The sequence below is a fragment of the Capra hircus genome, chromosome 7 (genome assembly GCF_001704415.2).
Source record: "Capra hircus breed San Clemente chromosome 7, ASM170441v1, whole genome shotgun sequence".
Lineage (NCBI taxonomy): Eukaryota > Metazoa > Chordata > Mammalia > Artiodactyla > Bovidae > Capra > Capra hircus.
In genome coordinates this window covers 22,685,167-22,829,345 of record NC_030814.1, presented here as the reverse complement: position 1 = coordinate 22,829,345, position 144,179 = coordinate 22,685,167, and the positions used below count along the sequence as shown (strand labels likewise).

The 144,179-nt window shown below is 38.2% G+C and overlaps 1 protein-coding gene across 4 annotated transcripts; it reads right to left on the bottom strand.

Moving 5' to 3' along the window:
- Positions 39,357 to 112,079, bottom strand: TMEM161B (transmembrane protein 161B). 4 transcript variants are annotated; one of them, XM_005683416.3, is made up of 12 exons: positions 111,930 to 112,079; positions 88,770 to 88,873; positions 75,111 to 75,194; positions 72,911 to 73,008; positions 69,312 to 69,468; positions 50,808 to 50,959; positions 50,289 to 50,349; positions 49,651 to 49,791; positions 46,893 to 47,006; positions 43,157 to 43,331; positions 41,830 to 41,926; positions 39,357 to 40,653 (listed from the first exon to the last, which is right to left on the bottom strand). In XM_005683416.3, exons 1-12 carry the CDS (start codon positions 111,930 to 111,932, stop codon positions 40,376 to 40,378), a joined length of 1,464 nt encoding a protein of 487 aa, XP_005683473.1. In that variant the 5' UTR covers positions 111,933 to 112,079; the 3' UTR covers positions 39,357 to 40,375. The 4 variants fall into 4 exon arrangements, with proteins under 4 accessions (XP_005683473.1, XP_017905538.1, XP_017905539.1 ...); XM_018050049.1 differs by lacking the exon at positions 111,930 to 112,079 and adding an exon at positions 110,557 to 110,575; XM_018050050.1 differs by lacking the exon at positions 111,930 to 112,079 and adding an exon at positions 102,406 to 102,591.

The following is a 144,179-nucleotide window of genomic DNA, read 5'->3' as shown; positions in this document are numbered from 1 at the left end:
GACAGCTTTCAAATAGCTGCGAGAGGCCTAGAAACTTTTTAAATACATAAATAAGCTTTAAGAAGTAATTCACAAATAATTGACATTTGACCGTGGAACTCTGAGGCATATATTAAGATATGCCCATATGCCCACAGGCTTCCCTGTTGGATCAGCGGTAAAGAGTCTGCCTACAGTGCAGGCGACACAGGTTCGATCCCTGGGTCAGGAAGATCCCATGGAGAAGGAAATGGCAACCTGTTCCAGTATTCTTGCCTGGAGAATCCCATGGACAGAGGAGCCTGACAGGCTACAGTCCACAGGGTCGCAAAGAGTCGGATGCAACGGAAGCAATTCAGCACGCACGCATATGCCCACAGGCTCAAACACTCTGTGCCTGAACTCAGCACCTACTCTGTAGAGTCCAGTTATCAGCTTTTCAGGATACAAGCAAGAGATGAACAAGAGGGAACCAAACAAGAAGAAACGAAACCCCTTGAGGGTTGACAGTATAGACACAGATCTGGAATGACTGAATCTTCACAAGTGACACCCCCAGACCAGTGGTATCAAGTAGTCATTCTGTATCCAGCATGTGGGAATTCAGCTCACCTGGACCTTGCATAGCTAAGGACAATCTTTCAAAAATGATGGAAGAAATATTTAGAAACAAGGCATGGTTCCATACTAGGAAGGACAGATGCTCAAATGGTCAGAAAGCTGCATAATCAACTGTACATGTGTAAATGCGCGCATGCTAATTATCACCATCTCTAGTGAGTCTCTTCTATTGTTTCACTAAAACTACATTAGTTGGAGGACTACTTCCAAAATGGGCTTCCCAGGTGGCGCAGTGGTAAAGAATCCCCTGCTAGTGCAGAAGACCAAGAGTTGTGAGTTCGATGCCTGGGTTGGGAAAATTCCCTGGAGTAGGAAATGGCAACTCACTCTTGTATTCTTTCCTGGAAAACTCCATGGACAGAGGAGTCTGGTAGGCTACAGTTCATGGGGTTACAAGAGCCAGACATGACTGAGCAACTGAGTACACACAAACACAACTTCCAAATGACTGTGAACGTGTGTTTTTCTATACATTTGGCTATGTAAATTTTACCCAGTTTAATGCCAAACAGTATTTAACATCAGGTTACACGTTTAACCTCTGGAGGCAAATAACTGAACACAATTACCAGCATAATACAATAACCATTCACAAACAATCCACCTTATACAACACCCTGGGTAACCATGAATCCAGTCCCTGGAATCAAGAAGCAATATGCCAAAAATGATTCAAACAGCCTTCAGCTAGTAAAAGGACAAATAATGTGTAGAATGCCCACATGACTGTAATATGTCCAATGAATGTAGTATGCCCAGTGAGATATTGCTTAGCAGTAAAAAGGAATAAACTACTGATAACACTCAACAACATAACAAAGATCAAATTCCCTATGCTAAGTGCAAAACACACACACACACACACACACACACACACATACACACACACACACGAGCTACCTACTTATGATTCCATTTATATGTCTGGAAAAAGCAAAACTGTAGGCATGAAAATAGAGCAGCAGTTTCCAGAATTTAAGTTTATGAGGGAGTTGACTACAAAGGGCAAAGGGTGACCGCAAAAGATAGCACAAAAGAATCTGGGAAGCGGGGTGATGAGAATGTTCTGTTTCCTGCTTGTAATGGTGAGTGTAGGACTCCACACATTTGTAAGTCTCTTAGACATGTATAACCCCCCAAAAGTGATTTTATTGATTTTGGTCCCACTCCCATTTTTTCTTGATGGGTCTGGCTAATGGTTTTTCAATTTTGTATATCTTTTCAAAGAACCAGCTTTAGTTTCATTGATCTTTTCTATTTTTTTAAGTCTATTTCATTTTTATTTTGCTCTAATCTTTATGATTTCTTTCTTTCTTCTAACTCTGGATTTTGTGTATCCTTTTTTCTCTGATTATTTAGGTGTAAGGTTATGGTGTTTATTTGATATCTTTCTTATTTCCTGAGGTAAGCTTGTATCACTATAAACTTCTTTTTAGAACTGCTTTTGCTGTGTCCCATAGATTCTGGATCGTCATGTTCTTGTCGTCATATCTCTAGGTCTTTTTGAATTTCATCTTGCTTCCTTCAGTGATCCGTTGGTTGGTTGGTTGGTAGCCTATTGTTTAGCCTTCATGTGTTTGTGTTTTTTGCAGTTTTTTTCTTGTAGCTGATTGAAAATTTCTAAGGAAACACAAAAGACCCTGCATAGCCAAAACAATCTTTACAAAGAACAGAGATGCAGGAATCATGCTCCCTGACTTCAGACTTACTACAGAGCCACAGTAATCAAGTCAGCATGGTACTGCAACGAAAAGAAACACATAGATCAATTGCTGTTGTTCAGTCACTAAGTCGTGTCTGACTCTTTGTGACCCCAGGGCCTGCAGCACACAAGGCTTCCCTGTCCTTCACTATTCCTGGAGTTTGCTCAAACTCATGTCCACTGAGTCAGTGATGTCATCTAACCATCTCATCCTCTGTCTCCCCCTTCTGCTCCAGGTCTCAATTTTTCCCAGCTTCAGGGCCTTTTCCAATGAGTTAGCTCTTCATATAAGGTGGCCAAAGTTTTGGAGCTTCAGCTTCAGCATCAGCCCTTTCAATGAATATTCAGAACTGATTTCCTTTAGGATTGACTGGTTTGCTCTTCTTGCAGTCCAAGGGACTCTCAGGAGTCTTCTCCAGAACCACAATTCGAAGCATCAGTTCTTTGGGGCTCAGCCTTCTTTGCGGCCCAACTCTCACATCTAAACATGACTATTGGAAAAACCATAACTTTAACTATACAGACCTTTGTCAGCAAAGTGATACCTCTGCTTTTTAATATGCTGTCCAGGTTGGTCACAGCTTTCCTTCCAGGGAGCAAGTGTCTTTTAATTTTGTGACTGCTGTCACCACCTGCAGTGATTTTGGAGCCCAAGAAAATAAAATCTGTTCCTGTTGCTACTTTTTCCCCATCTATTTGCAATGAAGTGATGGGATCAGATGCCATGATCCTAGTGTTCTGAATATTGAATTTCAAACCAGCTTTTTCACTCTCCTCTTTCACCCTCATCAAGAGGCTCTTTAGTTCCTTTTTGCTTTCTGCCATTAGAGTGGCATCACCTGAATATCAGAGGTTATTGATATTTCTCCCAGCAATCTGGATTCCAGCCTGTAATCACAGCCAGAAATTTCAAATGATGTACTCTGGGAGTTGGTAATGGACAAGGAAGCCTGGCATGCTGCAGTCCATGAGGTCACAAAGAGTTGGACACGACTGAGCAACTGAACTGACTGACTCTGCATATAAGTTAAATAAGCTGGGTAACAATATATAGTCTTGATGTACTCTTTCCCAATTTTTAACCAGTCCATTGTTCCTTGTCCAGTTATAACTGTTGCTTCCTAACCTACATACAGGTTTCTCAGGGTTTGATCCCCTGGAGAAGGGAATGGCTATCCACTCCAGTATTCTTGCCCAGAAAATTCCATGGACAGAGAAGCCTGGCTGACTATAGCCCATGGGGTCACAAAGAGCTGGACATGACTGAGAGACTAACACTTTCACATAGATCAATGGAACAGGATATAAAGTCCAGAAGTAAACTCACACACTTATGGTCAATTAATCTATGACAAGGAAGGAAGAATGAACAATGGAGAAAGGACAGACTGCTAAATACGTGGTGCTGGGAAAACTGGACAGCTACATATAAAAGAATGAAATTAGAACATACCATATACAAAAATAAACTCAAAATGGATCAAAGAGCTAAATGTACGAACGGATACTATAAACTCCTGGAGGAAAACATAGCAGAAATAAATCACAGCAATTTAAATTTAAACACAGAACAAAATAAATCACGTATTTTTGGGGGGTTCATCTTCTAAAGTAAAGGAAATAAAAGAAAAAATAAACAAACAAGACCTAATTAAACTGAAAAGTTTTTGCACAGCAAAGGAAACCATCAACAAGACATAAAGACAACTTACCGAACGGGAGAAAGCATCTGTAAATAATATGGCCAAAAGAGATTAATATCCAACATATATAAACAGCTCATACAACTCAACATCAAGAAAATAAACAACCCAATTCAAAAAATGGGAAGAAGAAATGAATAGACATTTCTCCAAAGAGGAAATGCAGAAGTTTAATAGGCACATGAATACATGCTCACCGTCTGCGAATCATCAGGGAAATGCAAACCAAAACCACCAGGAAACATCACCTCATGCCTGTCAAAATGCCTACCATCAAAAAGAACACAAGTAACAAATGTTGGCAAGAATATGGAGGAAAGGAAACCCTGTGCAATGTTGATGGGAATATAAACTGGTAGAGAAACTGTGGAAAATAGAAATGGAAGTTTCTCGAAAAACTTAAAATAGAATTACTATATGACCAAGCAATTCCATTTCTGGGTATAGGTCTGAAAAAAAAAAACCTAATTTGAAAAGATATATGCACCCCAGTGTTAATGTTGTAGTTGTTCAGTTGCCCAAGCGTGTCCAACTCTTTGTGACCCCTTGGACTGCAACACACCAGGCCTCCCTGTCCCTCACACCCACTTCTGAAAAGCCATGAGCATCTCTAAGACGGAAACCTTCCAGAATTCCCGTTCTTCTCCCTAACTTCTACCATACTTGAGAATCATGGTGAACATAATGTGCTTTCCGTGTACGAGGATGCTATATACTTGTCATGGAATAAGGACTCCATAAAAACGTGTTCAATGAATAGACGCTGACAGTGTTAGTTACTGTTAGTTGCGTCTGACTCTTTGCAACCCCATGGACTGTAGCCCACCAGCCTCCTTTGCCCATGGAATTCTCCAGGCAAAAATACTGGAGTGGGTGCCATTTCCTTCTCCAGGGGCTCTCCCTGACCCAGGGATCCAACCCGGGTCTCCCACATTGCAGGCAGACTCCTTACCATCTGAGCCACCGGGAAGCCCAAATGCTGACAAAACACTATTTCAAATCTTGTGCTCTCTCCTCACCACCTCCAAGGTGTAAGATTTGAGGGGGAGCTGAGTCAAGTTTCTAGAAATTACTGTGTCAACGTAGACATCTATGAAACAAAGTCACATCACTATTTCCCTGCTTTCTCTTTAGAGGATCTCAGAGCACTATACCAACCTCAATTTTCTTCAGTGATATTTTTCCCTTCAATGCATGCCACAGTACATTCCACATGTTCAGACCACATGCAAAGCGTGAATACCCTTTACTGGTGGCTGTAAAAGGCCGTTAAATCAGACTGGATATAAGTTCCAGTAACAACCTACTACTCCCGGGTCTTGTTTTTTCTTCGAGGATTTGGTTTTTCTTCTCCTGGGTCCTGTTCGCGCTCTAAGCGCTCACCTGTGCCGCAGGAAGCCCTGACTTTAAATGGCACCCCTGAAATGCAGGAGACCCAGCTTCGACCCCGGGGTTCAGTAAGATCCCCTGGGGAAGGGAATGGCACACCACTCCAGTATTCTTGCCTGAAGAATCCCCATGGACAGAGAAACCTGGCGGGCTACAGTCCATGGGATCGCACACAATCGGACACGACTGAGCGACTAACACACACACACAGCGGGCAGTGCGCCCCACACCCGCTCCTCCACGCCCCGTCTTCTCACCCCCTCCCCCCCATGCTACTAAGTAGATCTAATGCTGTTTGATCTCATCTCCAATTCTTTGCGGTTTAGGGAGCTGTGCAGCCTTGTTTAGGGAGCTGTGCAGCCTTGATGTACAAGACAAATACACACTGTAGCTCTGGGCTTACAAAATCATCTATCATCACCCTGCCTTTGGACGTGACCAGTACATTGTGTGTTTCACAGAAATTAATCTGGTGTTTCGGAGGAGAAAGGCATTTCGGAATCAGTCTGCGTGCAGAACCCTTCCTGCAGACCCTGCAGACGCAGTTTCAACGCCTTTCGCCCCTGCTCAGCAAGTCTCAAACTTGACCTTCGAGAGGATTTCAAGGGTAATGCCTTCCTCCCTTTCCCCGGTAAGGCCTCCTTCTGGGAAGCAGCTGCCTGGTACCAGGACTCTGAGAACTGCACATCCAGGCGCTCGGACAAGGCGGGGGATCCAAAGGAGGCGCGGGTGGGAGTGGAGAAGGGACCGAATCGTGGGGGGCGGGGGAAAAGGGGGAGAGCTGGAGAGGATGGAGGGATGAGGAAGATTATCTGCATATGCATGAGGCGCCCGGCACTGCCCTCATCCCCCAGCAGCTGCCAGGGCGGGAGCGGAGGAGGGCGGGGGTGGAGAGCGGAAGAATGAGGCGGGGGAGGGGCGGCTAGAATAGCGTCTGAAGCCGACGCCTGTTTGGAGAACGGAAGAGGCGATTTGCATGGCGCCCGGTGATTGGCTGAGGGCGGAGGCTGGGCCTGAGAGGCGACTCCTGAATGGCTCAACGGACATATCGCAGGATTCGTTTGGCCGCGGAGAAGCCGTAGAGGACAAGGTCTGCGCAATATGAAGCCTGGCCGCGAGGGGGCGCGATGTCCCACCTTTGTTCTCGTGAAAGGCTCCTTTTCTTGCCGCTTCCCCCGCCCCCTGTCCGTGTCCCCACCCCCGCCACACACACAGACACGCAGAAAGTGCAGAGAAATCCTGTGATCCAGTCAACTGGCTCTGCCCCGTCTATTAAGAAAGATGAACACTCCTTTCTCTTCCATCTCCTTCATGGGAGACCACTTTTCATTTCAGATTATCACAGCAATAAATATTCTTCGAGGGATAAAAAAAAGGCACTCTGCCAAAAGATAAGAGAATATATATGAAGTGGGTGGGTTAAAGAGAAAGACAATGCATGTAGGCAGGGAAACAGGCACACGTATGTAAATATGCACATAATCACCCTAAGAACACAAAACATGAAGGGGGGTGCAGAGACATACAGGAGAGAATACACATCACTCACAAGATGCTCACAGGTTATACACACTCTCCCACACACCCACTAACCAACACACCACCACACACACACACACACACACGGACCTCAGAAAAGGCATCCCAGTGAATTTACATGCAGTGGAAAGACTGCCGATAAAATATGAGAAGAATTTAAATGGCTCACCCCCTCCCCCTCCTAAAAAAATACTCAAGCCGAACGGTTCTATTTGCATAATATTAATATACACAGGACGCTGGCAGGGGCGAAAAAAAAAAGGCTCCATTTGAGGCACACAGTAGAGAATGCGTGTATACACGCGTGCGCGCGCACGCACACGCCCGCGCAACTGTGGGCGGGACACACCCACAGCCTGTGTCCTCCGCCCACGGGCACAAGAAGACAGATGCCATCCACAGCGCTCAGTACAGTTTTCCAGAAAACACTAAACGCGAGAAAAACGTGAAGAAACCACCCTGCTCAGCCACGGAAACCCTATTAGTGAACCCACGTTTTCTAAATACACACACACACATACATACACACACACACATACACACACACACACACACACACACGCTTGTCAGAAGATTTGGGTTCAAAGAATAGTGGATGCACAATAGAGAACAGAGCTAGAGTATGTCATCAGGTTAAACAACACTTTGAAATTACTTCAGCCTCTGATGGCTTCCTGGGATGCTCCTGAAAAATCATATCCAAGAAAAACAAAACATTTTTATTTATTCTGCTTTTCCTTTTTTTCCCCTCCTATCCTTGTTTTTAAGACAGTATAGAAGAATCTCCCTTCCCCAAAGGAGGATCGCCCTCCCCTCACCCCCACCCCCATCCCCCCGTTTTTGTTTTGCGAGCTTTTGAGCTGTCCTGTTGATTTGCCAGGGAGGAAGGTGCTAGGGAGCGGTCTCCCAGGCAGACAGCACCACAAAAGGCATTATTACACATTCCAAATAACAAGGGCTGTCTATATATTTACAAATCTGTTCAAATATTTAACCTCTTAACTTGCTAAATATCCCCCTCTTCTCCCTTTTTCTCTCTTGTGCCCTCCTCTCTCCCCTTTTCCTCCCTCTATCCATTCCTTTACCTTTCTCTTTCTAAATAGGTTGGAGGCAAGAAGTGCCCTTCTGGGGTCCAAAATGCGGCCAGGGGTGCTGGGCTTAACCTGACCCTCTTTGAATGCCAATTTCATTTCCAGGAAATGGCTCCTTTGCCTGCCAAAAGACCGAGTTTGAACCACCAGAGCTACCTTTTTTTCCTAAAGGAGAAGCTTTCATGGTGCCTCTCAGGTTTTAAACTGCCTCCAAAGCCATCTCCTAAATAGGAGGGATTTTCCTGACCCTTTAGGAGTGCCAGTGCCTCCAATCCGGAATGTTTTCTCTACGCTGTACCTCCAACCCATCCAGGAACTAGTTAGTAGAGGGGAAACTTGCATAACCGAGAACCTTCTAAAGACAGCCAGGGAGTTTGGACAGTATTTGATGACCCAACCAAGGCCAGGGTTTGGGCACATGCCAATTGTAGGAACCAAATCAGAATGCCATCGTTGAGAATGTCTTAGTGCTCCAATCTTTGCTCGCAGGACTAATAAACTCACTCTGAAGGCCAATGTAAAGTTGTATAGCAGTGGGCCTTTAGAGCGTAATCCAGAACGGAAGGGTTCTCATTTTGATGCATAAAGGGAAAAGGAAAGTTGTGTATGAGCTCAGCAGGAAAGGAGGCATCCCCTGGGGCAGGGACTCTGCTCATGCGCACCCTCCAGGCAGGTGACCTGGGTAGACTTGCCTTTGAACGACCCACAAGCAACCTCACTCTAGAGCCTTCTGACTTCACCCAGAACCCTGCTATGTGATGCAATTTAAGGTTCCCTAAGGAGGCTTCCCTGTGCCACTCCAGGGTTTCCTTTTCATCGCAGCAAAGAATTGCGAGGAAAATCGGGTGCCTTTCAAGTAGACACCGAAAGGGACACTTTCTCTAGGCACGTTTCCTCTGGCCTCAAATAACTTTATGCATTTTGTTTGTTTGGGGGGTAATGGCAAAAAGTGACACTACAGTTTGGTAAGATAATGAGATGTATGTCTCCGTGTCAGATTTGCCCAGTTGACCACCTTCAAACGTCTATTCTCCTTTGAGGCGCCCTACCCACCAGTATGGCCAGAGATCACCTTAGACAAACCAGCCTTCACCTCGGACCCAGGCCCTCTGCAGACTCAAGTTGGGGATATTCGTCCGAGTGGTCCAAGAATTCCCCAAGTATCTCCCAGTCGCTGGCTCTCTCGATAAGCTGAAACGCGGCCGCCCGCGCGGTAATGACCTTTGCTCGCTGCTGTCGGGGCTGGCACGAAGCGCCAGGAGCGCTCAGGGACGCCCAAGCTTTGGACAATGGGAAGGCGGAGCGAGAGAGAAACTCAGGTATACATGTTTTAAAGAGATGTGCTGAAAACTTTTACAAATGCTAAATAAGAGGAGAAGGCTAAGTGAGTTGCTGTTTTTTCTTTTTTCTTAAGTATGTTTACTCTTTGTGCCACGCCAAACCTAGAGGAAAACGTTGGCACTGGCTTCTTATGCTATGTATACTGTAAGATGCCGTCTATTTGCATGATCATAAGATGGTCAGGACATTTCTCCCCTATTGCACAAATCCCTTAGGAAAACTGTGTTTGAGTTTCCCATTTTTACGCTGATCGGAAAAGATACTCACTCATCCAGAGACATTATCTAAATCTGCGAAAGAATGAGGGCTGCTTGTCATGCGTCCTTCGTCTCCACTAACGTGTGCCACCCGATTAGAAGCAATTTAAGCAATCAAGGCCGTTATGAGAAGGGGATGTTAAAAATAGGTTTTCTATAGCCTCAGCACTCTAATTCAGAAGAAAATCTAAAATTACATATGTATCATTTCTTTATATGAAATATATAATCCCAGTGTCGCCTGCTCGCTCTTTTTTCCCTCCGTAGTCCCTCCCCTGCCTTCCTTTAGGAAATTCGTAAAGTGTAAGGCTCCGATGGAGAGAAAGGACTAAGGTTCCTAAAAAAGTCTTTCTGAGACCAAACGAGAGGGTTTGTGGGGTGCTTGGCCCAGCCTTTCCTGGGGCTCCTCGCCGTGGTAGCGCCCATAATTGTGGATGCTCTCTGACTTTGAATCCGTGGAGGGAGAAAAAAATCCCTCAAATGTCCTGCCCAGACGGAAGGACCCCACTCCTGGAATCGAGTTGTAGAACCCAAGGCTCCGGGGGTTCGAGGGCTGGCGGATCGAGGGTTTGGGCTCTGCTCACTCGAGGCAAATCTGGCTAACTGCTGACAGGCACGTCCACCTTGGGCGTCCGGGGTGCAGAGAAAGGGCAAAGAGGATGTGTTGGGGGAAAGAAAAGCAGGTACATGCTTCCAAACGGAACGGGATAAGTAGAAAGAAAAAAAAAAAAAGTAAATGAAAACAAGAGATAGAGCGCAAAGCAATGTCCTCTGGCGGAAGCAAGAAAGCCGTCCCCCTTTCCCCGGGTCCCACCGGGTCGGGGCGCGTGGATGGAGGCCTGGACCCGGGGCCAAGGGCGGGCGTGCCTGACGCCAGAGCCTCTTCCCTAGGCACCGGGTCGGGCCCTCCCAGCCCTGGGATCCGAGAGGCAACTTCACCCTCCCCTGCTCTCCCCAGGACAGGGAGCAACGCGAAGCTGTCCCAACTTCCAGGAAGTGGAGGGCCAGTCCCCGCGCTTCCTGCGGGCGACGGTCCGGAGTCTTTGATCCCGTTGGTCACGCGGGCCCGAGTTCTCCGCAGCGAGTTGTACTCAAAGCCTGGAGCCCCAACCCTGAGATCCCTGGCAAGGGCGTGGAGGGCGGAGAGGGGTGGCACCCTGAGCCCAGCTCTGGGCCCAGGGTGGTGGGGCGCGTGGGGCTGGGGGCGCCCAGGGGATGGTCCCTGCACTTACAAGTGGACCCCAGCTTTCTGCAGGGCCTCCAGAGTGGGAGTGCATCACTGGCACTAACACCCTCCCGAACCCAGACTTCTGGAAGAAACTTCAGGTCCGAACAACACCACCTCTTCCCAACCGCTGAGGATAGACCATGAATGAAGTTGGGGACGACTCTTCTCAGAAGTGCCCCTGTTTTCCAAAACAATAGCAGTTCTAGAGGAGGCAACGATGCCCCCACGGGACAAGCTGAGAATCTACGTCTGGGTTTCTCTGAGTGTGAGCCCCAGACCAACAGCCACACCGGCAGAGGCAGAGATTAGGGCCCCCCTCCACCCACAGGCGACTCTGCACAGAAGGTTCTCATACACAGGAAATGTTGCAATATTAAAATCCTTCCTAATAGCACCTAATTTATTTCCTATTTGTTCTGCTTGTTGGTGTCTGATTCATGGACTGGAAACCATTTGATTTTTAGCAAATTGATCGATTTAATAATTCAAAAAGTATTTGTTTTCAACTAATCTTTCCTGGAAAGTGATGTCAAAATTGTTTCTTGATGTTAAAGCTTCATGAAAATTGCTTTGAAAATTCCTTGAAAAAATAAATAGACTCTATTTTTACACTACTGAATTAGAAATTGATGACATTTTAAAATGTATAGATATAGGAATATTTATACTAGAGAGGTTTTCTGATTTGACAAATATAGTTATAAGCATTTATTAATTTATTTCCTTATTTTGCTACATAATGCCCTAATATGTTGGGGTAGAAATCAGAGTAGATGTTATTGACAGGGAATGGTGCCCTTTCAAAAGTTAAATTTGTCCTTTAAATCTACTCTTTTCATAAAGCAGTTTGAAAGCTCAGTTTGAAAGCTGGATGAACTCAAGTCTTTAATTATGGAGATTGAACTAAATAATCTGCAGTTCAAACACTGTAGAGTTTATGAAATATTTTACTTAAATGTAACTTGTGGTTACATAATAGCAAAATATTAATACAAAATAAATATTTTATACAAATAGCCTATATTTAAACTGTCTACTCTATGCAATATTCTGTTTTAACAGTCTAAGAGAACTTTCTAACATGATCCATTCCCCTTAACGGTCTAAGGGACCATGAATGTACAGGAAGGATCATAAAGAATTTTACATATTTATCAATATATCTGCTTCCCAGGTGGCACAGTGGTAAAGAGTCCACCTCAAAGTAGGAGACACAGGTTTGACCCCTGGGTCGGGAAGATCTCCTGGAGTAGGAAATGGCAACCCACTCCAGTATTCTTGCTTGAAAAATTCTATGGACAGAGGAGCCTGGTGGGCTACAGTCCTTGGGGTCGCAAAGAGTTGGACACAACTGAGCGTGTGCACACATGCATCTATCTACTCTTCTGTAAATGAAGCTATATCTTCCACTAAATTCCCAAAGAGATCCATGATTGTAAAAAGTTTAAGAATAACTGATCTACCCTGGAAGCATTCATAAGCAAAAACACAGCCACCACCGTCATTGCATTTGCATTCCTTTGCATGTATGAAAGTGTTGCTTTTTATAGTCATTGAAGAGCACCAAATGTTATGTGAACTTCTAAAATAGCACTCCCTCTCACTGTGGAAACCATCCCGGGAATGATGTTATCTCTAAGACTTGTATGCCCCTAAAAAGAGCTTAAATCTTTCCTCTAGCTATTGAAGTTAGTGAATTAATACCTTTGATAACTTTACAGCAATCTCTGGAAGACAGCTAGTTTATTACAGCAATTATGAGAATCACAAACTACACAGAAACTACGGTCTCTAGAAAGTTCTCAAAGTTGTCTTTTTCTCCATCAATAATCTTTTTTCTCTTCCTCCTCTTCCCCCATCTCTCCTCTATTCCTAGCACCCAGTCCATACTTGGGCCCATTCTTCCAGGCTGACATGAGCTTATTTAATCTGAGCAACATTTTCAGGACTCATCAGCAGCAAATTACACCAATGAGTTTCTTTTTTTTGAATTTGACCCCAAGTCTACGAAATTAATTTCTGTGCCAACCATTACAAGACTTCCTTTGGAAATATCAGTGACTGCACAAGCCATAGACAGATCAAGTGTAGGTGCTCCATATTCTGAATGGGGTTGGGTTATGTTTTCAATTGGAACAAGGTATTAAGTGATTAAACTGTGCCAGAAGACACAGCACTTTTATCAAGCTCTTTTCTTTCCAAGCAGGCACAGAAATAGTCAATCTCTGGCCGGGAAAGTCTCTGAGGAAAACTTGGAATGCTTCAGGAAATCATGTTTGCAATTAAAGCACTGGCATTTTTGTCCTCATCACAGAATAAAGGCTGAATACCATTTTTGAAACTTTACCCCCCCCTTTTTTTTTATTTCAATAAGCTGCTTAAGATCCTCTTGCATTCATTGACAGGATTTTTGGCACCATTCTGCTACACTAGTTCACAACCATTTAATTGTCAAATGTTAACAGATTACAAGTGACTTAACAGAGGCACAGTCAGAATTCCAGACACCATTATCTTAAATCCTACCACCGCCAGATTCACACAAGACAGAAGATCAAATACCGATTTGGGCACCATGTTTTGCCTGCCTTTTTGTTGACAGAGGTAGAACGCTGGTATGTCTTCACCTTATTCCCATCACCTTACCTGGAACATAGCTCAGAGAATAAATGAAATTAGCAAATTTTAAGGAATAAATGTGCAGGCCAAGCTACCTAATGTCTATCTGACTACTTGGAACCATAGGAGAAGTGGCAGCTTTTTAGTGATTCCTATTATGGTTCCTGTATGGTAAGTGCTCTCAAATGAAAAATATAAAATGAACACAATAAAATACTAAATACATATCATAAATGTGAAATAAGATTGTTAAGCAGTTCATTATAAAATTCTTTTTAAAAGTCTTCCTACTGATGGAAATGAGGTAAGTAAAATCTAAACTTCCTTGGGAAGATCAGAAGGCAATAGCATCCGGCATTGTTCTTGGAGCTTGTGTGGATTATCTCAATCTCCCCGGAAAACCCTCTGAGACATGGACTATTATGACCATTTTACAGGCGAGGGAATTGAAACCGGTAAAGGCTAACTTACTGCTCAGCATTTGAGCATTATTTGATACAGATGATTGGTCTATGTTGGAGCCAAGATTCAAAATAGAGGCACTTTAATTCTAGAGACAGAGCTCTTAGCAATTAGACAATACCTTGTTGAAAGAAATATACAAACATGAAAACTACATAAATATTCAAAAATAGCAGATACTTGCTTCCAAGACTCCAAGGATCACACTTATCCTACTAATGGTAAGTAGGTAGATAGGTAAGTAGATAGATTGGCAGGAAGCATAGCATGGACTGGAGAGTCAGGTGAGCTGGGTCTACATCATTTTTTTTTTCCTGCTCCATCATGCAGCCTGCAGAATCTTTGTTGCCTGACCAGATTTTGAACTCTGGCCCTAGGCAGTGAAAATGCTGATTCTTAATCACTGGACTGCCAGGGAAATCCTATAATACTTTAAATTTTTAATCAAAGTAAAGCATATACCTGGTTCTACAAAACAGTACAGAATGACTTAAAATGAAAAGCCACAAGTCTCCTGCCCTAACTTACTCTACTTCCATTATAGTCCCCCATCAAGAGTCTCTTTAAATGTTTTAAACTGTTCCCAGTTGTTCTTTTTCTGATGATTACCACCATACTGTTAAACAATATGTTTATATAGCTATCATGGGAAATGCAGATATGGGTTACCTATACCACTTCCCATACGTTTCCCCATTTGTTTCTACATTGCCTTTTAAATTTGAAATAATAAATTTTCACATATATTTCTTGATACAAGCACCTCAGATAATATCCTTTGATTTCACACTTTAGCTCTCCTCCCGTCTTTCACTACCCAAAGAGAATTCTTTGTATTTTGCATTTCTCTTGCCAAAATGGATGACATTACCTTCTGCTTTATTGTTGTTTATAAACTTTTTATAAGTTAAATATATAAAATTCAAAATCAATAAAGTTTTTAAATCATTGTGAGTGTAAACATTATTAATTGTACAACCATAAGGATATTTCATCTTATTTTTGTTTATCTTGGAAGTTCTATTGTCTTTTTTTCTTCAATTATCTACTGCCTCCAAAAATTTTGCAGTATCTAAGATGGTATCGTATCTTTGGAATCTACTCTGTCTAAAACCTCCCTCCATAAGCCTCTCATTTTCTACTCCAATCTTGACAAATTTCTCTCCAAGTTTTCTGCACAATTGCCAGACTAAGGCTAAGCAATTCTTCCATTACTTTGTGGGCTGTAGCCAATGTTTTCCACATAGGATGTCAAGTCATTCTTTTTATACCACTCCTGTTTGCTCAAAGTAACCTCCTCATTTTACCCCTCTCATTTTGCTCAAGTAACCTCCTAAGCTTGAGAATGCAGGAGACAATTTTTCTGAGTCCTTTCCTGTCTGAAACTGTTCATTATTAATTAATGTATCAAATATGAGTTTGCATTTATTCATTGTTCTCAACATTGAGTGGATACTTTCATGGCCTTCTCATACTGTTCGTGGGGTTCTCAAGGCGAGAACACTGAAGTGGTTTGCCATTCCCTTCTCCAGTGGACCACATTTTGTCAGAACTCTCCACCATGACCCATCCATCTTGGTTGGCTCTACACAGCATGGCTCACAGTTTCACTGAGTTAGACAAGGCTGTGGTCCATGTGATTAGACTGAGACATTACTTTGCCAACAAAGGTCTGTCTAGTCAAGGCTATGGTTTTTCCAGTAGTTATATATGGATGTGAGAATTGGACTATAAAGAAAGCTGAGAGCCAAAGAACTGATGCTTTTGAATTGTGGTGTTGGAGAAGACTCTTGAGAGTCCCTTGGACTGCAAGGCGATCCAACCAGTCCATCCTAAAGGAAATCAGTCCTGAATAGTCATTGGAAGGACTGATGTTGAAGTTGAGACTCCAATACTTTGGCCACCTGATGCAAAGAGCTGACTCATTGGAAAAGATCCTAATGCTGGGAAAGATTGAAGGCAGGTGGAGAAGGGGACGACAGAGGATGAGATGGTTGAATGGCATCATTGACTAAATGGACACGAGTTTGGGTAAACTGCGGGAGCTGGTGATGGACAGGGAGGCCTGGTGTGCTGCTGTTCATGGGGTCGCAAAGAGTCGGACACGACTGAGTGACTGATCTGAACTGAACTGACTCATGGCCTTCAATTCTAGCTCCTGTCTTTCGTCTTTTTTCCTTTGTTTCTGAAATTCCTATTTTGGGGGAGTTGGTTTTTGAGATTAATTCTTTCTTCCTTGCATTTCCATTGTATTTTCCTACTTGCTTTACTTTCCTTTAAATTCACTTAATCTTGGGACTTCCCTGGTGGTCCAATGGTTAAGACTGCAAGCTTTCACTGCAGAGGTCATGGGTTTGATCCTGGTCAGGGAACCAAGATCCTATATACCATGCAGCCAAAAGACAAAAAATTCACTAATGTTCAACCAAATTTTTTTAGTCTGAAAATCACATTTTCAAATAATGAGACCATTCAGTTGATGCATAATTTCTTTTTCATAGCATCCAAATCTTTTTTATAGCATCTTGTTCTTATTTTATGGATGTATTATGTTTTCTAACCTTTCTGTGGTATGAATTAGAATGTTTAAGTTTTTGTGGCTGTTCTTCCGAGTTACCTGTTTCCTTCATAATACTGCCATTTCCCTGCCTGTTTCCCTTTTTTTTAATGACTGGTTTTCTTGGCCTTTTTCACTCATATTGCTGGCTTTTCTCAAGCAATTAGAGATACTTGTTTCTGTTTATAATTAGGAAATACTAAGATGGCTCACTGGTAGCTCTCTGAACACTTTAGGATCCTGTTTACTAGCAGCTCAATAGGTGAAATGTGATTGGAAAGCTGGCTACTCTGTGGAAACGCACACACCTGCCACAATTGACGGGCCTTGTTCTGGGGTGTCACTGCCTGCTTCCCTAGAGCCATTCTGGCAATTGCTCTTGAGAAGACATCGTACAGCCTGAAAAATGGTATAATTTCCTGTACTCTGTGCCCTGGGAATGGGGGCTTTAACTGTATCCTATGTAATCAGTCAGATGCCTGGTTTCAGTCATACATCTTACGCCCACCCTCCCTCACACCTGCAGGTTCTGAGTTCTGAGCCTGTCAGGGTTCCACAGGGCAGATTAGCCCCTCTTTGCCTGAGTCACTTCTGCATATATTCTAGGTAATGGAGGTTTGCTCCCTGGAAAATGCATCAGGCCACTCCTGCATCTGTTTTTCAACTTTTGGAACATTTCAAAATCTCTCTTTTGCAGTTAAGACTCTTAATTTCTTTACTTTATACCTTTAAAGATGGTTTTCTATAATCTATTGTTTTAGGAGGGTCAGACTGCCATATTGAGTTGGATGTTTTTGTTTAAACATTTTAAAGCCTTTTCATATTGTTTATACTTATTTTGTACTACACCTGATTTATTGCTTTTTATTGGCAGTTTCCCATTAATCATGAACCTGAGTCTAATTTACAGTATAAATTGGAATGAAAGTTCTAAGAAACAAGCTTTGATGATTTAAATGGCCAAACGTAACTCTTTTTCAAATTTATGCTTTGTAATATAAAATGGATAGGAATGTTTATTTCTAGGGGATCCTATGTCAAGAGCCTAGAAGAGATAATGTTGGATTTATTGAAATCTATTTATACCACACATATTTTCAAAAGCTACTTAAAGGAACTAAAAATCCTACTTGTAGCAAAAGCATATACACCAACAACTGGCGTACCATTACTAGACAGATGTAAATTCGCCTAGCAACACAAAATATTAAGATTCTTCCTCAAAAGTATCTTTAGTACCTTGACAATGATCACAGCATTTTACTTGATAATGCAAATGATACACATTCTCTGGCCCTCATTCATTTATTCACTTTACAGATGAGCTCCGCAGAGGCTGTGGTCACATCTATTTTTCACCACTGCTCCTCCAGCGCCTAGCACAGCTCTTGCACACTGTGGTCAGTGGATAAACATGCATCAAGTAAATGCTGAATGAACTATGTGTCCAGACAAGGTTCTAAAACTGACAGTCAGGGTTGGGAAATTAGATGTATTAAGATGTATTAGGAATAAGTGTCTGCAGTGTGTGATAAATATCATAGGGGTCACCTGAGCAAGTGCAATAATAGGCATTCAAAGGAAGGAAAGATTGCTCTAAGCCAGGATGATTGCAATATCAAGCAGAAAATGAGGGATGAGATTTTGATAGGTAGAAAGAAGAAAGGAAGAGCTGTACATGGAATAAAGGGTTTAAGTCAAAATAATAATCGAGCTTACAAAATGTTTGTATTCATTCAATATATTTAACTTAAAAAACAAAACCCTGACTTACAGACTTCAGAAGTAATAGTTTCATAAAGAAGCACTGAATTCAGGCAGATCAGATTTTCTTCTTTAGATCAAAGTTACTGACTAGACATTTATACATAATCATTTTGGTATATAAAACCACATTCTTGAGGCAAGGGGAAAGAGCTTCATACCACACCTGCTTGGCTTTGAAGCTGGTTTAAAGTGAAAGTGAAAGTGACTAATTCAATATTCAAATGTCCCTTACTTAGGCTTTTTTGTCCACTTTTTGGAAATAAGAACAAATATCTCTAAGTATTCATTACTAATTTTTGGCAGTTTCAATTTACAACTCTTAAATTTTCTTAATAAAAACAGAATGCCAGGATATTTTAATATTTGTTTACAAATATCTGGGTGCTTGCATTTTAATCAAATAAAACACAAACAGGGATCAGGCAGAGCTAAATGAAACTGGATGAAAATCCCCAGTAAAGCACTGCCTGCAACAAACTCTGACATTCAGAGTGGGTGGGTACACACACTTGCCACAGTATTTATTATCTGGTGCCCCCGTTGGAGTATAGTTGAGAGTCATCATCAGTTTCAATTTTTCTGATGAGAGAAAGTCGCATGTCAAAAAGACAGGCATACACATGGCTGTTTGGGGGGAAAGAAAAACGTAAAGAAGAGGAGGAAATAAGAAAACAAATAATAGAATGGTAACAACAGTCAAGCACTGTAAGCTCTTTACATGTATAAATTCATTTAAGGAAAGAAGGCAAGCAGAAAGAGGCAGAAAATAAACTTATTTTCCTAGAGAGCACGGATCTTCAAACAACATATAATCTTCCCACTCATGTCCATAAGGCAGTATGAGGAACTGGGCCCTTCCTTACCTGTACTGTCATTCTGAAGTCTTGGAGCTTGTCAGAAGTCAGTCCTGCTTCATATTTTACAGGATAAAAGAGGCAGAAATATTCACTGGAAATTCCACCAAGACGGATGTGAAGAAATACTTAGTGCCTTTAAATTTGGGGGTCATGGGCACTCAATTATATGAATAAATCCCAATGCAAATTCTATTTCTTACACATTAAAAACTAGAATAGCATGCTGCTTTTTAAAAAATCTATTTATAAGCTATATTCTAACATGTTAAATCCTTTTCTGAAAGAGCTACCTCATGCTCTTAAATAGAATGAAGGATCAAGAGCATGGTGGTAAAAAGCACACTGGTGAGAGAAGAGTCTGAAAAATGTGGACTCTACCCTTAGCTTTGGTTAAGAATCACCTGTGTGAAGGTACCACGTGGACAAAGGTTTTTTCAACAACTTAGTGTTGCCAAATATTTGCATACTAGAGAGCTATTTAAAGGCCACCCTCCCCCCACTCCACTGTTGAATTGGGTACACTTTTAAACTGACTTCTCTGCATTTAGCTTTGTCCTGATGTAAGATTATGCTCTTAATGAACTAATTGAATTCTACAACTCTAGTTCTAAAGAATTAAATGTTGCGCCATTTATAGTCATCACATGGAGAAAATGTACTAGGCAGGACATCTCAGCTGCCTAAACCCATGTTAAAGGGCAGAATTATCCATGTGTTTTACTAACCCCACATTACAAGTCAATATCCAAACCACCTGGTCAGTTTATATTTCAAAGATGATGCCTTATCTTTCCTATTTTCACATAAACAGGGCTTACTGACACTCTAAACATGCAAATTAAAGTCCAGCAAAACAGTGCACATTAATGGCAAAACAGAAAAATATGGTAAAAACCTATTACAAAGTTACCCACTCTCTCAAAAGTACTAGCTGTTTAAACATGAGTCTCTATGTGTCTCAAAGAACTAAGGTTATCTTCTCGTTTTTCAGTGTCTCAGCCACCTTGCCCACTCTCATCCCACTTGTTTTTCCACTCCTCATACACCTACACTCATTCAGACACCAGTATTCCAGTAGTTTTTTATACCCCCATTTTATAATTCTGGTAAAGCCAAACAACAGAAGGCTGCTATGGGGTTTGCAGCATTGCCAAAAGGACACCCATGTGTGAGCGCTTCTTCCGTGGTGTGCAAGTCTCCAGAACAGAAGCTGTTAGCAATACAGTACCTCTGGGCAGAGCACTCGGAGCCTCTGCGCGTAAAGGAGCTGCACCTGGGAAGACTATGAGCGTATTTGGGGGCTGTGCATAGTACTAAAAGCTCTGCCGAATCCTTCCACTGCAGCTGTAGTCAGTAACAAATTGAAGCACTTTACAAAATTTGTCGCTCTTCAATAATTTTGAATCACTTTAAAGTGCTCATGCTCCAAAACCATAAAGTCTTTCTTAACCATTGCAAACTTATAAAAGGCACATCATCAGAATGACAGTAATCAACTCCTTCAATTTGAGGTGTGAAACTGTTATGTGTTTTTTTCTCCTTGTTTTTGTTGTTCACTAAGTTGGGGGGAAAAAAAAGAGGTCATAAGGACACGATATAAAAAAATTCTGTTTTTCAACAGCACCAAGTAATCAAAATTCTAAGATGTTCTCAGATTAAGAAAGACTTGATTTTAGGTAAGATTCCCCAAAAGGGAGAGAGAGAGTGTGTGGGTGTGTGTGTTACGTCTGTCCAGGAATCTAAATGAACAGAAAGAAGCCATTCACAGGTACAAAGAAGATTGTTGATGAAGTTTTGGGGCATGATCCTGCAATAACATGCTCCATGTTAGGGAGAGTAACAGGTGAGATAGCAAAGGAAATGGGTTATGCACTTTACAGGGTATGAGTTTCTTTTTGAGTTAAAATTAATTTCCTATGGCTTAAACCACTAACTGAAGAGCATTAAAAATGTCATGTCAACACAATTTTCTAGTTTACTTTTGTCTTTATATTCTGGAATGGATCCCATTCAGATTACATCCTTCAAGAATACTGGACTGTATCAGCCCCAGTTCAAAGTTATTCAACTCCAAACCAAATAAATCTGCACATTACTTTCTAAGTGAGGGCACTGCACCAGACTAGTGTAATACTGTCTTCCATGACCTGGGACAGCTGGAAATTATCTTAGTTCCCTGACCAGGGATTGAACCGGTGCCCCCTGTGATGAGAGCATGGAGTCTTAACCACTGGACTGCCAGGGAAGTCCCCATCACTAATTTTCTAAATCACACCAAGTGTTCGTATAGAACTTACTCTCGAGTCTAATATGATTTTTTTTTCAAACATAACATGTGTTAAACCTTATTTTTCCTTCCTCTGCTTATATAGTTGGTGGAACTAGGAGAATTTTTTTCCCATCTAAACAAGAGCTCAAATTCATAAGGGCAAGACACAAGCAAGCTTTTACTCTTTTGAATCCCAATGTGCAATGGACTAAATATGTCCCTCAATTTATGCGGAAATCCTAACCACCAATGTGATAGGAAGTGGGAACTTCGGGAGGTGGTAATTAGGTCCCGAGAGTGGAACCCTCATGAACAGGATTAATACCCTTATAAAAAAGATCCCCGAGAGCTCTCTCGTCCCTTTTCCCATAAGCCTGTGATAGGATACAGCTCTAGATGGCTGTTTGAAATTCCATGGGAGAGCCCTCATCAGAACCCGACCACGTAGGTATCTGATCTCAGGCTACCAACCTCCAGAACCATAAGAAATAAATCTATTGTTTATACATTGCCACCCACTCTGTGGCAGTCTGTATAGCAGCCCAAACAAACTAAGACACAGTAGGAAAGATGGCTAGCCGAAGGGCTTAGCTTCTTTCTACTGCAGGTTGGCTACTGTTTACACCAGTGGTAAGGAAGGGGGATGACATTATTCCACAGCTTGTGGAGCCTGGGAAAAACGTGACCCTTCCGTGTCCAGTCAGAGATGGAGTACGGGCTTCAGCACCTCAATAGGTATGACAGACTTGGGCCACCCAGGAAAGAACTTTCTCTATGGATAAGCCTGCTAAGTGTATCTCTGGCTCTTAATCAGAATTTGACTTGCCCAAACCCAAGTAATCTACCAATGTTCTGAACACTATACAGCTAACAAGCCAATAACACACATTTTATATATGGTGTCATGCTGTGGCTTCCCAGGTGGTGCTAATGTTAAAGATGTGAAAGTCACTCAGTCGTATCCGACTCTTTGAGAACACACCTCCAATGCAGGAGACATAAGAGACTCAAGTTCGATCCCTGGATTGGGAAGATCCCCTGGAGGAGGGCATGGCCACCCACTCCAGTATTCTTGCCTGGAGAATCCCATGAACAGAGGAGCCTGGTGGACTACAGTCCATGGGGTTGCAAAGAGTCGGACATGACTGACTTAGGAGCAGCTGTGCTGTGCTCAGTCGTGTCTGATTCTCTGAGAGGCCATGGACTGTAGCCTGGCAGGCTCCTCTGTCCACGGGATTCTCCAGGCAAGAATACTGGAGTGGATGGCCATGCCCTCCTCCAGGGGATCTTCCCAACTTGGGGACTGAACCCGTGTCTCTTGCATCTCCTGCATTAGCAGGTGGATTCTTTACCACTGCAACACCTGGGAAGCCCCCTACATATGGTATTGCGGCCTTAAAATTAACATTGATAACCCAGGTGCTTCAGGCAGCTTTGTGTTTATGGCTCGGCATACTTCTTAAGAGACATTTTGATAACAGAAGAAAACCTCTTTTCAAAGCAGCATTTGGATTTGGGCCTCTGAAGCCCCCTCCAAAAATCAACAGGGGACATTTACCAACCCAAAAGCATGTAATTTTTCTTGATCAAAAAAGAACATTGATTTGACAAGGCTAATACACTCAAAACAGAACCGACTGATGTAGTGGAACTGTTCCATGTGTTTCCATGTAAGTTAGTGTGAACCTAAGAATATAGCAGAAAACAGCTATTATATAAGTTGCAAAGAGCTCCAGGGGTTCTCAACTGTGGGAAGGGTGCCTTCCTAGGAGGCAGCTGGAAATGTGTAGGAGTTCTTTGGTTTTGCTCTTTAATTATCCCAAGTTTTTTTAGCAGGGGACCTTCAGTGGCAATAGTGAGTAGGGAGTCAGGGATATCAAATATCTTGCAGTGTGTGGGACAGTCCTACAGTAAAGCATTTCCTTCCAAAAATACTGAACTAAACACATGCAAGATCTCCTGGAGAAGGAAATGGCAACCCATTCCAATGTTCTTGCCTGGAGAATCCCATGGACGGAGGAGCCTGGTAGGCTACAGTCCATGGGGTTGCAAAGAGTCAGACATGACTGAGCGACTTCACTTTCATTTTCACTTTCAAACACATGCAACACCTTAGGATAAAATAAATCAAGCAAGGACTCTCTTTTATTTTTCTTCCAATGAAGCAGAACTCTCCCTATCACATATCCAGAGAAATGCAGATTAGTCTGGAAGGAGATAAAACACATCAAGAGACTGGAGAAACTTGAGATAAAAGTTAATAACATCTTACATTAGTGTTTAATTCAGACATTTAAAAAGTAGTCTTTGATCCCTTCCTCTTCTCAAATGAAGGCATTAGGTGGGCAGAGCAACGTAGGCATCCGTGCTGATAAGAGGGGGAGCCCTGCCATTGTCAGCATATATTGACATATATTGATGGATATGAAAAGAAGTGATTGCATGTTGTGTATGTATGAATGTTTTCAAGCGTTAATGTCCTCATACTCCTATATTCATACCTCTATCCCTTGTCTACTGAGAGAGCTTGGGAACGATGACAATCCCAAAGCTAATGGTTTCCAAGTACCATTCTCCACTAAAAGAAACCAGGAAGGTCCCATATGCCGGAGGACAACTAAGTCCATGAGCCACAACTGTTGAGCATGTGCTCTAGAGGCTGGGGGCCAAAACTACTGAAGCCCGCAAGCCTTCGAGCTGGGTCTCCGCAACAAGAGAAGCCACTGCAATGAGAAGCCCACGCAGCAACACCCAGCACAGCTGGGGAAAAAAAAGAACAGTAATATTAATCTTTTTTTAAAAAGGTTTGTTATAAACTAGGCTATCTGCTAAGTCTAGGGATGCAGTAGTAGGAAAAAAATCTGTTTCCTGCCATTTAATGTTTCTAGGCTGGCAGGGAAAATAAGAGTTGAACAAGTAACTATAAGTACAAGAGAGGAAGCTGTTCAACTGCAGAGGTTGGAGGAAGGTCCCCCTAAGAAGGTGATCTTTATGCTAAGGATGTAATGATGAGCAGGATTAGCCAAGTGATGGGTGAATGAGTGTGTGTGCGTGCTGTGGGGCATGGAGATTTTTGGACTTTGGCAACAGGATATCGCTGATATGATAAAGCTGTGTAAAAATCACCAGACGTGCAGCAAAACTGATTTTTTATGATATCTACTACTAACACCAAAGGACTTTAAAGTGTAGATACCAATAATTTAAGCTTTTCAATAAATGATTAAAATGAATTTGAGATATTATTATTGTTTAACAATAATGTAAGTAAAGTGAAAAAGTGAAGTGGCTCAGTCTTGTCTGACTCTGCAACCCCATGGACTGTAGACCACCAGGCTCTTCTGTCCATGGGATTTTCCAGGCAAGAATACTGGAGTGGGTTGCCATTTCCTTCTCCAGGGAATCTTCCTGACTCAGGGATCGAACCAGGTCTCCCACACTGCAGACAGTCTCCTTACCATCTGAGCCACCAGGGATATAACACATGTGGAAAGAGTAGATTAAATTTTAAAAGAAAAATGTTATGACATCTTGATCTTACATAGCTCCTGCTGTCAAAGGAATTCAACATATTTGCACAAATTAGTCAAATTTTAAGCATTATTGTTAGGGAGTGGTTTATGTCTACTATTTTACACTTGGGAACACTGAGGCAAATGACTTGCTTAATTTTCACATAATTTTTCAGTTGCAGGGCCACGACTATGTCCTTAATTTTTAACCTCCCACTCCAATGCTTTTTAAAATTATTCATGTTGAAAATATATCAGCCATGTTATCACGGCAGGAAAAAGAGGAAATTATTTTCTACTCTTTTTGTCATAGAACTAAATATATTTACAAATTAAGAACAGTATTAAATACTCAGTACAAATATAGAATTACCTTAATCAATGTCCACTTGATTCCCCACCCCCATCCCCCCGACTAGAAGCCTCATTCTCTTCTGTCCCAGTTCTTTTTGATGACTATTCTAGAGAATTTCAGACTTTTCCCTTTGAAACTCATTCTCAAACAGAAATGAGCTCCTACTTCAATGATTCTTAATCTATTTTTAGTCACAGATCAGAGAATTTGATAAAGTTACAAACTACTTTCTCCTCAAAATGTTCACACCCAGAAACATTTGCATGAAATTTTAAGAAGTTTGCTGAGCGCTCTCCCTTCTCAAGAAGGCAATAGCACCCCACTCCAGTACTCTTGCCTGGAAAATCCCATGGATGGAGGAGCCTGGTGGACTTCCGTCCATGGGGTCATGGAGAGTCGGACACAACTGAGAGACTTCACTTTCACTTTTTACATTCATGCATTGGAGAAGGAAATGGCAACCCACTCCAGTGGTCTTGCCTGGAGAATCCCAGGGACGGAGGAGCCTGGTAGGCTGCCGTCTATAGGGTGGTGCAGAGTCGGACACGACTGAAGTGACTTAGCAGCTCCCTTCTCAAGGTCATTCATGTACCTCACACTATGAAACCCTGATCTCCTAGGTGTCGATCACTGATAATTTCATCTTTATTTTCTTAACAACCCTGCATGGAAGGTATTGTTTTTTCATAAAACAGATTAGGAAACTGGGCCATATGAACTGGTATTGCTGGGACAGGAATCAATGTGTCTTTCTTTCCCCAGGTCCTTTCACCTACATATTCTTACCTACAAAAACAGGCTTCAAAACTCACTCAACTAAATCTAAAGGCTTACATTCAGCCTTCATCCATCCATCCAGTGTCAACATGCCAAACCATTTAACCATTTGCTCACTCATCTGAGAAAAATCAAGTTGAGGAAAGCTGCCTGGCCTCACGGGGGCTACAGAATTATTATTCTAAGTTATCCTCGCGCTCTGTGGTCTCTTGCGGCAGCTTGCTAAAAACCAGTCCAACTTCTAGGTTTCTGGGAAACTATTTTTAAAAGTTCCTGTGAGGAATGGTTCCTTTGTCCACAGTTCCCATTCATAACTACCACACTGATGATTAACTAGGGAAGTGGTTGGGCTTGGCTTTCTCAGCACTCAGCCTCCTCCTCCTGCCCTGTTAACCCCCTGGGTGACAAAGCACCCTCATCTCTAGAACGATTCCTGCACCTTTCATCCTCTCTCAGTACTAAACAAAGAAGGAACTACATGGCAGTCAGGAAGAATTTTGGAGTAACTGGCTACACATAACTGAAAGTCAATCAGGTGAAAACACTACTTCAACCAGGCATTTCCTTTTTAAAGATTTGTATGTCTAAATGTGGAATAAAATTTTTTACCTTGTATTTCTATGTTTTAGCAGGCAGATGGACAAATGATTGTTGTTTGATTGGTTGAATACTGGAGCAGAAGAGTGAATGGTTTGCGGTCCCATAGATTAAATTTAACATGGGTAGATTCAAGTTTTATGGATTCTGAAGCATAAACAATTTGGGGGACTCTCTTTAAGAAACATATAAAACTATATATAGAAAATTAGATTAAAAAGTGAAATTATTGAGAATGAAAAATCACATCAAATCACTACTACAACCTTGAAAATAATACAAATGCCCCCAAATCCAGAAAAATCATATTTCCATCAGGTGACATACCTCTGGCTGACATCTCATGCTGGATGAGTCAGCATAGTAGGAATTAGGAATATTCTAGAAGCCAGGCCTAGAGATGGCCAGCAATAGCTCTGCATGGAACAGACAGAAAAGAAAGCCACATAAACAGCCCCCACTAAAGCTGAAGGGTGTGTATCTATAATTCAGCTTCCCCTTAATTGGATGTCCCAGCCACTCCAACACCATTCAACCTCAGGTACAGTACAACCAAGGGAAGTCTGAGTCTGAGCCAGCCATCTTAAACAACTGCACATTTTGCAGAGAATGTTAACATTAGAGATAAAGGAAAACAAGCTGCTACAACTTTCTTTCGTCTATTAGCAAATAATTGTCTTTATCTCAAACTGTCACATGAGTTTTGCCTTGGCAATGAATGCAGAAAGAGGCTCTGCTATTCGATTGCTCCTCCCTTCTGTTCAGGGCTCTGCCTAGAGCCACCTCTAGGCTCCACTAGCTTTGTCTCTGGACAAATGTATGCCCTGTACATTTAGTGTTTTTTGTTCTGTTTCCTAAGCAACTACAAAGAGATTTATTGACTGATTTTCATGGAAATAAAATTTAAAAATCTAAATTTATATGGGACCACAATAGACTCCTTTTCTTTCTTTATTTTTGCCATGTCACAGCACATGGGAATCTTAGTTCCCTGACCAGGGATAGAACTCACATCCCCTGCAGTGGAAGCTTGGAGCCTTAGCCACTGCACTGCCAGTCCCTGAAAGACCCCTTTTCTGAGAAGAAAAAATAAAATAAAATAAAGCTGGAGGTATCATACTCATTGATTTCAAATTATATTACCAAGTTGTAGTAGTAAAAACTGGCTTCCCTGGGGGCTCAGCAGTAAAGAATCCATCTGCAAGGCAGGAGACTTGGAGACACAGTTTCAATCCCTGGATCAGGAAAATCCTGAGGAAATGGCAACCCACTCCAGTAATCTTGTCCAGAAAATCCCATGGACAGAGGAGCCTGGCAGGCTGTAGTCCATGGGGTTGCAAAGAGCTGGACAAGACTGAGCGACTCAACAACAGTACTCAATACAGAATGGTACTGGCAGGAGGATAGACATACAGATTAACAGAACAGACTCAAGAGCCCAGACATAAACCCACATGTATAGTCCATTAATTTAGGACAAAGGAACAAAGAAGATACAATGGAGAAAGAATACCCTCTTCATAAATGGTTAGGGGAAAACTGGACAGCTACATGCAAAAGAATGAAACTACACCACTACTTACATCATACACAAAAATTAATGCAAAACAGTCTGAGACCTGAAATCATAGAACTATTAGAAGAAAACATAGGCAGTACTCTCATCAACATTGGTCTCAGGCAAGGGAAACAAAAGCAGAAATACATAGGACTATGTCAGATTAAAAAGGTTTTGCACAGCAAAGGAAACCATGAACAAAGTGAAACACAACCTACTGAATGAGAAAAGATACTTGCGAATCATATATCTAATAAGAGCTTAATATCCAAAATATATAAAGAACTGATATAACTCAACAAGAAAAAAAGCCAAACGATCTGATTAAAAGATGGGCAGAGGATCTGAAGAGACATTTTCCCAGAGAAGATACACAGATGCCCAAACACATACATGAAAAGATGTTCAATATCATCAGAGAAATGAAAATCAAAACCACAATGAGATACCACCTCATGCCTTTTAGAATGACTATTATCAAAAAGGCAAGAAATAACAAGTGTTGGAGAGCATGTGGAGAAAAGGAAACCAACACACACTGTTGGTGAGAATGTAAACTGGTGTAGCCATTATGGAAAACAATATGGAGAGTCCTCAAAAAATTAAGAATAGAACCACCATATGATCCAGGTACTCCATTTCTGGCTTTTATACAGAGAATACAAAAACACTAATTTGAAAGATATATGCACCCTTATGTTCAACACAGCATTATTTACAACAGCCAAGATACGGAACAGCATAAGTGCCCATTGAAGGGTGAATAAAACAGAGGTGGTATTTAAGTATGTAATGGGCCACTACTCAGTGATAAGATGAAAACTTGCCATTTGTCACTTGAAGGTATTATTTTACGCTACATATAACAAGTCAGACAGATTAAGACAAACATTACAAATTCACTCATATGTGGACTAACACCAACAAAATTTAAAAACCAAACAAAACAAACACACAGATACAGAGAAAAAAGTAGTGATTACCAGTGGGAAAAGGGTTTTGGGAGAGGGTGAAATGGTTAAAGGGGGCCCACTGTATGGTGACAGATGGGAACTAAACTTTCAGGGGTGAGCACACTGCACTAAATAAATACAGAAGTTGAAATAAAATGTCATCACACATGAAACTTACATAATATTATAAACCAACTATACCTCAATTGAAAAATAAAACAAAATAAACAAAATTGACAAATTGGGAAAAAAAAAAGTTTCAGGAGAGGGATTCTGAGATATATCATCTACTTTTCCCCCCTTCATCTTATAAGCACTCCTGCTCAAAGCAGGAATTAATTCAGATTCCCAGACTTCTCTAAGAGTCGTTTAAACAGTATTTCATATTGCTATCCCTATCTCTGATTCTAGAATATATCTTTTCCTTTCAATATTATGCCAACTACTAAGTTTGAGGTTTCAGCCTTGATTGCTCTTAACATTAAGAGAATTGATAACTCTTAACATTTTGATTTGCTTAACATTCAGCAATTTAGCCACACAAACTCTTTCAAGGCAGATTTTTGTCCTCCATGAAGTTTTCCCTAAAAATCAAACTTACATCAATCCTTAACAAAGCACTTACCATCCTGCATGGCAATCATGTCTTCCGACTAGATTAGGAGCCACTTCAAGGCAAAGACTATATTGTTCATTTAAATGCACATCACACATTCCAGTGGAAAACAGTAACCACTAAATGTTTGCTGTGTAAACAAATACACAACTGAATGAAAGATACACATCACAAAAAACATACACTCAGTTTATAGAGGTATGACTATTAATGAGAACACTTGAAACCTTGCCTTAACTCTCTATTGCCACATGCTGCTAAGTCACTTCAGTCGTGTCCGGCTCTGTGCGACCCCATAGACGGCAGCCCACCAGGCTCCGCTGTCACTGGGACTCTCCAGGCAAGAACACTGGGGTGGGTTGCCATTTTCTTCTCCAAGGCATGAAAGTGAAAAGTGAAAGTGAAGTCGCTCAGTTGTGCCCGACTCTTAGCCACCCCATGGACTGCAGCCCACCAGGCTCCTCCGCCCACGGGATTTGCAGGCAAGAGTACAGGAGTGGGGTGCCATTGCCTTCTCCCATTGCCACGTAAGGAGGTTTAAATTATTTTCAGATAAACTCAAAAGATTAGTCAGTGGAACTTTCAACTCATGTAATCTAGGAAGAAAAAAAAACCAAACCAGCTCATTCCATCCTAAAACCCAACTAAAAACCCACGATTAATGCTTCTGGGGTTTCACTATGGGGAGATTTCTACCACTCACCTTCTGAATCCATTGCCTCCAGATGCCGTACTCTCCAGAGTCTTCATTTCCTACCTCACTGAGAGGGAGCTGATAATGCTCTTTTCTTGGATTCTGAACTTTGGAAGATTTTGGTATTTCCTTTTGCTGCTAGAGAACAGCTGAGACTGTGGGAACTCGGCTTTTATTTGGTTCTTCTGCTTTTAAATATCTCCTCTGCTCAAGAGTGCTAGAAAATGTCAGAAACCTATCTAGACTCTTAGAAGTATGTAGAGATAGATGTAAGAGAAACACCATAAAATGAGAGTATTTTGGTTCTATCCAGGAGGAGGAGCAAACTTCTGGAACAGTTTTCAGGAAATGAATTGGTGAAGTTTATGACTCTCAGACTTGGGGACTAATAAACTTTTTATTGTGGGAGTATAGTAAGTAGACCAAATCCACTATCAGCATCATTTCAAAGCAAAAGATATTTTAACATCACAAACTCAAGAAACAATCTTAAAATAAAAGTTCTTTAAATTTTACCAATTCTGCTTCATGAAAAACATACTGCATTGTCAGTTACATTCTGAAACCTAACTGGGAGCTCTGCTCTTACTCACTTGGCATTTCTGGATTCTAATATTTATGTTATTTTTAAACAAACATTTAAATTTTAGAGCAATTTTAGATTACAGAAAAATTTCAAAGATGATACAGAGAGCTCTATACACACTAACCCCAGTTGCTCCTATTATTAACATCTTACATTAGTATGGTACATTTATCACAACTAATGAACCAATACTGTACATTGTAATTACCTAGTAAAGTCTAGACTTTGTTCAGATTCTATTAGTTTTTACCAGCTGCCATTTTTCTTTTCCAGGATCCCAACCAGGACACCACATTTCATTTGCTATGTCTCTTTAGTTTTTGCTTGGTTCTAAGTTTCTCATAATTTCCCTGGTTTTGGTATTCTTGACAGTTCTGAGACATACTGGCTAGGTATTTTGTAGAACTCTCACTTGGGATTTCTATGATGTTCTTCTCATGATTAGACTAGTGTTAGAGATTTTAGAGAGGAAGACCACAACGGTGAGGAGGCAGCTAGAAATTGTAGAAGAGTATCAGAATATCAGACAGGAGAGATGCAAAGAGAGTGAGCTCTAGAGACTGGCAGAGTTCTTTCTCATCTTCATCTGAGTTCTGATCAATAGATGTATCTGAGGAAATCACACAATGCTGGCAGCATAATCACCAGAAAGGAACAGGCAGAAAAATCCTTAGGACTCAAAGAGACGTAGGAGTAGTTCCTGTTTCCATCAGACCAAAGTGAAAAACTGCAGCCATGAAATTAAAAGACGCTTACTCCTTGGAAGAAAAGTTACGACCAACCTAGATAGCATATTCAAAAGCAGAGACATTACTTTGCCGACTAAGATCCGTCTAGTCAAGGCTATGGTTTTTCCTGTGGTCATGTATGGATGTGAGAGTTGGACTGTGAAGAAGGCTGAGCGCCGAAGAATTGATGCTTTTGAACTGTGGTGTTGGAGAAGACTCTTGAGAGTCCCTTGGACTGCAAGGAGATCTAACCAGTCCATTCCAAAGGAGATCAACCCTGGGATTTCTTTGGAAGGAATGATGCTAACGCTGAAACTCCAGTACTTTGGCCACCTCATGCGAGGAGTTGACTCATTGGAAAAGACTCTGATGCTGGGAGGGATTGGGGGCAGGAGGAGAAGGGGACGACAGAGGATGAGATGGCTGGATGGCATCATGGACTCGATGGACGTGAGCCTGAGTGAACTCCGGGAGATGATGATGGACAGGGAGGCCTGGCGTGCTGCAATTCATGGGGTCGCAAAGAGTCAGACACAACTGAGCGACTGAAATGAACTGAACTGAAAGTGAAAAAGCTTTGTAACATGCGGGGCATTGGTAGAGTACTCAACAGAGTACTTCCTCAGTAACGGGTAAAAATTATCATTAACTTAAAGGGTGCTCTCATTTTAAAGTAAGTCTCAAAAGAATCAAACTATCTCCTAGGTTTCCAAGATCTTGGCTACATTCCAGAACAAAGCTCAGAAATATTTAAAGGAATATAAAAATATCCAGCACCCAACAAGACAAAATTCAGTGTCTGGCTTCCAGTCCAAGATTTTCAGGAGGCAAACAAGCAAGAATATATGAACCCCAATGACAAGAAAACCCAATCAATAGATACAAGTTCCAGAGTGACAGAGAAGATAACATTAGTAGACACAGACACTGAATCAACTGTTATAAATATATTTTACATGTTCAAGAAAGTAAATATGAACATGTTAAAGAGAGACAAGGAGAAAAGAAAGATCCAAATTGCATCTCTAGATATTAAAAAAAAAATCTGAACATGAGATAAAAAATACACTGGGTGAGTTAAATACCAGATTAGACACTGCAGGGGGGAAAAAAAAAGTGAACTTCAAGACATAGCAATAAAAACTATCCAAAATTAAACAGAGGGGGAAAAACAAAACTAGGGGAAAAAAAATGAACAGGGTATCAATGAGTTGTGGGACAAATTCAATTTTTTAAAATAACAGATTAAAAAAATTTTGTTTTGCAAGCCAGTACAAAAATGATACTTCCAAATTCTCAAATGAAGTGACAAGATCAGAGCCATCTTCCATTAAAATGCTAAAACTGAAATCTCCTACTTCTGCCAAGAACTTTAATATTCTCAAGCAGAATCAATACTTTAAAAGACAAAGAAAACTATTATAAAATTTATTGCATATGTTTGACGATGTAACTGAAAAGCCTTTTGTGGTTGACCCAGGTAACTTGTAAAGTTCTACCATACTTTTCTTTCAACACTTTTTTCTGCAGAAAGAGCTATCAAAAAAATTATTATAAAATCCAACAATGCAATGCAACTGCATTCCTACTTCTTTCCTCAGTATGGAAAAATTAAGTCAGTTTTTAACTTGGCCTGAGGTAAAAACCTAGTGATCTAAGAAGTTCAACTGAACTCAAGCAATAAATGTAAGAAACTATAACAAGGGATCACATTAACATTTTTACCGATTAAGTACTTTTTCACGTGCTTTTTGTTTAACTGTGAAGTTATCTATATTTCTTGCCCATTCTTTTTCTGTTAGTAGTTCTTCATTTATCTTGAACATAAGTCCTTTGTCTAACGTTTTGCAAATATTTTACCAAACTATGACATGCCTATTTTCTTAACACATTTTTTAATGAGCAGAAATTTAATCTCTATGAAATTTTACCATTAAACCTTCTGGTTAAAACAGTGTCCTAAGAAACCTCTACTTCTAAAATGATCAAATATTCCTCTATTTCCTTTAAAAACTTTATGGTTATATCTTTTACAGTGAAAACTATGGTCCCTCCTAATTTTTGTGTGTAGTATGAGATATAGATTCACTTAAAAAAATCAATAAACCGTTTTATTCATTATTTTAATGTGGATACCCAGTTACTCTAGTGACAACAGTTAAAGTTGCATTGTTGCTCTTTGAGAATTTTACTATTAAATTAAAAATTGTTATTAAATTTTTTAAATAAATTTTTTGTTTATTATTATAATTCATTTTGATGGGATCTTCAGTTTCAACAGACTATTAAGTTGACAGGTCATCAACTTTAGACATCAGTCACTTACCCAAAACAGGTACACAGACCATGGACTAGAATGACAGAAATTTAAATATGTGGGAAAAAACTGCATTTCATGTTTTAAGTAGTTAAAAATAGAAAAGAAACAAGTATACACATATAAACAAAACACAATTACAGTAATTCCTAATCTTATCATTGTCACTTTTTTAAAGTCAGTCAACTAACAGGGTTTCATTTGTTTAGTCTTTTGGAATTTCTATTAAGTATAAATTGTTTCACTGTAGAGTTTCAGAAAGAGAATGCATTTCAAATAAACCAAATAGATGTTAAAGCCAGGTTTTGTATATACAGTGCTCTTTTAAAAAATATATCTCCCTCATACTTAATTCTTTAGCAATGGGTACTTAATATACTCAAACTGGGCTCTATATTTAAAATTTTGATATTATTAATCCAAATTCATCATTAGCTATGTTACCTTTGTGTAACAGTATCTGATACTATGACTTTTGGGTAAAATCTGTCACATACACATCATATTGTCTACCAAATGGACACATCTTCAACTCTTTAGAAACCCTTTGCGTCTTTTAAGAAGTTCTACTGAAATAAAATGTTTAAACGTCCAAATTAAGTTAAAAAGCATTTGACAGGAAAACTAGAAAAAGTAGACTCAGAAGATTATACTTATTGCGTATTTTAGTCCATTAGCAAACAAGAGGCATTTGATTAAATGGTTATAATCCTTCCTGTACCATGCACCAACTGAAAAGGGGAATATACAATACTGTTCATTTCTTAAAATATTTCTTGAGTGACCTCACACTTAGCAAAATCCAAGTAATCAGGATGTTTTGTTGACCAATGAACCACAGCGATATAAGAAAAACACTATGATGGTGCTCATTTCCTTCAAAGCATTATTTAGAACTTTTCTTCTCAGTGAGGCTTTCCCTCAAGACTCTTTACAATTTTAACCCCAGCCCTCCAACTTCATATTCTCCCTTCCCTGATGCCCTACCCCCCGCTCCCCACCAAACTCCTGCTCAGTAGCTCAGTGAACTATCACTCACTGTCTAACCTATCCCACATGTGATTCATATTCATCTGTTTATAATCTCCTAGAGGGCAGAATTTTGATGTGCTGTTTACCGATGTATGTAGGGCAATTTCTGGAATACTACCCACTCACGCCTTTCACTGTGTGGATCACAATAAACTGGAAAATTCTGAAAGAGATGGGAATATCAGACCACCTGACCTGCCTCTTGAGAAACCTGTATGCAGGTCAGGAAGCAACAGTTAGAACTGGACATGGAACAACAGACTGATTCCAAATAGGAAAAGGAGTACATCAAGGCTGTATATTGTCACCCTGCTTATTTAACTTATATGCAGAGTACATCATGAGAAACGCTGGGCTGGAGGAAGCACAAGCTGGAATCAAGATGCCGGGAGAAATATCAATAACCTCAGATATGCAGATGACACCACGCTTATGGCAGAAAGTGAAGAGGAACTAAAGAGCCTCTTGATGAAAGTGAAAGTGGAGAGTGAAAAAGTTGGCTTAAAGCTCAACATTGAGAAAATGAAGATCATGGCATCTGGTCCCATCACTTCATGGCAAATAGATGGGGAAACAGTGGGAACAGTGACAGACTTTATTTTTTTGGGCTCCAAAATCACTGCAGATGGTGACTGCAGCCATGAAATTAAAAGACGCTTGCTCCTTGGAAGAAAAGTTATGACCAACCTAGATAGCATATTCAAAAGCAGAGACATTACTCTGCCAACAAAGCTCTGTCTAGTCAAGGCTATGGTTTTTCCAGCAGTCACGTATGGATGTGAGAGTTGGACTATAAAGAAAGCTGAGCACCGTAGAATTGATGCTTTTGAAGTGTGGTGTTGGAGAAGACTCTTGAGAGTCCCTTGGACTGCAAGGCAATCCAACCAGTCTAACCTAAAGCAGATAGATCAGTCCTAGCTGTTCATTGGAAGGACTGATGTTGATACTGAAACTCCAGAACTTTGGCCACCTGATGCAAAGAGCTGACTCACTGGAAAAGACCATGATGTTGGGAAAGATTGAAGGTAGGAGGAGAAGGGGACAACAGAGGATGAGATGGTTAGATGTTATCACCAACTGAATGGACATGAGTTTGGGTAGACTCCAGGAGTTGGTGATGGACAGGGAGGCCTGGCGTGCTGCGGTTCATGGGGTTGCAAAGAGTTGGACATGATTGAGTGACTGAACTGAACTGAATTCATATTTATCGAACAAAGAATTAAATGAGTAGAAACCTAAATACTCCTGGAGAAAATATTCTTTGTAAAGTCATTCTCAACTAACAATAAATGAATGTCTTCTAACTAATATGATATGTAACCATTCCTGAAGCCAAAAGTAGTTATTCATTTTTCTCATGCTAACATAAACAGAAGTTAATATCAGATTTAGAAATATACAATTACATATTTAATGTAAACTATTTGCTTTATTTAACATATGATTAACCTGAGGTTCTCCCTGGTGGCTCAGACAATAAATAATCTGTCTGCAATGCAGGAGACCCGAGTTTGATCCCCTGGAGAAGGACATGACAATCTACTCCAGTATTCTTGCCTGGAGGATTCCACGGACTGAGAAGCCTGGTGGGCTACAGTCCACAGGGTCGTAAAAAGTAGGACAAGACTGAGAGACTAACACACACACACACACACACACCACCCCCCCGAGGTCAACAGTGATGATAATTCAGTTTTATTTAATTAGTATGGATTGAATGTCTAGTAAGTGTAAAAAAAAAAAAACACAAACAAACTAATTGCCGGTAGAAATGGGATGTGAAGAAATGCTTCCTGATTCTAACGTCAACATTCTTGCTACAAAATGATGCTACTTCATTTAATAAAATGGGTAGCTTTCTGCCAAATGGGAGAAAGGGGAGGAATAACTACATACAGGGAGTTTTAAAAGAAATAAAAAACAGAACAACAGAACAGAAAAAATGCAAACTCTCTGAATCATTAAAGATTTTAAAAAAAAAGAAGGGAAAGATTGACATCAGCTCTTTGATCATCCTTAATGCCTAATGTCCATGTTGGAGTTTTCATGGCATATAATCAGCTCAGCTATAAACTCAGAGTACAGACATAATGAGACAAATGGGAATTAGATGATGAGAATGTAGGACTATTTGAGACACTGGGTTCAAGCTCTAGGACAGTGTGTTTAAATCTGATTCTTTAAGCCACCTAAAGCTCTGTGAAGACACAGGATGATCGACATTCAAAAATGACTTAGTTTTATTTTGCTGAATAGCCATATACCATGACAGACCATTTTCAATTATAAGACAGCTCAGAAAGTGTGTATAAATTCAGAGAATGTTGAGACCCCAAGCTTTCCAATACTGAGAATTTAATCTTTCACTTGAAAGAATAAAATACACCCAGTTAAGTTCCCATTACAGACTTCATAATGAATTCTACTTATTGCTTCCTGGACCTATCAATTCCACTAATAGATGAATATCTCTTCTGAATCATAACTTAAGAAGAAATGTCACTATTTTACCAATGATATTTATATCAGAAACAGTAAGACAATGAGTCCACACTGCAAGGATACATTGGTCATTTATGCATAACAATTGAAATTCTGGGGAAAAACCAAAGACTATCAAAATAACTACAGTATTAAGATAGAATTATATGCTTTTCATTTTGGACAAACCAATGGGAGTAGAACAGAGCTCTAATTTTTACAGTGCAATGGCAGGGGCTGGGGGCAGGAACCAACAAATTGTCAAGTAACATTCTACAGATCATAGGAAGCAAGATTTTATGGGTTCCCAGTTAATCTGGCAAAAATATAAAATAAAAATAACTGATTTCTGAAGCATTTATACCGATTATAGAGTCCAATGTAAAAAATAGTTCTATTGACCTAATTTGAGATATTCAAAAATATTACTTGCAGTCTCTTTGCAACATATACATGTATCAAAAAACCATTGTTATACTACAACTTTCTATGAATTATATCTCAACTTAAAAATATTACTCAGTTTACATAAAGTACAAACCCTTTTGCATTTTAATATAATCTTTGATACAAAGACAACATGCTTAAATTAATCAGTTAGTAGTTACAATCATCTTTCTCTCAAAATCTGCTTTAAAAGGCTAAAAAAACTAAGTCCACCACTTCAATTAACCAGTGGCTTCTATAAATTCATAGTATACTCAGGGAGAATTCAAGTTTAAAAAGAGTGAAATAAATAGTATTTCAGAAATACATGCTAGTCCATCTAATAATGAATTCTATTCCTTTCCCTCCATATAACTTCACTATACAATCTTTGAAAATCAAAATAACTTTAATTGTAACTTTCATAATATAGCTTTTAAAATAAGAATGGTTATAAACAACAGGAGAGATTTTTTTCCAAGTCCAACATGTGAGAACTTTCGTATACAAAATATGTGTCATACTTCACTGTAATCTTGTTATAAGATACTTATTTTAGTAATGCTGATATCGCAAGATATATTTGGTATGCTTCTTTTGGAAACACACATGAACTATCATTAGGCTATATTCACCATTATTCAAAGACCTTTATCCAACTTAAGCACTTATTTTATTACTTAGTCTTATTCAAATATCAGCTATTTTCAAAATATTTAATCTATACCAAAAGATAGGAATTTGCTATACTGAGATTATTCAAATGAATATGAACCACAAGGCTTGAAAATAATGCCAAAAGACGGAAGAGTCTCAAAACTGCTTTCAATAGTGACAACAGCATTGAAACATAATACAAGCCTCACAAGATAGTTAAATGCAAGAATATTTACCATTATCTATTCATTTGAGGGGGGCTGGAACCTGTTTATCTTTTATATTCATCCCTATGTAAAAAAGCATTCAAAAAAATTTATTATTTTTCTCCATTTTTTCGAATTTCTCAAATTACTTCAATTTCTGTCCTATTAAGTAAAAATACTGCAAACAAAATCTCTACAAAATTAAAACAAAACAAGTCCTATATAACATAGGCTTAAATGACACCAGATTTGTCTAGAGTGGGAAAGGTTCTAATTTTTTTTTTAATGGTAGAAAAAGAATTTTAGCTGGGGAGCAATCACCTAAGTATTTATAAAATTGGAAGTACTCTCACACATGTGTGTGTGCTAAGTTGCTTCAGTCACGTCCGACTCTGCAACGCTATGGACGTTCTCTAGGCAAGACCACTTCCTTGTCTAGACTCTCACACACAGGCAACATAAATAAACTACTTACTCGGATGAATTTTCAAAATGTATTTTAATCTCATTCCAGGAAGAAAGAAAATTTCTAGATACAAACGCATCTCATTCAATCACATTTTAACATACATTCAGCAACTTAAAATATTATAAGAATCCAATATTTTCATCTTTTATAATCTCAATATATTATATATTTAATATATAATATATATATGTACAATACATACAGGTAGTCAGCAGGATTACAAAGTAATTTTTTAAAAGTCTGATCAACATTGATAAATACTTTTGGACTATTAAAAAGAACTATACTTAGGATCATAGAATAAAATAAAATATGGGAGGTCCAAACCTAATGGCAAGACTGCAAATGTTCATGTAGCCAATCATTTAAAAGATCCCTCAAGTTGGATAGAATGGATTTTAAAGCAATACTCTCGCTACTCTCAAGCAGCAGTACTTGTAAATATTAAGCATGTACATCTCCATTTAATTTAAAATTTCTATGCAGCTTTCTTTACTGTAATATACAGTAGCTATTTCTTCCTTTCTGTTGGATTTTGCTGTTGTTGCTGTTTGAAGAGTGACTGGTATATTACCAACAGAAGTGACTTTAACTCCCTCTCCTCCCCTAAAGCATGGCTCAGTTTGAAGATTGTTCTATAGGCAGCTATTATGAATATCAACAGTACCTTAATACCATTAACAGAACCAATCAATAACTGGAGTCATATGAGAAGTTTCAAAGACTGATGGAGGTTTCTGTAAACCAAGGTCATCAGAAGTATTACACCTGCAGATAGCCCTCTCACATCCCTTAATGCAAGGAGTTAAAATTTCAACACCATAGTATAGCAGTTAACAACCTATTCTATAATTTAAAATATTAATACCATTAATCCACCCTGAGAATACAGAGGAAGTATTTAAAACAAGATATTCTGATATGGTTTCTTTCCTTTGTATTTGCTTTCTTCTGGTTTTAGTTGGCCCTTCAAGGGTACGATATTTGAATTCAAAGTGTGACTTTGATATCCGTTTTTGTTAACTGAGGTTCATGCCACAGTGAGATACTGGTGATAGAAAAGCCCAAAAAGGCTTGTAGAAAAGAGACAAGCAGCAATCCACCAGGTCAGAAAAGACAGAAGTCCTCGAAAAAGCAGAGGAGTGAAAATGTTTTTTAAGCTGCTCAGTGCCACTGTTATTTGTGTAACAGTTACCTTCATCTTCCCATCAGCAGATGGTAATTCAGAGTGAACAGAATTGGAGGATAGACTATTATCCACCGGCAAGGCAGACATAGATTCTGGATAAATCCCCCAGGAATGATTACCTAGAAAATTAAAGATGCAAATAAAATGTGAAGAGTAAGTAATTCCAAAGCTTCTTATTAAAAAAAAAAAAATTCCTTAACTTATATTTCAAATTAAGAACAAGAAGTTTAGTGGCACAACAAATTATTTTATGTTGAAAATAAAGTAAAATAATAAGCTTTCTACATATTTAGGGAAAATTCACTTAACTTGACCAGACTATAATCTAACCTTCTCAGTAGAACTACACATAAAAGCCAAAAACTAATTTATTTTTAATTAACTGCATTAAAATCTGGTAAAATAACAAAAGCATTCTCTTCCCTGTATAATGCATGACTCGACTACCTCTACTGGAGCGACAGAACAGATTCTGTAACTTCTTAGAATCTTTTCTGCCTCTAGAATATCAGAGTAATTTCTTTCTCAGAAACTATCTATGATCCCAATGTGAGAGACTATTAATAGCTTCCAGAAATTTTTTCATCATACACTTTCCTAGTTGATAGGATATGAGTCATATAATTTACCACTGAGCCACTCTTTTCCATAGATTCCTGAAAGAGTATTTGCATCTACCATCAGCTCTACAGTATCTACAAGTCCACGCAACAATGCTTTCAATTCTTTTGGGCTTCTAAAACCCCTACACTGGCAGACTGCCAGATCTAAGCAAAGAAATACTCAACTCGGTAATAGATAGTTCTTGAGTAACACCACAGAGGGGCTTGATTGTTTAGTGAATAGACTTATAGAAGAACTTTGTTCTGCAACTGAGAAATCTTACTCTATCCAAGTTAAGTTATCTGAAGTAGAACCCACCAAAAGATCCAATTCATAAATTTAAAAGTACCTCATAATAATTTAAACGTTATGCACTAACACAATTTTAAAATACAAAATATTAAGACGAAAAAGTGCTTACTCAAGTTACTCAGAATTAACCTTTAGCAAACAATTCTTTTAACATTATAAAGATTTTCAAAATCTTTATAATCTTGATTTTGATTTTCAAAATCAAGAAGATAAATCAATGAATCAACTTCTAGAGCTTAAAGGTTCCCATGTTTCCTCGTAAAACTTCTAAAGATAGAATCAATTTTAAGAGGCATATTTCTTTGTAGGTAACAGAAAACATTATGAATTATAGGTAGAAAGTAGAGCAATGAGCTTCCCAGCTGCCAGGATATGCCTACCTAGAGTTTTCAAAAGCAGGGTTGTGTGAAGCAGCATGACCAGAGGAGCCACATACTGCAGCGCAATGACACAAAGGTAATAAAAGACTCGAGCGACCTGGAACAACATTTTTAAGTTTCTAACACAGCTGACATGTTATGAATGAGTTAAACTTTTGTATCAAACTGAATCATCAAACTGAATCACTTAAAAGATAAATAATCCTTCAATGGGAAGAAAGCTAACTGGAAATAAATTTGTACTTCATTATAAATGCCCCCAGACTGACTTCAGAAAGGCTCAGTTTGAAGGTTCTTTAAAATGTGAAAAAAGCATTAAATCCCTTAAAAATTGTTAAGTGATTAATACAAATTGGAGAAACAAAATCAGTGAAATTCAAATGGCATATATTCACTTATTTCAAATATAAAACAAAATGCTAAAATTTCTGAAGACACCTAAAATATCAAAGTAAATAACAATAAAAGTCATAGAGGAACATAACCCCCTCATAAATAAAAATATCCCTTTTTACATTAGACTGAAGTAAAATTCAAAGTATGAAAATACATGAAAGGTAAAACATAAAAAGTTATGTGAATCTTGACAGAGTCAAGATGAAATTCCAGAGTAAAAAATAAGAGAATCTGACACCATGTTTCTTTAAAAAGACTTGATCAGCTTGTGCGTCTAGTTCATTACATCAGTGGATGGAGTCCTAGCACCTTCCTTCTCTGGGCTCTCCATTAAGTTAAAATTTATGTTCCATGTTCAAGTACTTGGATTAATGTTAAAAGGAATACATTTAGTCACTAAAACTAGTATTTCCTATTCTTTAAGTCACAGAAGCTATACAATATACTGTGATGTCTTTCAGATCAGTTAGGGGAGTCCCATTTAGCAAACGTAGATATACCACAGCTTTGTAACCCAAACTGTCTGATACTTAAAAGTACTTAAGGCAGGAAGGGGAACTGAGACCCCTTCTTCACCTAACACCAAAATCAGATCAATGTCTCTGACATCTGTCAGTTTAAGATTATTCTATCTGTTCATAATAAGAGTATCATGGAATGAAACCACTACTGAAGGAAATCGAACACTTTTATTTTTGTGCATGTGCGTGCTAAGTTGCTTCAGTCGTGTCCGATCCTTTGCAACCCCCCAGGCTCCTCTGTCCATGGGATTCTCCAGGCAAGAACACTGGAGTGGGTTGCCATGCCCTCCTCCAGGGGATCTTCCTGACCCAGGTTCAAACCCAGGTCTCCTGCACTGGCAGGTGGGTTCTTTACCGCTAGCGCCATCAGCATTTGCTATTTTTCATTTTGGCAACAGTGTAAAACTTACCATTTTCTGAAGCTCAACTGTGCTTATTCGCCCTGCTTCTTTCTTCATTTGATCCACACATTTCTGGGCTAAGTTTAAGTAAGCTTGCAGGTGACTACGCATCATGGCCAACCGCAAAGCACAGAGCACGATTATTAACCAGAGTCGCAGAGTATCGAACGTAGCTTCTGTCATTCTACAGATCAAAAAGTTGATATGGTGCTCTCAAAGACCAAAAAATGCTAGCATGCTAGTTACATGTGTTAATGTTCACTGGATAAGATATTTAATACAAGTCAATCTAGACTTGGTTACAACTGGAGACATGAAAAGTGTCCCACTCTATCACAGACTTACAGGATACTTCCATTTGCATAACAAATAAATGCATCATGAAACGAAGAAGTACCAGATAAGTCTAAAAGAAAAAAGTAGAGCAATACTTGGGATTCCTTTCTCTATCCATCCTCCCGGCGTGGGGGTAGGGGAATGACTCTAAGCAAAAAGGGAAGTTGGGAGTTCTTAAACTGGAGACTACAAGACAGAAGGAAGGAAACCCCAGGAGCTTGCCCGTGAACTATTTAGTTAACAACCCATCTGTTTCTGGCTACGGCTTTGTTTGATCACATAAACACCTGAGTAGGATCTTTCACTCTGCTGAATTCCTGACTGGGATCAAGAATTCTGATATAATACAATAAAATCAGATGCTCTTTAAAGGACTTTAGAAAGAAGAGGTAAATTCTGATGTCCTTTAGGGGTTTAACATTTATAAAAGACCATGGTTTCTGCTTAGATAAAAGATAACATTGTAATTTGAAGGCAATGCTTATACCGAGCCTGACTCTATTCAAATTTCTAGTACTATCAGGTAGTTAAACATGTGACTGTTGAAATGTGTCTAGTGATCTGCCAGACAGGATGTGGAACTTACAAGTGTCTCCCCCAAATTCTTAAAGACTATGAGGGTAGACTGGATGGCTATGAAGAAGAATGAGTGGGAAGAGATATAAAACCAACACTTTGTTCCAAAATAGGCTCTATTATCATCCCCGTCTTCTGTTCAGTGTAAGCACCTAGGAAAGGGACTAAAACTACAATACAGAAAAAGCTGCCTGTGGAAATAAAGTTGAAAAACAGTACAGGAAACAGAAAAGGCAGAGAAGATGAGAAAGGATACAGTTTTGGTTGAACTACTTATGAAACAGAGGTGATAGAGGGATGGAGCAAAGGCTTTATTATGCATGCTCTTTACTGGTTTCCTTTTTACAAGGCCATGAGAAATGCACATTGGTTAGGAAGCATAAAGGCAAACTTTTATCAATACATTTACATTATAATAAACAATAAGATTAAAGCATCAGTCATGTGAGAGACCGTCCACAGCCTTGAACCCTTCCAGGGCCTACAGACAATACTGTGCTCCCTGGTGTGGTGCAACCAGGGGGCTTGGCTGGTAGAGTTCTGAAGACAGCTAGTATATACACTTTGAGGATGACAAGTAATAGAAATGAAGGGAATGGTACGAGGCAGTGAATCAAAAAATATGTGCCCTGTTTACAAGGAGTTCAGGATTTAGGTAACAGTTCTGCTGCTAAGTCACTTCAGTCGTGTCCGACTCTGTGCAACCCCATAGACCGTAGCCTACCAGGCTCCCCAGTCCCTGGGATTCTCCAGGCAAGAACACTGGAGTGGGTTGCCATTTCCTTCTCCAATGCATGAAAGTGAAAAGTGAAAGTGAAGTCGCTCAGTCGTGTCCGACTCTTAGCGACCCCAGGGACTAACTGTAGCCTACCACGCTCCTCCGTCCATGGGATTTTCCAGGCAAGAGTACTGGAGTGGGGTGCCATTGCCTTCTCCTTACAGTTCTACTATTAGTTATCTAATTAGTAGCTCTAATTCAGATTGCTTACTTAACTTCATGATAGGGTATCTCAGGAAAGAGTCTGAGCTGGGGCAAAATATGCAGGTAAAGAAAAGGCAGAAGAAATTCCTCCAAATTCTAGAAGCCATTCTAGGTATCACTGTACAGGTTCTCTTTTGGTTTTCTTAAGAGGTTATAAGCACACATGGACTCTGCCTGCATTTCATTTCTTGATGCCCAAGCAGAACACATGGATGGATGAGTTTAAATACATTTCTGGGTGGAAACTACATTCTAACCATTTTTGCCTCTCACTACGAATAAAGGCCTTTGACGAACCATTTACTCCATGTGACAGACGAAGGACCTGGGTTAATGGGCAGCCGTTCTTTCTCAATCTACCACATGGGCTTTGGATTTTAAACAAAAATTGAAAACCACTGCTGTCTAATCACTTAATGTAATTATCTAACAAATAAAAAAGGAATAAAATGGAGCACAGATAAGACTATAATTTTGTTTCCATCATTTACCAAGCAAGAATACTGGAGTGGGTTGCCATTCCCTTTTCCAAGGGATTTTCCCGACCCAGGGATCAAACCTGGGTCACCCACATTGCACTGCAGGCAGATTCTCTACCTTAGTCTAGAACCCTACAATCCTTAGGATTAACTTTTAAATACTCACAGTGAACCTGTCAAGTTGAAATTACCATTAAAGCTTACTTATGTGGGGAAAAAATGTTATGACTTCAAAGTATACTTTCTTAGTTCAATAAGGTTAAGTGTTAAACAAAAACAAATCATGGTCATCACTGATTCTATACTTATTCCAACACAAATCTGTACCAGGGTCTAAAAGAAATGCATAATGTAAAATGCATACTGTGGAATCAATGACTAGTCAAGTTTTTCTATTTTAATTTTGATAAGGCAAAGCAGTGGAAGGAACAATTATTAAGCACTTACTTTTAGCCAGTTGCATTACATGTGTTCTTTCATTTAATTCCAATGATAACCTTGTGAGGTAGATACTATTATCTTCATTTTCCAGATGGGGAAACAGAGGCTCAGTGAAGCTAAATAATCTCCCTCAAGTGACAGCTTTAGTGAGGATCAGAACTGGGGTTTGAACCAGCTCTGCCTGAATCTTTTTATTACTCTAATAGTTCCATAAAGCTAATGAGCTAACATATCAAGTACAGTTACTAATGCCTTTTAACAAACTGTTTATTTTCTTCTTCTCCTGTTAAAGTACAGTTGTCTAATTGGGGAATAAGGCCTGCTATTAGATAATAATGTTAAGGCTTTATTTTTAATTTTGATAGGTATGACAACACTGTCATGTAGAAAAATATCTTTATTTTTTAGAGAGGCATACTGAAGTTCTTAGGGGTAAAAATGTTATGCTTCTGGTTTACTTGAAAAGATACTTTATCAAAAAATAAAACAAAAAACTGAATACAGAAAATATTAATAACTCTTAAGGGGCTGAATATATGAACTTTCATTTATAAAATTTTCCCTTTATAATTTTCACAATTAAGAAAAAATAACAGAAATGTACGAAGTGTCTTAAAAACAAGTGCTATCAAAAAAAAAAAGAAAAATCTCAGATATCAACTGGACATCAAGTGAAAAAGCAGAAAAACTTACAACTGTATAAGATAATATAAGTGCAGAGTAATAATAATTCACAATCATACTGAAGATCACCAAAGGTTTAAATGATGACCTGTAATTTCCATTTTATGATATTTTAAAACATTTCTATTAATGTTTTAAAGATACACTCTTAATATTATAATGAAAAACATGAACACGGTAAAAAAATTTCAGAAAAGTTTTGATTATATAATAAAATAAAAATTAGCCCCCAAATACCCATACTTACAAAGGGACACTTTCTTTACCCAATGGTGGGTTCATAATGTAGTCTTTGGTGATGGGTTTTACCCAGAGCAGAACCATAAACAGAGGTGCCAAGAAGTTGATATGAAGTAATGTTCTGAAAGTATGTAAGAAATAAACATAAAAATCCAGAAGCAAAATACACTAATAAACTATAGAAACTTGGAACTTAAAAAATGAAGGTAGGAACTTTAATTTCAGTATTCTATATTAAGGTATTGTTGCCACCATTATTTTATATTAATCATTATCACTCAACACTAATTTGAACCCTTATAAAAACACCTTATTATTTTAATGTTTCAGATGAGAACATTTAGATTGAGGAAAGTTAAACGATTTGCACATGGTAATATTACAGGTGAGAAAGAGATTATGCACTAAAATCTAAATCTGTTCACTCCCACTCTAGGGTTCTTTAACAATCTCCTACTGTATCCCTGATTTAATACACTGGTATTTAAATGATTCTCTAATCAATGAATCCAGTGGATTTTCAGGATAGGAGTCATCTTCTGATATTTTTCAGTCCAGCAGACACAAAGCAGCTTCTGATTACTTACAAATAAGAGACCTATTACAAGGTCCAAAATACCAGACGGGATATGGCAGGTGGAAGCCATTGCATTTGTAATGATCATGTATAATGTTTTAATTAATTGTTAAAATCATAAATGATTCACATTTTTATTTCTTCTTGAAGAATTATGAATGTATCTGAAATGAATTTCCCTATCCTATACAAACCAGGAGAAATTCACCGTACTCCCACAAGGCAATATACCCAATACAGCAAAAGGTTTCAGGTGTGAGATGCAACGTCATTGTTAACTGTTGCCCCAAGTCTGTACCCTACAGAGACAGATGACTGATAAAAGACTGTCCTTGTTTCGGATAGACGTTCTTCAGACTATTTTATTACCATGTACTGTTTTCATTACAAACCATGCGAGGAAGAGAGACTAAACTGCAGGGTTTAAAATACACACACACGCACACACTTTAAAATATCAGTGCAGTGCAAGTGATAGTGATTTCTGTGAGTAAGTGGCTGGCTCGGGAAACCATAAAGACCTACCTGACCAGGGAGAGGCGGAACTCTGGCCCTGAAGCGAGTACGAGTACTACTGCCTGGCCCCGGGGTGACGAGAACGCAGCTCTTTGCGCCAGTCTGCTGCCCTCACTACAAAACTAGCTCGCCACACCCTGTATCCGGGCAGAGTGCTACAACACAATGTGTGTGTGTGTGTGAGGGGCCATTTGTAATACACGGAAAATAAAACTCCAGATTCCCAAAGGGAAAAATTGGAAGAAGCTACATTTTTCTGAGAAGGAAAAGAAAATGTGCCCCCCACCCCCCCAACCCTCAGTGTCTCCAATCCCAAACTACCACTAAATGCTTTAAATGTTTTCATAAAGTGATTCTTTCATCCCAGAGCCTGGGTAAACCATCGGGTGCGGGGGAAGAAAGCAGCAGTATTAGGTATGCAGTGTTGCTAGGGAACACTCTAGTATCAAGGAGCAGCCCACAGCGGTTTCAGTAGCTGGTGAAGGGCTCCCCTCCACCCACCCTTTCAGCTTATTTAAATCATAACACTGGGGTTAGTGGACTGAAGTGTGTGTGTGTAGAGAGGAGGGGGAGAACCAGGTTTTGTTTTAAAAGAAGCCATTAGAGAGACGGATGGTGGGAGAAAAGCAGGATGTAGCCAAGAGCATGCTGAGTAAAAGGACCGGAAAAGAGGAATGAAGGAGTGTGTACTAGGAGGTGAGAATAAGTAAACACACACAAAGCATATGCAGGAAAAAAGGGAGGAGAGGAAAAACACAGAAGCACTTTCAAAATTAAAATAAAGGAAAATGACAGAGGTAGGAGAGAGAAGAACGTGAAAAGACAGAGAATCAGCATCATTACATGTAGGTTTCTAAAGAGCAGAAATGTTAGGAAATATGACTATTCAGAGAAACTTAATGACTATATATACATATATAAAAATGGAATATTCCCAACTTGGGCTTCTACTGCAAAACAAAAAGAGGATTTGGAAATTTGGATCTGGATATGAAATGATGAAGATAAAAATCTGTTCCTCTGCCAAGGTGTCTACACCAAGAAAAGAATCTCTGACAACCAAAAAGAATATAGTAAGTGGGCTCTGACTTACATGTAGAGATTCAAATACAATTTCTCTGTATTTGAGAACTAAAATAGCAAACTGTAATTTAATACTATACAGTATTAGTAATCCCAAAGTACAATAAAGCTTACAAATAGGTCAGTAATATAAAGAAAACAAACATTTCTTATGTGCACAGATGTAATTTCAAAACATTTTAAAATAAAATGCTTTAAATACAAAATTAGGTTAAATGAAATCATTTATATGAAATGTAAATTTAACTTGAAAATTCTAATTTAAAGAAATTCCCATAGATCCTCAGATCAGTGGTAGAGATTATGATATCATAAACATTGAACTCTGAGTTCAAAAGAACATAAATACTAATATTTTCATTTTACAGAAGAAAAGAAATTTAATAATTAGTGTTTTTTTATTACACAGGACTTAAAGTTTATAAAAGAAGGGAAGAAACTTGCTTATAGTAGAAAGAGGAAGCAGTGTGACATCAAATGGTTATTAATTTTCAATACAATAATTTATGATTTCATTACAATAATATACCTTCATTAAGATGGAAAACATATATTTATCTGCATGTGCTTATGTACATTTTCCGCTTACTGTGTAATTTTTTCTGTTGCCAAATTCAGGGCATCCAGATGCATTTGAGCCAGCCGTAATCCAGGAAATGTCAAAAAAGCCCCAATGAGTGAACAGAAAATAGCCAGGAAAAATTTGAAAGTAAGTTTTGAAACAGGACCCCTAAAATTAAAATTTTTAAAAAAGCTGGTAAGTTTTTGAAGTGAACCTTCTAGAAGTTTTCTTTTTTTCTAATTAATTACTTTATAAATCACAATAATACAAGTAATACAAAGTAAACTCCTACAGAAAGACAGTTCTTTATTCCACCACTATAAGGGATTTTAGTGAATTAAGAACTTAATCAGACATCTCTTAAGCAACACTTTTAACAATATTACCTACATATTCAGCAAAAAATAATGTGACTCATGAATTTCATTTACTGTCTGATGGAAGAGGAATTAAGTTAAATAAGAGCAAATTCAAATCCGAATTCTATAAAAGATACTAAGTTTATACAAATGTAAAAAATATGAGGATATTGCTAAAAGAGACAGTCCTACTTAAAAAAGAATTCTTTTTACTGATTAAAAACAAAGAACTACTTACAGTAAGTGCTATTTTACTAAAAATGGGAAAATTTAACTTGTATAATACTTAATTTTAAAAAAACTTACTGAGATTCTAAACCTTGCTTTTCAAGAAACTGCATCGCACTGTCTGAAAAATTTGTAAACCCTGTAGGGGGAAGAAAATTTACTCTTATCATAGGAGTAAAATACAGAATCTTTCTTTGGAAATAAAATGCTAGAGTATCTTAAATTCTGAAGTGACAAGCTTAGCTCTTTTATGTGCTAATTAGTATGTCATAATACAATAAAATTTAGTTATTAGGAGAAATAGCCTTTGAAAACATCCCTTTGATATATATACATTCCATATAATTTGCATTAAAATCTGCATCTTTATCTATGTGAGTAAACATTAGCATTAGAAACACTTATTTAAGTTTAAGGAAAAAATGAGGGGAGAGCATTTTTGGAAAAAGCTAGGAAAAACTTGGCTTAAAAAAAACACCTTAAGAATAATAAAGGTTATTTAGAACATTTCAGAATATAAACCTAATTTTAAGAACTTATATTAAATTATTACCTGTTTCAAAAAAATAAAAAAAATTTTTAAAAATAAATTATTACCTGTTTCAAGTCCGAATTCCAGATAGTTTTCTGTTACAATCAAGACAGCCATTGCTTTCACAAAGAAAAAAAATCCAAAGGTAACACAGACTGATCTTTCACCACCATCTTCTACTTTAAAATAGTGTGTAGTTAATGAAAATAGAACTTTGCTGCAAAAGGAAAAGTTCAGGAAAAACAACAAATAACTTTGTGGAAGTTAAACACAACCATCTTTACAGGACCTGAACTCCAATAAAATTTGACTACAACATTCATTTTGATTCTACAATATTTCTCTACAAGGTGTCTTTTGGAAGGAAGTGAAAAACTAATGAAAATCTGATTAGTCTTTCAGAAAATAAAAACAAAGCAAATCTAAGAGAAGTTTGTAACATTTTAAAATAAAGCATGCACATATACTACACTGTAATTAGGAAAATAATGTATTTCCAGTTTCTCTAACTCAAATTTAGTAGGAGGTTATTACAATAATTTTATGAAACAGGGTCTTGGTGACATGAAAAGCATCTTAGGGAACTTCCTTTTATTGGGTGTGACTGTCAAATCGTTTATATTTAGAATTAAACACACAACACAGGAATCATCTGTAAATCATCCACTAATTTAAACTTTGAGAACTACAAAAAGTTTTTGTAACAGTCAGTGGTAAGCTTCGGTACAAAAACTGAGCATCTGGAATCACCATTTCACACTACAATGAAACAAAAAAGGTTTCTGTTGAGTACTCAAAATGAACCAAAGACTCAACATGCTCACCTATTTTAAAATATTTAAATTTTATATGAAAATACTAAATACATTATTTTATCTGAACTCCCTCTTAATAATTGATCAAGATCAATCAGTGGATGATTCACAGCTAGAATCCAGATTTCTGTTATATCAAATTGTTCTCCTGGAAAGCATAAACCCACCCAACAAAATAAGTTGTTTGGCCAAAAAATCTAGAAAAGCAACTTTACCGTAAATTATATGTCAAGCATGAAAAATAATAACAGCTGTCATTTAGTACTTGCCAAGTGCTAAGCATTAGCAATTATTTCATTTCATCCCTACATTAGCCAACTATTATCACTACTTTTCCAGACTGAAAAAAATTGTGGCAGACAGGTTCATACTTCTCAGGTGGTGCCAGTGGTAAAGAACCCGCCTGCCAATACAGGAAACATAAGAGACAAGGGTTTGATCCCTGGGTTGGGAAGATTCCCTGGAAGAGGGCGTGGAAATCCACTCTAGCATGTTTTTCATTTTTTAACACCAAAAACATTTTGTATTGGGGTATAGCAGTTAATCCCAATTAATTATAGCATTATCACAAATAAACAATGTGATAGTTTAAGGTGAACAGTGAAGGGACTCAGCCACACACACACACGTATCCATTCTCCTTCCCACCCAGGCTGGCACATAACATTGAGCAAAGTTCCATGCGCTACACAATAGGTTTTTGCTGGTTATCCACTTTAAATAGAGCAGTGTGTATGTTACCTTTCCAAAGTCCTTAACTATGTCCTCCCCACAGCAACCATGAGTTTGTTTTCTAAGTCCATGAGTCTCTTTCTGTTTTGTAAGTAAGTTCATTTCTATAATTTCTTTTTCAATTCCACATATAAAGAATGTCATATGATATTTCTCCTTCTCCGTCTTACTTCACTCACTCAGTATGACACTCTCTAGGTCCATCCATGTTGCTGCAAACAGTCTTTTTTCACTCTTTTTAAGGGCTGAGTAATATTCCATTGTGTGTGTGTGTGTGTGTGTGTGTGTGTGTGTGTGTCTGTGTGTGTATACACACATCTTCTTGAGAACTATAACAAAAAATCTCAAAATCTATATGGAACAAAGAAGACCCTGAATAGTCAAAGCAATCTTGAAAAGGAAAACAGAGCTGGAACAATCAGGCTCCCTGACTTCAGACTATACTACAAAGCTACAATCATCAAAACAGGATAGTACTGGCACAAAAACAGAAATACGGGGTCAATGGAACAGGACAGAACACCCAGAAATAAGCCCATGCACCAAAAAAACCAACTAATCTATGACAAAGGAGGCAAGACCATACAAATGTGGAAAGACAGTCTCTTCAACAAATGGTGCTAGGAAAACTGGACAGCCACATGTAAAAGAATTAAATTAAAACATTCCTTAACTGCATACACAAAAATAAGCTCAAAATGGATTAAAGACCTAAATGTTAGTTGGGCACTATAAAACTATTAGAGGAAAACATAGGCAGAACACTCTCAGACATAAATCATAGCAAAATCTTTTTTTAATCCACCTTCCAGAATAATGGAAATAAAAGCAAAAATAAACAAATAGGACCTACTTAAAACTGAAAAGCTTTTGTACAGCAAAGGAAACAATAAACAAAACAAAAAGACAACACAGAGACTGGGAGAAAATATTTGCAAATGATATGACTGATAAGGGATTAGCTGCGTAATCTTGGGCAGGTGCGTGCATACATGCAAAGTCACACCAGTCAGGTCCGACTCTTTGTGATCCCATGGACAGAGGAATGGATAAAGAAGATGAGGTAGATACATATCCACTCCAGTATTCTTGCCTAGAGAATTTCATGGACAGAGGTGCCTGGTGGGCTACAGTCCATGGGGTCACAAAGAGTCAGACATGACTGATGTGACTGCATGCATGCACACACTTGACCAAGATCATACAGCTAGATTAGAGGCAGCTGGGATTTAAATCTAAGTTGTCTAGATCCAGCGTACATTCAGCTAACAATTCTGTATACTGTGTCTATGGAAATACTTAAAGCACCTACGGTACAGGATAGTTTAGCAATAACACATGAAATCATTTTAAAAATAGAGCTGCCTTGGCAGCAGTAAATGGGTTGTTCAAACATTCTCATGGTCAGAAAATTCTTATTCAGGATCAGATAAGCAAGGATAAGGACCCTTGTCCTTCCACTTTAAAAGGAAGCAGTACTTTGATTCTATTCAAAATATGCTAATATAGTTACTACCCATTCTCTATTAGGATCCTACCTAGGATACTGGACATAAACGTAAATAGAGTCCCAGCTGCTCTAGCTATGGGCATCTACCCCAAGTAAGCCAACCTGAAGGTAATAAAGACAGGTGACTTTTTTGATCTTCCAAATGCAAGTTGAAATAAATCTCTGCTAGAATGTTAACTTCATATCAGCAATTCTTGTCTCTTGTTCACTGCTCAGATGGAGCACCAAAAAGTGACTGGCACATAGTAGGTACTTCAGTTCAGTTCAGTTGCTCAGTAGTGTCTGATTCTTTGTGAACCCATGGACTGCAGCACGCCAGGCCTCCCTGTCCATCACCAACTCCCAGAGTTTATTCAAACTCATGTCCATTGAGTCAGTGATGCCATACAACCATCTCATCCTCTGTCATCCCCTTCTCCTCAAGCCTTCAATCTTTCCCAGCATCAGGGTCTTTTCAGAGTCAGTTCTTCACATCAGGTGGCCAAAGTATTGGAGTTTCAACTTCAACATCAGTCCTTTCAATGAATATTCAGGATTGATTTCCTTTGGGATGGACTGGCTGGATCTCCTTGCAGTCCAAGGGACTCTCAAGGGTCTTCTCCAACACCACAGTTCAAAAGCATCAGTTCTTCACTGCTCAACTTTATAGTCCAACTCTCAAATCCATACATGACCACTGGAAAAACCATAGCCTTGACTAGACGGACCTCTGTTGGCAAAGTAATGTCTCTGCTTTTTAATAGTCTGTCTAGGTTGGCTATAACTTTTCTTCCAAGAAGCAAGCATCTTTTAATTTCATGACTGCCGTCACCATCTGCAGTAATATTGGAGCCCCCAAAAATAAAGCAGGTACTTAAACAATAACAAATTTTGCCATAGAAATAATGTTTTACACGGTAATCCAGGTAAGCTGAAACAGTATTAATTCTATGCTTTAATAGACCTTTAAATTGGGAGATATCCAGGGTTCAAACACTTGACCATTATACATATATATAACCTGAGGTATGGTGAACATAAGAATATGTATTAGCTCCTCTATAATTACCATTATTACAGCTCTTAGAGGGCTTCCCTGATGGCTTACACAGCAAAGAATCCACCTGCAATGCAGGAGACCTGGGTTCGATCCCTGGGGTGGGAGGATCCCCTGGAGGAGGGGATGGTAACCCACTCCAATATTCTAGCCTGGAGAATCCCCATGGACAGAGGCATCTGGCAGGCTACAGTCCACAAGGTCACAAAGAGTCAGACACGACTGAGCAAATAAGCACACAGCACGGGGAACATTTATTTCGTCCAAGGATGGACATGATAAAGGACAGAAAAGGTAAGGAACTAACGGAAGCAGAAGAGATCAAGAAGAGGTGGCAATAACACAAAGAACTATACTAAAAAGGTCTTAATGACCCGGATAACCACCATGTGGCCACTCATCTAGGACATTCTGGAGTGTGAAGTCAAAGTGGGCCTTAGGAAGCATTACTACGAAAAAAGCTAGTGGAGGTGACAGAATTCCAACCGAGCTATTCAAAATTCTAAAAGATGATAATGCTAACGTGCTGCACTCAGTATGTCAGCATATTTGGAAAACCCAGCAGTGGCCACAGGACTGGAAAAGGTCAGTTTTCATCCCAGTCCCAACGAAGGGCAATGTCAAAGAATCTTCAAACTAGCACACAATTGTGCTCATTACACGTGCTAGCAAGCCAGTCCCAACACTTAATGGCAAACAGATGGAGAAAAAGTAAAAACAGTGACAGATTTTATTTTCTTGGACTCCAAATTACTGCAGATTGTGACTGCAGTCACGAAGCAGAGATATCACTTTGCCTACAAAGGTCTGTACAGTGAAACTTATGGTTCTTCTAATAGTCATGTGCAGATGTGAGAGTTGGCTGACTGTGAAAGAATTCATGCTTGCGAATTGTGGTACTGTAGAAGACTCAAGAGTTCCTAGCACTGCAAAAAGATTAAAACCAGTCAATCCCAAAGGAAATCCACCCTGAATATTCACTGGAAGGACTGGTGCTGAAGCTGAAGCTCCACTACTCTGGCCACGTGATGCAAAGAGCCGACTCACTGGAAAAGACCCTATGCTGGGAAAGATTGAGGTCAAGAGAAGGGGGCGACAGAAGATGAGACGGTTGGATGGCATCACTGACTCAATGGACATGAGTTTGAGCAAACACTGGGAGAAAGTGAAGGACAGAAGAGTCTGGTGTGCTATATAGTCCATGGGTCGCAAAGAGTCAGAAACAACTTAGAGATTGAACAACAACAATAAAGACCAACAACTCTCTGGGATAATATACTCAAAGTGAAAAACAATAAAGAAGAAGTTTTACTCTAAGATCTGTTTTCATCAGTGGTAATAACAAAAATTTAAATTATTTACCACTCGGGGTTATAAATTTAAAGGATGTTCTAAATTTAAAGGCTTAGGCTTTGTATTCTTAAAGCTTATTTAGAAGACAGTTCCCCCCTTTAAATGTCAAAAAAAAAAAGTGAAGTACAAGAATAGCTCATTTTTATCCATCTATTCCTGGGGCAATCAACCCTTCAGAAGTGTGTGATGGGAAGTATCACTAATAACCACCCTAGTCACTTTTCAGGCCGTATTATCCCCTCTCCCAACTTTCACTGTTCACACCTCGGTTAATTCCACTCTAGCTAATCTTCCTTTCACATGAACTTCTCTTACTTTTTCTCAAATACCATGATTCAAGATAAACACTTGCTCATATTTATTTTCCTAACTACTTACTAGCAAAAGCATTATTTTCTTTGAAAAATAACGTGGCCATGTGTGCTAGTTACAGATCAAATGAACTTTCATGGGCTAATCTGGGAGGAAATGCCTTTTTAGCATTATTTTTCTTAAAAGATTATTTTATTTCCAAGCATTTCAGAATACAATCTGTATGCAAGTTGGAGGTACCATCTAACAACTGCAGTCTTACAATTTATCTGAACTCATTTTTGGCCATACCACATGGCATGTGGAACTTTCTGGACTAGAGATTGAACTTGCTCCCTCTGCAGTGGACGTGCAGAGTCTAAGCCACTGGGGAACCAAGAGGTCCTAATTTCAACTTTTTAATATATTTCCTTACAGACTATTATAAAGATATTAGTTATAGTGCTACATTCTATGAAATACCTGATTTCCTTTTAAGACAAGAGAAAATCACGCATGAAAAGCTAGATGACAACCTCTGAACTTTTTGATTAAAAAGATCTCAACTTTGTAATAACAAATACATGTTTTAGGACACATATAATCAGAAATACATATACTGTAGAGCTCCAGCATACACCTTCTGAGCACATTTACCAGGCACATTACTTTCATTCTAAATGTCTTATGTTCACCATAACTCAGGTTATATGTATGTATAATGGTCAAGTATTTGAGCCAATTACTTCTTTAAAGTAAAAATTAAAACTAATAAACAAGCAAATGCCACTGGTTTACATTAGTTCCCTAACCAAATACTCAGCGCCCTGACAGTCTTGCTCAATTTAACTCTGCAGTACTCTTGGTTATAAACCAATACACAGATATCTCAAACCGTACTAAAGAGGCTAAACCTCATAATAACAGATGTCAGTTTTTCTATGATACTGAACATTAGGAGAAAAGGGAAGCCAAATTATTTTCTAATAAGGGAAATAAATTTACAAGTCTTATATATCAGCAAAACTAACAATCTTTGCAAATTACAGTAAGAATTTAAAGAGTGATATTTACACTCTAGTTCTTACTTTGTAACGTAGAATTCTGTGCTATTCCTTCAAAATGCTTTCTTAAATCATCTAACATTATTATATAAGTTTTCCCTAAACATAGTTGTCAATCCTCTTCCTATTTTGGCTAATAGCTACTAAATCATTTATAAGCACCAAGAGTATACTGCATTACTGTAGAAGTTGGCATGATTTTGTTACATTAAGCCTAAGCAAGGTTGTCAAATTGATAGGATGTTAATTTCAATTAAAATGATTAATGGGTATTTAACAAAGCACATTTGGTTTCCATGTCATTTAAAGATGTAAGTGAACTTTTAAAACTTCTCTGTAACTTAATCACTGCATACACATCCTGTTACTATTTTTTCTCCTTTTCAATTAGAATATCATTCATTTCAGAGTTCTTGCAGTTATGCTCTTACATGAAAGACACTGATAGTCTACAGTTGCTTAAGTGGAAAGACTCTAGAGGGGGAAAAAAAATTAGGAAGATTAGGTATCCAGGAAGAAAATGACAGTAAACACCAATTCCAGCTAGAGGAGATAAAGGCAGGACATGCCCCACCCTCAGTGCAAACCCACCCCATTAACCTGGGTGAAGATATATTGTCTGTAATGGAAGATGCTTCTAAGAGGAGTTAGCTGTGAGTGCAGGTAGAAAAAAAGGTTACAAAGCATAACTCTAAGCCCTCTTGCATAATCTAAGCTCTTGGAATACTTTCCTATTCCAAATTTTCTAATTAACTAAAGTAATAAACACTGCAGTTTAAATTTACATTATGATTGATTTTTTTGGTAATTCAATTAATAAAGAAAAACTACAAAGTTAAGACTTCCCTGGTTAATATTCTGAACTCTTCAGAGGAGAGACCAGCATTATAAGAGGCTATACACAATTATTTTTAAAATTATGTAATTTTAAAGCACAACTTAATTTTACTTATGATTAAGAAGTGATATAAATCACTTCAGTAAGAGCTGAAGCCAGGTTAAGTGTAAAAAATATGAAAGCAAATAACAAAGGGAAAATATCTAATTTTTAAACAGAGGACTACAGGATCTTTCCCTCATGCAAAGTGTCGCTTTTCTTATAACAAAGTGAAGTACCCAGTTTTCTAAGATAGCAAGTTAAGAACAATTTCACAAGTCTTAAACTTCATCTAACTTTTAACATGCAAGATGGAGTTTTATGAAAGATGAAACACTGTTTAAAAGTGGAGACATAGGACTTCCCGGGTGGCCCAGGGGCTGAGAATCCACCTACCAATGCCTGGCTGGGGAAGCAAGGTCCCATGTGCCAACAGCAGAGCCTGCCTGCCACAACTACTGAGCCTAAACATTCTGGAGCCCGCACTGCACGAAGGATCCTGCATCACGAAACTAAGATCCTGTGTGCTGCAACTAAGACCTGACACAGTCAACTAACTAATTAAAAAAAAAAAAAAAGTGGTAAAGACATCCCAGAAAATAGATGCTCAAACTTTTCTCTCCAGGATATTCTGAATCCCATGCTTCTTATCTATCTCTTCACCACAACATAAAAATAAAACAAACAAAGCTAGTGGTTCATTTTATTAGTATCAAACACTATGGGTCCATCTCTTTCTTGGCATTCTAAAGAAGGGCTTACATATAAGGAGATAATAAGGGAAAAGGAGCAATATTTAAAATCACAACATAAAAACTCCAAACACCACAAAAAAAAAAAATGCTTCTGAGACTTAGCTATGATTTCTCTCATTGCCTGGGGGGCCCCAAGTCTAGGTTGGAAAAACATTGCTTCATTTTTACTGAAAATGGATACTAGAGTCTATAAAGAAGACAATTTCAAACTCCTTCACTTACACTAAAAAGCAAAATAACATCTTCAGCCAGAAGTGATATCAAACGACGAAAAAGAAATTTTTCAAAGATTATACCTACTGCCAAATTTTGATACCATAGAATTATTAAACAACTTATAAGGTATGTCAATGCTAAAGGAAGAAAAAACAAAATTAGATGCAATCAAATTCAGGTGGGAAGTATAATCATATATTGTTAAAATGTTAATATAACCCTATACCTCAAACACCTAAAATGTTATAATACCTACACCCAGAATTCATACTAGATAAATCTTCAAACCAATTACTTATTGAGCCCCATATTGGAACAAAACCTTTCCATAACCCATAATGTAAACACACAAACAAATATTCTGATGTAAAATACCATGCTCTGCCTAGGGCCAAAGGTTCAAGCTTTCATTCAATAGTTCACAAGCCTCCACTTAAATCAGAACAGTGTATTTACAATCTCCTAAGTGTAAAGCCTTTGACTGTGTGATCACAATAAATTGTGGAAAATTCTTAGAGATGGGAATATCAGTCCAAATTACCTGTTTCCTAAGAAATCTGTCAAGAAGCAACACTTAGAACTGGACATAGAACAGCAGACTGGTTCAAAATTGGGAAAGGAGTACGACAAGGCTGTGTATGAGCATTTTGCTTATGTAACTTATATGCAGAGTACATCATGCAAAATACCAGGCTGGAAGAAGCTCAAGCTGGAATCAAGATTGCCAAGAAATATCAATAACATCAGATATGCAGATGATACCACTCTAATGGCATAAAGTGAAGAGGAACTAAAGAGCCTCTTAATTAACCCCTCAGTTCTACCTGAATGGAACACCTCGTTTAAATGCTAGCTTATTTTGCTTTATAAGATCTTCATTTCTGAAATAAACAGAATGTTCAGTTCAGTTCAGTCACGTCTGACTCTCTGCGACCACAAGAACCACAGCACATCAGGCCTCCCTGTCCATCACCAACTCCTGGAGTTCACCCAAACCCATATTCATTGAGTCATTGATGCCATCCAACCATCTCATCCTCTGTCGTCCCCTTCTCCTCCTGCCCCCAATCCCTCACAGCATCAGAGTCTTTTCCAATGAGTCCGCTCCTCTCATCAGGTGGCCAAAGTACTGGAGTTTCAGCTTCAACATCAGTCCTTCCAATGAATATTCAAGACTGATTTCCTTTAGGATGGACTGGTTGGATCTCCTTGCAGTCCAAGGGAATCTCAAGAGTCTTCTCCAACACCACAGTTCAAAAGCATCAATTCTTCGGCACTCAGCCTTCTTCAAAGTCCAACTCTCACATCCATACATGACCACAGGAAAAACCATAGCCTTGACTAGATGGACTTTAGTCGGCAAAGTAATATCTCTGTTTTTGAATATGCTATCTACGTTGGTCATAACTTTTCTTCCAAGGAGTAAGTATCTTTTAATTTCATGGCTGCAGTCACCATCTGCAGTGATTTTGGAGCCCAGAAAAATAAAGTCACCCACTGTTTCCACATCTATTTGCCATGAAGAAAAACGTCTATTTCTGCTTTATTGACTATGCCAAAGCCTTTGACTGTGTGGATCACAGTCAACAGTCAACTGTGGAAAATTCTGAAAGAGATGGGAATACCAGACCACCTGACCTACCTCTTGAGAAACCTATATGCAGGTCAGGAAGCAACAGTTAGAACTGGACATGGAACAACAGACTGGTTCCAAATAGGACAAGGAGAACATCAAGGCTGTATACTGTCGCCCTGATTATTTAATTTCCATGCAGAGTACACCATGAGAAACGCTGGGCTGGAAGAAGCACAAGCTGGAATCAAGATTGCTGGGAGAAATATCAATCACCTCAGATATGCAGATGACACCACCACCCTTATGGCAGAAACTGAAGAGGAACTAAAAAGCCTCTTGATGAAAGTGAAAGAGGAGAGTGAAAAAGTTGGCTTAAAGCCCAACATTCAGAAAACGAAGATCATGGCATCCGGTCCCATTCAGTTCAGTTACTCAGTCGTGTCCGACTCTTTGCGACCCCATGAATCGCAGCACATCAGGCCTCCCTGTCCATCACCAACTCCCGGAGTTCACTCAAACCCACGTCCATTGAGTCGGTGATGCCATCCAGGCATCTCATCCTCGGTCGTCCCCTTCTCCTCCTGCCCCCAATCCCTCCCAGCATCAGTCTTTTCCAATGAGTCAACTCTTTGCATGAGGTGGCCTAAGTACTGGAGTTTCAGCTTTAGCATCAGTCCTTCCAAAGAAATCCCAGGGCTGATCTCCTTTAGGATGTACTGGTTAGATCTCCTTGCAGTCCAAGGGACTCTCAAGAGTCTTCTCCAACACCACAGTTCAAACGCATCAATTCTTCGGCGCTCAGCCTTCTTCACAGTCCAACTCTCACATCCATACATGACCACTGGGAAAACCATAGCCTTGACTAGACGGACCTTTGTTGGCAAAGGAATGTCTCTGCTTTTTAATATGCTATCTAGGTTGGTCATAACTTTCCTTCCAAGGAGTAAGCGTCTTTTAATATCATGGCTGCAATCACCATCTGCAGTGATTTTGGAGCCCCCAAAAATAAAGTCTGACACCATTTCCACTGTTTCCCCATCTATTACCCATGAAGTGATGGGACCAGATGCCATTATTTTCGTTTTCTGAATGTTGAGCTTTAAGCCAACTTTCCTCTTTCACTCTCCTCTTTCACTTTCATCAAGAGGCTTTTTAGTTCCTCTTCACTTTCTGCCATAAGGGTGGTGTCATCTGCATATCTGAGGTTATTGATATTTCTCCTGGCAATCTTGATTCCAGCTTGTGCTTCTTCCAGCCCAGCGTTTCTCATGATGTACTCTGCATAGAAGTTAAATAAGCAGGGTGACAATATTAAGCAGAGTGACAATATACAGCCTCGACGTTCTCCTTCTCCTAATTGGAACCAGTCTGTTGTTCCATGTCCAGTTACGGATGGAATACATTTTTGCTATCATGTGCTGGATATTTTTAAACTTCTAATTTAATGTCAACATTTTTCATACTGTAATTAGGCCGTAATTTATAGATACTGATACAAAAACAAGAACAGAAAAGAAAAATCAAGGACAGGTTGGAAGATTTACTTAGTAGGAAGTATTTTAAATAGACACATCTTTAAGCTGGAGATAAGAGCTTTCAAATAGCGAACAGGCTTAATTTTTTGTTTTAAAAATGGCGAATTTCTCTCATCTAGGATAACAGCTTTAATAACATAGATGTGTTAAAGTACTACCATGTTTTAACTTAATTTACACCTTCAAGACCCAATTCTCGGATTAAGAAAATGTATCCTACACCCTAACCTCATATTGTTATTAAACAATATGTTTAGATGCTCTTTTGAGAAGGAAAGAAATACCAAGAAATCATATTCTGATACGAAATGTTGCTAGTTTTTTTTGCCAATACACAAATCTATTGCACAGTATCCAAAGGAACAAACAGAGAGGTTTTCACAGATGTTTCTCAAGTTTTTCACAAAATGTGTGATTATCTTTTAAAAATAGATCACATTTCCACTGTAAGCAATTTGCATGTACACGCAAAGTTTTCTTAATCTGTGAAAGATTATATTGTTGGGGAACACTAACAATAACCTAATGTTTTTTCCTATTCAAATGATTAAACTTATCACATCTAGTTTTCCATAAGAAAAGGCAAACAAAATACTCAAAAATCACATCATACTTTGCATTCTTGCTGTAGAGAAACCGAGAAACTATACTAAGGTTCTGCTATAGAACAGATATTAAAAACTAAATTAAGTAAAGTAATAATCCTTAAGAGCTACCAAATAAAATCCTCTTATAATAATCTGATCGTATCTTCAAATGCTTAAAAAAAACAACAAAATTTCGATAAATTTTTAACTAAAACATTTTTTCATATTTTCTTAAGAGACAAAGCTTCAATTACTTTATTTTAGTTAAAGAGAAAAGAAACGAACCTAAAATTCTCAGATAAATAAAAGCCAAAAACTATTATGCAACTTTAAACCCATCCTATAAAATAGTTTACAGCCAGCCTCAACTTAATCAGACTGTGGAAAAATGATGACCAGATTTTTGAAAGCATAAAGATATTGGCTTAATCTTCCGATTAAAATAAAGCAAAACAGTGACAGTTAGCCTTATATTTTTAGATTCATAAGAAAAACTACCGTTTCCTAGCCGAAAGAATTTGACAGTATAAATGTCATAGAAAATCTCCAAAAGTTTGTTAAAGAATCAGGTTTTGACAAACTATGTATTGTCCAAATTTTCAAGACAAAACAAGTACCCTGAGTCTGTTCCTTTTTCACTGGGAAACATGATATCTTACACAGTTCACTGCAGGGTTTAGTGTTTCATTTTTCCTATTAATCTAAGGCAGAACATTTTTGTAAAGAATAATTTAGAATCGTTTAAGGAATTCAGAAGTGGTGACTAAGTCATACTACTTTGTTGCAGTTGTCTATTTCCTATAGCAAACAAGTATAGCATTCAATCTGCAGACCTTTAGTTCACAAATCTACATACAGAACTGGATATTTAACACAGAAAACCTAAGAATTTATTTCACTTTAAACCATTCACAACTTTCTGATTTGCATAAAATCTGCATGTCTGGCAACCAAGGCAAATTCAATTTTAAAACACAGTCTTAAAAATTTATATCATGGGGTTTTGTACCTTAAAACATCCACACTATAAAATACAAGCTCTGTGGAAATGTGACTAATGATCCAGTTCTTTAACCAAATATAACAGGACTACTGAGAAGCTTTACCATTCTTTGTAGAACAGCTTTCTTCTCACTTAAATTCACGTAATTGACTCAGTATTACTCTGCAATACAGCTTATTCATAAGAAAAGGTTTTTTAAAAAAACCATCAATTGTACAATATTTTAATTTTTAAAAGTTTTATTTCTACCAAAGGATCTTCAAATTGTGCAAGCACCATTTTTACCTTTATACTTTTCTCTTATTCTTTAATGAAAATATATCCTTCATATTATGAAATCAGTGGACATTTCTCCAGCAACTAAAACTTCAAGGGTCATCATATAGGAAAGACAATTACTACAACTGCTCCATCCTCATTATAAGGCTTTCTTTACCCTTTATCTTCTACATAACATAAACTTGGCATAAATGGAAGTAGAAAATACAGCCTTGGATAAATTGTGGTTAGAATTACAAATTGGCAAGAGTGTAGAGCTGAGAATTAATATGGGCTTTGGAGTAACACTGGAGGTAGGTGTGATAGCTTAGATGCGTGTACATCTCAGTTGAAGAAGAAAGCAGAGCTGACAACAAGAGATGAACCAGTTTTAAGTTCCAGGGTTCAAGATTTGAGTGTCACATATTTTTAAAAAATCATTCTTTTGTTTTTCAAAACTTTCAAGATTCTGTCAATATTATAATTGTTGTCCAACACAAGAATGTCAAATAAAAACTGATAAGAAGGAAAATGAGCACAAAAGTTAAGACAGTTTTCTTCCTCACTTTGAAGTGAACCAATTATTTAAGTTATATGTGTCTAATTTGCAGACCATTTTAACAAAGGCTATTTCATCAGTAACAACTGCAGAGAATTTCTGAATCGACTGATGTATGTGTGACTCTGGAATTAAGTGAAGCCATTGTCCTATGTAATCAATGGAGACATGTGTTTGACTAATAAGTAGGCACATACAATAAGAAAATAAAGAGAAGCCAGACAGAGGTCACTGCAGTTAGACTGTTCATAGGGTGTGAAAGGCATACCAGATATGTTATAACTAAGATAAAAGGCTATTAACAGACTCTTCTTTGGAGTTAATCTGGATATCAGGCATTTAATTCTGGTTTCCTGCATGCCACTGAAGGTAGCAGGTCATTTTCTCACATGCTACACATTCGAAAGAAAATCATGTAGCCAAGCATATATACAATTCTACTTTCCTTCTTCTTCCCTACCCGCTTTGAGGAGGGTCAAAGTTGGCAGAAAATAGCTTGGATTATAAAGCCCTTCACCACTTTCTGTCCTCCCTGGGATGGAGAGACAGCCAGCGACCAGATCCCTGCAGGGATGCTATTGTTTGGAGCCTTCCGCAAGTGCACTACTTCAAACTGAGGAGAGCCAGTTCAGTGCTGAAGACTGCTTAGGACCTTTGCTCTCACATTATGGGGCATTACTGAGTGAAATGAAAGGTAAAAAATTTATTCACATAAACAATACTTTGAATAGCTATTAAGAAGTACATTTTTCTAATTTCTCTGGTAAGTAGACATTAAAGGCTGTATCACATTAAATAAAACTGGGTATAAAGATATGCATTTTAACATAAATTTGTCATAGCTACAAAACAGAGAATGAAACAAAATCAAGAATATATCATAATAAACAATATTTCAGAGAATATAAAAACTCACAGTATGAAAAAAGTAATGACATTTTCAGCTAGTGCTAATTATCATAATATTTTTAGTATGTTTAATATGACAATGTCTAAGGATGCTGTTCATTCTGACTAAATGATTTTTCACTTATTTAATACTATAGAGCTAAATAGTATTATTTTAAACCCTTGAACTTAACCTGCTCTTCAGTAAGTATACCACTGAATATCTGGGGGTCTTATTCAACTAACACACATGATCAGTATTTATACTCAGTACAATATAAATCTTGTGAAGATGTCAACTCTTGAGGCTTTGTTCTGGCTATTCTACTCTAAATTATACCTAAATCAATCCAAAAGAGTCAACAGAAGGATAGCACAATGGTACTGAATATCAAATGGCATCATGTATTTTAAATGGTATCCTCTAACAAGTTTAAAAGACAGTTCAGTGGTCACTGGATTAAATAAAAAATGGAAAACATCTATTAATTCTCTTACTCCCCAACTCTGACTAAATAAACCACACAAGGAAGAAAGCAGAACTCCCCAAAACAAAGACTAGGAAAAGAAATGACAGTAGAAAAAAATTACAACAAATTTTGGAAGACATTAAGTAAATGGACAAGTAGTAACTAATTTAGGCTTCAATTTTCTCTACTATGTGAGATCTACAAGGCAAGGAACCCAGTGAGAAGAAAGCCAATTCATTCATAAACCATGGTACAAAAGTCAGGAACTAGAGACAGCAGGGACCTCTAAAGGTAAAGTTGCAAAACGTAGGAAAACAAGATGGTTGGTTGAATAACAGTCATTATTAGTAATAACAGTCTGTATTAGTATAATCAGACTTTCCAGATCTTCTGTTTTGCCGACTTACAGAGATTAAGGTGATGGCTCTCCCCCAGTTCTGGCAGAACCCAGAAGAATTAAATTTTAAAGATATTAAACCAGAAAAGACTGGGCTTGGGGGTATTAGGTAAAACTTCAGGTGACAATGAAGAGCTGAGAACAGGGGCAGGGGGAAGACCCAGACATGCATTTAAATCAATGCCTGCACACTGAATGTTGAGTCTCTGAGCCTTCCCCAATCAGCTCTCATAACACCAGTTGTCAGGCTTAGATCCCACATATGGGACACGGCCAGCCCTTCACTCAATTAGCCACTAAAAAGCCTACCAATCAACAAGCTCCAGCCATCTGCAAGAAACTTCCAATTTTTAACCCCTCCTTCCGAATATAAATAGATACTCAAAGACCATAAGACATTCCAGAACAATTTTGAACACGACAGTGATTAAAACAAAAAGGGAGGAAGAGGGAGACTCAGAAAATAAATAATGCAAAGTACAAATTGAAGCATAAAAGCTATTAATGTTCTTAAAAAGATATTACACAACCATGACACATGACTGCTATGAAAATGGAGCTTTCAAAGAAGTTTTAATTTTTTTTAAGTTGATATAAAAATTTAACAAAAGGGTTAAAAGAGAAAAGTAAGAGAAAAATCAAGAAAACTGGATAAAATAAATGGAAAGGGAGAGATAAAAGTTAAAGAATCATTCAGAGAAATCCAACATCTCACTAAGTAGACTATCTTTTTACACTGTAGGGAGTCCTGGTCAGGGAACTAAGACCCTGCATGCCATGTGGCATGGCCAAAAAAAAAAAAACACCCGACAGAAAACAAACTAGTGGTTATGAAAGGGGAGAAGCGAGGGAGAGAAAATTAGAAGTATGGGGTTAAGAGATACAAGCAAACTACTATGAATAAAATAGATATGCAACAAGGATATACCTGTTAACCAGACGTGGTTCAAGCCCACTCAGGGATGCGTTTCACCCTTCGGGTTTCTTTGGTGGCTCAGACAGTAAAGAATCTACCTGTAATGCAGGAGACCTGAGTTCAATCCCTGGGTTGGGAAGATCCACTGGAGAGGGGAATGGCCATCCACTCCAGTGTTCTTGTCTGGAGAATTCCATCATCAGAGGAGCCTCATGGGCTACAGTCCATGGAGTCACAAACGGTCGGACACGACTGAGTGACTAACACTAATCTAACTAACCTAAGGATATATCACAAGGCACAGGGAATCATAGCCATTACCTTATAACAACTTCTAACAGAGTATAATCCGTAAAAATACCGAATCACTATGCTATAAATATGAAACTAATATTGCAGATCAGCTATACTTCAGTTAAAAAAAAAAGAAGAGATGTATCTGAACTACTAAGGTTTAGAATTCTATAGAGAGTTTAGCTTCTATACAATAAGAATAGAAAATTGTTTGAGGAGGGTAACAAGATACTACAATGCTTAACTATAAATAATATTTTCATCAGTGTAACTGAAAGCAACTACTGATTTAAGTAAAAAGTTGTCTCCTAGGGTGGGACGAGTTGACAGGGTAGCACAGAAGCACACACATTATCACATGTAAAAGGCAGCTAATGGGAAGCTGCTGAATAACACAGGGAGCTCAACCTAGTACTCTGATAATCTAGAGGGGTGGGATGGGATGGGGAGTGGATATGTGTATGCCTATGGCTGATTCATGTTCCTATATGGCAAAAAGCCAATACAACACTGTAAAGCAATTATGCTCTAATTAAAAAAATAAATAGAAAAACGTATTATGTTAACTTTGATGCATATCTTCGTCTGAGAGGAGTCTAATACGACCAAGAAACCAAGCTACGTGACACTATCAATCTGCCCAACTTCTTATTCTTAGAACATCTGTTAGGAATCTGAATATGGCAAAGTCCTCAGTGTTATCAGTAAACCTAGAGGTTTTATTGGAAAGTAAAAAATTCATTAAAAGCTTCTAGGAGGTCCAATAATGCCAAATATTCTTAGACACTAACTTCAACAATCCCAGAGTCAAGAAATGACCATATTTTTCCTCTATTTTGTTCATCTGATGTCCTAATTTCTTCTTCTATATGAACCTCCCAAGCACAAGCAACAAATTTCCCAAGCACCACTATCAGAATAACTTCTGTTTATGTGTGTGTGTGTGTGTGCAGGTGAGTGTGCACACAGGTTCCTGCATTTAAAATAACTATTGGGCAAAATTTTTAAGTCCACATAGAGTATATTTTATGATTTCTCAAAAAAAAAAATCTCCGTATTTAGAAAGAAAAGAAGGAAAGGGAAGGAGGATAAAGGTGCAATAATATCTAAAATTTAAAAAACACCATTATCATGCATTATATAAACATGAGTAAGGAAAGCTGCAAAGAACTAACTAAAAGAGGTAAAAGGGGCTCCCTCTGTGACATGAGTCAGACAGGAAAGGAAAGGGAGGGAACTGCTTTCTTTCCTTGTATTTCACTTTTTAAACTATCTACCTCCATTAAAAAAATTTTTTTCCAAGTATATAAAGAGGATTTCAACAAACATTCTCTAATGATCTAAAACCCTTTCTAAATCAGAGATGAGATCTAATAGTGTTAGCTGTAAAAGGAAAACAAATTCATAATTTAATATTAATGATGTTTTGAAGGATACATTGCAAAAGACAAAACAAGCAGGCACCAGACTAAGCTGATATTCATTTCTTGTGTGGGCTTCATAAAACTGTAGTAGACTTCAGTTACTAGATAGACAACTGTAGCAGCCACTGTGAAATCCACCAGCCACTGGTATTCTGGAAAGTAATGCAATGCTGAAAAAAAAAGGTTTAAGAAAGAAAGTTTTACTTAAACTGAAAAACAGCTTTAGGAAGATTTATCTATAATTAACTTCAAATGTGAGATTTTATTGTTTGATGATTTGCCATATAAGGTGTACAAATATGAGAATCCAAAAATGTGAGAAATATATTGAGAATATTGGCATCCAAAACTAAACCTTAATACACTGTAAATTAAATAATAAAACTGAAATGATAACCAAAAATTATTTAAATGGTTGTTAAAAATATGGTTGCAAAATGAGTTGGTATTTTTTTAAATGATTAGCTTTCACAGAAATTATAAATCATTACTTAAAAAAGAATCTGAGCAATAATATTTTAGCTTTAGAATATAACTTGATAGAGTACTATACAGATTTACTTATATTTATTTCTATGAAACAAGAGAGTTGGGCTTCATGTCACATATTACTAACCTTACTAACGGAGGATTAGTAATTTTGTGAGTTACTGCAGGCTAAAATAATAAATTAAGTAAATATACTTTTTATTCTCTAGAAGAAAAGTTCAAGAAATGCCTGTCAATTTTCCATAAAACCATACTCCTTCAACAAACTATTCCATCCTTAAGGGTTGACATTAAAATTAACATTGTCTCCAAGTATAATTCCATTCCCTTTTCTTGGATATTCTGGTTTATTTCTGCCAGAGAATAGTCTCAAAGATCAATATCATTTTGCAAAAGACCTTCTAGAAATGTGGAAATACATCATGTACCAGAACACCATTTCCCATGTTCTCACTGGCACATAATAAAATGATCTACATTACTCTGGGAAATTTTTAGTTGTAAAATGTAACACCTGAGGATATTTTAAAATCAGAATTTACAAAGAAAAAAAAAAGGCTTTTAAAAATAAAATACCACTCAAAATAAGTTATTTAAAATATGAAAATAAACCAAACTTACATCTTCATGAGGTGACAGCAAAACTCCCACTTCCTTTCATAATTAGGTATATTCTTTAGTCATGTCAGTTTAACACACTTACTTTGCCTTCAAGCTATTTTAACTGCTTTAGGTTTTTTGTTGTAATAGACCTAATAACTTCTGAACATCAGTGTGAAAGATTTACCCTTAAGTAGTTGAAGAAATCCTACTCTGTAGAACCCTCTCCTCCCCTGTAGTCATTCAGTTGAACTTTTTAAATAACCTTCTGGAAGGACGGCAGAGAAAATGGATGGAACAGATAGACAAATATCTGTTTATCTACAGATAAAGTTATTTCAGTTTTTACTAACAAAAGTTAAAGTAAATGTTCTAATTCTCCATGCCTGCCCACATTCACAAAGGCTTCCCCCAGGGAACTCATTCACAGCAAACAGATAGGTGATGTTCAAATGTTCTTATGTCCTTTAAGAGATTTGTCTAACAGATAGCTAACACAAACTGAAAGACTTTTAAGATAGTTATTAGGCTATCAATAATACATACATTCAATAAAAGAACAAATTATAAATATTCTTGGTTATATATATAACTCAAGTATTACATTCTTCTTTCTGTATTCAATAATGTAATTATATACATGCCTCTCAATAGAATACTGCACTAAAAACTGAGAATTCATCAATTCCAGTGATTTGTATTAGCCTCCTGAGAGCACCTAAAGGGCAGGTAGAAAACCCTCTACTTTTACCTAAACAGAGAAACAGAGCATGCATTCACAAATGATTACATAAATATAAACATAAATAACATCTCTCTCTCTCTTACTCTGATTAACTAGAATAATCTTGATGTTACACGATCAGTTATTTAACAAGTACGATTTGCAATTTATTGCTCAAAATTGTAAAACAAAATACTGAATAAGTATTTTGAATACTGAAGCCACATTACCCCTAAGTTCAATTTTTTTAAGTTCATTAAGTAGCCTTATTCTCGCTAAATGTCTCTATCACATTCAGAGTTATTTAACTCCTCTATCTAAAAAGTTGGAGGAAAAAAAAGTCAGTAATAGTTACATACCTCATAGAACTGTGAGGGCAACATAATACAAATAAAGCACATATAACAATGTCTGATAAGTAGTCAATTTAAACTATTATTAAGGTTGATTAGCTGATAATTATCCATTAAACATCAGTTATTAGTAAGAACAGCAAAATTCTGTTTTAGAAATCAGGAAACGTGTATTAGTATTCTTGTACAAGTACCCACACCTATCAGATTAACAAAACAAATGGGATAACTAATCAAAAAGTTCAAGTGCTTTTACATGTTTTAAATTCTGCATGAAAAATAGTTAAAAAGAAAAAAAAAGGGGATGAGGTAACCAGTCTCAATAGTCTGAATAACATTAGACAACGAATGTATATTGTTCATCACTGACACTTTGTAGGATACCCTTTCCATATATATATACACACATACATACAATCTTGTAAATGTAGCATCAACTTTCAAATGTATTGAAGCCACCTTGTTTCACAAAGTAATTCTTTATGAGGTGTGAAGTGAATCTATATATTAAGATTTTTCTGTGGTGGTGTGATTTAATCCAAGAAGGACCAAATTACATAATGATACGTTATACAGCATTACCAAAATTACTTTTTAAATGTCATTTTAATTTTTTATCATGTAAAACTGTAGTTCTTAAACCTAGTCAAAAAATCAGAACCATGTGGAACATTTTAAAAAATACAAATTCCCAGAAACCACTCTAGATTTACTGAATCATCAAGTGTAGGTATAAGAGAATCTTTATCTTTAAAGAGCTGCTTAAGTGGTTCTGATATACAGCCAAGTCTGAAAACTAGTGTTTTAAACAATATCACATTAGATGCTTTTCACTTCTAGGATTTGAATAATTTCATATAAATTTCACTTTAAATTTAAAATCATTATAGTTATATAATTTTAAACACTAATATACAGGGGGAAAATTGACTGACTTATTCAGAGATATCCAATAAAATCTTGAATAAGTAAAGTTTCCTACTTCTAATCCAATTCATCATTCTAAAACCATTTTCCTTTCTACTAAATATAACATAAAGTTGAATTGCTTTAAATATAGGTAGCTTAATACAAACATACAGATGCATTTCTACAAGCAACATTATAAAACATGTAAACTCATACAGATGGCAACTTAGAATCTGAGATAGTAAAAACTGTAACCTCAGCATATACAAAACCTGTGTAGCAAACTTGCATAAGACAGCCTCTTCTGAGAAATGGGGAAAAATAAGGCTCACTATAAGTTAGGTGGATAGAAAAACAAATTCAATTCAGATGAAGTCATTTTGAGCTTCTTAGCTCTGAGAAAGATTTCAGAGTCTGTATTTGGACTTAATGATTAGGAAAACAAAAGAATCTAACAACAAAAGATAAATTCAAGTACTTTCACTAGCATAATATAAAACTGAGATTTACAGAACACTTTACCCAGATTTCCCTTACCTAAAGTATCCACTTCTGTAACTGACTTTGTTTCTAGATGGAGATCAATATCCTTTGGAATGGTTAGTGGCTTACTTTCAATGTGACCATTATATTTCCTATAAAAATCAGACAAGTGACACAAAAAACAAGTTACCCTCACTGTTATTCAAGTGTTTGTATCAAACTAACTACAAATGAGGTTATATATTTCACAGCGAAAAAGAGGAAGAAGTTCTAATATTTTATCAAAAAGGAGGTAAGGCACTAAAAAGTAGTTTTCAAAAGGGGAACTACAAAATACGGATGTAAATTATTAAGATAACATACAGATTACCAGGAAGAGAGTTACCTATACTAGCGACAGAAACAAAACCTTGACTGCTAGCTTACCATTTCACCCCATTTTTCCTGCTCTCTTCTGGAGATTTAAAGATAGCCCTAACATCTCTTTCCTGAGGCACACAAGTAAAAGGAAATGAAGACAAAATGCATTTCACTTTGAAATTATACACGTACACACATACATACATATAAACAGACCTGTAGCTATAAACAAATCAGAACTGAAAATATATATGAAGATTTATGTGCATGAGAAATTCAGAAACGTTCAAGGCCAGTTCAGAGCTGCTTTTACAAAGAATCATGGGTAGAGGAAAATAACAGAATTCTTCAGGTCATGTGTATTATTTCCAAATTTAATTTTAAACACAATCAAACATAAATCAAAAGCAATAAACTAAGTTTCAGTAACAATAATTATAACACCAAGAAATGACTTTGTATTTATCCTTTAATAAGTATAAACTGGGAAAACCTCAATAAAAATTTTAATTCATGTCAATAAATCAAATAATAATTACTGCTACTGAAACAGGACAGTATTGTTAATGTAACTTTTTGTAAATGTAAAGCATTTTCAACATACAAAAATTATTATAAAAATAACAAAATTATTGGATATAAGGCATATAATAAAAATTCAAATGTTTGTAAAATAAATACTATACTACCTAAGCTCACAAATGTTGACCATGGTAGCTGTGAGAGGCAAATGCAGAGCAGTTAAAAAGAAATGCAGAAACTAAAAATTGACCTGGATTAAAATGTGAACTTGAGCAATTCATTTAACACCTCTAAGCAACACCTTCCTTATTAGCAAAACATAAATTAAATTAATAATGAATATTTAGGGTTATTGCATGGATTAAATAAGACTGTATAAAAGTGCTCTGAAAATTTTAACATTTGACAGAAATATTTTATTAAAGAATATAACCAGTGGAATACAAAGGAGGAGGATTTACACTTAATATTCCAATGACCTTCATGGTGTATTTGTAATGATAAGTGAAAAAAAAAATCGTGGCCAAATCAGAAAAGAGACTTTTCAAACTTCCAATTTCATTTCAAATAATCATTAATGTTTAAAAAAACTTTTCAGTACCTATAAATCCATTCACCAACATTAATATAATTTTTATGATATACATGAGGAATTGGAGATAATAGGTTGTCACTGACATTTTACAATATATTAGAATCACAGATTCAGATCCTAAGACGTTCTCCCCAGTTAAGGAAACTAAGGTCCGTTTAGAGAGGCTAACTGACATGTACTTTCTATTTAGATTCAATATAAATAAGGACATAAAATTTTAAAGCTGGAAGAATCTTTCAAAATTACTATGTTTGGTCCTTCCCCTTCATAGATGAGGCTGCTGGAGTCGATTCAATGAGGTTTATTAACAGGCAATTGTCTTTATAAACTTTGAATATTTAAGAACCTGTAAGGATCTAAGAAGTTACACTGTTCACCCTTTTTATTAAAAAAAAAAAAAAAAAATGAGAAAAGAGGTAAAAAGCAAATGAATTTGCCCAATTTCTGGGTGGTAGCAAAATCTGGAAAAGAACCCAAACCAAATGGTATCTTTAAATGAGTTGCAAAGACATGGGTTATGGGTCTCTCAACCCCCCACTAACAATTTCAAGTAAAATTATCATTTTTGTGCTTATATATTAGATTACTACATACTGGATGCTCAATATTCAATATATTGGGCAATTCAATATTATTTTAGATCATGGATTTTGATTTCAGATTTTCCAATTGTTTATAGCATAATCAGTATATGTTACTTTAACCAAAGTACCAAAATATATTTCCATAAATTCTGTAAAATATTTAATACTTTACAAACTGAACAATATAACTTACCTGTCTTTTCTGCTTTTCCCTTTTTGCTGCTTTCCTGCAAGAATTCTTAATTCTTCTTCTGTAGGATGTTGATACCATCTCAAACTAAGAAAAAAATTTATTCTTTTTAAATAAAGAATTAAGACCACCAGAATTATTCACTTACTCTGCAAACATTTATTAGGTTCCTAACTGGGAAGACACTGCAGGGAAATATCAGGTGAAAAACTCTAACCTGAACAGATACGACTGCTTAAGCCTTAAAAGGTTTAGATTCAAATTCAGCAAACACCCACCAAGCACTTACTAGATGCCAGACTCTACAATGTTGTTTGTACGTGTTTCTCTTACAACTGACACACTATTAATATATATTAAGATCCTACTGTCTTACTTTAACAATAAATGGTGTGAACTCTGCAGGCAGGCTTGCAGGAACACATTCAAATTCTCTACCCATCCTTCATTTACACAGAAGGAATTGTTATTTGTCTTAAAAAGAGTCCTCTGAATGCCCCCAAAACTACAAGTAGTCTTTGCTTTTCTTTCCTTCCTTAATTTAGCTGGAGAATTTTCAAACTTGATGTAAGAATTAGAGTGAATTGCTGTATTAACAAAACCCTTTACTCTTAACCATATCTAACCCTCTTTGGTTAGGGTTCCAGAAACATCTGATTGTATTTACCTCCACTACCCAGTCAAAATATCCAGACAAGTCATTTATTCCTTCCCAAGCACCCACCTGCTCATTCACAATTTCCTGTCTCACCTGAACTTTTGTCAGCCACCTTAAGTTTGATATTTGGGTTTTGCCTTCAACATGCCCTTTCCATATATTAGCATTAATTCTGTTCTTTACCTCTTAAAAGTTCCAAACTTGCTTACTTCCTGAAAGGACCTCAGTTCAGCAGATCTTCCTCTCTAGCTGACTATAGCAAAACTCCTCTTCTTTTCCCCTAGACTCTCTCCTAAACGCATTCTAATCCCACATTTATTTTTGTCCATAATGCAGATCCTATCAAGGCATATATGCTTGCATAAATCCTTTCCAAGACTCCTCACAGAGTAAAGAAGTGAGTAAGGAAGCTAAGCAAAGACACCAACCAATATCCTGTTGTGAAAAAGAAATAGACACCTCATACTGAAAGATCTTCCAATGTTTCAACCACAAAAATCTAGATTTTTAAAGTGAAACATCTCAATTTTTAAAAAATGCTACTGCTGATTTTCTGTTTTAAAAATATTGCTGAATTGACAATGTGAGTAATGAGCGAATATTTAGTGATATAAAGAAACTGTTAAAATTTTTTAGCTGTGATAATGGGATTACAGTAACTTTTTAAAAGTTCATATATTTTAGAGATATACACTGATATATCTATGAATGAAATAATATTTGCTATAAAATAATGTTGGGGGGAAGAGAGGAAGGGAGTACAGATGAAACAAACTGGCCACCAGCTATTGTAATGACTACATGGGAGCTCATTATATTTGTTATATATTCATGGTATCATTCTGTCTGTTCTTTGCATATGTTTAAACATTTGCATTAAAGCTAAAATACACATTACAATGCCAAATACAGAGTTTGTGACCTCTTATTTTAATAGCCTTTCACAATCTACTGTCTACTTCATCAGACTCAAGAATTCCCTTTTTGGGGGTGGGAGGTTCCAGAGGGAGGGGACATAGTACACTTATGGCTGATTAATGTTGATGTAGGCAGAAACTAACATGATATTGTAGAGCAATTATCCTCCAATTAAAAAAAGAATCACCCTTTTGAACATGACCTTCTACCTAGACTAAGTGACATTTATTCCACAAATTCTTTCATCCCTTGGCATTTTTGCATATATCCTTCCCTCTGCTTGAAATACCTGTGCTGCTACTGGCAAACTTCTAATTTACTTCTGATGCTTTATAAGGCAGTCTCTCTGTGGTATAATAAAGAATACATCTGGTTACTGCCACACTTATAGCTTCAGGATGGAGGCGGGTCACCAGAAATACCAATTAGAACTGGAACTTTCGGCCAGCTGACCTCCAGGAATGGGAAGGGTGTTGAAGATTAAGTTTCAATCATGGGGCCAATGATTAAAATCATGCCTATGTAATGAAACTCCATAAAATCTCTAGACACCGAAGCTCCGAGGAGCTTCCTAGCTGTTAAACATACTGAAGCACCTGGAGGGGGACACGCCCTGATTTCGCAGGGAGAGGACATGGAAACGCTGTGCTCCTTCCCAAACCTCATCCAATGTGTAATCTTTATATTAATAAAACTGTGATCACTGCACTTTCTTTGGTTCTAATTGTTATACAGAATTACTGAACCTGACAGGGTCATGGAAATGCTGGTTGTCAAGAGTATGGCCCAGGGATCCCAAGAACTTGCAGCTGGCATCCAAAGCCTGTGCATTCTTATGGAGGATTTTGCCTTTAACTGATGGAATCTGAGCTAACTACAGGTAGCTAGTGTCAAAATTGAACTGTAGTTGGTATCGGACTGATTGCGGTAAAATGGAATATTCCTCTAGCTGACAGATCTTTGGAGTAAAGATTCTGTGACTTACTTGTTCCTGTATACTTCAAAACTAGTAGAGTTACTGGCATACAGTAAGTGCTCAAAAAGGATCAATGAATGAATGCAGTTCTCCTCTTAAGGGTTTTAAAATAAAATACAATCCCAACCCAAAATGCCCTAAACTATACTTAACATGGATAAGGAGGCACTTCCTGAAATTTCAGTCGAAGTCCAGAATTTTAACTTACAGTCGATTCTCGTTATTCGCGGTACTTATGCTCTATAAAGTCGCCGCGAACACTGAACCATTGCTCCTAGGGGAAATACACAGTTAGGTTCCCACGAGCCTCCAGTCACAACATCTTCAATCAATCAGTACAGACCCTTGTTTTATGTGTGTTTCTGTTTAAAGATACCTTAATATATACTGTTGATTCATTAATATTAAATTCACGGTTACCAGTAATAAAACTCGGGTGTGAACGAAACTTATCTAATAACTGTAATCTTAAGTATAGTATTTTCCTGGTATCTGGGAATATTTCTAGTGAATCGTCTCCATAGGGCACATCATAACCTTCTCGAGCTTAGGAACACTAGATATCAAGCACCGCAGCACTATACTTGGGGGCCATTTTGAATAGCAAAGTCACCAAAAAAGAAAAATGCGAAAAGGTGGACTAGTTAGACCACAAAAAGGGCACCTGATTACAATATGAGATGTACAACAAGAGGCTTCAGCTGGGAACCTAGGCCTCAACTGGGAACCTAGACCTCAACTGAGAACAGTCACTCAAATTTTTTACCACTCTGCATATATTTCTATAAATGACTTCAAAAGCACCACAAGTATGACTTTTGGGATTACAAATAAACTTGCAATTAGGCAAATCACAAGTACAGAATCCACAAATAATGAGGACTGAGTATGTAACATTTAGGAGAACACATAAGCAATAACTCATTTATAAAACCTAAAATTAGTTATTTCTTTGAGGAAACAATTCTCAGTGAAAGAATCTTAGTACTACAGGAACACTTAAGTTATATTTAGAGTCCTACAATAACGAAATATTTTAAGATCCTACATTTTCTAGGATCTATTTTCTTCTAAAATATTCTCAGATTTAATTGTGTGAATCCATTTTTCCAAATACCTCTAATTTTGGTATTTAAATCCATAGGCATTAATAAGATCACCTAACAGGAAAATAAAACATCAGTTCAGTTCAGTTCAGTCGCTCAGTCGTGTCCGACTCTGCGACCGCATGAATCGCAGCACGCCAGGCCTCCCTGTCCATCACCAATTCCCGGAGTTCACTCAGACTCGCGTCCATCGAGCCAGTGATGCTATCCAGCATCTCATCCTCTGTCGTCCCCTTTTTCTCCTGCTCCCAATCCCTCCCAGCATCAAAGTCTTTTCCAATGAGTCAACTCTTTGCATGAGGTGGCCAAAGTACTGGAGTTTCAGCTCTAGCATCATTCCTTCCAAAGAAATCCCAGGGCTGATCTCCTTCAGAATGGACTGGGTGGATCTGCTTGCAGTCCAAGGGACTCTCAAGAGTCTTCTCCAACACCACAGTTCAAACGCATCAATTCTTTGGCGCTCAGCCTTCTTCACAGTCCAACTCTCACATCCATACATGACCACAGGAAAAACCATAGCCTTGACTAGACGGACCTTAGTCGGCAAAGTAATGTCTCTGTTTTTGAATATGCTATCTAGGTTCCTCATAACTTTTCTTCCAAGGAGCAAGTGTCTTTTAATTTCATGACTGCAATCACCATCTGCAGTGATTTTGGAGCCCAAAAAAATAAAGTCTGACACCGTTTCCACTGTTTCCCCATCTATTCCCCATGAAGTGATGGGACCAGATGCCATGATCTTCATTTTCTCAATGTTGAGCTTTAAGCCAACTTTTTCACTCTCCTCCTTCACTTTCATCAAGAGGCTTTTTAGTTCCTCTTCACTTTCTGCCATAAGGGTGGTGTTATCTGCATATCTGAAGTTATTGATATTTCTCCCGACAATCTTGATTCCACCTTGTGTTTCTTCCAGTCCAGCGTTTCTCATGATGAACTCTGCATAGAAGTTAAATAAGCAGGGTGACAATATACAGCCTTGACGTACTCCTTTTCTGATTTGGCACCAGTCTGTTGTTCCATGTCCAGTTCTAACTGTTGCTTCCTGACCTGCATACAGATTTCTCAAGAGGCAGGTCAGGTGGTCTGGTATTCCCATCTCTTTCAGAATTTTCCACAGTTGATTGTGATCCACACAGTCAAAGCCTTTAGCATAGTCAATAAAGCAGAAATAGATGTTTTTCTGGAACTCTCTTGCTTTTTCCATGATTCAGTGGATGTTGGCAATTTGATCTCTGGTTCCTCTGCCTTTTCTAAAACCAGCTTGAACATCAGGAAGTTCATGGTTCACGTATTGTTGAAGCCTGGCTTGGAGAATTTTGAGCATTACTTTACTAGTGTGTACATAGTAGAAGGCTAAACAGTTAACAAGGAAGTGGGGAAACTGCGTTTATGAGAACAAGTATGTAATAAATTCAGCACTGAAGGAAAAACAGGGAAATAAGCCAAACCTAAGGAATGGATATGGGAGGGGCTTTGTTCTTTAAAAAGGAAGGGAGGCAGAGTTGTGGCTCCTGTTTATTTGTTGTTATTTTTAATGGGAAACATTTAAAAAATGTGTGTGTATATTAATAGAAATAATCCTACAGATATAAAGCAATTAATGGCATGGAAGATGGGAAATAGCCAAAGAAGCAAAGTCTGGGTGAAGGTTAGAGGGGATGGGGTATACTTCACAAATGCAGCTATTGAGTCTTGATAGCAAGAGATTTCCTCCATAGGCCAAAATTAAAATATGTAAACACTAAAAAACAAAAAACATAAGCGGCATGAAGATGAGAGGGAGAACAAAAATAAAAAACAAAGAGAGGCTGCACATGCAACTCGGGCTAGGGGTTTGATGGCATGGAGATGAGAGAGAGAGAGAGAGGGGTTCCTACTTTAAGAGTTTAGAGCCAGGCTGAGGCAGGAATGTGTAAATGAAGAGAGGTTTGGGGCTGAAAAAGTTGGCTGAGAAGTACAAGACACAAAGACCTCCAAGCTGCATGGAGTAGCCATCTAAGGATGTGAAAACAAAGGAAAACTTATTAATAAAGGTATAGTTACATACTTTTCTTCAATAGTCACTGCTTCATAGAATTTGATTTCATATTATATGATTCCCATCTACCATAGTTTAAGTTTTGGCCTAAATTTTTGGTCTTTTCCTTTGCAAAGAATGACTTGGAACCTGCTTCCCGTGATGCACTTTGTTGTCGTTCGTCAGCCGTGAAGTCGTGTCAGACTCTTTGTGACCCCATGAACTGCAGCATGCCAGGCTTCCCTGTCCCTCACCATCTCCCTGAGTTGGCTCAAAATCATGTCCACTGAGTCAGTGACGCCATCCAACCATCTCATCCTGTTGCCCCCTTCTCCTCTCGCCCTCAATCTTTTCTAGCATTAGGGTCTTTTCCTCTTTGCATCAGGTGGCCAAAGCTCCACAGCTTCAGCTTCAACACCAGTCCTTCCAATGAATATTCAGGGTTGATTTCCTTTAGGATTGACTGGTTTGATCTCTGCAATCAATTCTTCAGTGCTCAGCTTTCTTTATGGTACAACTTACATTGACACACAATTACTGGAAAAATCATAGTTTTGGCTATATGGACCTTTGTCAGCAAAGTAATGTTTTTCCTTTTTAATACAGTATCTAGTTTTGTCATAGTTTTTCTTCCAAGGAGCAAGCATCTTTTAATTTCATGGCTGCAGTCACTACTGTCCGCAGTGATTTTAGAACCCAAGAAAATAAAATCTGTCACTGCTTCCACTGCTGCTGTCGCTTCAGTCATGTCTGACTCTGTGCGACCCCACAGACGGCAGCCCACCAGACTCCCCTGTCCCTAGGATTCTCCAGGCAAGAACACTGGAGTGGGTTGCCATTTCCTTCTCCAATGCATGAAAGTGAAAAGTGAAAGTGAAGTCGCTCAGTTGTGTCCGACTCTTAGCGACCCCATGGACTGCAGCCCACCAGGCTCCTCCGTCCATGAATCCGCTGCTTCCACTATTTCCCCTTTTATTTGCCATGAAGTGATGAGACCTGATGCCATGATCTTAGTTTTCTGAATGTTGACTTTTAAGCCAGCTTTTTCACTCTCCTCTTTCACTTTCATCAAGAGGCTCTTTAGTTCCTCTTCACTTTCTGCCATTAGAGAGGTATCATCTGCATATCTGAGGTTGTTGATATTTCTCTCAGGAATCTTGATTCCTGCTTGTAAGTCATCCACCCCAGCATTTCATGCATCACCAGCTCAACAGACATGACTTTGAGTAAATTCCAGGAGTTGGTGATGGACAGGGTGGCCTGGCGTGCTGCGGTTCATGGGGTCGCAAAGAGTCAGACACCACTGAGTGACTGAACTGAATTCTGTATATAACTTAAGTAAGCAGGGTGACAATATAGAGCCTTGATGTACTCCTTTCCCAATTTTGAACCAGTCCGTTGTTCCATGTCCAGTTTTTTGTTACTTCTTGTCCTGCATACAGATTTCTCGGGAGGCAGGTAAGGTGGCCTGGCATCCCCATCTCATTAAGAATATTGCAGTTTGTTGTCATCCACATAGTCAAAGGAGGAGAAGCAGATGCTTTTTTGGAATTCCCTTGCTTTTTCTATGATACAGTATATACGGCGCTTTGATCTCTGGTTCCTTTGCCTTTTCTAAATCCAGATTGTACATCTGGAAGTTCTCAGTTCATGTACTGCTGAAGCCTAGCTTGAAGGATGAGCATAATCTTGCTAATATGTGAAATTAGTGCAACTGTATGGTAATTTGAACATTCCTTGGCATTGCCTTTCTTTGGGATTGGAATGAAAACGGACCTTTTCCAGTTCTGTGGCCACTGCTGAGTTTCCCAAATTTGCTGGCATATTGAGTACAAAAGGGATTTGATTTAGGTCATACCTGAACGACCTAGTGGTTTTCCCTACTTTCTGCACTCTGAGCCTAAATTTTGCAATAACTGGCCTGATGCACTAGGCCTTTCAAATATGGGCTTAGAAAACAGATATAAAAGTTTATTAGTCTTAGATTTGATGTTAAGGATAATGGTTACAAAAATACAATTAAAGACAAATGCTTCATGTTAAACAAAAGCAGCATGAGGTAAAATTACACATAAAATAATCACATCCATGAGGGGGAACTATGAAAAGATTAGAAAGAAATACAACAAAATTTACACAGAGACTGTCTTTAGCTGAAAGGAATACAGTTTGTTATCTCTTATTTTTTCCTCCTCATTAATTTATTGCCTTTTTCTACATCACAAGCATGCATTGTGCTAATAATAAAAAAAAAACCAGAGTCAGTATTAATAGAATTTACAACAAAACCGAACCTCCTGCATTTTAAGTTAAACTGTATCCTCTGACATTTACTTTGGCTACTTTCACTTTAATTCAGATGGTCAAAAGTGTCTCAGATAACAAAGCCAACTGTGTCAAACGCCACTAAATCACTGAAATAATTTTTCAGTAATTTTCTTGCATAAACCTCTTACATAAGATATAAGGCTACAAACTTTCTTACGAAGGCAGTTTCAAGACCACTAAAAAAAAAATACTAGAAAATACAGAATGTATTGACCTAGATTCATAAAAACAAACAAAAATTTAAACAGTAATGCCATTTAAAGTGAACTACTTAAAAATTCTTTTAAAAGTAAAAATTTCAGAAATTTAAAATGAAAATCTAAACATGAACAAATATGGAAAAGCTGGGTACTGAGAGAAAGCTAAAAACAGCTTTAATACATAAATAATCATACAAAACTCTTTAACAAGATAGGTCATAACAGTTTTGGTTTCTATTCTAAATCTCAAAGTAATAATTTAGACGTAAAAAAAAAAAAACTTTAAGAGAAAACAAACACCACCTAAAACCTAGAAAATCTTTCAGTACAAGTAACTAAAAAATTGTTTATTACATATATATTAATACATTCTCTTGTTACTTATTGGAAACTTTACTAGAATATCATGACATTCTGGAACAGATTAAGACAGCTAAGGCAGGAGAGCAAGGACCAGGCATTCCGTAAGGGTAGTAGCTGAAGGTTTGAACCTTTCCCTTAGGTCATAGGTCCCACCTACTGTGCATTTGAATAGTAGGTTTCTCTCACCAAAGGGAATTCACAAATTCTTGGATCAGGCAACATTCGAAAGAGAAAAGGCAAAAAGAATTAAGAGCAATTGAACAGGGTGTTGTCACATCCTCTTTACCCAATATAGGGATGAGACAAAATCAGAATAAATCCAACCATAATATATTTTGAGTCAGGGACATATGAAGGGAAGTATCAGACCAAAGTGAGAGCCTAGGGGGATGAAGGGGTAGAGAAAAATGCATAAGGTTTGAGCTGAACAATCAGGAGAACAGAAAGCAGGTTCAGCAAGGAAGCTATAAAAGACAAAAAGCCAAATCTTGCTCCTCATGCAAAACCCACTATTCAAATGTACAAAGAATATAACCTAACCACTTACCTCTCCATGAAAAGAGGGGCCAAGCAAACTTCAAAACAAAAAGGAACTTTAATTACAATAGAAAGTAGAGAATACTCTGGCTACAAAGCAGTGGTATACTGGACACGATAAAGAACTAACATCTGCAGGTGATCAGAGCAATGGTTAGAACAAACAATCAGAGCAAAGGTACAGAGAAACCAACTTCCCACAATCCTTCCTTCCTTTGGAGAGGAAGGGATGGGAAGAGCAACCTGAGCACTAGACTCCACATCTGAGTTCTTCAAGGTCAGTAATTTGCTCACAGGTAACAGCAAGAAAGATGCTGTTTCATAAATTCTTTTTAAAGCAGGAATGCCTCAACAGTCTAATAAAAAGGCATGTAAAAAAAGGAGAATAACATTTTCTAGGAGAAAAACATTTTTCTATTATAAAAATGTAGAAGGATGGAATACAAAATAATTATGATTTAGTAATGCGGAACACATTTAATCTCAAATGGTGAGGAGAGGTATAATTTTAACATGATATTTCCTAAAACTCTAGTTCACACTTAGCATGCTTTTGGTAATCAGAAAAATGCTGATGTGCCTTTAAATTTAGAATAAAAGATGACTATAGTCCTAGAGAAGCCAGAAGAGTAAGTAAAGAGAAACCATATACTTCCTGTAACCTGAGGATATCTTCTAGAAGGTTAAGCACACTAGGAAAAAAGGTAGAAAAAAGAAAACCTGAAATAAATTACTCTGTAAACCGCCAGCAGAAGTCACAGTGGTTGTAGAAAAGGTTACCTCCACCAAATTCAAAATTTGGTATAAGTACATTCCAGGACGAGGGTCTGGAGTTTGATGAATAACCATACATCAAATAATTATTTGACTATGAGTCAGACTTCCAGGGGAAGAGGCTGGATCTGTTTCACTGGGTAAGAGGCTGGATCTGCTTCACTTTTCAGTACGTGAACATGAGTAAAGCTGCAATTTCTCATCTAAAAATGGAGACAATATTACCTACAACAAAGGAGGACTAGGCACTCATCAATCCTGCTTTTACTTTCTAAGCGCAAGGAAAAGTATATTTCCCAGCCTGCCATGCACTTTTGGTCTGAACCAGTCACAGGGCTCCAGACTATATAATGTGGGCACAAATGATGTATCTACTTCTAAGCCTGGCCCCTAGAATCTCCTGAAAAAAACAGAGCCCATTCTCTCTTTACTTGCCAACTGGCACAGTTCAGTTCAGTTCAGCTGCTCAGTCGCATCCGACTCTTTGTGACCCCATGGACTGCAGCACACCAGGCCTCCCTGTCCATTACCAACTCCCGGAATTTACTCAAACTCATGTCCCTTGAGTCGGTGATACCATCCTGCCATCTCATCCTCTGTCGTCCCCTTCTCCTCTTGCCTTCAATCTTTTCCAGCATCAGGGTCTTTTCAACTGGCACAGCATCTAACAAAAAGGACTCCAAAGCAGCAGAAGGAACAGAAGAGCCACAAGACAGAAGCAGCAGCCTAGAATCCCTAAGTAACACTTGAATCATCAGTTTGTGAAGGAGCTACACGGCGAGTTGCCCTACCCCTCTCAGGTACCCTCATTTGACCTTGATTCCTGTCCTGTCTGTGACTGACAAACTTTTATTAAGTTCAGACACTGAGATTTCAGAGGTTGTAAAATACGCCAATACATGTCTTCTTCCAAGTTCAGAGTGTAGAGATGCAAATGGGGTAATAGAAATAAAAATTTTACCAATACAAAGTTTTTTAATGTTGTAAAGGTAATATTAACGAAAATAAACCAGGCTAAAGATTATGCACTTAATAAAAAAAATACTTAGATATCTACAATGTTAACTGCAAAATAAAAATGTTATTTAACCAAGAACCAGAAAACTAGTCAATTTTTTAATATAAAAAATCAACAGGCTAATATAAGCAAAAACTGCGAATTTCTTCAAGGTACTGACTTCAGGAAATTAGCAGGCTTACTTGTTAAGTCAACATAATAGAAACAGGTGCCACTTCACACCTTCCATTCTAAAAGAGACAGAAGTTGATGAGAGATATGGACAGAAACTAATTAACATGATAAAAAGAGAAGCCATAACTTTTTAAGAAAAACATGAATACTTACAATCTGAATATATGATAAAATATTAAGTCAACAGATACCAAAACTAAAGTTTCTTCTGTCATACTTGTGATTAAACTACCATGGTATCTACACCATCTATTCACTTGAATCTCTTCACTATAGCCACTCCCAAACCATCCTACACTATCTATAATTTCGAAAGTTCTCTCATAAGCTTCTCCCTTCAAATTTCTTCAAGCATTTTACAAACGACAAAGAACGCCCTCAGATCTTCTTCCCTTTCTCTTCCTTCGACTCAGCAACAACACATCGTTTAAAATATAAACCGTCATTTCTGATCAATATTTTTACATGAGCAATTTAGAAGAGATTTTAGATTTTCTTAATATTAAAACGGTGTCATTTCATGTCACAAAAGGTTTGTAAAACAGTAATTATTTCAAAATGATAAAATCAACATTCTTATTCAACAGAATTAGGCAACAACAGTCAGAATATAGCTTCATGACCTAAAAATTTCAGATTTAATATTAAATAAAAATATCAATAGATGATCTTAAGAATAAAGAGCAAAACAAACAAAGAGGAAATGAAACTATAGCAGAAAAGAATCACTAGAAAATCCTGATTGGTATTCCTTGGAACTTCATTTGGAATTAGAGACAGCATTAATTAATATTAAAGTTAATCTATTTACAAAAGAAAATCAAGATCACAAAATTTATCAACTTCATGTATATTTTTGAAGGTTGAGCTCCTCTTCAAATTAGCAATATGTATACTTACATGACAGATAAATTGTCAAAAGAGCAGCAATTTTAAATATAATATATTGTTTCAAAATTAACAAAGAGAATCAGTTTTCAATCTCTGGAAGTTTTAGTTTTAAAGAAACAAATGGACTGCAGATTACAGAAAACAGAAACTACCTAATGACTAAAAAGGGATAAGACAGCCAAGATCTTTAAAGCCAAAAGGGATAGGAAGGCTCCCTGGAGACAAAACCAGAAATGTGCAATTCTCAATAGAAAATAAGCTACCTTAATATGTATTTTATCTAGTTTATTAATTCAGATTCTATTTATTTAGAATTATTGGTACTTGCCCAGCAGATATTCACCCTTTCATGATCTACAAAAAAGGGTTTTTGCTAAGCAAAACAAGTAAGACAGACTACATAGGGCATAACCCTACATAGTTAAAAACTAGTCACTGATGATTTACTTTTTTCACTTATGAATACCTTTGATGAAGTTTTAACTTTACTAAAACCTTAGTCATTATTTACTTTGCTAATAAAAAAATATATTTTTAAACCACTGTTCTCTCACACTTTTCATACACATGCGTGTGTGCGCATATCAGTGTTCAAAAAACCTTTTCAGACAATCTAAATATATTTTCCTATACTTAAACACTGATACGGAACAAGCATAAAGCACAAAAGAATATACTTAAAACTGAAAAATAAATTAAGCTTTGTGGATAGAATGGCTTATTATTGGTCTTGCAGTATATGAAATCATTAAGCAGACAATAGCTGTCCATTGCTTTCTAACTTAAAGTGAAGGGAAAGTCGCTCAGTCGTATCCGACTCTGTGACCCCATGGACTATCCATGGAGTTCTCCAGGCCAGAATACTGGAGTGGGTAGCCTTTCCCTTCTCCAGGGTTCTAACTTAAAAGGTCTAAATAGAAAACTGATATACAAATCAATAATAGAATCTATTTATTTATTAGAAACAAGTAACTGTAGTAAAACTATTGTCATGGTACCAAACCTGTAATTTGCCTTTCATAATCACACAAGATTGTGGCATGTATTTCTATATGCAGGGTTTTACTGCTTTTGCCTCCTGATATCTGTATTTAACTGTATTTAACTTCTGTACTGTTTATTTTATTCTTTAACTTTCAGCAAGGTAACTTGGTTCTTCTCCATGAGGGGACAGTAGTAGTAGTAAGCTTATAGTGCACTAAACAAAATTAAAAGCCTACAAAACAACTTCACCCCCTCTTTGCTAAATTAAAGTTTAAAATTATTTATTAACAGTAAAACAAAGAACTCCTAACTCTCATAATACTCTCAACTAAGTCCCCAGTAATAGGGCAGATGCTTTGAGTCATTTTTTCCAACAATGGTGAAAATTTAAGCACTTCAATTTACAGTCACTTCCTCTTATTGACCAACTTTTTTTTTTAAAGGTAACTAGAAAAGTCATGTGATAATTCCAGTGGCCATGTTCAAAAAGGGATAGAGAAAGAAGAGACTAATTCTTGACAATGATCATGCTATTATCTTTATATTCAACAAACTACTACTGTCTCAAGTAAGAGAAATAAGGAAGCTGGATTTTCCTTGTAATTTTCCTTTTTCATGTTTTTAGAAAACTGGAATTAGCACTTAACTTCTAGGAGGTTAATCAGGCTGGTAAACAGAGAGGAGAGTGCCAGTCAGAATCAGCCTGTCCTTGCCTTACCTGCCATTACAGAGTAGCCATCGAGCAAGAGAATAGTGAGGTAGAATCTTCTGCATGGCACTGGCCATCACCATGGTAACAACCAGCTGTATACCTATCACACCCTGTGCAAAGAAACAAACAGAGGAGTTTAACAATGAATGAATTCAGATTTGAGGACACCGCTGAAAAGCTTTCTATACGTTCTGAAAATTATACTTTGTAAGAAAAATGGGTTTACTATCAAAACACCCATTATTCTGCCATATGGGATCTCACCTCATAATCCTCTACAAGTTATCCAAGGGTCACAACCATATTAACAAAAGTTAAATTAGGGAACATACACATTCAAAATCTATTTCCAAGAAATCTTCTCCATTACCTGAGTGTATCAAAATGAAGCAGAAAATAGTGATTTTTTTTTCCCCCATCCTTTTCCAAATTTACTCTATTCAACACACTTAGATCACCAGCTTGGCTAGTTCTAAAAGCAGTATGCCTGTTTTTTAATTCTAAGGTGGCAATGAACAACTCAAGAGCATTAACTATACTAAATGTGATGCTGGAAAGTCACTAGAAAAAAAAATTTAATTCATCCTATCATCACGAACTTTCAATGGGTGGGCTTTTAACACGATCCAAAAATGCCCAGTTTGTTCTCATCAGTCCCTCTCTTGTTCTCTGCAATACCTAATTCAAACCTTCTCCCATCTCCCCACACCTCCAACCTCCCTCAAACTTCTTCCTTCTTAAAAAAAAAAAAAAAAATTCAATCATAGCAAAGTGATTCAGTTTCACACACATACATATACATGTACTTTACACACATATTCTTTTCCATTACAGGTTATTACAAGATATTGAATATACTTCCCTCTACTATACCGTAGGACCTTGTTTTTACCTATTTTACATATAGCAAGTTGCATCTGCTAATCCCAAACTCCTCATTTATCCACTCCCTCCAAACTTCTCTTGACTCAGTAGAGGACAGCTTCCAGTTCACAGAGAATAAAACAACAGCATCAAATGAGAACTCTCATTTGACACCAACAAGCTCACAATCACTGGTATCTGTACCTGTTTTCTTCTTCCACACCCTCTAGAAATACAACAACAGAGTATCTCCGGTGTAAAGCAAATCCCTCGGTGCTTCAGAGCCCATCCTCTCACGGATTTTCAGGAACCTCATCCAGTGAACAGCTTCCCTCCTGTTGCTGTTTGGTTGCTAAGTCGTGTCCGACTCTTTGCGACCCCACAGACTGCAGCACACAAGGCTCCTCTGTCCTTCACTATCTCCCGGAGTTTGTTCAAACTCATATCCATAGAGTCAGTGATGCTATCTAACCATCTCATCCTCTGCCGCCCCCTTCTCCTTTTGTCTTCAATCTTTCCCAGGATCAGGGTCCTTTCCAATGAGCTGGCTCTTTGCATCAGATCTCTTCTCTATTTAAATCCTTCCTATTAGTATTTTAATACATTTCACCTTTCTAAAAAAATAGCAATAATTTCCCCTTATTCTTAATTTTCTCTTCTATAAAATGAAGCTAATAATTCAACCGACCTACTAATCAAGCTGTGCCTGTTTCAGAGAACGCAGCCAATACTTGTTATTGTCATAATTATCATTCCTATTAAGGGATAAGTTTTTTTCTTTAATTTCAAGGAGAAGGCTTTTCAAAAAATTACCAACATTACTTCTATAAGAAATAAATTTAGCAAACAAAATAAATGGAATCATACCATAAAAAATAATATCAGTCTCCTAAGGGATAAAAGAACACTAAAAATTTTTCTGAAAAAATCAGATTTCACTGATTTTAACAAACTGTTCAATCAACCGTACATCACTATAACAAATGTACTATCATGATGTGGGATGCTGAAAGTATGGGAGGTTATTCACATGCCAGGACAGGGGATATGGAACTCTCTACTCTGATCCATCCTGCTGCAAACCTAAAAGTGCTCTAAAAACATGAGATTTTAAGAAAAATCGAATCAAATTTATTCATAGAGAAACAGTGTAAGTAATGTCAAAATAATTGGAAAAGACATTTGTAACTCATATCATAAAGGGATAGTTTGTTGTTGTTTAGACTCTTGCAACTCCCTGGACTGTAGCCCACCAGGCTCCTCTGTCCATGGGATTTCCCAGGCAAGAATATCAGAGTGGGTCGCCATTTCCTTCCCAGGGGATTTTCCCAACCCAGGGATCAAACCAGTGTGTCCTGCAGTGGCAGGTGGATTCTTTACCACTGAGCTACTTGGGAAGCCCAAAGATATTATTTACTTGTTAGGTATTCTATAGAGTTCTTACAAGTCAATTAGTAAAAGAACAAATGCCTTCTTTTGTATGTACAGAGAGTTCTTTAAAAAGGGGAGCAAAATGGCTCTTAAACAGGAGTGTTTTTAAAATGCCTTTGAAACCTGCCTCAATTCTGGTTTCAATGTGGATATTTTAATGCCTTAAATTCTACCAATTGGGTTAAGGTTCAGACCATTTTTATATTCTCCTAACATCAAAGGTTACATTTTTGTCTTTTTTCTTTCACATTTCCTATCACTTGCTTTTACTATCTTATTTTCTATATAGTTTGTGATAGAAGTTCTGCAATCTCCATACAGTGAATGCCATTGCAAAGAACGCTTTCAGGCAGAACAAGGCCAAGAAATACATTAGCAAGTATGTCAGAAGGTTAGTCTATTTGAGATTACAGACGTAAAAGCAAAAGATAATTTTTTTAGTCAGGGAATCAGGGAAAGTTTTGTGGAAAAAGTGAACCTCCATCTAGCCTTGAAAGAAATCTGATAGTATCATAGAATCTTCAAGGTCATCTAGTACAATCTCTCACAAACATATGTAACAATTTATTAGAGTGTAAGCTCCTTAATGGAGAAGGCAATGGCAACCCACTCCAGTACTCTTGCCTGGAGAATCCCAGGGATGGCGGAGCCTGGTGGGCTGCCATCTGTGGGGTCGCACAGAGTTGGACACGACTGAAGCAACTTAGCAGTAGCAGCAGCAAGCTCCTTAATAGCTGAAACTGTATCTTAGTCATATCTAATAAATGTTACAGGTATTAAATGGCATTTCAGAAAGACTGATCTGGAAGATATATATATATATATATGATGGATTGTGATGAACTGGGGAAAAAAGTCATCATACCAAATTCTCTCCTCTTACTCCAAATCACTAAGCATAATGAGATACTGCTGATAAAACCAGGACTAAAGAATATAAACCATGTGAAGTCCAAAACAAATAAAAATCAGTAAACCAGATTGACTAGCATAGCAGCAACTAGGCTTTGCAATGATCCACACCAAAAAGATAACAATTTAAATTACAATGGTATCTCTGGTTGTAAGAAGAAAAATGTATTCTAAAGATATTGTTGAAGAATTCAGAGAATGATGGTATACTGAAGCAAATGAGGAACTAAAGAGATCAACCTCGTGAAAGGCAAACATCATTCTCAATGTTGTAGCCAAAGTTTGACTAAAAAACATTCAAAAATGTAATTTCACTCTATTCACTTATCTTACTATGCCATTTCCATCTTTTTAAAATAAAGTTGAAAGTACTTTCTCAAAACCTCATCTGTTTACTGTTAAATATATAAATTTTCTTCCAACTTTCTAACAGAAGTCAATAAACCCTTCCAAGAATAAATCAGCTGTTAGGTAACTGTATATGTGGACTAAAAGAAAATGTTGTTTTTTCTCAATAGAAGAATCCACCTAATTTTTTTGAGAAATAATTTTTAAATTATGTGGGAAATATGTCCCCAAAGTTAATCCTTTTCATATTTATTTGGAAAAGAGTCCTTGGAATATATTTTCAAAATGACAACCATTTTACAGAATTATGTATTATCAACTTAATATGTTGTTTGTACTAAACTTAGATCAACTTTTGAGACATTACTATACAATTGACAATCACAGTGTACATGCCAGGGATTAACATATTAAAATATATTCAACTCATTAATTAACAGACACAATTATGTGAAATTTAAAAACAAATTTTAATAACCTGCTTTCACTGATCATCTTAAGTGCCCATGTATATCTAAGTTTGTACAAAACAGAATTTTTGAAATGTTTAGTGTAAAAACCAAATTCCCTGAATATCTTTCATCATTTTAAATTAAAAGCTAATGCTTAAGTAAATTTAACCATAAACAAACATAAACTTCACACAAAAAAACTATTAAACTGAGTAGATACGCACCGATACAATAAAGTCCATCATGGCTGAAGTTTCAAGCACACAACCTTATGGGTCATTGGCCAAGTGGCCTTAATGGTTTTATTAGGCCCTCAAAACAATAACTTGACCAAAGAGATGGCTTCTGTCCAGATTGGTTGCCCCTAGGCTTCAATTCTCTTGATAACTGGAACTGGGAAAAGTCATTTATGAAATAGCTCGTAAGCTCCCAAGAAGGGTGAAACATTGGGGCAACTTAGGTTTCAACCTTTCCACATCTATTAACCTGAGGCCATGAAGAGCAAGAAAAAGTTATTTGCCTTTACTTTATAGAAGAATGATCATTTCAATTTTTGTTAGTAATCATTTCTGGGTAGGTTAAAAAAATTCTTACCAAGGAAAATTAACCAATTCTCCAAGAAATAAAATATATCAAATAGCAGTATTTTATCTTGCTTGACAATACTGACAATAAAACCCCCAACTTAGAGAAAAACATGTTGTAATTTTAAAACTCAAACTTGGAACAATATTATGTCAACCTCAGTGGGGCTGACCTTTTGTTTCATTTCACTAAACTAGCTCTCCTGTTGACAAACAGACTAAAAGCAAAGTATACATTGTTTACAATCAGAAGGCATATCAGCAACATACTTGAACTCAAACCACCCTAGATGGTTTTAATTATCACTCACCCTCCAATAAATGAGAAAAAAAAAAAAGAAAGAGGATATTACCCAATGACCTTCCCATTTTTGGTTTTTTAACTTTTTACATATTTTAGTGATAGCTAGACATGTTGAGACAGACTTCTTAGAGATGCTTAAATAATTTATACTACAAAAGAAGGTGTGAACTTTGTTATTTCAATCTAGATATACATAAAACTTAGAATTCACACATTGAGCATTTAAGCAAACCATCTCCCAACAATTTACAAATGAGGTTATCAGGGTCCAAACAACAAACACCATAGAACTACCCAGTCACAAACTTATCCAGAACCCAGATTCCTAATCCAACCTAATGTGTTTTCCTCTAAGTTGTTTCAGTGCATTCAATGAACATTTACTGAGCAACAAACTACATGCACTGAACCACTTGCACATAATAGGGAGAAACAGCACAGTCCCTGTCATCAGTGAGAAGTCAGGCCAGTAGGAGAGTAAACAGTTGCTGGTCAGTCGCTCAGTCTTGTCTGACTCTGCAATTCCGTGGACTGCAGCCCGCCAAGCTTCCCTATCCTTCACTATCTCCCGGAGTTTGCTCAAACTCTTAATACAAAGGGATGAGAGCATAGGCAGAGGATTCTACCAGAATGCAACATGCATACTAAGGGACAAGAGCTGTGAAAGGGCATCATGGAAAGTAAAGGCGAAGTTAAGACTCCGTGGACTCAGCTTGGTGAACCACCAGTGATATCTGCTTCACACAGGATGACAAGCAGGCCAAAACCAGATACTGAAGGGCAAAACCTACAGACTTAAGTTCAACCTGAAAACAATAAAGAAATCCATGAAAAGTAATACGACCACATCAGAACTTAAGAAAAGTCCCTCTGGATACCTTGTAAACACTAGATGAGGGCTAGGCCAGCGGTACTAAGACAACTGCTCGGGTATGAAAGAAGGGCCTGCACTAAAGGCAGCGGCAGGAAGGAGGGGTGCAGACTCTCTTATTCTGGCGGCAAGAACTATATAGAAGCACTACTCATCATGTGACAAATGAGATAGGGTCTTGATCAAACAATGTTAAAAATCTATAAATTCAAATTACATCACTACAGAAATTATTTATATCTATAAACAGGAAAAGCAAATGAAACTTTAATTAACAAATACAGGCTGTCTGCCTAATACCTATCCAATATCTTGCCGGCTAGTATTAGAAACTTGCCAGAGGACTTTTCTGTCCCTCTGACTACTGTTTATCTCAAATACTCAGAGCAATGACATTTAGAACAATTCCAAGGCACACAGCATGGTTGAATGGATGAATGACACTACTACAAAACAAACCGTCTTGACAGAACTTAAAACCCAAGATTACCGTATTAGGTAACAACAAACACATTAAGACAATTTTGGAGCACAAAATTGCATAGTACTATGAACAAGGGTTCAGGGTTATATGAATTCAAAAAATTGAACAGAAAAGTTTCAGAGTAGATGATTAAAATGAAACCAAGGAAGGGAATTCCAGGTTAAATGACAAATGGGAACAGAGTAACCATGGGACCACTAGGAACTTCGTTCAACCAAAGCAGACATCAATATGTTACAAAAAACTGTGAGATGTCAGATGAAGACAGAATTTTAGATTGTTAAAAATCTTTAAAATCAAGAGGATGCATTGATCTGAGGTATTTGCAAATATCACATTGGAAGGCTTTTAAACAATCAAGGGTAGGAGAATAAAATAATTCAAGTTAACATAGAAGGAAAATTAGACCTAACAATATACTGAGCAATCAAAGAGTAAACCTAAGACTAATAAGGTAGAAACAGTTGAAACTAGGAAGGAAAGAACAAAACTAAAAAGTATGTCAGTAGGAAACCAATCAACTTTGAGTATGACTGAACATGAAAAAGGAAAACAACTACAGAATAAAACAGGAACGTCTCAAAGGTTATTTAAGAAAATAGTTTAGTTTTGGTGACTGGTAGAATCCTGGAGTCACCGACAGGAAAGCTGCAGACTGAAGGAAACTCAAGGAAGTGGACTGACAAGCCTCCCACAGGCCTCCCACTTAGGCTGTGCCCTCAGCCATTCAGAGCACACACAAAACATGTTTCCCTGGCACAATCGATCTACATCAGACAGACTGGCAATAATCAGGTTGGTAAGAGTTCTAACAATTAATATACAGTGAAAGTTACCAAGTTACCAAGTGGATCAGATGTTCAAGCTCACTAACTGCGCCATTCCATTACTGTCTTAATAATATGCTGGAAGTCAAATAATTAGCAGGCTGCTTGGTAAGGAGTGATTGAGAGCAAAAGGCAGCACTGAGGGACATTTCACTCAGGCAGTGATAAAGTCTGAAGAAATACACAGAACAGCCGTCTAGAACATAAAATACTCTCAACCCTAAATAGATCTGGATAAGTTATGTTCAATTCTGATTCTTAAAACGTGTTTTTCTAGACTTTCAAATGACAAAATTATTTTCCAATCCTACTTCTTCAGACAAAACCCTATCTAAAATTTTATCTATCTTTTGACATGTGAATATGATTGATTTGGCCACAATCTAGTCTAGCTTAAGTCTTGCAAACAATCCATATTTAAGTTCAAGGTGAGAGGACAACTTCTTCCATCACGAGTTGATCTTATCAAACTCTTGAAATGTTAACCACCATTCACTACCACCTACAAATAATACGTGATAAGTGATATGGTAGAGGTCAGTGCCCAGTATCATGGGTGCATTCCAACAAAGGGGGAGAATAAATCTACATGGGAGAGGCAGGACAGACTTGTTCAGAGGTGACATCTAAACTAATGTTACAAGGTTAGAGTACTATCCCACTGTCAGAAAGGAAAGAAATACAAGATCTGATACATCCATTTGTACCAAAGCTAATGAAGGTGATCGAATTCTAGCTATTTCAAATCCTAAAACACGATGCTATTAAAGTGTTGCACTCAATATGCCAGCAAATTTGGAAAACTCAGCAGTGGCCACAGGACTGGAAAAGGTCAGTTTTCATTCCAATCTCAAAGAAGGGCAATACCAAAGAATGTTCAAATTACCACACAATTGCACTCATTTCGCATGCAAGCAAAGTAATACTCAAAATCCTTTAAGCTAGGCTTGAACAGTATGAGAACCGAAAACTTCCAGATGTTCAAGCTGGATTTAGAAAAGGCAGAGAAAGCAGAGATCAAATTGCCAACATCTGCTGGATCATAAAAAAGGCAAGAGAATCCCAGAAGAACATTTACTTCTGCTTCATTGACTACGTTAAAGCCTATAACTGTGTGGATCACAACAAACTGTGGAAAATTCTTCCAGAGATGGAATATAAGACTACCTTACCTGCCTCCTGAGAAACCTGTATGCAGGTCAAGAAACAACAGTTAAAACCGGATATGGAGCAACGGACAGGTTCCAAACTAGGAAAGGAAGCTGAGAGCCGAAGAATTGATGCTTTTGAACTGTGGTGTTGGAAAAGACTCATGAGAGTCCCTTGGACTGCAAGGAGATCCAACCAGTCCATCCTAAAGCAGATCAGTCCTGGCTGTTCATCGCAAGGACTGATGTTGACGCTGAAACTCCAATACTTTGGCCACCTGATGCGAAGAGAGGTCTTTTCATCTGAAAAGACCCTCATGCTGGGAAAGATTGAGGGCAGGAGGAGAAGGGGATGACAGAAGATGAGATGTTTGGATGGCATCACCGACTCGATGGACATGGATTTGGGTAGACTCCAGGAGTTGGTGATGGACAGGGAGGCCTGGCGTGCTGCAGTTCATGGGGTCACAGAGTTGGACACAGCTGAGCGACTGAACTGAACTGAAAGTTGTATATTGTCACCCTGCTTATTTAACTTATATGCAGAGTACATGATGCAAAATGCCAGGCTGGATGAAGCACAAGCTGGAATCAAGATTGCCGGGAGAATTATCAATAACTTCAGATATGCAGGTGATACCACCCTTATGGCAGAAAGAGAAGAAGAATTAAAGAGCCTCTTGATGAAAGTGAAAGAGAGTGAAAAAGTCAGCTTAAAACTCAACATTCAAAAAACGAAGATCATGGAATCCGGTCCCATCACTTAATGGTAAACAGGTAGGGAAACAATGGAAACAGAGACAGACTTTATTTTGGGGGCTCCAAAATCACTGCAGATAGTGACCACAGCCATGAAATTAAAAGACACTTGCTCTTGGAAGAAAAGCAATGACAAACCAAGACAGTGTATTAAAAAGTAGAGACATCACTTGCTGACAAAGGTCCGTCTAGTCAAAGCTATGGTTTTTCCAGTAGTCATGTATGGATGTGAGAGTTGGACTATAAAGAAACCTGAGTGCCGAAGAATTGATGCGTTTGAACTGTAGTGTTGGACAAGACTCTTTTAGAGTCCTTTGGACTGCAAGGAGATCAAACCAGTTAATCCTATAGGAAATCAATCTTGGATATTCATTGGAAGGACTGATGCTGAAGCTGAAGTTCCAATACTCTGGTCACCTGATGTGAAGACTCAACTCATTAGAAAAGACCCTGATGTTGGGAAAGATTGAAGGCAGGAGGAGAAGGGGATGACAAAGGAAGAGATGTTTGGATGGCATCACAGACTCGATGGATACGAGTTTGAGCAAGCTCTGGGAGTTGATGAAGGACAGGGAAGCCTGGTGTGGTGCAGTCCATGGGGTCTCAAAGAGTTGGACATGGCTGAACAACTAAACAACAACAAGTCTGTACCAAGAATGCAAATGGCATGAGCTGAATTACACATGGCTAGATTTTGCCATGGGCTGCACACATTGGATTCTTCTGTAGGTACTTAGAAGTCCAGGGTCCTAAGCCTGGAAGCAACTAAATCATATATATTTTGGAAGAAAAACTGCCACTACCATGGAAAAGTAAAGAGGTGAGTAAAAGTAACTGGAGGCAAAGAGCAAAATTACATATCCTCTGAAATAGTTCAACAAACATCATTAAAGCCTGAACTAAAACAGCTTCAAAAACAAGAGCAAAATTAACATTTGTAAGGGGGGGGGGGGAAGGAAATAGGCTTGAGATTAATAGTTATCTCTGCAAGTAGGTAAAGATTACACTTAAGTGGTTACGTAAAGATAAAACGCAAATAATGGACATAATTATTCTTTGGCGAAATTAAGCAATAAGAGGAGAATCTGACAGTTACTAGAATGGCTCACATATAAAATATATATATATATATATATATTTGTAGTGGGGGAAATATATATGCATAAGGCAAGAGCGAAGGGACCAATATAAGGAGGCTGCTAAATATTCTAATCAAGAGTTAACTGCGAATATTAAGAATCAGAAATAGATGAAACCAAAGGCCTCAGCTGAAAGTAAAACTTCATGAGACCTTGTTTTACCTAAGAGAAGTACACAAAAAGGTAAAGAGATGTATTAAATTTAAAAACCAAGGTCTTCAGAGTTTACATAACTTGGTGGAGGGGGTGGAAATCAGGTCAATATCTATGATGCCCTGCTTTCCACTGGATATAGTCATTTTGGAAAACTTATTATACATCATTTCAAAGTCCTCAGACTGTTCCCTAAAAACCATGATGGGATGGGGAGTTGATCTATAAAACAAAAGAGGGGAGGGAATTTTGTGAGAAATTCAAAAGTCCTGAGAATTTTGACAGAAATGTAACAGAAGAATTGAATGAATAATTGCCAAGCACCTTTGTCTAAAAGACGAAGCTTTAGGTACAACATCAGAGAAATAAGATCTGGAGTTAAAGGTTAAATCTGCAGGATAATTAAGTAGCTGGTCAAAAGAGCCAAAGAAAATCACCGAGTGGACAAAGTTTGAGAGATCTTGAAAAACAACCACACCAAGGTCAGGATCTTGGCAATGTGACTGTGGGAAGGTTCAGAGACTTTAAAAAGTGGCTAAAGAATCTGAATAAAGTCACCTATTGATATTTAATACAGATTTATTGATTGAATCATGTGAAATCATATACTTAACTGTTTTGACCTACAAAACAGCAATTTCATACAGTTCAAACTGTTACTACAAACAGAATTATAGATACATAATATATAGGGAAACATAAAATGACAGGGAGCTGAAAAACACAATTATCAACAACTATGACCTGAACTCAAACAACATGGGTTTTCAAATTTAAACATTTACAGAATGAGTTCAGTTTGCAAAACATCAATGTTTTGCGCCACAAAATATTTTTAAAATTTCCTTAAAGTAAAAAATAGAAGCAGAAATTTTTGTCTCCCAATTCAGAATAAGATGTCTAATGTACTTTAAAACTAAGGTCAAAACCCACTAACCAATAAAATGCCTAGGTAAATATCACCCTAAATATCTTAGTGAGAACCACAACATAGTAGAATGCATGAATTTCACATAACTATATTCAACAACATCAGCTCCAGACTTTCTGCTAAAGGTGATGATATAAAGCCATTTTTCAGAATTTGATTAAACTTAGAAAAAAACTTCAGATATTTCCCCAAGATATAAACTGATAAGGCAAAGTGGAAGATCAACAACAAATAGAGGGCAAGGATAAAAATACTTTCTCACAAGAACAGAGGACATTCTAATTAAACATAATTTATAAAACATCTTAATGTATTAGAGTTGAAATTAATAGTTGTTTATCTTAAAAGATCATTTTCCAGTTACAGTAGGTTGAATAAATTGTGCAATATTTCATATAAAGCAATACCATACAGTCATTAAAATGTTGATGAAAAATGAAGTATTTTTAAAGATGTTAGCAACTTTATCTCTAGCCAAAGCAGGCATAAATGTTTTATTATAATACTGATAAGTAACAAACAAAAGGTTCAATAGAAGAAGACATCCCTAAATTCTGCTACTCTTCCATAACCGTAATACTTCCTGACAATATAAACAATATCCCTATAGATCTATATTCAAAAGAGCTATTAGTCAAAACTAATAAATTTACATTTGACATTTACAAATCATCTTGCTTATTCAAACCAATTCTTTCTCAACATTCATTTCCTCCATAAAACCTTCCTTGCTACAAAAAAACATACACCTAATTCCAAAACAGCCTTTATCATTCTCTCCCCTTCTAGAACTACAGTCATCTCATTTTCATTCTCTCTTTATCAGTCTCTCCCCTTCTAGAACTACAGTCATCTCATTTTCACTTCTTCAGCCTCAAACTCCAATCCTAGGAAAGAAAGTAGAATATTTACTTTTTAGATGAAATAAAAAGATGAAACATAATTTGCCCACAGTTCTTCACTACATTCATGTTCCTATACGTGCCAAATACTGAACTTTACTTTCAAGAAAGAAGAAAATTATTTAAGACTGAAAGATATCATGTTTTCTGCATACCTCGGAGTAAGATTCGTAGCAAGTTTTACAAGATAATCCTCTCAGTTTAATGCAATAAGTGTTGCAAATACTTCCTTTCAAACTTTTGTAAATACACTGATAAAGCTTTATGAAACAAATTTAAAATAAAAATTTCAGCTTATCTCTAAACTTTGAGCAAAAAAAGTCAAGAAAACGTAATGTGCATCCTTAATGTTAACTGTTAGAAAATGCTTTCATTGTGAATATTTTAATATGTTGAGTAATTAAACATCACAATCAAGATAGTTCTGTCACTAACTGGTGAAGCACAGCAACCAGACAAACCTTCTCTGGGACTCATTCCTTATCTACAAAAAGACAAGAGTTGGCAAATGATCTCTGAAATCTTGAAAGAGCTTACTGATGATGCCTGCAATTACTTTAATTAAATAAACAATAGATTGTCTGCAGTTACATATCCACCATTACTAAGTCATCATCAAATCCTGTGATAAGTAGTCATTCCCAGTGGGAAAGAATAACTGTCCTCTCCTCATTAAGAATTAAATGAGCTACTATTTGTAGGAGAGCTGAAAGGAAATCAGAGCTCCATCCAAGCTAATGTAAAGAAGCACACCTGGCCCACTGCCCAACATTCTTATCTCAACAAGCAGTTTGCAGTGTTTCTCTCAGGAGACTTGTGAATGCCGAAAGTTCTAGTCTCTCCTTTTTTTTTTTTAATTTATCTCAGCTATGTGGTCAATTCTCTTTTATTAAATGTTTTATTTTCTTTATTACCTGAAAACATTTTTAGGAACTATGATAATCTTAACAACTTCTGATGGGAATGACTGAGAAACTATCAAACTCAAAAATAAGTGTTAGTTCAAATCAAATTTAAAAAATGGCTTTAAAGAACGAATATCACAGTTAAACTTACTACATATACTACAACAAATTTTAACCAAAGCTTTCTTTCCTGTCCCTCCTGACTGGAAAATTTATTTCTTTGACATTTAATTCTAATTGCAGTTATTCTAGATTCCTTTCAACTTCCTTTCTGTCTTAAAAATTGGATTAGGGAAAGATTAGTATATTCAACATGAAACAACTGACCTATCCAAACAATGAAACTGTCTAGGAATAAATGACACAGTGAGGCTTCACTGTCTTAATGTTAATTAAGAAAATAGGGAACAGAGCAGGAAGGCAGTAGGCACAAACTTAAATGGAAGCAAAATTCTACTAATCAATTAGCTATTAATAAAAGCAAAACTTTTGAGGAAAATAAGGCATGGCTTCTCTTTTAAACAAGCCTGTAACCAGAAACAAATGACTGCAATCAGAGAACACAAATATCTACGCCCAAAAACCATAAAGAACTGGAACTATTTTCCAGTCAGTCATTTATACTCACCATAAAAATAGCCAAAATCTTCAGAAATGAGAAAAATACTTAATAAACACTCAAGTTAATGAAGTTTTGCTCGAGCGGAATCCTCCACTTTGACTTTTCCTTTTCAGGAAAAGAAAGCAGGAAACTGCGGCACTGCTTTTTCTAAGCAGATCACTGCATGAAGGCAAACAGTGGCAATCAACAGGTGAAAGATAGCAAAAGTCAGCGAACCACTGTGTAAAGGGCAGACGTTAAAAACTATATATAAAAATAGGATTCAAGACTGCTATTTCAAAGGGTTGTGTATTACTTATCAAAAAGATTAAAAGTATAAGGTTATTTAAAAAACAGCCATAGCCTTTGAAGTGCCTTATCTGTGACATTAACTGATGGCAGTCTATAATCATATATTTATACTATGGGGCTTATTGAACTTTCTTCTTCATAAGTAATTTCTACTGTTGGAGAAAAGTCTCCCAAGGCCTCTAAGTATTTCCATGTCATCCCTCACAATCCAAACCTCCCTACTCCCAAGAACTTATTGCAAAGATTGATCACTATCATCAATGACTTCCATTTTTTTCCCTAAAGAATCTTTGTAATAAATAGCTAGCTAGCTAGCTAGCTAGCTAACTAGTTTATGGTTAGTCCAAAGTTACATGGGGAGGTGACTTATACAAATTCTACTAGCAATAAAAACGTTTACCAGAGTGTGCTGAACGTCTGCAAAGGAAGGCAAGATACTCTACAAGACTACGCTCTTCTCTGCAGCTCTGGGGGGAAACACAGTTCTAGGTGCAAGCAGTAGGTAATCCAAGCGAAAAGAAAAGGAGCAAGCCAGTCCTGAGAGCCCTCAAGAAAAGAGGGCTGTGACACACGAAACACACCTGGAAGAAACTTAAAACACTGCAGGCTTACACTGAAGAAATTCTAACTCACCAAAGGTCCTTATCCCCAGTTCTCTAATTGTTCCTCACTTTATCAGTGTTACTAGAAGTTCATCCCCAGGCCTAAGGGAAATTCATGCTCCGGTGTGAAGGAGTACCAGTTAAGATAAAAGGGATATGAAAGAATCCTTATTGTGACTTACTACAGCAGAGTCAGATGTATTTAGCATCTGAGTTAGAAATGCCAATCATTACAGCTTTCATGACAGTAATTAATTTCTCTAATACCATGAGATGCGATACTGGGTAGTAACTAGGTTAGAACGATTTTCTAGAAATATAATCACTAATTATAGTAATACTTCTATAGGAAAATGTTTTTGAAATTCAATCCTTTCATTAAGCTAAAATTTATCAAAGATAAACAGTAAGACTGGCACAAGAGTACAGTGGTCAAATAGCCTGATTTAGAAGTCAAATTTCACCACCACTGGATATACAATTTTGGGTGAGTTACTCTAATCTCACTGTGCCTCCATTTATGTATCTGTAAAACAGAGGTTAAAAAAAAAAAGTAGGTAAAATATGGAGATTAAAAAAAAACAGTAGGAGGTTAGGGGGGAAAAAGCCCAAGAGTGATTACTTCATAAATGTTTAGTTGAGTGAAAGTGAAAGTGAAGTGAAGTCGGCTCAGTCGTGTCCGACTCTTTGCGACCCGTGGACTGTAGGCCACCAAGCTCCTCCGTCCATGGGATTCTCCAGGCAAGAATACTGGAGTGGGTTGCCATCTCCTTCTCCAGGGAGATAAGGAGAAGTTAAGTAGAGCAGATAAATATTAACTCTAAATAAACGTAGCTACTATTGCTATTGAGGAAAAGTACTTAAAATTCAGTTTCTTATCCACCCAACATACTTCTACTTACACTTAAAGACCTAGACCAATCAATCCTTTATTAAATCCTTCTTAAACTCCATACACACTGAATATTCCTTCCTTGGTCCCTTCAATGTACATTCAAGTAAAAGTACATCAATAATATTCACAAATCCACATACTGAGAGTCACAGACCTTGAAACAAACTATAGAGGTCATTTAGTTCTGGTTCAAGTAGACTTTCAATGCCATATACTTATTGTACTCTTCCCAAAGTCATTCTTAAAGATACGAATGTTTGAGCAGCTGGTTTTAACACAACTTTTAAAAAATAAATAAAACACTACAATCAGCTATCAAGATTCTGAACTTCAATACTGAAGTATCAAAAGCTGAAATTATTTCAGGTTTTTCTAAATCTTTTTTGTTTATGGTCAAAACACAAAATATACTTAATCTACTTCAACAACAGAATTACTAAGTCTGTTTAATGTAAGTAAAAGATACTCTGTAAGCTCAGAATACTTATGAGTGAACAAGTTGTATTCTCTCAAGATCTGTAATAACTTAAAAGACTAACAATATGTGGCATAAAAAATGCAATCTATTAAGTAAAACGTAGTATCACCTATTAATATAAGATTTAAAAAAACACTTTTCTATCATTTTTCTGTTCACTATACCGAAAAGTAATCATACATGACTTTACTGAAAGATTCACACTATAGTTAAAGACACTATGAACTTTGTACCTGATACTACAACACTTTTTGGGGTGCAATCATAAACAGATTTTCAAAGACAGCAAGTATATTGAACTCAAATGTGTCCCAGTGTCACCCTCTCTCTGTGGCTTTCCCTGAATGCCCTATCTAAAATCATCACCCCAATCATTTCCTTAACTCTGTTGTATCTTTTCTTATTGTTATTCACCACGACTAACAAACATTATATCTCAATTGCTTATCATCAGACTCTCAATATAACCTAAGATCCGTAAAGACAAGAAAGTCTCTGTTTTATAGAGTTATGTCTCTGTTGCCAGGAACAGCATGTGACATACAGATACTGCTTAACAGACAATGAACGAATGATCCAACAAATACTTTTGAGGTAAGAGCACGAATTTCAAGTGTTTGGTGAAACAAAAGGGACAATCATTTCAGTTAAAACCATGAGAATGTTCATTTTACCGGGACTTTAGAAATTTTCTTTTCCTGTAACTCAAGAGTAGGTAGTATACAAAGAGTAGGAGCGCTATTTACAAATCAGGTTTATTTCTTCAAAGTTCCTCTAACTATAGTTTTTCCAGTAGTCATGCATGGATGTGAGAGGTGGACTACAAAGAAGGCTAAGCACTGAAGAATTGATGCTTTTGAACTATAGTGCTGGAGAAGACTTTTGAGAGTTCCTTGGACTGCAAGGAGATCAAACCAGTCAATCCTTAAGGAAATCAGTCCTGAATATTCACTGGAAGGACTGATGCTGAAACTAAAACTCCAATACTTTGGCCACCTGAAGTGAAGAGCCAACTCATTAGAACAGACCCTGATGCCGGGAAAGATTGAAGGCAAGTGGAGAAGGGGACGACAGAGGACGAGATGGTTGGATGGCATCACCGACTTGAAGGATATGAGTTTGAGCAAACTCTGGGAGATGACGAAGGACAGGGAAGCCTGGTGTGCTGCAGTCCATAGGGCTGCAAAGAGTCAGACACGACTGGGCGACTAAACAACAGCAGGGCAAGTTGGTGTTCAAAAATCGTAACAGGAAAATAATAAATTCTCTCTTAAAAAATGAACACTTTAGAAAATGGTCTGATTTTCTAAAATCAACTATATTTAAGTTTTTATCCCAAAGCAAGCAAATTAATTATCTAAAAAGTGGACAGAGACAAAGGCATAAATCAGTCTCAAGAATCAACCTTCAACCAACTAAATGCTATCCAAGAAAATAGTATCTACTATTAATTGAACTAAGCCTCTTTTGGAAAGGAGTAAAGTGGAGGAAAAGTCAGGGAATTGAGAAGAGACCCAAATCTCTGCCACCATGTGGCAAACTGATGAAACCTGACCAGAATCCACCCTTCAAATTGCACATTCTGAGCTATAAAACATTTAACAAATCTAAAAGGATAGAAATCATACAATGTCTGCCCTCAGAGCAAAACGGCATTATACTAGAAACCAATAAGAGAAAGTAACTGGAAAATCTCAAAACACACAGAGCCCAAACAACACATTTCTAGGTAACACATGGATGAAAGAAGAAATCAAGAGAAAATATATGAACTAAATGAAAATGAAAACACAACTTATCAAATTTTCTGGGATGCAGCAAAAGCTGTGCTTAAAGGGAAATTTATAGCCCTAAATACATGTATTAGAAGGGGTTTTAAATCACCTAAGGCATCACCTTATGAAGCAAGAAAAAGGGCAAACTAAATCCAAAGTAAGCAAAAGAAAAGAAATAGTATGAATTATCTTCAATGGAACTGAAAGAAGAAATCAACAGAGAAAAATCAATGAAACCAAAAGTTAGGGTTCTTTGAAAAGATTTATAAAATTGGTAAATTTCTAGCCCTATCAAGTAAGGAAAAAAGAGAGGACACAAATTATTAATATCAGAAATGACAGGGAGGATATCACTACAGACCCTCTCTTAAAAGGATAATAAAGAAGCACTATGAACAAGTTTATGCTCACAAATTTTATAACCTAGATGAAATGAACCAATTTCTGAAAGATACAATTTGCCCAAACTTATACAAGAAATAGACAATGTGAACAGGCCTATATCTACTTAGAAATTGAATCAATAATAACCTTCCTAAACAAAAAGCATCAGGCCCAGTAGGGTGCACTGGTGCTTCTATCAAACATTTAAGGAAGAATTATACCAAGTCTCTACAATCTCTTTCATCAGAGGATAGAAGCAGAGAGAACACTTCCTAACTCATTCTAAGAGAAGTACCCCAATACCAAAATCAAGCAAAGGATTACAAGGAAAAGCAAAAAATTACAGACCAGTATGTCTCATAAACATAGATGCAAAAACCCTAAACAAAATACCAACAAATCAAATTCAACAATATATGAGAAGAATTATACACCGCAACAAAGTGGAATTTATTCCAGGTATTTGAGGCTAGTTCAACAATCCAAAATCCATTAATGTAATCCAACACATCAACAAACCACATGTATGATTATCACTCAGCACAAAAACCTCAATATCCCTATCAAAGTTTCTAATGGCTGCATTAGAGTTCCTTCAAAGTGCTTTCAGGACCACAAGTTTGAGGCTTAATTGTAAAACTCATTAAAAATTAAATTATGAGACTCCACTCCCTCAATAAGGCAGCCCAGATAAGCATTTTTATCAAGTATCACAGGTGAATCCTATGTGAACTTAAATTGAGAATTAGTGTCCTAATTATTAAGAATTAGTGTCCTTATTTCTTGGAAGGCAAGTTATGACCAACCTAGACAGCATATTCAAAAGCAGAGACATTACTTTGTCAACAAAGGTCCATCTACTCAAGGCTATGGTTTTTCCGGTAGTCACATATGGATGTGAGAGTTGGACTGTGAAGAAAGCTGAGCACAAAAGAACTGATGCTTTTGAACTGTGGTGTTGGAGAAGACACTTGAGAGTCCCTTGGACTGCAAGGAGATCCAACCAGTCCATCTTAAAGGAGAACAGTCCTGGGTGTTCATTGGAAGGACTGATGTTGAAGGTGAAACTCCAATACTTTGGCCACCTGATGTGAAGAGCTGACTCATTGGAAAAGATCCTGATGCTGGGAAAGACTGAGGGCAGGAGGAGAAGGGGACGCCAGAGGATGAGATGCTTGGATGGCATCACCGACTCAATGGACATGAGTTTGGGTAAACTCTGGGAGTTAGTGATGGATAGGGAGGCCTGGAGTCACAAAGAGTCGGACACTCTGAGCGACTGAACTGAACTGAGTGTCCTAATTTAACTTTTCAAAACTCAGTTGAAGCCACCTATTATGTGTCTCCATCCCCCCATCAGAATTTCTTTCCCCTGTGTTAGTCATGTATTTCTAACTTCTATCCCATTATCTCTTCCCAACAGCCTTCTCCATTTCCCAAAAAGAAAACTCATTAACTCCAATTAAGGCAGAGATTCACTTTTTTTTTTAACCAACCAACATACTGAGCACAATCCCAGCAGTAAAGTTACAACAGGATGCTACATAGATAAAATAAGCCATGAGATTCCTATAAATCTAGGAATTTGATCTACTTTTCACCCACAACCAACCTAAATGGTGTAAAAATCTATTTGATTAAAGTTGGTCTGTAATATTCAAAAAGTATAATAAAAACATAGCTTCATTCCTTTAGTAAATTTTCTACGGACTCAGCATTATGCAAACCAAGACTTTCCAGAAACCCAAGCTGGGTTTAGAAAAGGAAGAGGAACCAGAGATCAAACTCCAACATTCACTGGATCACAGAGAAAGCTAGAGAATTTCAGAAAGACATCTACCTCTGTTTTATCAACCACGCCAAAGCCTTTGACTGTGTGGATCATAAAGAACCGTGGAAAGCTCTTAAAAGAGATGGGAATACCAGACCATCTTACCTGTCTCCTGAGAAACCTGTATGTGGGTCAAGAAGCAACAGTCAGGACAGTACAGAACAACTGACTGGTTCAAGATTGAGAAAGGAGTACGACGGGGCTATCTGCTGTCAGCAGCCTGTTTAATCTATACGCTGAACACATCATGATTAATGAGGTACAAGTCGGAATTAAGACAGGCGGGAGAAACATCAACAACCCCAGATATATGGATGATACCACCCGAATGGCACAAAGTGAACAGTAACTAAAAAGCCTTTTGATGAGGGTGAAGGAGAGTGAGAGCCAGCTTAAAACTAAACATTAAAAAAAACTAAGATCATGGCATCTGGCCCTATTACTTTGTGGCAAATAGAAGGGGAAAAGGTGGAAGCAATGACAGATTACAGGACTTCTCTGTAGCTCAGACAGTAAAGAATCTGCCCGGAATGCAGCAGAACAGGGTTCAATCCCTGGGTCGGGAAGATCCTCTGGAGAAGGGAATGGCAACCCACTCTAGTACTCTTGCCTGGAGAATCCCTTGGACAGAGGACCCTGGCAGACTACAGTCTATGGGGTTGCAAAGAGCTGGACACAGCTGCGCGACTAACACTACTTACTACTATACTACACACGACTACTAGTGACAGATCCACTCTTCTTGGGCTCTAAAATCACTGTAGATGCTAACTGCAGCCATGCAGTCGGAAGACGTTTGCTTCTTGGCAAGAAAGCTATAACAGGCCTACACGCGTAGACAGTGTGTTGAAAAGCAGAGGCATTACTCTGCCAACAAAGGTCCATACAGCCAAGGCTATGGTCTCCTAACGGTCACATTCGGCTGTGAGAGCTGGAATGTAAAGAAAGTGGAGCACTGAAGAACTGATGCCTTCAAACTACTGGTGTTGGAAAAAGACTCCTGAGAGTCTCTTGGACAGAAACGAGATCAAATCAGTCAATCTTAAGAGAGATCAACCCTGAATACTCGTTGGAAGGACTGATGCTGAAATTTAAACTCCAGTATTTTGGTCATTTGATGTGAACAGCTGACTCACTGGAAAAGGCCCTGATGCTGAGAAAGATGGAGGGCAAGAGAAGAGGGTTATCAGAGGATGAGACGGCTGGATGGCATCACCGATGCAATCAACATGAACCTGGGCAAATTTTGAAAGATGGTGAGGGAGAGAGAGACCTAGTGTGCTGCAGTCCATGGGGTCACAAAGAGTTGGACATGATGAGACAACTGAACAACTGACTTTCACAACATAAAAACAATTACGAGTCAACACTCAGTATTTTTGATCTGGATCATGCGTTTATATTGATTAAAACAAAAAAAAATCAAGATGTAAAATAAAAAAGGCTCTGCTTTCCATTCTGTGGTTTGGCCAAACATACTGACAAAGATTCTAAGTATTACCTACTTGTTATGTTAAAAAATGAAAAAGTGCCAAACTACTGCTACTTTAGGTAAACCACTGCCTCTTTCTAAACCTCAGATTTTTCCCTCTGTAAAACTGGGGGTTGAGGGGAGAGAGGAAGGTGGTTAGGCTGGTCATTATCTTTGGTTCGTTCTAGTCCTTCTGTTCCTTATCTTTGTCTAATTTCATTGTACAAAAGGAAGAAAACACAACAAACTCTTAATAATTACAAATTGTACTATTCACTGAGGTTTAAAGAATACACACCCACTACTGCCTCAAAAGAGTCAAGAGGTTAGCTGATACAATTAGGAACCACATTATTTTGAAGTCCCTTTGTTTCACAGTCCGTTACATTTCTGTAAGTCATTCAAAAGTGAATCATCATACACAACTGACCAGTGTCAACATTTGATCCTGAAAAAATACAGCAAACTCCAAATTCCAAGGCAGAACGACCTCCAGACGAGGATTTGAAGTAACTTGACAATTTTGAACCAGACCCCTGCCATATTGGAAAACAGCAAAGGTTAAGAAATCCTTCCACCACCACCTTTCTGGAAACAGCTTACTGCAAAGAACCAACAGTCTCCATAAGACTTAGGGAAGCAAGATACAAGAACTGGCTGCCTGAGTGCTCCGTGGCATTTGACTCTTTGCGGTTCCATGGACTAGAGCCCACAGGGCTCCTCTATCCATGTGATTTTCCAGGCAATACTGGAGTGGGTTGCCATTTCCTCCTCAAGGGGATCTTCCTGACCAAGGGATCCAACCTGCATTCCCTGCACTGTCAAGAAGATTCTTTTACCACTGAGCCACCTGGGAAGCCCTGTAACAAGGCCAGACACAGTGCCTGCAAATTACCATTCTTTGCTTTAAAAATGACTAGTTGAACTGCTTGTCCCCATAGATCAACTGGAGCAAGATATTACCCAAACTATATGATCTCTTCCCCCAGATTCCTGAACTTTGGCCAACCCTCACTCTGAAACAGGATACACCTCCAACAGTTTTTCCTCACAAGTCTGGTCAAGGGGGTAAAACTTTCTCTGATTTATAGTCCAATCATACTACCCTTTCATCTCACTTCCCCACACTCACTTCTTTCTAGCCTTGTTTCCTCCTCCTCATAAAAGAAAACCCTTTTTGCCTAATATTTGAGGCTCCTACAGATCTTATGGTCAAGGTACTCTCCCTACTCCAACAGTTCCCTCGCACACGCCCCTGCAACATTCCTTTCCAATCAAGACCCTCCTTATTCAGTCCAGACCTTTTTTTGAGACCTTTTCCAATTTCCCAAGGGCCAAGTCTGAAAGATAAACTGACTTGGCCGTTTCTTTAAGTGACACGTGTTGATCCTTTATAAGAAGGGGAGGTACTGGGTCCACCCGGAAAGGCCAGGAGCATTTCTGAGATCTGAAGTTCTTGGCCACTGCCCTACAGCTGAGAGGAGGGAGGAGGTAATCAACCGGGCAAGGTCAACTCTGGGACCACCTGACCCCACGGCCGTCCACAGTGAACGGGCCATGAATATTCTAACTACCTATTTCGAACTCCTGGACAGATCCAGCGGCTGGGCTGGACAGACTTCGCTTCCTCGGGGGTCCTAGAGCCCCGGGGAAGGTGGTAAGGTCCTGCCCTACCGCTCATCTCATTGCTCCCGCCCGCTCCATCCTCAGCTGGCCACCCGGCCGGCTTCCCTGCACAGGACTGACCTCCTGGCCCCGTCTTCCCCCCACTGCTCTCACTCCAGCCCTCACGGGAGGACTCACCATGGCGCCAAGAAAAGGTCGTGGACCCGACGCCCAGGAGTACACCGGGGTCGTCCCGAATCTCCCCTCCCAACCCTGCAGCCGGGAGCCTCGCGACACCGCGAGGGAGAGGATCTTCCGGCTCGGCCGGAAGTTCTGCTCGGCGGGACAGGAAGTCCCTCCCCTCTGCCGAACGCCGGCGACCCCACGCCACGCAGAGGTGAGGCGACGTAGGATGTCCTCTATTGCCGCTTCCGTGGGTGCTCGGTTAGAGGCCGGGGGCGGCGCTGACCTTGAGAGCGCGAGAGGTGGGGGAGGCGCAGGCGCAGCGCAGGTAGGTGGGCGGGCGGCGCGCTAGTGCGGCGCCTGCGAGGATCCGGAGGTAGATTGGGTGGTGAGGGCCCTACTAGGTGATGGAGATACAGGTTCGTGGACACGGGGAGAGTCGACTCCAGACCCAGCGGATTTCGAGCGGAAGAAAACCCCAGTTAAGCCGCACTCTTTCTGAGACGACGGGGAAAGTGCCTTAGCTCAGCCACGCCCTTTCTTTCTCCTTCTACCTTCTCATTTTTCTGGCCGTCCCTTCTGGGAGACTCGAATCCTTACAGACCCGTCCCTGCGTCGTCTCTGCTCTTTGCTTTGTGGGTGCTCCAGCTCTGTCCTTCCTCAGGGCAGTGGAATTTGATCGTGAGACGTTTCTGCCCTGTTCAGATACCAGCCGAAGTCAGAACTGCATCCACCAAGAGCAGAGAAATTGGCAAGAGAATTCTGCCTATTTGATACATTCCAGTATGGACGATTTCCTTTTAGATTGAAAAATATCCATCGCCAGTCAAACTTTCGGATTCCTTGTAATATTGTGTTCCCCCCTCCCCCAAAGACAACTTCCATATACCTTCAAAATGTTGTGTTAAGTGTACCTGTCAACTCTCTCCTTTTGTTTGGTTATACATAGTATTAGTGACAGACTTAAAATGGATATACAGAGTACTTTTAACCCAGAAATTCACCTCACCGCTCAGGGATCCCTGACTGTATCTGCAGTTTCATCTGGAGGATGTCTTTTTGCCTTAGGGTCTAGTTTTGTCGGAAACGCTGGAATTGGAACAGGAATCTAGGAACCTTCAGAACTTAAAGTTGGGTTGGCAATGGTGGTTAGAGATGTTAAGTTTCACCTTCCTTACCAAAGTCCCTGAAGAGCATGATACCCAACCTAAACATGGTCGAAAGATCCTGGGAATCGTGAAAGTTCTGAGTCATCTGAAAGAAACATGCACAGGGCATTTGCTCTTTATTAGTTTTCACTTTAAATTTTGTGTATTGGGGAATGCATAGTGTGACAGAGAAGATACAGATATCCTAAGTACTAACATTGGAAACAGGTGGAGAGGGGCTGGGAAATATTTTGTGAAACAGGTCCTATTGAGGACGAATCCAGAACTTCTCCGAGGGTTCCGCTTCTGCTGTTTGGGACAAGGTTGTAAACAGACAAGCCCCTGGGCATCTGCAGATGGTAACTGTGGGGGAGAGGAATTGGAGTCTGTCGACTGGGGTGTCTGTGGAAAGCAGCTGCTATCCTTAGGGAAGAAAAGGTGGAAAAGGGAAGTGGCTATAAGTCTATCACTGACAACACATCCCGTGAAGTCTTACTCTCATTTCTGACGCCGTGAGTTTTACTGTGCTAGAACTAGCAGCCTCGTTGAGGTTCACAAAGCATCACCTCCTATGTGGCAATAAGATTGAAATTATTAGGGTGGAATTTATTGCTGCCAGAATAAAACCACGAAAGAAAATCACAGTCATTATTATCTGCTAATCATTTTTAATAGATCATGTGACTCTGTGTTCCTTATTTGGTGTAGGGCAAGTTGATAAATAACTTAGTTAATATCCTTGAATGTTCCTAATTCTCTTAGTGTGAAAGCTCTGTTACAAGCAGTGTTTTAATAAGATTAAAAGGCATGCATGTTTTAAGGTTGCAACAGTTATAATGTTGTGTAAGGTTGCAAGCCTTGAAGAAGAGGAATTTACCTATTTTCGTTACTTAGATGAGAGTCTTTGACAGAGGAACAAAAAAGGGAAGAATGAAAGAGGAACAAAGATGTGGATGATGGAGATTAAGAAATTTGGTTGTTTCTGGCAAGGAAGTTAGGAGTCCAATCTTTGATAAAAAATCAAAGTTGCTCACTATTCAGGCTTTGTGATGAGTTGTCCTGAGTAAGAACTTTCTCCGATACTTAAGAACACCAACAAATAGTTATCTCCTTCAACACCTCCACCTGTCTGGAACATTTTCAAACATTAAGACCTATCATTTTTTCAAAGTCCAGCTCCATATTTTTTGCAAAATGTTTTCCAGATTAGCTCCTACAAGAAATTTCCACTGCTTTTTCTTTAATTAATATAATAACTTATGCTTATGCAGTCAATGCCTTTGTAATCTCCACACCTCCCTGCAACGTATATTGTTTTCCTAATTAGAGATAAATGGCTGGGACCCTTTTGTGTTGCCCACCCTCTCCCGCTTGAGAAATACCATTTAAATAAATGTTATAGACCAAAATCACTTCAGTTAAACTGCCCTTAAAATGATTTATGGACAAAAATGTTAGTTGTAGGACTACTAATCATGATTTTAAAAAGTAGGAACAATCTTTAACAATTAGAGATTGGTCAAATTCTGTCATATACACTTAGTGGTATATTATCTAGCTATTTTTTAGAAGCCATTAAGCTAGTCTTTCTAATGGAAAATGTGACCGGTGTGATTGCTTTGATGTGAAAAAGTGAGTATAAAACAAAGAATAAAAAAGGAAGTAACCAAAATATATAAATCATCATTACTGGAATTACGACTCTAAAACAACTGTAAGAAGGTAATTTTTTTTTAATTCAATTTTTTTTACTTAGGAGTGGATGAAAGGGGTTCTCCCCCCTCCCCATAAAAAATTATGTTTTATAACATTCACCTATATTACTCTCACCTTTCTAATGTGGGAAAAACATACAAACAAACATGTTCTCCAGAAGTGTATTGCAACTTTTTAGTAGTTCAGGAGCTTTCCTTTGAAGCTTTTCTTTATTTACTTGTTATTATAGTTATATCTAAGACTATGCTACATATCTGACTTACTGGTGGAAAAACTCCTATGAATTTTACACATTACATAGTGCATACTTTCAGGGATCACTACCATACATAAATGGGATCTTGATATCATTTGATACCTTTTGGGATCAGGAAAGTCTTTAAACAGCCAGAGGCTTCCCTGGTGGCTCAGACGGTGAAGAATCCACCTGCAATGCAGGAGACTCAGGTTCAATTCCTGGGTCAGGAAGACTCCCTGGAGAAGTAAATGGCAACCCACTCCAGTACTGTTGCCTGGAGAATTCCATGGACAGAGGAGCCTGACAGGCTATGGTTCACAGGGTCGCAGAGAGTTGGACACAAATGAGCGACTAACACTTTCACTCTTTTAACAGCCAACACCAACAGCAATAAAACTGTAAGAAAGGTTTAAAACCTAAACTCATTTTATTCATTCTTTAAGTATTTATTGAGTATCTACTGTGTCCCAGTCACTGTTCTAGACTTGGGGAACCTGTGGTAAATAGAGCAGACATGGTCCCTACTACATTTTAGTAATAATAGACCATAAATAAACTATAAGATCGTGTTAGGTAGGGAGTTAAAATGGGTGAATATTTTAGAATAGGTGACTAAGGAAGACCTCTAAGTGAAGTAAGTGAAGTCACTCAGTCGTGTCCAACTCTTTGGGACCCATGGACTGTAGCTTACCAGGCTCCTCTGTCCATGGGATTATCCAGGCAATAGTACTGGAGTGGATTGCCATTTCCTTCCTTCTCCAGCGGATCTTCCCAACCCGGGGATCAAACCCAGGTCTCCTCCATTGTAGACAGACACTTTACCATCTGAGCCACCCAGGAAGTCCTTAGGAAAACCTCCAAAAGAGTGTTATTTAAACTTCTATTTGACAGGAGAATCCAGCTTTGCAGAAATTGGGGAAACAAATGCTTGCAGAGGGGACAAAAATGCAAAACCCAGAGGCATGAACTATCTTGGAATATCTTAGGGACCAAAAAAAGGCCTGCCTGGTTGAAGCATAGTGACTACAAGAAGAGTAAGTTTGCAGGTAGGAAAGAGCAAAATTAAAGCAATTGAAAGCAACCATAATGTAGATTTTATTCTAAGTGTTTTTACATTTTTTAAAACGAATTATGCACGAATTTATTTTTTAAATCTAATTTGCTAATATTTTTGTAATTAAAGAGTTTAGTTGACTTGTATGTTACACAATTACTAATATACATGGAATTAAATGTATCATTATTTGCTATTTGTCCCATCTCTCTTTTATTGAGTTTCTCCTTTTATTGCCTTCTTTTAGATTATCTTTTGTTATTCCATTTCTTCCACACCATAAGCTTGACACTTATGTATTATTTAGTAATTTATATTACACATCTTCCTAGACAATGTAAGGACCCGAGAACACATCATTTACTGCCTCACTGCATGTTCCATACATTGTGTCTACTTAATATATATTTCCTTAAGACATTATATGATTAATATGTGTTTATATTTACTCAAATATTTACTTTGTTGTACTTTATGACTCCTTGAGTTTCTAAGCTTCTATCTGGCATCTTATTTCTTCTTCCTGAAGAACAAGTTTTAGTATCTCCTTTGTACATGGGTGCTGGGGACAGATTCCATTTTTGTATCCTGAAAGAAACTTATTTATTTCACCTCATTTTCAAAAAACATTTTTGCTGAATTAGCAGCTATTGTATTTTATCATTTTGAAGATATATTCCATTGCTTCTGGCTTCCGAAAAAATTTTGAGAAATACTGTTGGTTTTATTTTTGCCCCTTTAATCTGTTTTTTCCTTTGGCTGTTTATAAGATGTCCATCTTAAAATTGAAACAGTTTTATTACAATGTGACTAAACATTTTTGTATTTTTTTTAATATAGTTTGTTTTCTTTTTGAGTTTGTAGTGCTTCTTGAAACTGGGGTCTCATGTTTTTTCTGTTTTGGAAAGTTCTCAGCTCTCACCGGTTATTGTTTCCGCCCTACTCCCTTGCCCTCTCCCCTCCTGGTACTCCGCTTAAATGTATAATATATTCGATCATTTCAGTTTATCCCTTATGTTCCATTTATTTGTTGCTGTGGTTCATTCTGGATAATTCTTACCTGTCATTTCATTCTTCTCTAATAGTCTCTAAACTCCTATTAAACTTAATTTGTTGAAACATTGACTGCAGTTATTATGTTTTTGGTTGTTACCAGTTCAAGCATTTCTGTTTGGTTCTGTTTTATAGTTTTCCTGTTAGCTATCCAGTAATCTATCTCATTCTGATCTTTTTTTTCCTCAAACATTAAGCATAACTACTTTAAAACCACGTTGAGTGACGTTGGGATCTGCTGTTACCTGAAACTTCTTGTTTCTTCATTGTGTATTTTGTTTATCATACTATCTTACTTTCATGTATTTTTGCTTATTTTATATCTTTTTTGTTTATAAAGTTTTGTTAATTTATGTTATGTTATTTTTGTTTAAATGCCAGAACTAGCGAAGGAAACTATACTTTGAGGTTTATGATGTTGATAGGAAGGATTTCAGAGAAGGCAATGGCAGCCCACTCCAATACTATTGCCTGGAAAATCCCATGGATGGAGGAGCCTGGAAGGCTGCAGTCCATGGGGTCGCTGAGGGTTGGGCACGACTGAGCGACTTCACTTTCACTTTTCACTTTCATGCACTGGAGAAGGAAATGGCAACCCACTCCAGTGTTCTTGCCTGGAGAATCCCAGGGACGGGGGAGCCTGGTGGGCTGCCGTCTATGGGGTCGCACAGAGTCGGACACGACTGAAGCAACTTAGCAGCAGCAGCAGTAGCAGTAGCAGCAGGAAGGATTTATGTCTCCTGGCAGAGGCTCTGGCCACTAGTAATCCAGAATCACCCTAGTGTGGTTAGATGATTGGAAGGTCTGCTTCTAGTTCAAACTTTTGCCTCAGTATAGACGTTTGAGATCTCAACATGAAGCCTGTAGAGTTAACCAGGGCAGTCTCTGAAATCCAGTCTTTGTCTAACTCACTGAGTTAATCAGAAGCTCTGTTCAGCTTCTCAACCATCTTCTCAAGAATCATCAGGTACCCCAGATAAGCTATTATAAATGCTGGATTCAACAACTCTGGGATTTTCTTTCTCTGGATTTTCTACTACCTCATTAGCTTTCTCTGATGCCTTCAGATATGCATTTTATATTTTGTCCAGCTCTTCGAGTTCTCAGAAGAAGGACTACAGGTATACCTTGAAGATATTGTGGGTTTGGTTCCACATTGCAATAAAGCAAATACCACAATAAAATGAGTCACATTATTTGTTTCTCAGTGGCTTAAAATTTATGTTTACACTGTACTGTACTCTATTAAGTGTGAGATAGCATTATGTCTTAAAAAATAATCTACAGTCCTTAGATTATTGTTTATATTTAGTCATAATTTTAATAAGCATTATTAATATTTAAAGGAATATTACTATCCCTTTAAAAATACTCTATTGCTAAAAAATGCTAATCTTCATCTTCATCTGAGTCTTCAGTTGAGTTGTAATCATTTAGCTGGTGGAGGGTTTGAAATATTTTGAGAATTCCCAGATTTGACACACAGACATGAAGTGAGCAAATTTGGAATAATGGTACCAAGAGACTTGCTCAAAGCAACATTGACACAAACCTTCCATTTGTAAAAAATAAAAAAAAAGAAGAAGAAAAAACAGTATCTGTAAAGCACAATAAAGAATCAGTGGAAAAGAATCTGCCTGCCAATGCAAGAGACGTAGAAAGTATGGCTTCAGTCTATGGGTCAGGAAGATCCCTTGGAGGAGGAAATGGCAACCCACTCCTTTATTCTTGCCTGAATAATCCCATGGACAGAGGAGCCTGACAGGCTACAGTCCATGGGGTTCCACAGTGTCAGACACGACTGAGCACGTGCACATACACTTAACACTATACAGAAAAAATCAGTTCCAGGTGAGTTAAAAGATTTAAATGTGAAAGGAAAACCTGTTAAACCTTCAGAAGACCAGACGGTGAGATATCTGTATGCCCTTATAGTGTGTATGTGCGCGCTCAGTTGCTAAGTCGTGTCTGACTCCATGGACTGCAGCCTGCCACACTCCTCTGTCCATGGAATTTCCCAGGCAATAATTTTGGGGTGGCTTGCCATTTTCTTAAAGGGATCTTCCCAACCCAAAGATCAAACCATCTCCTGCATTGCCACGTGGGTTCTTTGCCACTGAGCCACCAGTGAAGCACCATGCCCTTCAGTCGCAGAGTCGTGTCCAACTCTTTGTGACCCCATGGACTGCAGCACGCCAGGCTTCCCTGTCCATCGCTGACTCCCAGAGTTTACTCAAACTCATGTCCTTTGAGTACGTGATGGTGTCCAACCATCTCATCCTCTGTCATCTCCTTCTGCCCACACCTTCAATCTTTCCCAGCATCAGTGTCTTTTCAATGAATCAGTTCTTCTCATCAGGTGGCCAAAGTATTGGAGTTTCAGCTTCAGCATCAGTCCTTCCAATGAATACTCAGGACTGATTTTCTTTAGCATTGACTGGTTTGATCTTGCAGTCCAAGGGACTCTCAAGAGTCTTCTCTAACACCACAGTTCAAAAGATATGCCTCTATACTAGGTAAATGCAAAATCTATTTTTAAAAATTACATTCAGATACACGTTTAAAACTTCAGAAGACCTCATAAGCCCTTAGAGTAGTAGTTAATTTCAGTTAGGTATAGGAGATGTACACAGTGAGCCTGAAACATTTTGTTGTTCTATTTAGGAAGGAAATTGTCATAGTCTACCAGGATCACATCAAATGATTCAGGAGCCAACTGAAAAGCATCCCTCTGGCCAGAGATGGAATGACTGAGTATCAATAAGGACACGCAGGTTTATAGAAATCCTGAAATCCCCTTGAGCGCACACTGGGACATATTAAATGCAGTGGATTGGAATATCTGTAATTATCTAATGTCCTCAAATTCATGAGTTCTTAATAATAAAACCAACAAAGAGCATCTAATTGGTCAACATTGAAGGATGTTATAGAATCATGCATTATTTTGAAAACAAATTTTTAAAAAGTGAATTATTTGTCCTGTCTTTCCTATATGAACTGTACCACAGGTAAGCAAATAGCAAATGAGGGGAAGTTTTTCTATATAAATGTATTAATAAGTGAACAATGAATAATAAAATTAGAACATTTTAAGATTCCTAATGAATAAACAGGTTTATTCATTGTATCAATATATCAACAGCTACTAACATGACAAATAAGGAAACTATATGCCTCTTAATGGAAAAACACACCACCACGTATTAAGAATTTTTGCCAAAAAAATCAAACCTGATTATTAGGAAATACAGAGAATGTTAAACACAGTGAATGTGCAATCAGAAAATTTTTATCTATAGAAGTCATGGGACAGATTAACTTCAACAAATATGTTGCCAGAGGGAGAGAAGATGGGGGAAAAAATGTAGATTAAAAGCGACACACCTAAAAGACATATGAAGCAATGTGTGAACTTGTGTTAGTTAACTATTGCTGTGTAACAGGTACCCTAAAATTTGCCAGCTTAAAACTAAAAAGATGTATCACTTACAGAGTCAGAGGGTCAGGAATCCAGGAGTGGTTTAGCTAGTCTCATGACCTAGGGTCTCATGAGTTTGCAGTCAAGCTGTTAACTAGGTTGCAGTCTTCTGAAGACTTGACTGTTCATAGAGGATTTACCTCCAAGATGGTTCATTCACAAGGCTACCTGAGTGTTCTTATAATATGGCACCTGGCCATCCCCAAAGCAAGTAATCCAAGAGAGAGTGATCCAAGACAAGTTAAAAATCACTCAAAATGGTGTACCATTCTTGTCAGATGATCCCTGAAACAGTGTGGGAGGAAATTATGCCACAGCATGCCCACCTGGAAGCTGTCTACCAAAATTTTACCTCCAAAGAGGCACATTCTTCCAGTATGACAAGTACACTCAGCCTCCACCAAGGCTCCCCCAAACTTTCATCCTATTACAGCATTAACTCAAAGTCTAAAATGTAAATTCTAGGTGTGGATGAGGATTTTCAGGTATACTGCCTTAAACACTGATCTTTAGAGTTCCTCTTGATCCGAAAGTGAAAGTGTTAGTTCTTTAGTCATATCCAACTCTTTGCAACCCCATGGACTAGCCCACCAAGGCTCCTCTACCCATGGGATTCTCCAGGCAAGAATACTGGAGTGGATTGTCATTCCCTTCAGGGGATCTTCCCGACCCAGGGATTGGACCCAATTCTCCTGCATTACAGGCAGATTCTCCACCATCTGAGCCATCAGGGAATAAAGACACAGTTTCTGCCTCCACAACTTAACATAGAATAGGATAACCACTACAGATGTGTGTTTAAAAGGAGGGAAGTTAGGTGCATAAGTTAGGTCCACAGGTTCACAGAAATTCTGAAATCCACCGGGGAACAGGTTGGCAGTTTCTTGTATAAGATTCAAGATGTCAGAGTAAATCTCCAGGGCTCTTAACTAATTTCTGGTCCTCAGGTCCACCCACTGAGTTATCCTCCATTTTCCATATTTACAGCTATATACTTGTGTACCTGTAGAAACTTGTATGTCCAAAAGTCTCTTAATTTGGTGCTCTATCCTTTCCAGTTCAGGCTGGCAAACAGCCGACTAATATAATTCTCTTTTAAAAGTCTCTTTTAAAACGTTATATTCTGCTGATATAATCCCTTTATAAACGTTGTGGATCTCCTGTGAATTTTATTTGAATTGTCACCATTAGACAAAACAATGCCCATAAATATCTTCCATATAAACCCTTCTCTACTATGGGCTTTTGATGCACCACACCCTCAAAATTCTTAGAAGCCCTGTAATTTGAGAGATTTTGTCAGGTACACTCTTTATGTTAAATAAAACACTGCAGCCCCACACTAGATCTTTCTGAGCTCTTAAAGGGCTTTAAAACTACATCCCCAACTTCATATTTTCCTGTTAGTGCTTTGCATTTGTTCTTGTACCGAGCCGTTTACTAATTTTAACATTGTTTGTCACCTTCAGAGACTGGGAATCTTCAAATCCCCAAAGTTCTGGCTCCTTTTTGTTTGACGGTTCTTCCTTTAACTTCTCTCTCCCCCCTCACATTTTACTATAAACAACAGTGAAAAACCAAGTGACATCTTCAACACTACTCTGGCTGGAAATTGCCTTAACCAACTCACCCTGTTCATTAGGCATATTTTCTACTTTGCACATAACCGCAGTGGACAAATCTCCTAAACCTTCTGCCAGTTTTGCTCTAGTTTCCAATAAGATGTTTTTAATTTGTTAAGACCTCATCTGAGGCCTCCTCAAAGTTATTATGCATTTATAAATAATTTCTTCAAACCTCTTCAAACTTTCACTGCTGCTGCTGCTGCTGCTAAGTCGCTTCAGTCGTGTCCGACTCTGTGCGACCCCATAGACGGCAGCCCACCAGGTTCCCCCAAGCCTGGGATTCTCCAGGCAAGAATACTGGAGTGGGTTGCCATTTCCTTCTCCAATGCATGAAAGTGAAAAGTGAAAGCGAAATCGCTCAGTCGTGTCCGACTCTTAGCGACCCCATGGACTGCAGCCTACGAAACTCCTCCATCCATGGGATTTTCCAGGCAAGAGTACCGGAGTGGGGTGCCATTGCCTTCTCCACTAATGCTTTCCAATTTCCTCCAACTTTTGCCCACTGTATTTTAAAGCCACTCCCCTTTTTTTTTCATCTCCACCAATCGCATTTAGGACCATATTTCTCCAACCAAGGATCGAACCTGTGTCCCTTGCAGTGGAAGCACAGAGTCTTAACCACTGAACTACAGAAGTCCCAGTCACTATTATATCTTAGGTTTTTGTTATGTCACAACCCCACTTTCAGGTACCCAAATCTTTGTTACTTTTGTAGCACTTTATAGCCAAACTATCCACCAAACATAACTTTTAAAGCAACAAACATTTCTGCCTCATGCAGTGTCTGAGGGTCAGAAATCCAGGAGTGACTTAGCTGAGTGCTTGTGGCTCACTGTCTCTTATGATGTAACAGTCCAGATGTCAGCTGGGGCAAAAATCATTTAATGGCTTAAATAATGCTAGATGCTAGCATCTAGCTGCCATAATGCTACTACTGCAGGCAGGAATCCCTTAGAAGAAACAGAGTAGCCATCATGGTCAACCGAAGAGTCCAAAATGCAGTACTTGGATGCACTCTCAAAAACGACAGAATGATCTCTGTTCATTTCCAAGGTAAACCATTCAATATCACGGTAATCCAAGTTTATGCCCCAACCAGTAACACTGAAGAAGCTGAAGCTGAATGGTTCTATGAAGACCTATAATACCTTTTAGAACTAACACCCAGAAAAGATGTCCTTTTCATTATAGGAGACTGGAATGCAAAAGTAAGAAGTCAAGAAACACCCGGAGTAACAGGCAAATTTGGCCTTGGAATACGGAATGAAGCAGGGCAAAGACTAATCGAGTTTTGCCAAGAAAATGCACTGGTCATAGCAAACACCCTCTTCCAACAACACAAGAGAAGACTCTACACATGGACATCACCAGATGGTCAACACCAAAATCAGATTGATTATATTCTTTGCAGCCAAAACTGGAGAAGCTCTATACAGTCAGCAAAAACAAGACTAGGAGCTGACTGACTGTGGCTCAGATCATGATCTCCTTATTGCCAAATTCAGACTTACATTGAAGAAAGTAGGGAAAACCACTACACCATTCAGGTATGACCCAAATCAAATCCCTTATGATTATACAGTGGAAGTGAGAAATAAATTTAAGGGACTAGATCTGATAGCGTGCCTGATGAACTATGGACTGAGGTTTGTGACATTATACAGGAGACAGGATGAAGACCATCTCCATGGAAAACAAATGCAAAAAAGCAAAATGGCTGTCTGGGGAGGCCTTATAAATAGCTGTGAAAGAAGAAAAGCGAAAAGCAAAGGAGAAAAGGAAAGATATAAGCATCTGAATGCAGTGCTCCAAAGAATAGCAAGAAGAGATAAGAAAGCCTTCCTCAGTGATCAATGTAAAGAAATAGAGGAAAACAACAGAATGGGAAAGACTAGAGATCTCTTCAAGGAAATTAGAGATACCAAGGGAATATTTCATGCAAAGATGGGCACAATAAAGGACAGAGAGTGTATGGACCTAACAGAAGCAGAAGATATTAAGAAGAGGTGGCAAGAATACACAGAAGAACTATACAAAATGACCAAGATAATCATGGTGGTGTGATCACTCACCTAGAGCCAGACATCCTGGAATGTGAAGTCAAGTGGATCTTAGGAAGCATCACTGCGAACAAAGCTAGTGGAGGTGATGGAATTCCAGTTGAGCTATTTCAAATCCTGAAAGATGATGCTGTGAAAGTGCTGCACTCAATATGCCAGCAAATTTGGAAAACTCAGCAGGGGCCACAGGACTGGAAAAAGGTCAGTTTTCACTCTAATCCCAAAGAAAGGCAATGCAAAAGAATGCTCAAACTACCGCACAATTGCACTCATCTCACACACTAGTAAAGTAATGCTCAAAATTGTCCAAGCCAGGCTTCAGCAATACATGAACCGTGAACTCCCTGATGTTCAAGATGGTTTTAGAAAAGGCAGAGGAACCAGAGATCAAATTGCCAACATCTGCTGGATCATGGAAAAAGCAATAGAGTTCCAGTAAAACATCTATTTCTGCTTTACTGACTATGCCAAAGCCTTTGACTGTGTGGTTCACAATCAACTGTGGAACATTCTGAAAGAGATGGGAATACCAGACCACCTGACCTGCCTCTTGAGAAATCTGTATGCAGGTCAGGAAGCAACAGTTAGACCTGGACATGGAACAACAGACTGGTTCCAAATAGGAAAAGGAGTACGTCAAGGCTGTATATTGTCACACCACTTATTTAACTTATATGCAGAGTACATCATGAGAAACGCTGAGCTGGAAGAAGCACAAGCTGGAATCAAGATTGCTGGGAGAAATATCAATAACCTCAGATATGCAGATGACACCACCCTTATGGCAGAAAGTGAAGAGGAACTAAAAAGCTTCTTGATGAAAGTGAAAGAGGAGAGTGAAAAAGTTGGCTTAAATTTCAACATTCAGAAAATGAAGATCACGGCATCTGGTCCCATCATTTCATGGGAAATAGATAGGAAACAGTAGAAACAGTGTCAAACTTTTTTATGACAGCTCCAAAATCACTGCAGACAATGACTGTAGCCATGAAATTAAAAGATACTTACTCCTTGAAAGGAAAGTTATGACCAACCTAGATATATACTGAAAAGCAGAGACATTACTTTGCCAACAAAGGTCTGTCTAGTCAAGGCTATGGTTTTTCCAGTGGTCATTTATGGATGTGAGAGTTGGACTGTGAAGAAAGCTGAGCACTGAAGAATTGATGCTTTTGAACTGTGGTGTTGGAGAAGACTCCTGAGAGTCCCTTGGACTGCAAGGAGATCCAACCAGTCCATTCTGAAGGAGATCAGCCCTGGGATTTCCTTGGAAGGAATGATGCTGAAGCTGAAACTCCAGTACTTTGGCCACCTCATGCGAGGAGTTGACTCATTGGAAAAGACTCTGATGCTGGGAGGGATTGGGGGCAGGAGGAGAAGGGGACGACAGAGGATGAGATGGCTGGATGGCATCACTGACTCAATGGACGTGAGTCTGAGTGAACTCCTGGAGTCGGTGATGGACAGGGAGGCATGGTGTGCTGTGATTCACGGGTTGCAAAGAGTCAGACACGACTGAGCAACTGAACTGAACTGAACTGAACTGAATGCTAGATGTCCAAGATAGCTTACTGTCATTGGTAGGATGCTTCAGTTCTTTATTAGTTATTTAGCAGAATGCCTCAGTTTCTCACAATATACCTCTCCACAGAACAGCCTGGCTCCCCTTTCAGCAAGAAATCCAAAAGAAAGAGACAGAAGCCACTATGCCTTCTACATTAAAGGAATCATTGGGTACCATTTTCGAAGCCTGCTACCACAGGACTTCATCTGGATCATGATTCAAACAAAGTTTAAAACACACACACACACACACACACACACACACACACACACTTAAGATAACTGGAAATTTGTAGGCTTAGTGAATACTAGACGATGTTAGGGAAGTATTGCAAATTTTTTGTGTTATAGTAATTTTTAAAGATCCCTATTTTTTAGAGATGTATATGGAAATATTTAGAGATGTAACAATATAATGTCTGGGATATATGTTAAAATATTAAGAGAGAGAAAGTGAGTAGTAGTATAAATGAAGCTGAATTGGTTATCAGTTGATAACTATTGATGCTCAGTGGTAGATAAATCAGAGATCATTATTCTACATACTTTTATACTATTGTATATGCTTAAAGTTTTCCACAATAAAAGTTTTTTAAAGACATCCTAAGTAGAGTAGAAGATAAGACATAGGCTTTGTTATCTTTACAACCCATATTACTAGGAAAGGAATTAATACTCAAATTGTATAAAGAATTACTACAATTTAAATTTTTAAAAAATAGATAATGCTCTTAATAACCATACTGTAAACATAACTCATAAAGGAGGAAACCTGAAGACATGCTCAGCCACATGCTTGTTATTATTTCACACCCACCACATAAAAATTTTAAAGTCTGACAATATTACCAGAACACTTCTACATTACTGGTTGGAGAACAAATTGGTATATCCATTTGGAAAACAATTTGGCATTATCTAGTAAACATTAAAAAAACACATGTTTTTTATGACTCAGGAAAAATGTGTATCAGGGTATATGAGCAAGAAAGTTCCTAACATTATTATAACAGAAAAAAATGGAAGCAACCCAACTGTCTGTCAATAGTAGAGTGGTTAAATATATTACATATACAGTAGAATACAACAGTGGGGAAAATGTATCACAAATCCATGGACATGGATGACTGTCTAACAGCACTGAATAAAAGAGCAACTCACAAAAGAATAGTACAGAGGATTTCACGTCTATAAATCAAAGAATCAATAAAAGTAAACAATATTTTGAGTACTAGAATAAGAAGCAAATCTATAAAGCAACAGAATGATAACCTCAAAATCAATGTAGTGATCATGTCTTGCTACAGAAAGAAAGGATGGACTAAGGCAGGGGAATGCAAGGAATATAAAAGTAGTGTGATTATACATGCGGATTTACTCGTAACAGTCCTGTTTGCCTGTTTTCATGGTGTAATAACTAAAAGCACTCTTTCACTCTCAAAAGTGTCCCAGTTTGGATAATAAAATATATGTTCATCATTTTTAAAGTATCTTTTTTCCCTTTAACCTAGATGGAGGGTATTGCATAATTCTTCCTTATGTTATACAGTTCAGTTCAGTTCAGTCGCTCAGTCGTGTCCGAATCTTTGTGACCTTATGAACCGCAGCACGCCAGGCCTCCCTGTCCATCACCAACTCTGGGAGTCCACCCAAACCCATGTCCACTGAGTCGGTGATGCCATCCAACCATCTCATCCTCGGTCGTCCCCTTCTCCTCCTGTCCTCAATCTTTCCCAGCATCAGGGTCTTTTCAAATGAGTCAGCTCTTTGCATCAGGTGGCCAAAGTACTGGAGTTTCAGCTTCAACATCAGTCCTTCCAGTGAACACCAGGACTGAACTGCTTTAGGATGGACTGGTTGGACCTCCTTGCAGTCCAAGGGACTCTCAAGAGTCTTCTCCAACACCACAGTTCAAAAGCATCAATTCTTCAGCACTCAGCTTTCTTTATAGTCCAATTCTCACATCCATACATGACCACTGGAAAAACCATAGCCTTGACTATATGCACCTTTGTTGACAAAGTAATGTCTCTGCTTTTGAATATACTATCTAGGTTGGTCATAACTTTCCTTTCAAGGAGTAAGCATCTTTTAATTTCATGGCTGCAATCACCATCTGCAGTGATTTTGGAGCCCCCCAAAATAAAGTCTGACACTGTTTCCCCATCTATTTCCCATGAAGTGATGGGACCAGATGCCATGATCTTCGTTTTCTGAATGTTGAGCTTTAAGCCAACTTTTTCGCTCTCCTCTTTCACTTTCATCAAGAGGCTCTTTAGTTCTTCTTCACTTTCTGCCATAAGGGTGGTGTCATCTGCATATCTTAGATTATTGGTATTTCTCCCGGCAATCTTGATTCCAGCTTGTGCTTCCTCCAGCCCAGCATTTCTCATGATGTACTCTGCATAGAAGTTAAATAAGTGGTGTGACAATATACAGCCTTGACGTACTCCTTTTCCTATTTGGAACCAGTCTGTTGTTCCATGTCCAGTTCTAACTGTTGCTTCCTGACCTGCATACAGGTTTCTCAAGAGGCAGGTCAGGTGGTCTGGTATTCCCATCTCTTTCAGAATTTTCCACAGTTGATTGTGATCCACACAGTCAAAGCCTTTGGCATAGTCAATAAAGCAGAAATAGATGTTTTTCTGGAACTCTCTTGCTTTTTCCATGATCCATTGGATGTTGGCAATTTGATCTCTGGTTCCTCTGCCTTTTCTAAAACCAGCTTGAACATCTGGAAGTTCATGGTTCACGTATTGCTGAAGCCTGGCTTGGAGAATTTTGAGCATTCCTTTACTAGCGTGTGAGATGAGTGCAATTGTGCGGTAGTTTGAGCAGTCTTCGGCATTGCGTTTCTTTGGGATTGGAATGAAAACTGACATTTCCAGTCCTGTGGCCCCTGCTGAGTTTTCCAAATTTGCTGGCATATTGAGTGCAGCACTTTCACAGCATCATCTTTCAGGATTTGAAATAGCTCAACTGGAATTCCATCACCTCCACTAGCTTTGTTCACAGTGATGCTTCCTAAGATCCACTTGACTTCACATTCCAGGATGTCTGGCTCTAGGTGAGTGATCACACCACCATGATTATCTTGGTCATGAAGATCTTTTTTTGTACAGTTCCTCTGTGTATTCTTGCCACCTCTTCTTAATATCTTCTGCTTCTGTTAGGTTCATACCATTTCTGTCCTTTATTGAGCCCATCTTTGCATGAAATGTTCCCTTGGTATCTCTAATTTTCCTGAAGAGATCTCTAGTCTTTCCCATTCTGTTGTTTGCCTCTATGTCTTTGGATTGATCGCTGAGGAAGGCTTTCTTATCTCTTCTTTGCTATTCGTTGGAACTCTGCATTCAAATGAGTATATCTTTCCTTTTGTCCTTGGCTTTTCCCTTCCCTTCTTTTCACAGCTATTTGTAAGGCCTCCTCAGACAGCCATTTTGCTTTTTTGCATTTCTTTTTCTTGGGGATGGTCCTAATTCTTGTCTCCTGTACAATGTCACAAACCCCCATCCATAGTTCATCAGGCACTCTGTCTTTCAGATCTAGTCCCTTAAATCTTTCTCACTTCCACTGTATAGTCATAAGGGATTTGATTTAGGTCATACCTGTATGGTGTAGTGGTTTTCCCTACTTTCTTCAATTTAAGTCTGAATTTGGCAGTAAGGAGTTCATGATCTGAGCCACAGTCAGCTCCTGGTCTTGTTTTTGCTGACTCTATAGAGCTTCTCTGTCACAGCTGCCATGCTTCTGCCCAATCATACTAAAATATAGTAATCAAGTTATTCAACAAAAATATCCTGTACATGTGCTTCTTTATTAACACATTGAAAAACAAATGTTTCAAAATCTAGCAGAGGGTCAAATAATACCCATAAAGTACTGAATACTGATTACTTCTTGAGATGTCTACAGCTATAGTAATGCAATGGGGAAATATTTGTGATTTTTATTGGAAAAAAAATCACTGGTACTTCTGATAACACTGGTTTGTTGCCTATGTTCACAATTGAAAGAAATGCTAAATTTCACTTAGAGCTGTGCAAAAATTAAGTTATAATATTTTTGTCATCAAAATTCATGGAATTCTGTTTTATGACCTTAATTCATAGACTTCCTGACATCTGTTTTACTCCAGAGAGGTCATATTCCTTAGCCTCTCACTTTCTGGTTTGGGATTACACTCAAAATGAGATACAAAACCTAGTTTACTAGAAATAAAAAAAATATTTCTCCATGTGATGAACTTGAACGTGGAATATGTGAGAATGACTAGGTATACACATAGACAATGGGAAGCTCAGAACTGCTTTACATTGTTTTATTTAAGAGGTTCAAAACTGATTCCAAACGTGTACTGCCACTTGCAGTTATTCATAAAAGGATTCATTATTGATACCACAATACCCTACAGTATACTATTTGTCAATACCTGCAGCAATGCAACAATCAAAAAAGAAAATTCAAATAGCTGGATACCTGAAAGTTTCATTGCCTAAAAGCAAAACATCTGACAACTTTTTGATTTGACTTTCTCATGATTTGATGTCCCAACAGAACAACTGGGGAACCTGATTCTGACCAACAAGGAAGAATTGCTTGGCTAATTGGAAGTGACAGAAACCTTGGGAGTAAACCGCCACATACCAAGGATAATTATAAGAAGGTAACATGGGCCTTAAAATATAGTGTCAAGAAACGTGAAACTCCCAAATGAAGTGAGACTTGCAACAACAAAAAAAAATGCTAAGAAAAGGCAAAGAAGGGGTTTTTAAAAATTCTATTCAAAGGCAGAAGATCAAGAAGGGGAAAGCCCACTTACAGCTTCTGTTGTAAGGTTAGAGCTGAGAGAGAAAGCAGACTCTTTAAATATTGTTTTCTTCATTCTCTACAAAGGAAACTTGAGAAGCTGGTTGACATAGCAGAAAAAATTTTGTATATTTGTGAGGTCAGGCAAACTTGGATATAATTTTCTGTTTCAATACTCAGTTAAATTAACCTGGGTCTCCTTGTCCCTATCTGTAAAATGGAGATAAGTATTTCTTTCTCATAGGATTGTTCTGAGTAATGGAAGTAATGCATTCAAAACACTGAGCCAGGCTGATAGTAGTGACTCAAGTAAATAGGAACTTACTAATATTAGTCAAAAGAGTAGTATAAATAGTGACAGGAAACAGTACTCTTAACAAATAGAAGGAATTATAAGAAAGTACCTAACAGTTCCAATTTAGAATCCATCATCTAATATGAATTGCTTGTATTGCACATTTTGGGGATGGAAGGGCAAGGGGTACAAATAAGACCTGAGCATTTTTCCCATCTTTGAGGAATTATGGAAAACAGAATATTGCTAGAACAACATGGGCAAATGTCTGCTTTCAGGGTGACACGTGGAAATCTGAAACCTGGAATTTGGGGGGCTGTTTCTCCCCGTTAGTGTAATATTCATTTGCCCAGGGAATGGGGAATTAAAAAAAAAAAAAAAAAAAAACAGAAACAAAGGAGTAGATTGAATTTTCCAAAGAAGTGCACAATGTGAAGCCACAGTCTTCAAAGCTAAGGTGATGAAGAAAGAACAGATTTCTTGAATTTCCTCAAAACTTCAAGAGGTAAAACTTAAAATAAGCGGGAAAAAAATTGTATCCTTAAGCAAGATGTAGTGGGTTGAATAGTAGCACCCAAAAAGATAATGCCCATGTCTCAAGCCCTGGAACAGTGTGAATGTTACCTTATTTAGAAAAAGGGTCTTTGCAGATGTAATTAAGTTAAGGATCTGGAGATGAAGAGATCAGTCACCCTGGACTGTCTGATCAGCTGTAACTTCAACGACGAGTATCTTTATGTGACAGGCTGGAGGAGACACAGGGAAGAGGCGGCAGTGTGACAGTGAGGCTGAGATTGGAGTAATACAGCCACAAGTGAAAAACTGCTGACACCTCCCAGGCCCTGGGAGGGGCGAAAGGCAGATTCTCTTCTAAGTCCTCCAAAAGTGCATCCCTGCTGACACTTTAATTTCAGATTTCTGGCCTCAGAACGGTAAGATAATACATTTCTATGGTTTTAAGCCATCAGTGTGTGGTAATTTGTTACAGAAACCCTATGAAGTTAATACAAAGAGTTTAAAGGGAATCTCAGTATTAGTCTTCCCTGGATTGGAGGGAATGGGGGCTTGTGAAATGGATTGCTGGAGGGTGAAGAAGGTCTAAGGGACTCCTTGGAGGAAATACATGAAGCAGGATGGAGTTAGCAAATTACAGATCCCACCGTCTGCTTTGATAGTGTATGTCAGAGTTTGGAAGAGACCTGACAGGGTTACCATGCTTTAATAGAACCAGAAAACCATGTGGCAGAATATTCTAATAGTCAAAGAGTATTTCATATCCTCAGACAGTTTGTTGGATTGACAAATGCTTCTCCCTCCCCACTCTCTTGATCTGTAGCAGGAGTTACAGCTGTCTATATGCCAATACTTTACATAATCGTGTACAAACTATTCAGAGGAAAAGGTACTCTTCAATAGTCGCTGGCAGTTTCAAACCCTCAGAAATGGAGAAAAGATCATGGACAACTAAAGGAGTTCCAGGGATATAGTATGGAAATCCACATGATTTGGAAACCCTGCCTTCAATCTTGACTTGATTGGGACTTTATTCATTCAGTTGAGAGTCCCTAACACATCTAACCCTCCACCAGAAGTACTCTGATCTTAGGCAAGAATCTAAAAGGAAATAACAGGACGCTCCGGGAGCATCTATAAGAGAAAAAAATGAAAGTGAAAGTCGCTCAGTCATGTTTGACTCTATGCAATCCTACTGAAGTGGATAGATAGCCTTTCCCTCCTCCAGGGGACCTTCCCAACCCAGGGATCGAACCCAGGTCTCCCTCATTGCAGGTGGATTCTTTACTAGCTGAACCACAGGGGAAGCCCAAGAATACTGGAGTGGGTAGCCTATCCATTCTCCAGTGGATCTTCCCAACCTAGGAATCGAACCGGGGTCTCCTACAACGTAGGTGGATTCTTTACCAACTGAGCTATCAGGGAGCCCCATAAGATAAAGCTGCAGTCAATCAAATACAGTATGGGTTTATCAATCAGACTTTCTCTAATTTTATTTTTTTCCTGACACGGTTTCTAGACCCATGCACCAATAAAATGCAGTACACAATATTTATCTGTGCCCAACAAGCATTACTGACATTTTTCATCATAAACTCACAAGTAAATTGGGGAGGAAACAGGGCTACAAGATAGCACCTTCAGGCAGTGGCTTAATACTCAAAGGGTACTGACTCCTGGAGGCACTCAGCCTCTCCAGACATTTTTAGTGTAGAACTACTGTCCCTATATGGCTCAACACTGTATTTCACTGACTTGAGAAAACCCATACTCATCAAATTTTTATCCAATTCAAAGTTGGGAAGAGTAGGGGCTTTAACAAACTTTAGAACAGCTTGATGTTGACTCTGGGCTAAATTCTAGATAGTCACGATTAGAATTTTAAAAATTGGGGGAATCCATAACCATACAGACCCAGCAAACTAATACAAAGTTTTTAAGTTTATTTACTCATTTAGATATCATAAAATTAGGGACCATCTGGGACTTCCAGTGTGTGAAGTGGCTAAGACTCAGTGCTTCCATACAGGGGGCCCAGGTTCGATCCCTGGTCAAGGAACTAGATCCCACATGCCATGACTGAGAGTTCACATGCTACAGCTGAATGATTCCACGTGGCTGAAACTAAAGATCCTGCGTGCCACAGCTAAGATCCAGTGCAGCCAAGTAAATACATTTAGGGAACATCTATCCTCTGTATATGTCTCCGTCAGGCTTCAGAAAGCTGATGAAGGTATTGCCCTCGGATTACACTAGTTTGAAATCTGGTAGGTGAAACAGACTTGTAAAGAGATAAGATATATTACAATAGTTTAACAAGATGGACGAAACAATATTTGTTAAGTATCAATGGGCGGATACTCTTCTAGCTCATACAAGTTTATCTTCTAAAAATTAGCAATGATTTAAACACCCTAAGGAAGAAACACAAATAGCCAATAGAGATGTGTGCATGCATGCTAAGTTGCTTCTGTCGTGTGTGACTTTGTGACCTTATGGACTGTAGCCCACCAGGCTTCTCTGTCCATGGGATTCTCCAGGCAAGAATACTGGAATGGGTCGCCATTTCCTACTCCTAGGGATTTTCCCAACCCAATTATCGAACCTGCATCTCTTATGTTTCCTGCATTGGCAGGCAGGTTCTTTATCACTAGGAAATGTTTACTACTAGGAAGTAGAGATATAAAATAGAGATATAAAAACATTAAAAAATTCATTCTCAGTTAAAAGCAAATCAGAACAACAAATTTGAAAAAATCAATAAATGATTGTATTCCATGCTTGTAAAGGTGTGGTAAAATGGACACATAAACAGCTGGTGTACATTTATAAACATTTTAAGTATATAAAGTGGCAACTTTGTAGAAAGTTATAGTAAGACAAGTCATACTATGTAATGCAGCTATTTTCTTCTAGGAGTCTACTTCTAGAAATAATCTGAAATATATACATAAAATATACATAAGGAAGCCCACAATAATATTAATAAAAAATTAAGATAATTTTAATGTATAGTCATAAAATGGAATGTCATAATTAGAATCATGTGCCTTATAAGAATGTAATATTGATATGTTGTTTTATATATCAATATTATATTGTTTTATATAATATCATATTATATTCATAGGAGGCTAGGGATCATGACTTCTCACTGTAAACCTTCTTGGGTGCTAAGTCGCTTCAGTTCAGTTCAGTCGCTCAGTCATGTCCGACTCTACAACCCATGAATCATAGCACGCCGGGCCTCCCTGTCCATCACCAACTCCCGGAGTTCACTCAAATTCATGTTCATCGAGTCCGTGATGCCGTCCAGCCATCTTGTCCTCTGTCGTCCCCTTCTCCTCCTGCCCCCAATCCCTCCCAGCATCAGAGTCTTTTCCAATGACTCAACTCTTCGCATGAGGTGGCCAAAGTACTGGAGTTTCAGCTTTAGCCTCATTCCTTCCAAAGAAATCCCAGGGCTGATCTCCTTCAGAATGGACTGGTTGGATCTCCTTGCAGTCCAAGGGACTCTCAAGAGTCCTCCAACACCACAGTTCAAAAGCATCAATTCTTCTGTACTCAGCCTTCTTCACAGTCCAACTCTCACATCCATACATGACCACAGGAAAAACCATAGCCTTGACTAGACGGACCTTAGTTGGCAAAGTAATGTCTCTGCTTTTGAATATGCTATCTAGGTTGGTCATTACATTTCTTTCAAGGAGTAAGCATCTTTTAATTTCATGGCTGCAGTCACCATCTGCAGTGATTTTGGAGCCCCAAAAAATAAAGTCTGACACTGTTTCCACTGTTTCCCCATCTATTTCCCATGAAGTGATGGGACCAGATGCCATGATCTTCATTTTCTGAATGTTGAGCTTTAAGCCAACTTTTTCACTCTCCTTTTTCACTCTCATCAAGTGGCTTTTTAGTTCCTCTTCACTTTCTGCCATAAGGGTGGTTTCATCTGCATGTCTAAGGTTATTGATATTTCTCGCAGCAATCTTGATTCCAGCTTGTTTCTCATGAGGTACTCTGCATAGAAGTTCAATAAGTGCTTCAGTTGTGTCCAACTCTTTGTGACCCTATGGACTGTAGCCCACCAGGCTCCTCTGTCCATGGGATTCTCCAGGCAAGAATACTGGAGTACATTGCCATGCTCCAGGGGATCTTCCAGACCCAGGGATTGAATCTGCATCTTTTATGTCTCCTGCGTTGGCAAATGAGTTCTTTACCACTAGCACCACCTGAGAAGCCCATAAACCTTCTTAAATATTTCAAATTTTGTGCCATATGAATGTAACACATCCGAAAAAGAAACAATTTAAAAATAAAATATTTAGCCTAAATTTTTTAAACTACACTTACAAATATTTCTAATGATGGAAGGAAATACACTAAGTGAAAAGCAAGAAAAATTTATTAAGTCCTGTAGTGAATTCATATAATTGGAAAATGCCTATATAATTCTGGCTGTGTGACTACAAACATTTTGTTCAGTATTTTTCACTCTAAGAAATCTAGGACAAGTTTACACACAAGCAAGGTTAGTAAACAAGCTCATCTAAGAACGACTGGAGGAAATGTGAATGTTTGGCCTGGAGTTTATGTGTGAGAGCATAATGGCTGTCTTCAAGTATCTAAAGTGCTGTCATAAGGGAAAGGGTCCATACTTCCTTAGGAATGTCTCAGAGGATGAAACTAGACCCACTGACAAGAGCTATAGTAAGCCATTTCAGGTCAACGTCAAACAGTAACAAACTTGTTTATTTGTTTATAGGCCATTTCAGCTCAATGTCAGGAAACACTTTCTAATGGAATGGGGTGAATTTCCAGTCACTTGAAGGATTCAAGCATAAATTGTCACCTACTTCACTGGACATTATGGAAGAGATTCAAGTATCAGAAGTGTGGCTTTTGGTAAAATTCCAACTGTGTGAGAAGTCATTTAACCTTTCTGGGACAGTTCTCTGTAAAATATCTCCATGTTCCTTTTGAGTTTTAAATTGTTTTGATTCTGCATTGGGGTAATTACATTTGACTGATTTTTCCAGATTTACTTTATATCAGCCTCTTATCACTTGAAATACATCACACTGTTCCTGTAAGAATTAATTTAGATGTTTAAAAAAAATTTATAAAAATGCAAAACTTTATGTAAGACATTATTGTGGTTCAACTTCATTGGCCAGTAGGAAAATGCATGTTAGCACCACAATGAAATAATGCTACACACCTATTAGAATGGCTAAAATAAAAAATACTGATTATCCCAAGTGCTGACAAGACATGGACTAGCTATGTCTCATACTTTGCTGAGGGGAATGTAAAATGGGACAGCCACTCTAGAAACAGTGGGTAGTTTTTTACAAAGCTAAATATATACTTATCATAAAACCCAGTAATCCAACTACTGGATATTTACTCTAGAGAAATGAAAACTTACATTCACTCAAAAATCTGTACATAAATGTTCAAATCAGCCTTATTTGTTACAGTTAAAAACTGAAAACCACCCAATACTCTCCAATGGGTGAATTAATAAACTATGGTACATCCATATCATGGAACACTATTCAGCCATAAAAAGAACAAATTTGGTACATGCAACAGTTTGCAGGGAACTCAAGGCCATTGTGCTGATGAGTAATCAGCCTCAAAAAGTTATGACTCCATTTATATAACATTCTCAAGATGGCAAAAGTACACTGATGGAGAACAAATAAGTGGCGCCAGGATTTAGGGTTGGGAGAGGGTATAACTATAAAGGGGTAGTATGAGGAAATTACTTTGGGGTAGCAGAATAATTTTAAGAATTTCATATCCTAATTGTGGTGATCACTATGCTAATCTATTACACATGATAAAGTTTTATACTGCTGCTGCTGCTGCTAAGTCACTTCAGTCGTGTCCAGCTCTATGCAACCCCATAGATGGCAGCCCACCAGGCTCCTCCGTCCCTGGGATTCTCCAGGGAAGAACACTGGAATGGGTTGCCATGTCCTTCTCCAATGCATGAAAGTGAAGAGTGAAAGTGAAGTTGCTCAGTTGTGTCCAACTCTTAGCGACCCAATGGACTGCAGCCTATCAGGCTCCTCTGTCCATGGGATTTTCCAGGCAAGAGTACTGGAGTGGGTCACCATTTATGCAACTATACACCAAAAAGAGAATTATGTTTATCTTCGCAGTTTTAGAAAGCAAGAAAATTTGTTTCATTTTCCACTTTTTGTTTAAACTTATTTTTTATGTTTAGCTTTGGATTGTCTTATAACCAATAATATTAAATGGTTTTCATGTGAAACTTTTTTTATTGATACGTGCCATAGAAATAGAGGTGTGAGGTATATTTCTGTTCAGTTCAGTCGCTCAGTTGTGTCTGACTTTTTGACCCCATGGTATTAAGTAAATTAATTATTTATTTTCTTAATAGTACTTTTATTCTTTTTATTTAAAAGAATAAATGGTTAAACATGAAAGTAAATTCAGGTAAAGCTCATTTTTATTTATATTTCATTCTTATTTTAAAAGTTTACTATCTTGTTTTTAAGGAAGCCTCTGAAAAAATATTTTTACATAAATTTTCACAGCTCACTCAAATGTAATCTGTATTTAAACTATTTATCTTATGATTTGAGAGACTGTTTACACCTTGCTGGGTTCTACTTTAGCTGCTAATTCTGTTTATACTGAACTAAATTTACTTCCAATTTAATTGTACACAGAATTCCAATCAAATAAACACAGAAACTTAAAATTAATTCCTCTCCTAGGATAATATCTACACAGAGAGTTTGTCCCAAGAGTGAATTTCTTGTGGATGTCTGTCAAACAGAATAAAGTAAGTCAGAAAGAGAAAAATATATATTGTATATTAATGCCCGTATGTGGGAAAATGGTACAAATGAACCTCCTTGCAGGACAGGTACAGAGACGAGACGCAGAGGATGGACTTGTGGGCACAGCGGGGAAGGGGAGGGTGGGCCAAACTGGGAGAGGAGCATTGATATATATACATGACTGTGGGCCAAAGAGAGCTAGTGGGGAGCTGCTGTCTATCGCAGGGAACTGAGCTCGGTGCTTTGTGATGATCTGGAGGGGTGGAATGGGGCAGCGACTGAGAGGGAGACTCACGAGGGCGGGGATATATGTACACAGATAGCTGATTCACTTCGTTGTACAGAACTAACACAACATTGTGAAGCAATTATACTCTAATTTAAAATATGTATATATATATATACATATATAATGAACAAAAATATAAACACAATTTTTTAAAGGACCTAAAAATTATGTATGCTGTGACCGCATTTACATGTATATGTTTACATACAAATACGTTTTAATATAACAAAAACAATAAAAAAGACTAAATGTCTCTCATACAATGATCCTTATGGACACCAAAATATTAGTGTCTCTCACATAGTGTAAATCCATTCTTGTGGCTAAAATGACCAGTGTTCAATATTTTCATTATTTTTTCCTAGATATGTAAAAGTTTATATTTCTTGGTTCTGCAAGTGAGGCAGAACCGTGTGGCTAGATCTATCAATGAACAGTGGCCAGAGGTGGAACGTTACTTCTACACCAAAGCATTTACAAGTCAGCACGGGATTCACCACGCTGTCTTTCCTGGCACAAAGAACCCTGAGGCATCATTAAGAAGGAGTTACCAGAGAAAGGAAGCAGTCTGGAATGTTGAGTCACTGCATAAAGTGCTGCCCTGGAGAAACTCCTGGACTCTTAGCAGATTTGCCCAAGTAAGAAACTTTTACGTGAGATGCCTCTGAGATTCTGGCATAGTTTACTACTGTAGCTTTCCCTGCTGCTGCTGCTGCTGCTGAGTCGCTTCAGTCGTGTCCGACTCTGTGCCACCCCATAGACGACAGCCCACCAGGCTCCCCCGTCCCTGGGATTCTCCAGGCAAGAACACTGGAGTGGGTTGCCATTTCCTTCTCCAGTGCATGAAAGTGAAAAGTGAAAGTGAGGTTGCTCAGTCGTGTCCAACTCTTCACAACCCCATGGACTGCAGCCTACCAGGCTTTTCCATCCATGGGATTTTCCAGGCAAGAGGACTGGAGTGGGATGCCATCACCTTCTCTGGCAGCATTCCCTAGCCTAAACAGTTGAATCTGTATACTAACTCCGCCTATATCAAAGGTTGTCATGGCCTTTTCTGTTTTCCATACATCAGATAATAGTTATAAATTACAGCTTTTCTAATAGTATTTAATATAATTAGGCTTTTAATTACAGACTTATTCTATTAGTCTCTACCACCAACTTAATGGCTCAGATGGTGAAGAATCTGCCTGCAATGTGGAAGACTTGGGTTCGATCCCTGGCTTGGGAAGATCCACTAGAGAAGGGAATGGCAACCCACTCCAGTATTCTTGCCTGGAGAATTCCATGGACAGAGGAGGGTGGTGGGCTACAGTTCATGGTGTCGCATAGAATCAGACACGACTGAGTGACTAACACTACCAACCTAAGATCACGAATTTCAAATCTAAATGAACAATGTTTTTAATTATATAGACCTGCTCAGCTGGTAAAGAATCCACCTGTAATGCAGGAGACCCCAGTTAGATTCTTGGGTTGGGAAGTTCCCCTGGAGAACGGATAGGCTACCCATCCAGTATTCCTGGGCTTCCCTGGTGGCTCAATATGCCTGCAATGCAGTAGACCTGGGTTCAGTCCCTGGGTTGGGAAGATCCCCTGGAGGAGGGCATGGCAACCCACTCCAGTATTCTAGCCTGTAGAATCCCCATGGACAGTGGAGCCTGGTGGGCTACAGTCCATGAGGTCACAAAGAGTTAGACACGACCAAGCTACTAAGCATAGCACATATCTCAAACTTACACTTTGTGCTAATGATTATCAACCAATAAAAGAGGATACATTTGCTTATGCAGTATTTTAATTCATTAAATAACCATCAATGCTTTTAGTCATGTTCCCTGGGAAGCAGGCCCTGAGACAGATTTGCATGCAGGAAGATTTATTAGGAGGTTCTCTTGGCATTAACACTTCCGGTGATATGCAGAATTGGAGAGAGGGAGAAGCTGGGCTGTGAAAGCTTATAATAATTCCTAAACCAAAGCTATGGGTGGCTCTGAAGCTAGGGTGGCCCTCAGCAGTGTTCCAAGTTGAGGCAAGCGTGCTGGGCCCTGGTATACCCTCCAATGATCAGACACTGGATAAAAGACTGCCCCCAGGAAGTGGGTGTGACCTTGGGTAAGACAGTTTCTCGATAGAGCTGACATCTTGAGAGCGGTGAGCCACAGCATTCCCAGCAGCTAGACAAACAAGTCCTTCAGTCCTAAAGAGTAATATGGTGTCAGTGGAATCTACCCCAGTGTACAGTATACCTCATAATCATGAAGAGGCATTTAACTATCTGACATTGTTAGACGATCACCACTACCATCATCATTGTCCCATTACTAACAGTTTTACTATGTGCCCAGGCACATGTCTTAATGACTTTGAAACTGTTAACTTACATAACTCCCCAAATAACCCTGTAATAACTCATGTAATTCCCCAGATAACCCTACAATATAATTTTAAATGCCTTTTGTCTTAAAAATTAAAAATCAATATAGGTGCTTTACGCAACATACCCTAATCCCAGAAATGCATCACTAATGATCAGTCATTTGCAGTTTAACTTACTGTATCCAGTATGAGCAGTATCATTCAGAAACTGTCATGGGCCAGGATAGTTACTCTTTTCATGGGCTGCACCTTCTAAACCATGGATGGTATCATGATGTTTGTAATTTACTTCAAAGTAATTGAGCATGGATAATGTGACAGTATGTGTGAATATATATGTGTGTTGCTTTAGGCTATGTCCTAAGCGCTATTGCTTGCCATAATTAGGAACTCACACTTCCAGGTATGGTCAGCTGATATTTCCCCACAAAGCCACACTCCAGAAGAAGCTACTGCAAGTGCTTTCGTCATACATATCTTGATCAACACCAGAATTTTGCTAATTCGCATAATGAAATATTAACAATCAGTTTTCATTGGTGAAATTAGTGTTGTTCAAGGTATATGGTTTGGCTTATATAATTTAGACATTCCACTTTTGCTGAATAGGGTATAACAATCTAGCAAGCACCATAATCTGTATCTCTAGGAAAGGTACCAACCTGTATCTAGCTATTGATTCGTTGGATTCTGGTTGTCTGAATCCTGCCTCCAAATATTACTGCATCTACCTTAAGCGAACTTTTCATGCATGTTGTAGTCATATGCGGCACATGCATGCTCAGTTGTGTCTGACTCTTTGGACCCCACGGACCGCAGCCCACCTCCTCTGTCCATAGGACTTTCCCAGCAAGAATACCGGAGTGGGTTGCCGTTTCCTTTTCCAGGAGATCTTCCTGATCCAGGGATTGAACCCATATCTCCTGCATCTCCTGCATTGATAGGAAGATTCTTTACTGCTGAGCCCCTGGGGAAGCCCTCATTTGTGGCAGCCAGTCTTCAAATTGATCCTTAATGCCCTTAATATTAGTGATTGTTAGTATTCATCCCTTTGTGTAGTTCTCTCCACCCTTGCACTGAAGAGAGATGACCTGTGTGATTAAGATAGTCTGGAAATGAAGATAGTGCCTTCCAAGGCCAAGTCTGAAAAGATATTGCAGACTCTGCCTTTTTCTCTCTTGGATTATCTATTCTTGAGAAAGACAGGCACCGTGCTGTGAAACTGTTACAGAGCCACCCACATTGGGAGGAGCTTGGTCCCCTGCTGGCGGTCAACACTATCTTGCCAGCGCTAAAGTGAGCCATCGTGGAAGCAGATCCTTCAGGTCTAGTCAAGCCTTCAGCTAACAATGGCCCCAGCCAGCATCTGGACTCATGAGAGACCCCAAACCAAAACCACCCAGCCAACTTGATTTATCCCTGATCTACAGAAATGATGACTTAATAAGTGTTTATTGTTACTTTAGGTCACAAAGTTTTGAGGTAATTTGTTACACAGCAACAGATACAATACACCGTACTACTGATACATAAAAGGACATAAAAGGGAGGTGGAACCTAATTGAATTTATAGAAGAGACTGGATGAACTATTGTACATAAACCTCCTTGCTAATAACCATTTATTTTAAAAGGTCTGTTTATACGATAGAACTTGGTCAAATACGTGCTTTCACTGTGACTGAGTGGCACGGCTATGTCAGGGTGGCCACCCTCCTCGCTTACATCAAAAATTGCTGGCTACTTCTAACTGTCAAAAAGAACGAAATAACGTACGTGACCAAATTGACTTAGATAATTTTGCAAGACAGGCCTATTGATTTTTCTGCCTACTACGGCTTGGCTCTTTCCATTTCTCTTTATCACCACCAACAACCCAGTCCAGACTATCTTCATCTCTCTCTCTGGACCACTACAATGACCTCCTCACTCATCTAGTCATACCCGCACGTCCTCTTCTATCCCATGATCAATATTAGTGTTAGAGTGGCCCTTTTAAAACACACATCTATTCAAGTAATTCCACCACCACCTCTTCCCCTATTTAAAATCTTCTAGGTCTCAGAAAAGATCATAAGGCAGAGATATAGCCTAACATAGCCCTACCAAACTCCTGGCCGATTCGGTCCTATTGACTGAGTGTTGTCCCGAACTCTTCTCACTCTCGCTCTCTTTGATTGCCCATCACTGGCCTTCCTTCAATTATTCTTTTCCTGTTCCCGCTCATAGCAGGGAATTTGCCGGGGGCATTTCCTCTGCCTTGAAATCTCTTCCTTTCCCCCTTTGTCTAGTTCACGTCTGCCTATCCTTCGTATCTCATGCGTAAGTCAAAACTTTCCCCAACCTCCCTGATTCGCTCAGCCTCAAACATTGCCTCCTTTGTGTACCTGTCACACTGCAGTTTTATATTTGTTTGTGTAACTAGTTGACCAATGTTTGTGTTTACTGCTGTACATTCTGTAAGAGCACACACCATATCTAATTTAACTCATTTACGTATGCCTTGGAGCCCAAGAGCACAGTGCATATTTGGTAGATATTTGATTAAAAAACCGAATAACTGATTAACTCATTGAATGAACTCAGGTGGGTGTAAATGTCGCTCCAAGAGCCAGAGTGCCTAGGTTCAGATTCTGGCAGTTCCTGACTGTGTAAGGTTAAAATTACATCACCTCGCTGTCCTCTCTAAACTGGGAATAATAATTATCTTGTGGGGTATTGCAAGGAATAAATGAGCAATGTATGGCAAGTGCAATCTTTATTGCTATTGTTATTAACATGCTTAGTCATTTTGTCATGCTAGTTCCTTTAGGCCATGGCTACTACTTCCTTGGATAAATTCATTCCTTTTTTATAGATAACAAATCCCAAGTGTCTGTGTAAAAACAAGAAGCTATATCAACGACACAAAGTGAGGGCAGAGTCTCTAAACCTTTTTGATTGTCCTGTTTTGACTGAGGTATAAGGACACTCATATTAATCCTCATATCACGGTGTTTCTTTGGTAGTATACTATTTATATGAAAAGACAAAGCAGGCTTTGGATTATGAGAATTTCAAAGAGTTCTATAGCTATCTTTTACTAGGGCATCGTTAACGCACCAAAAAAAAAATTGAGCCTACCACCTCTTTGAGTTTTTTGCATTGATTACCTCCTTGTACTTCAAATAATGGCAAGATATTAACATAATATGTATAATAATACTACCAATCTCTTTGGAT

What these genes read in the sequence shown, in the direction of transcription:
- TMEM161B (XM_018050049.1), bottom strand. An exon ending in TGGCTACTCTGTAATGGCAG is followed by an intron (nt 75,195 to 88,769) that starts GTAAGGCAAGGA and finishes TTTTTTTCTTAG; the next exon opens with TTTGAGATGGTATCAACATC. An exon ending in AAGCAAGGTTTAGAATCTCA is followed by an intron (nt 49,792 to 50,288) that starts GTAAGTTTTTTT and finishes TTTTAATTTTAG; the next exon opens with GGGTCCTGTTTCAAAACTTA.